General features: G+C 41.3%; 3 protein-coding genes and 1 long non-coding RNA gene across 12 annotated transcripts; 3 read left to right on the forward strand and 1 right to left on the reverse strand.

Annotated features, from left to right (window-relative positions):
- Nucleotides 1-9,336: 9,336 nt before the first annotated feature.
- On the reverse strand, nucleotides 9,337-52,352 carry LOC104040481 (tropomodulin-2). Of its 3 annotated transcripts, none has more exons than XM_064456409.1 (10): nucleotides 52,272-52,352; nucleotides 41,271-41,479; nucleotides 39,401-39,557; nucleotides 27,781-27,903; nucleotides 25,495-25,581; nucleotides 22,676-22,806; nucleotides 21,937-22,044; nucleotides 21,527-21,670; nucleotides 21,055-21,199; nucleotides 9,337-9,667 (listed from the first exon to the last, which is right to left on the reverse strand). In XM_064456409.1, exons 2-10 carry the CDS (start codon nucleotides 41,394-41,396, stop codon nucleotides 9,660-9,662), a joined length of 1,029 nt encoding a protein of 342 aa, XP_064312479.1. In that variant the 5' UTR covers nucleotides 41,397-41,479; nucleotides 52,272-52,352; the 3' UTR covers nucleotides 9,337-9,659. The 3 variants fall into 3 exon arrangements, with proteins under 3 accessions (XP_064312479.1, XP_064312478.1, XP_009512613.1); XM_064456408.1 differs by lacking the exon at nucleotides 9,337-9,667 and adding an exon at nucleotides 15,341-18,892; XM_009514318.2 differs by lacking the exons at nucleotides 9,337-9,667; nucleotides 52,272-52,352 and adding an exon at nucleotides 15,341-18,892 and having other exon boundaries at nucleotides 41,271-41,628.
- A 7,891-nt stretch (nucleotides 52,353-60,243) lies between these two features.
- Nucleotides 60,244-86,669, forward strand: LOC104051512 (tropomodulin-3). 3 transcript variants are annotated; one of them, XM_064456412.1, is made up of 10 exons: nucleotides 60,244-60,329; nucleotides 66,883-67,069; nucleotides 68,518-68,674; nucleotides 76,494-76,616; nucleotides 77,200-77,289; nucleotides 77,739-77,869; nucleotides 79,080-79,187; nucleotides 80,589-80,732; nucleotides 81,086-81,230; nucleotides 83,646-86,669. In XM_064456412.1, exons 2-10 carry the CDS (start codon nucleotides 66,944-66,946, stop codon nucleotides 83,675-83,677), a joined length of 1,056 nt encoding a protein of 351 aa, XP_064312482.1. In that variant the 5' UTR covers nucleotides 60,244-60,329; nucleotides 66,883-66,943; the 3' UTR covers nucleotides 83,678-86,669. The 3 variants fall into 3 exon arrangements, with proteins under 3 accessions (XP_064312482.1, XP_064312483.1, XP_064312484.1); XM_064456413.1 differs by lacking the exon at nucleotides 60,244-60,329 and adding an exon at nucleotides 60,530-60,620; XM_064456414.1 differs by lacking the exon at nucleotides 60,244-60,329 and adding an exon at nucleotides 65,799-66,015.
- A 1,526-nt stretch (nucleotides 86,670-88,195) lies between these two features.
- LEO1 (LEO1 homolog, Paf1/RNA polymerase II complex component) lies at nucleotides 88,196-100,113 on the forward strand. 2 transcript variants are annotated; one of them, XM_064456410.1, is made up of 12 exons: nucleotides 88,196-88,345; nucleotides 89,341-90,066; nucleotides 90,297-90,401; nucleotides 91,148-91,242; nucleotides 91,914-92,059; nucleotides 93,462-93,546; nucleotides 93,886-93,980; nucleotides 94,266-94,400; nucleotides 95,005-95,140; nucleotides 95,439-95,625; nucleotides 95,896-95,993; nucleotides 99,830-100,113. In XM_064456410.1, the coding sequence occupies exons 1-12, from the start codon at nucleotides 88,288-88,290 to the stop codon at nucleotides 99,932-99,934; spliced, it is 1,971 nt and encodes a 656-aa protein (XP_064312480.1). In that variant the 5' UTR covers nucleotides 88,196-88,287; the 3' UTR covers nucleotides 99,935-100,113. The 2 variants fall into 2 exon arrangements, with proteins under 2 accessions (XP_064312480.1, XP_064312481.1); XM_064456411.1 differs by having other exon boundaries at nucleotides 99,834-100,113.
- Nucleotides 100,114-117,818: 17,705 nt separating this feature from the next.
- LOC135314287 (uncharacterized) lies at nucleotides 117,819-122,877 on the forward strand. 4 transcript variants are annotated; one of them, XR_010373751.1, is made up of 4 exons: nucleotides 117,819-117,907; nucleotides 118,144-119,143; nucleotides 119,595-120,650; nucleotides 122,314-122,877. It is a non-coding gene; the product is annotated as an uncharacterized LOC135314287 (long non-coding RNA). The 4 variants fall into 4 exon arrangements; XR_010373752.1 differs by having other exon boundaries at nucleotides 118,144-118,349; nucleotides 119,060-119,143; nucleotides 119,595-122,877; XR_010373749.1 differs by having other exon boundaries at nucleotides 119,595-122,877.
- Nucleotides 122,878-143,274: the final 20,397 nt, after the last annotated feature.

A 143,274-nucleotide genomic window follows, 5' to 3' on the forward strand; every position in this document is an offset into this window, starting at 1 on the left:
TTCAGTTATACCTGCTCACAAATGTGTTTTGGTGGGCAGGTAATCTATATAATGCCATCATAACCTTACAGTATAACAATGCTGGATTTATGGCCAAACACCCATGAGTATATCAGACTGGGTTTTTTTACACTGAAACAATAGGTGCAAACATAAGCAGTAAAATATACAGTGGCATAGATTAAAAAATAAGATTAAAAAATAGAAACAATGGATGGGGTGAATTGGGCATTTTGGTATGAAAGCTTTCTATAGTGATTACTCTTTTCTACAGAATTTAGATGCAGTCTGGTGGCAGAAAGTTTTGAGAGATGGTGAAACCTGAATTGGAATAGGGACCCATTGATTTGCTTGTTGCTTACACCAAATAATCTTTGCTTCCCTTGAATTTCAAATTTGGTCATGCATAGAATCATCTATGCTAGTGTCTTCTGTCCTTATAAAGATACCTTGAAAGGAAATGAAGGGAGCAAAAAGAATATTAGTAAAATAAGAATGCTTGCTCCCTGCTGTTCAATGCAGAAAAGCATTTTTCCTTTCCCTTTCCTATCTGAAATCTTCAATACACTTTTGGCTTTCGTTTCCAAGCTCAGTCCAGCATCCATTTGTTACTGTGCGGTGAATCTGTGTATGATGCTAACTAGATATGGCAGCTCTTTTCTAAAATAGACTGTTCCAATCTGTCACTTTATTCTTTGGCACCAGGGATTTTCATTTTCCTGAGATGAACTCCACTACTGACCATCCAACCTGATGGAGTGGAAGAACTGCAGAACAAACTGCTGCCATCAGCTAATTCACCTGGACAGAGCAGTGTGTGAGACCTAACTCATCCTGTGAGTGCTCTGTCATTCGCAGCAGCTGAACAAATATTTTCAAGATGGCAAGTGAGCCAATGGGAGGAATTACCTGAAAGAGCCCGAACTTTTCATGCAAACACCTGTGCTGTTCTTAGTCATGCAAGTTTGCTGGAACTTGCCTCACATCTTCTCTCCTGTTAAGCAATTCTTTCAAACTGCTCTGAATAATTTCCTAACTCCATGTCACATGAAGAGCTTGAAAAGGTATCTTCAGTTTCTCAGAATCAGCCTTCCACTGTTTCCTGGTGAGCATCCCTGGCAGGTTTGTTTCATTAGGAAGTAATAATCGAATTAATTAGCATTTAGCATAAAGGTTGACTTTCTTGTAAAATTATATAAAACCCTTGAGGCCTACCTGTTTGTTACATTGGTTACAGCTGCCAGAATGCTTTTCTCTATCTAAAAAATGCAGCTTGATTATGAATGTAGCCCCACTAAGTGATGCCTTTGTTAACTATATGTATTGTTTGGTATCTTGCTTCTAGATGGGCATGCCATGTAAAGAGAAGAGAAGGTGAGGGAGGTGGAGCAAGGGGTAAAGGAATCCATCAGAAGAGCAAAGTGGTCAGAGGCTGTGTCTTGGCCTTGCATGTACAAAACATGAAGCTGAACTCTGCAGCTCCATAGCTGGGAACAAAAGCTCAAAGGTTTCTGCACATGTCAGGACTAGACTCAGAGCAACCCTCTGGTGTCAGAGTCTCTGTAAAGCTGTGCCTGTGCCTCTCCAAAGACTTTGTGTAAGGAAAAATAATTTTAAAAATTGTTATTGTCATGGCTTTGTCCTTGTCTTGCATGGATCCTGAGGGATTAGGATGGCATTGTGGGATGTGTGTTCACATCCTTTTGTTGCGTCTGTCTTCTTCTGCAGCATAATGGGAAATAATGCGAATTTGCAAAAAGATCCGACTAGACTTTTTTTTCCTCTACTCCATTTCCATGTAGTTAGTCATATAGATTAAACTTGGCAAGCTGATCACCAGTATTTAATGCATGAATTGAGAAACAAGAAGTACTTGATTTATTAATCTCTTAAGTGTTGTGACTAGTTGCCACCTGCTTTCATTAATTACTCTTATAATTGTCTGTCAGGGCAAGATGTTAATTTTCCTTCATTAAAAGTAGCATTTCAGACTATCAGTATATTTCTGCTCACTCATATGACTGATTAGTATGAAATGTAGATTGAGTACAAAATATGCAAGAAAGAAAGAACTTTTTAAAAGCAGAATATTACATGTTAATTGCTCTTCTGGTTGAGGGAGAGGTCTGTTCATGTAATCAGTCCAAGTTAGTGCTGAGAAATACATGAAATCTAAGAAAAATCAAGAGAAGTCAGCTAATGTCATGTTTCTCACAGAAAGATATGACTGTGGATATCAAGTGGCTCTGAGGGCAAAATTTTTGTGAAGTTGCAGGGTTTTTCACCTCCTATCAAGTGCGCTCTACTCATCTCTGAATATTTGTACAAATGGCTCAAACAGCATGGGAACTCTTACAGTAAACAATTATATGCCTCCTAGGGCAATAATGAGTGACTTAAAATTAGCAGGCAGAAGGATAATGTTCAGCAGTAGTTCTGAGATGTTGGCTCTGAATTAGATACTAAAATTGGAATCTTATTTCACAGCTTTGAATAGGAAAAAGCCGGGTGTGAACAAGAACTAGGTTTTTTTGTTTTAACTGGCAAAATTAACTTCCTTGAAGGAAAAGGTGGTGTGAACTGTGCTTCAGCTAGCTTGGTTACACAAAGATTCTTCAGCCTGTTTTACTGAAGTAAAACTAACAGACATGTTTAATCATCCTGTGAATTGGAATCATTATTTTAGTATAGTCATAACTACAAAGGAAAATGTTAATCACTGGGACTGGATTATGCAGTGACCTTTTAAATCCATGGTGTTTGCAGCTAATAGACTTGCTTCAAAGTAGGAGTCAGAAAGCACTTTCAGTAGTGGACCTTTCAGAAGTAGTTAAATGTTTCTGTCTAAAAAAAAATAAATGCTACTTACCAGTTACTGATTCATTTTTCATTCAATGTGTAATCCACACCATGAATACTTATTATGTTCTCTAGGGCCTCAGTGTCCTGAAAAAATAGCAGTTTTCAGCTTTTATATATAAACTTGTAAACTACTTTTATTTTTTTCTTTATTGAAATGATTTCATGTTTTGGTTTGGTATCTACATTAAATCTGAAAGTGGAACCAAGAAACCCATGGTTTTTTTCAGGCAGATCTTTCTCTTCTCCCCAGTAGGACAGTGGCTGCGGTGGTATTGGTCACCTCCATGGCCTTTCTGTGGTGAAAGCACCTGCGAACAAAGAAGGGTTTCTGTGGTGAGCAGTGGGTGATGACTAGGAGGTGAGGAGTCCTTGCTCTGCTGCAGAGGCTGAACGAGGTCCCTAGGCAGTCAGTCGTGCCTAGGCTGGTCCTGTCTGACTGCCAGTGCCTTAAGAGGTAACTGGGCTTGAGGTCACTGGAGAGAGCAGAATAGCTGAAGGTAAATGCAGCTGAGCTTCTATACATGAGGTGCAATGGAACCAGACATACATTTGTGATTTTGAACTCCAAAATAGAAATATTAAAACTGCTGGTTTAGTTTCTAATCTCTTTGCAATGGTAATGATGCTTTTGCTAGATACTTGGGCCCTACGTGGCACACTGGGGCCTCCCATTCAGCTGAGGCTGCCAGGCCCTGTAAAATATAAATAGCTGTTACAAATGCACATGCAATCCTTAGAGCTAGTTTTGTAGCTTCTAATTGACCCAAGTGATTATCTAAGCTACAGTGAGAGCACTACCTGAGCTGTTCCAGTGCAGGGCTTAGAGTCATCTTCTTAAAAGCCTCTTTATGAATCATAACTCTTTCTGTCCCTGAATAACTTAAAATCTAACAGCATTGCAAATTTTAAGATTAACAGTCCAAACCTCTTAATGATGGTTGGTTCTGACGCACATCTGAAGAAGTAGGTACCATTACTCATCCTCATTTGGACTATATCCCTAGGACCATTTTGTAACATCCTGTAGTTCTGTTTCTTCATCACCAACTCCTGACCTGGCTCTGTAAACAGGCAGGCTTCTGTTGTTGAATGTTAAATCTGGCAAACGAGTAAATCAAGTAGAATGTGTATTCAGAGCTGACATTTCAAAGGTGAAGCCTATGAGGATTAGACTAAGATTGAATTTATTTTTCCAAAAGTGATTACACTAAAACATATTTCTCTGCAGTGGACGACATTGTGCCATACTGGTAATTCAGTCACTTTTCTACCTACCTTCACTACTCAGGAATTCTCTTCACCAATGTTTTTGCTTGCAAGGGCTTCTGCTCATCACCTCTATTGCCAGCATACCATCTGTGCACAAAATCTGCCTTAGCTTCACTGACAGCCCATAAAGTTTCATTTTAAGGTATCTGCTATTACATTAGTATATCTGTGCTGGTCTTCTGTGTTGTTATTATTCTCTCAAGCTCCCTAGTCCTTCTCATAAACAGAGATCTTGACAGAGTAGCAGCATTTCCTTATAGTGACCTCTGTCTCACTCAGTCTTCCCTGCATGTGGCTTTGTTTTGTGTGGCTACATCTGGTTTGGGATGAGGCTGCTATTGTTTCAGATGTGCCATTACACAGAGCAGCTTAGTTGCTCCTTGTAGCTGGATGGCAGTTACTGTTTATGCTGAATTTCAGGAGACTCAGGCCAGTCTATCACCATGAACAGCATCGGTTTCCACCTACTTTTATATTTTGTCTCCTAGCAGGAGCACGAACTCTGATTAGTCCGTGTTGTGATATATAACAAATATTTCAAGTCAGTCTGAACTGAGTTCAAATTAAAATAATGATTCTTCTCCCCATTTGCACATGTAAATGAGATGAGATCAAAACAACAAAAGCTCCATGTTCTTTATTACAACTGGCCTGGTCATTCTGAAAAATAATTTTGATCTTCCCTGTGTCATCCTGGAAACTATACCTGTAAATAGGTTAGTTCTACCTTGTTAACATCAAACCCCACTGTGTCTCAGGTATAAAGTGCAGGACAAGAAAATGTCCTCTTATTGGAGAGAACATCTTGTTAGTCATGTTTTTCATCTGCACCCAGACAGGTTTTTCACTATAACTCTCTTTCAAGAGAAAGTGATGTTCTGGAAAAAGAATGTGTCCCTGCTCCTCCCTGAGCCAAAATAAGTCCTCAGCTCTTTAGACTATCCTCAGGACTTTCTTCTGGGCAGTTCAGTCATTTGGCCCTATTAAGGCAAGTTCAGCTGGAGCCCTGAACCTTGGGCGAGTGTTGTCTGGGAGACAGAGTCAATGGCAACTGAGGAGTGAGGTAGAGGGGGAAGTCCAGGGTGCTGATTTACATCACTCAGTGCTGAGATTAAAACAGGGAGCTCTTCATAAGCCAGAGCTTTTAGCTAAAGGCTTGGCTGTATCTGGAGAATTATTTTGTGCTATCTACATTAAGGGAAAAGCACTTCAGGCTTTGAGCCTTGAAGCCAAATTGTAAAGTCTTGAAAGAAAAGAGCTGTGGTTGTATCCCCCACACTGCAGATGCATTCTTGCTGTGGACATCAGGCAATTAGGGGGGCAATGCTGGTCTCATTCTCCTGCTTCCTATAGCATACCTTGTAGGTATTAGCAGTACCATTTATTTTTAAATCTATTTTATATGTCTAAAGCAGAGATCAACTTGAGTGCTTTTAGTTAAAGGGAGAATGGAGGTTCTCAATGTATTGCCATTTACTGCTGCTAGTAGATCTGTAGCTCTTTCCCTAGCGGTATAAAAGTTGTTAGGAGCAGCAGGTATTACCTGGAAAGGTAGTGCAAAGAACTAGTGAGGCGACCTGGGCTCTGTAATATGACTAGAGACTTCTTTTGGTGATGTATCTGAAGGGTGGATGAGTATCAGTGACTCTGTGCTTATAGGTGTGGTATATGAAGTGACCTTGTGATTAAGAACAGATGAATCCATCTTTCAACTGTTAGAAATAGTCACCACTGAGGAGCCAGTCCTAAAAACCTGTAATGATAACTGTGCCTTTCTTGTTGTGTTTGATTTTTGCATCTTTTTTTCCTGAATGATTGCTTGTATAGACTGTCACTTAATACTGAAACAGGAAAAAAAACCCAACATTTCCAACTGTCTGCAGTTTTGAACTCTGTACTACAGGGATTTCTAGGCTATGATCTTTGGGTTCCTGAAGGTTAGTGGCCTACTGTCCTTCTATCAGAAGATGTAAACTTATTTGTGGTAGGTCTCAGTCGTCCCCTGGGAGGAGAGTGGACAAACCCTGACCACTTCTTCCCATGAATTAAGACCCAAGCGAGGGCATGCTTGGGAGCTTCTGGTTCCAGGTACATCCTTCCTTGCTCTGATGCTGAAGAGCTTTCTGAATGTTAGAGGCTGGCAGGTGCTGGCAGTGAATCTCAGGTCTTTTAGTGATGAGCACACAGGGTCTAGGCAGATCTACTTGGTGTCCATCACCTTGTCAATGCCCTTCCTTGAGGCAGCAGTCACGCCAGCAGATGTACCCAGCCTTGCTTCATCAGTGCTCCTTGAAGCTCAAGGCTTTTTCCCATATGCTATTTGGACTGGCTGTAGTCTCTGCTGTTTGATGTCTGAAGTCTTTCAGTGGTTTCCCTAGGGAGTGCAGTAAATATTATAACCATGGGAGAAAGGAAAGAGTGAAAATCAGGCCATTAATTAAAGGCTGTCTAGTTTGAGTAATAATGGTTAAAACACAGTTGCCATGACAGCAACGCCCCTGGATGCTCCAGCCTGAGTCACGCTCCTCCTGCTCCCCTCTGCTGTGTTGGGGTGCCCAGCTGCATGCATGTAGAGAGGGTGATGCTGCTTTCCAGAGCAGAGCCTCTCCAGCTTCTACCCAGACAGTGAGCAAAGCCTTCAGTGACTCACAGCAGAGATCAGAAGGGAAGGAGAAGTATTACTGCAGCCCCAGTGAGCTCCACTGGAAAACAAATGCATGACTGGTAGATAAATCTTCATTGACAGGATAGTGCATCAGGCTATAATGCCTGATGTAAGAGCTCCTACACAAAATGTCAAGCGGACTTGTATTTTTAACATTTTGTTGGGTGAATGGGGAAAAAAGTACTGAATGTATCTGTGCCTCAGTTTCCACCTCTGTAGTGTGCTAAGAATGCATACAGTAGTTGCTGTTTGAGTACTTTTAAATGTTTGCACTAAAACTGTTTGGGAAAATGCAGCAAACTATAATACATCAATGATTTGAAGATGGTCCAGAAATTAAAATGTCACCTGTACCAGTCTGAGGGGTAGTGCAACTGATAGCCACCCCTTCTAAAGCAGGCTTGTTTTATAGGTGTAAAGTTGACATTGGAGGGCATGTTCTGAGGCTGAGTAACCTGAGGTAGCCATTAATGCCCAATTTAGAGAAATGCATAAAGATGCATCACCCAAAAAGCATTTATTTATGACCTTTATGTATTCCTTACCTTTGCAAAAATCTCAGTGCACTTACAGTGGGGGCCACACATTCAGCCTAAATCTCTTCTTGCCTCCTCTGCCTCTTCAGTTAACTGTAACTAACTTGTTTTTCATCCTGTGACTTCATTATGGGGCACAAACCTACTGTACGCTCTGTTCCTGGCAAAGCAGCCACCAGTACTAACCTACCCAAAGCCACAGCGGGAGAGTGGGGAGCTGTACTGTGCAGGGCACCCTGCTGAATGCCAGCACTTGTTTCAGAGCTTGTTTTCTCATTTCTGCTGCTTGTAAAACTTGCTGAGGGTAATGTAATCATTTGCCTTTGCAATAAGTTAATGTTAATTAATAGCAGGTGACTGTGGCATTTCCAGCAGAGTACATGCATGTTCCCTGTTAAAACCCAGTGAACTAAACCCTATTTTGTGACAATGAGCAGGCAAGGATGGGAAGTAACTTGCTGCTTGCTTGGGCTTTCCTTCACAGTGTAGGAATACTGTTCATGTCCTGTGCAGCAGGTAAGAGAGGATTTCCAAATATAGCTTAGCCTAGCAGCAGTGTTTACTCTAAACTCCTACAAGGTATATGCAGTCTGCCTAGGTACCATCAGCACACTGGTGAGTACTGCAGGTGCTGGGCATGGTCTGAGTGAAAGCACTTAAAAGGTTCTTGCTAACTTGGATGGCAATGAGGTTAAAATCTGGTTGTGCAGTGCTAGATTCCTCGGAGCTGGGATAAGAGTTTTACTGTATATGTACCCTTTGTAGTATCTAAATTCTTTTGGGGGTAAATTTCTCTTTAAGTTTAGAGCAGCTTTATTCAGGGGAGGAGATTCAAAGGGTCATCCAGAGGGCTGATTAGCTTGGCACTGATTTAAACATTTTCAAGTAAATTAGCCTGCTGAGGTGTCATTTGTTAAGTTCCAAGCAGAGATAATGATTGGGCTCGATGTGAACATCCGGAAAAGGATCCAGAAGGCTGGTGCCAATGCTTTTTTAGTATCTCTGGCAGATCTTGTGCACCAAACTGCTCATGTGTCCAGAGGTAAACCTAATCACCAGCTGTAAGCTGGTGTCCCTCCACCGCGGGTGAGCTCACAGAGACCTTAGGCCTTTCATTTCCTCTGTAGCAGGTGGATTTTACTTTCAGCACATGGAAATACCTGCATATGTTGTACCTCATTCATTTTTGCCATTGCATCACTTAGTCTCTGGAACACAGTTCTAGTGTCAGCTTTTTAAATTTTATTCTAAATGATGCAAGTATTTGGCCTGGTTTAGATTACAGGCTGGTTACTGGCATGCAATTTAAGAATACCAGATACACAAGAGGCCAGACTGGGTGGCCCCATAGTCCCTCCTATGGAAAAATGAGACCCAATAGGATTGTTATTAAAAGGCAACAAGTTTCAAAGCAGCAGGAGCTGACAGTAAGTCATAGACAAAGCTGTGGCCTGTACCACCGAGGTGATTACACGCGTGGCCTTTGCAATAGCTTATCCGACACTGATACGAGTGGCATAGCTGGATGCTACAATGACTGTGTGCATCAGTGGAGAAACAATAAGCAAAACCGTTGCAAGTGTCCTCCTCAGCATACAGATCTCCTACTTGGATATTCTTGCAGCGTTTCATTCCAACTCCAAGCTAGTGAGACAGCCCAGTGTGTCCTTCACGGGGCCAGCAGGTACTTCAGTGGTGTCTCTGGGAATTGCTGCTCTTCTCAGCACTGGCTGTGTGCAGGTGTGAGTCCTGGCTGACTTCAGGGCATGCAGGATCATATCCCTTCTTGGAAACAGTATGTTTTCTGTTGTACAGATATTAAAAGTAACTTGTTCTGACTAGTTAATTTCATTATGGAGTCAGTTTGAAAGCTTCAGAAGAGTGAAGGGAAATAATATTTTTAATTGGTTTCTCTCATTGGTACTAAACTAGAATAGGAAATAACTAGAAGATAGAACTGTCTCATTTTAATGAAAAATATATACCAAATGGAAGCAAATGTGTTTTTATTTAAATGTCATCACATATCTTTGTTTAAGTCTTTAGTCGTACCTGTTCGAGCAGGGGGGTTGGAAAAAGATGATCACCAGAGGTCCCTTCCAACCCCTACCACTCTGTGATTCTGTGATCATGGAAATGATCTTTCAAACTCTATGAATCTCTAACGCTGGAAAGGGACTCCAGCTCTTGGCAGGTGGCATAACTGCTTATGTCCCTGCTGGCTGGGTTTGTCACAGCTGCCAAGCACTTCTGTCTGCTTATGACCATCAAACTTCCATTTCCCTTCTGTCAGGCACTCTGGTTTTTATCCACAAACGCATATGAGATCAGTACTCTGCAAAAAAGCATGGTAAAGGGAGCAATTTAAATGTGAGCTAACCATGTCCAGCTTCATAAGAAGTGCTCTTGACCTTATTCCAGGCTCAGAAGAGATGCCATAAACTCCCCTGCATTGCATTTAAGATGATGTCACAATAACTAACCTGGATCAACCAGTGCATCTGGAGTGTAAAGGCAGGGAGAGATTAACTGGAGCTTTAATCAGCTGCCACAGAGCAATCAGTTCTAAAGATCAAAATTTGAAGGCGATTAATTTGAAGGGATATCCTTATTTTCTAGTGAGCTTGACACATTTAATGACACTTTGTCCCCATCCCCAAGCAGCCTAAAAGCATGCACGGAAAAATACAGGAATGGGATGGAGTGACTGTGCCGCCTAGCGGGGCGGGGCAGGCGGGGGAGCCTGTGGGGGAAGCAGCACTAGCAGCTCCTGCGGAGGTCTTTATTTTTTCTGTTTCTGAATGCAGAGTTAAGTGAACTGTTATAATGACAAGAAAATGGATGCAACCTCTAAGCAACCTAGTTAATGTGGACAATGAACACCAGTGTGTGAAGTGTGCCAACACTGCTGGAGAACAAACTAATGTTCACCTGAAACCTCTTAATGCTGATTAGGCAGATAATAAGTATATAACCTTTTCACGGACAAGTGGCAGAATTAATGCAAGATTCTCAGGTTTGGGAGGTCTTTATAGGTAACATAGATTGAGAGTCCAGGCAGCTTTTAGGTGACTTGCACCTGTGGTGACAGCTGGGAAACAAACAATTTGCAAGTATGAAATGTTGCTTCCAGATTCTGTTCCGTATATTATCAATGCAGTCATTATCAGAAAAGATCGAGAGTGAAACAATACATTCCATTGCTTTATCTGACAGCCTTGTTTTCTCTTCTCTTGCTCACTGAACGAGTCTACCTAATGTCAGACTCAATAAAGTCAGGCAGCTGGCTGTAAGAAACAAACAGGCCCTCATTAAGGGAGGCCCCTCATGCTGCTTTTGTTTGTGCTCATTTGCTTTACTGGAATGGACAAGAGAAGCATGAATATTTAAAGCACTTTGCAGTCGCTGGGAACCAGCTCAATACAATTCTGGTCTTTTTTTTTTTTTTTCCTTTTTTTCCCCTCTTCCACTTCTTCAAAAAGGAAACCTCAAATACCATTGACCATTCTGCTCCATTCAGACATAGAGGAACATTCACTATATCTGAAACAGAATGACAGATATTTCTTGGTGGTTGTTGGTTTTAATGTGCAAATGCTGCTTTTTATTAAAATAGCTAAAAAGTTGATTTGAGAGTTGAATGGTCTAGTGGTTGCTGTCCAACATGCTCACACCCAGCAGAGTACTTGCCCTGTGGTTTCTCTCTCCAGCTGTCAGTGATCTCCGTGAGCTGCATTTGGATGCCAGCCTTCTGCAGGTTTGGCAGCAGCTTGACACTGGGCACAGAGCGCAGAGCTCCTGGCTGTGGCTAGAGAAACACACAGACAGCTCAGAGCTGCTGCAATACGGCAGAAGATTTAGTCAGCTTGCACCTCTTTCTTTGATGTTGTATTAAAACTCCCTAGACTCTCTGTATCAGTCAAAATTGAGAAGATTTTACTTTTGGGTAGATGCATCAGAAGAACACCAGCAAAGGACCTTCTGGTGGACCAACCACAAGCAGAAAAGAAGGAAAACATAGGCCCGCTGTTAAACAGAATAGGAGAGTCAGTCACCAACAACACAGAAAAGGCAGAGGTCCTCAACACTTTCTTCACCTCTGTCTTTGCCAGCATTGTTGGATCCCAGGCTTTGGGATCAAAATTCCCATTTGATCCAAACATAGACCCACCGTCTGTGAAGGAAGAGTTAGTATGTGAATTATTACAGGAGCTTGACCCCTACGTATCGATGGGCCCTGACGCCATCCACCCAAGGATGTTGAGAGGGCTGGCTGACATCATTGCAAGACCAATCTCCATAATCTTTGAGAAGTCATGGAGAACGGGGGATGTCCCAGAGGACTGGAGGAAGGCAAATATTACCCCTATGTACAAGGAAGGCTCGAGGGAGGATCCGGGTAATTATAGGCCCATCAGCCTTACTTCAATCCCTGGGAAAGTTATGGAACGAATCCTCCTGGGAGCCCTCACAAGTCAAATGAAGCACGTGACTGGGAAAAGCCACGTGGCTTCACTAAGGGCAGATTGTGCTTGACAAACCTGGTGGCCTTCTACGACAGGGTGACTTGCCTGGTTGACATGGGGTGGGTGGTGGATGTTATCTACTTGGACCTCTCCAGGGCTTTTGATACGGCCCCCCACAGTCTCCTCCTGGAGAAATTAATGCGTTATGGCCTAGACGAGTGGTCTGTGCAGTGGGTGGGGAACTGGCTGACAGGCCACACCCAAAGGTGGTAGTAAATAGCTCTTTTTCAAAGTGGCAACCTCTCAGAAGTGGGGTCTCCCAGGGATCGATATTGGACCCAATGTTATTCAACATCTTTATACGTGATCTGGATAACAGGGTCAAGTGTAGCCTGATGAAGTTTGCAGGTGACACCAAATTGAGTGGGGAAGTAGATACTCCAGAAGGGAAAGCTGCTCTGCAGGGAGATCTAGATAGGCTGGAAGAGTGGGCCAACAAGAACCTTATGAAGTTCAATAAGGACAAGTGTAAGGTCTTGCACCTGGGAAAACATAATCTGGGAGTGCAACACAGACTGGGATCCACCTGGCTGGTGAGCAGCTCAGTGGAAAGGGACCTGGGGGTCCTCGTGGACAGGAAGCTCAACATGAGCCAACAGTGTGCTGCTGCGGCCAGGAAGGCCAACAGGGTGCTGGGCTGCATCAAAAAGGGCATCGCCAGCAGAGAGAAAGAAGTCATTATCTCACCCCACGCAGTGCTTGTCAGGCCACACCTGGAGTACTGTGTACAGTTCTGGTCCCCTCCATACAAAAAGGACGTGGACAGGCTGGAAGGGGTCCAGAGAAGGGCCACCAAGATGGTCAAAGGACTGGGATGCCTGCTATATGAGGGTAGGCTGGGAGAACTGGGTTTGTTCAGCCTTGAGAAAAGGAGGCTTAGAGGGGGTCTTATCACCACCATGTACCAGTACTTAAGGGGTAGCTACAAAGAAGATGGAGACTCCCTTTTTACAAGGAGTCACATGGAGAGGACAAGGGGCAATGGACACAAGTTGCTCTTGGGGAGATTCTGATGGGACATGAGAGAGAAATTTTTCACAGTGAGGACAGTCACCCATTGGAATAATCTCCCCAGGGAAGTGGTTGGCTCGGCCATATTGGACACTTTTAAGATTTGGCTGGACAGGGTGCTGGGCCATCTTGTCTAGGCTCTGCTCTTCCTAGAAAGGTTGGACTGGATGATCCCTGAGGTCCCTTTCCAACTTGTGATTCTGTGATTCTGCATGGCAGCAGCAGGGCATGGATGTCCAGTGGTATCAGTGGTATCATGAAGCACCTGGGGTTTGCACTGCTGTTGCTCAGTCTTGAGAGAGTAGTGAACAGATTGGAATAGGAAAGATATGAAGATTAATGCTCAGTGACTCCAACAATAGTATTGATCCTGTTTTTGTAAATGAGTTTTCAACTGTTCATATATGAAATTTTCATTCTGAAAAGAAATGGGTGCAAGGGAGAAGCTGATTCCTAAAATAAAGGTTCAGAATGAGAAGGTGGGATACAGTATCTGTGTTCCTTGACATATATTGCATTCATAGTCAAAATCCAAGGGACTTCAACACAACCCCTGTAATGAAAGGAATGCAGGACCAGTCTTTTTGCAAAAGCTATGAAATATGTAGAAATAAAACCCTATTGTAGAGATAGGAAATGGAGTGTGTGACCTCATGAGCTTCTCTGCAGCTGTATTCTGATTCCCTTATGACTGAGGATCTGGGAATTGTGCTGTATAGCTCCCGTGAGCACTGCCCCTGATGTTAGGCTCTGCAAATTCCGGCAGAACCACATACTGGGACACAGATACGTCCTCTTCTTTTACTGAGTTTTCCTCATTTTTTTGAAGAGCATCATCCATTTTTTGGCATGCAAGAGAGGGAAAGTAGAAAGATACTGCAAGATTTGGGAGTTAAAGTATTGACATAAGCAAAGGCAGTCTTTAAATGGGTAGAGAAGATGTTTTGTTTCTCTGTGGTCAAACTGTGAACTTCCCTGGGATTGCAGAAAGCACATTGTCTGTAGCGAGTTGTTCTGAGGTTTCTTTTTTTAACTGTCCTTATGTATGTGTACTTATGTGTATTTTGCAGTGTGTTTTAACATACAGCATAGGTTCTAAGGGTCAGCTTAACCATTTCATTAACTCAGTCTATACCTTTAGGCACTCTACAATGTGCTTGATTCCCTTGAAGCTTAGAGCTGTGTATACCCTGGAAGAAATCAGTATATGTTCTTAGTGTCCAATTCTAATGAGGCACCATATGGAAAATTGCTGAGACACTGTGTAGAGACGAGAGGGCAGGAAACACGTGGCGCTCTACCTCATGCTCACAGAAAGCCCATTTTGCAGGCTTTGAGTAGAAGCTAGCTGAGGAGGGATAATTTGATATAGTGCTTCTGCTGCGTCATGGCTGCAAGATCCCGATCAGGCAATAGTGATTTTATGCATACAACTGCACATAGTTGAACTGGATTCTAAATTATGCAAAACAGTGAAATCTCTATCTTCTCTGAGTTAGTGATGAAGAAAACATGAAATCTATTCTTTGTAGCTCCAATGGCAGCAGCCCTTTATAAACTGCATTCATTTTTTAGTTCAAAAAAGAACAGCAGCCTGCAGAGATCTATTATTGCTTTGTCACATCATTTCAGAGCTGTAAAAAACAGAGCTAAAGAAAATATTAAGCATTGCTGAATAAGAGTGCTGCTTTTCAGTTGTCTTTGTTTTACACTGTGTGTTTATTTTTAGAGCCCTGTCATATATTAAAAATAAATGCTAGTAATACGATCTAGTCGTGGGATATGGGGCATAATTTTCAAAAGCATGTAAGTTCCCAAAAGGGGATTGGGCACCTGGGCCAGATTCTTATGGTGGGTTGCCATCTAAGGACAGGAACCAGTATTTTATGTATCTAAACTTACACTGCAGCTGGTGAGAGCAGGTACTTAGTCACTCCTGAAAATACCACAGGTTTTCATGTGCAGCTTTAGATGTTTAGATGCATCACAAAAATCTGACCCAAAGTATCCCAGATAGTGACACATTCCAAAAATGTGAGTTTTTAATTTCCAGTGTGTTTCCTTTAGAGAAAAATGCATCTCTTGATGCATCTTCCTCTGAGTAGCTCAGAGTTTCACAAGTGTTCATGGAGTTGGGAGGCAGGAAAAGTATTAGGTTGATGTTAAGAGTGTGCAAGCTGAGGCATGGACAGGTATGATGAACTTGCTTTAAATCTGGGAGATCTGTTAAACCTGGGAGGAGAATTCACGTTTCTCTGCTACCAATCCTGGTTCCAAGCGCCCAACCATCATTCACAAAGCTTCAGCCCAGTGCACGTAATGTGAGGGGAAGAGAAAGTGAAACCTGGCAGATATTCCAGACAAGTGAAAACTGTAAGAGCCACAGTGGAGAAAGATGCTTAGCCTGATCTCAGAGCATCAAGGGAGGCTTGGTTAAAGGCACAAAACCATAAGAAATTGCAAAAGCCAAATCCTTTATGAAGGTTTATTTAGAAAAACCACAATGCTGGGGAGTCACTGTTACATAGCATGGTAATTCCCTTCCTCTCGAGTACTATGCACCACACTGTGCGCATGCAATTACTTTTGTTCCAGAGATAACATCTTCATCTAGAGTTATACACGTACACGTACGATCCTTAGTGCACGCTACAATTCACATATGTTATGACACACACAAAGTTGAACTTTTCCATGAAAAAACTGTATAAAAAATACAAACCAAACTGAAGCTGTCAACACAAGAAGCAATGTGCAAAAATAGACAGTTACTTCTGAATGTTTGCTTAATAAAAAAGGACTCCTCTGTCCCTGTTCCCCATTCAGCATTGAGTATGCCAGATGTTGCTTGAAAGTAGAATTTAAAATAACTAGTCATATCCTGACCCCCTTCATGTTAGTTGCAGAGATTTTTACCAGCTACATAATCCTATATTAATATGAAACTCTGCCTCCAAGCATCACCAGTGTGTGTTGCTGTTGTATTGAACAGATCTTCACATTGTTGCAATGTTTGATTTGTGCTGCTCAAGGCCAGGTGACAGCTAAGCCCTTGTGTGGAGCACACAGAAGAGGCAGGACAGGTGTCCCTGGTCACTAAGCCTCCTGGCAGGGGCTGGCAGCAGCTGCCTGGAGCAAAAGGCCAGGGATTAGGAGTTCTCATGCGTGCTGGAAGGAGCCAGACCTTCCAGGTCCCCTGCCATGGGATGCACAGCTCCAGGCACTGTCTGCTAGTGCATGGAGTGGCTAGTGTCTGAGATGATACTCTCAAGTGCCTGAGGAATCCTCTGTTCAGAGGAAACATCCCTGTGCAAAGAACATGGCAGATGAAGGGATGGAGAGCCCACAGGGCCTTCTCCAGCCAGGTACCTTAGTCCATAATGCAAACTGTAGCTGACATGGATGGAGCCACGTGACTATATAACCACTGTGTGGCTCTGGGCAAAGCTATACAGAATGACATGCTGCAGACATCATGAAGCAGTCAGACCAATCCATCCTTGTAAAACTGCTGCATGCAAATAGCAACACTTTAAATGGCAATTACGACTGGAAATGGATTGCACTTGTTTCCCTTAAACACATATAGGTACCAACCTTTAAAAAAAGAAAAAGTAACCATTTAAAAAAAATCTTCAAAATGCATAAAAAAAATTTGATAGTTGGGATTCCCTTGCTTGGATCAAAGGCAAAGAAGAAAAAAGGGGCAGTGTGATTCTAATCACTGAAGTTTGTCAGTAACCATAATCTTTTGGTTTTGGGGATAAGGATTCTTCCTACCCACAAGACTTGATCCTGCAAAGGCCAGTACTCCCCTGTTAATCCACATGTTTTTAAAGGACTATTTATTTAAGCCCATGCAGAGTTATGACTGTGTTACAGAACTTGTAAGTTTTTAAAATGGGATTCATAGTTTTTCATAGCAAATCCTGCATAGATCATGGCCAAATCTAAGCAGGAGTCCCGTGTGTTGTATTTTTTTTACTTGCAAAGCAAAGGTTTCAGCCTTATTCTGAGGAAGGGAAGGAGAAGTGGAAATTGTGAAGAGTGGGAGCTTTCCAGGGAAGTAAACTGTGGATACTGCACTTTACATCCCAGCTCAGCAGATCAGTTTAGCAAACTATTTTAAGTGGGATTTAAGTGTATGTTATTTAGTTTGGACCCTAGTATGAAGACCAGTATCCAACAGGAAGTGTTGCCTTGGACCTGCTCATTTCCATTATAAAAGGCACTGAGGGAGGGTTCATCCTGTTAGCTTGCACCCCAGCACTGGTCATGAAGACATCACTCAGGGAAGTCAGTCAAACATGTACTGACTGCACCTGGGGCTCCCCCAGTTTCTAATCCCTGGATGGCCAGCTGCACAGTGGCTCACAGCAGCTCTCCCCTGGGGTCAGGAGTATGCTGTAGTGACCATGACCTCCAGCATCATCCTGTTGCCCGGGTGAAGGAAGCAGTGCTTCATCCCTGTTGTCCCGAAGGACATCTTGGAGGAGAGGCCAGTGTTTCCCAGGTAGCAGTGCTAGCCCCACATGTGTTTCTGCAGCTTTTTTGAAAGCATTGGTATGTGTGATACACCTAACCCGAGCCTCCCTTAGCTCTTATAGCACGTGTATGTGTAACCAAAATGAACCTCTGGCCGATTGTCAGAGGCAACTGTTGGCAGTGATAAAACAGTGGTACAGAATAGTTTTAGACTGTAAAATGCACAAAATGAAACATCAGACTGAATTCTTACTAAAACTTGGATGCTGTTGAGCGTGGGGGTTAACTGCTGCTTCGCAAGGTTTTCCACTGGGTTAAGATTATGTACAGCATGTAAGTTAAGGCCCTGATTTAGCAAAGCATTTGTGCATATACTTAAATCTGCCCTTATTCAGCTAAGCACTGACACAAATATCTAAGTGCCTTGTGATACACGGACAAACCTGAACTGGAGCCTGTAAGTGTAAGTCATGTAGTTGGTACAACTACCCTCTTAATGTTTTTTCCTGGTAGCACAGCTGCTCTCCTAGATCAGCTGTTTAATTAATCTTCATCTAAAAGGTCCTGAGAACATTTCTATAATACTAACAAACATACATAAATACCAGAACTAAAAAAAGTCAAAACACATGGCTCAAAGCAAAACAAATATTGCTCAGAATACTTGTTTAGATTAAGAATAATAGCTGTAAACTGTGAATTCTAGTAGCAAATAAAAACCCATTGGCCTAGAAAAAAAAAAAACCAAACATTTGAAGTCTATAGGGTTGGCAGCACTAATATTACCTTACAATGTGGAGTAAGGATAACAAATATCAGTGTAATGTTACAAAATGATCCACCTAACCTAAGCTTATGTAAACAAGTAGGCTTTGACAATGTTTATATATCTAGGCATGATCCTGCACTTGGACCTGGATGGGTGGAGACCCGAGAAGGTAGAAGGGTGCTGTTCCAATGCAGTTCCAGCTGCAGGAGAGAGTCTCAGGGGTGTGATCCTGCAAACCTGTACTGCTATCACTAGTTCTACACCTGGGAGTATCCCATTGAAGATTCAGATCAGCAGGACTATACATATATAAGGAAGGGTTATTCACAAACATAAGGCATTGCAGGACTTGGCCCTAAAATTTCTATTTTCAGCAGAGAATCCCTTTATCCATACACAATTTCATATTTTAACATATCAAAAACTATCTCAAATAAGGGTTAGTGTCACTATGTTATTCTCAGTAACACAGTTAAGATTCTGTGCATTGGCTTCAGATACTGTGAAACATTTTTAAAATTAAAATTAAACCAACCATGAAGCTTTCTCATAAAAATTAACTGTGAAAGTTAAAAATGAACCGGCTGCATTTTCAAGGTTAAAAGGAGACATTAACAGAAATGAGCAACTCCCATTGTAATAGTTTTCCAGTGCCTTCCTTTTTGACCAGTGAACACTCTGAGATTGCAGCTGTTGGCAGCTTCCAATCTTGCCTTGCATCCTCTATGGCGTGGCTACTGCCGCTCTCCTTCCACCCGCTTTTTACGAACTAGGCCAATAAAACAAGAAAAGAGCAGTCAGTATTGCTCTCCTGAGAAACCAAGGACTTTTCTCACTGACAAGCTCCCTTCTCAGTAACATGAGTAAGAAGGAAGAAGCTTCTAAAAAATATTTGTCAGGATTATGTCCATAAATGCCATAATTAACAGATCTTAATGCTAAACAAAACAATAGTATCTAAATGGTACTTTTCTGTATCACAGACTGTAGAATTTCACCAAATGTTCCTATCAATGCATCTTCTATAAAAAACAGATTCTGAGCTAAAGGTTTTAGATGATGGAGACTTCACCACTTCCAGTGCCTCCTCCCAGTGGCTCAGTTTAGATTTTTGTTACAGTTTTATTGTTCTTTTAAAAGCCACTGTGTTCCAACTAAGGTGATGCTGGTCTGTTCTAGTCTGCCTGGCAGTGCTCTGGATCATTTAAGCGTTAGGCATCAAAAATTAATAACTCTTCTAATTGCACAAGTGTCTGCTATTAGTAAGCAACAATCTCTCAGAAAATAATTTGAAGTACTCCTAAGTACTGATATCAGTGAGTACTGGCAACAAGGAATACATCATATTGGACATTTCAGTATCTGTTTAAACTTCACATGCTCTGACCACATCAGCCATCAGACAGTATGTTAATTAATTCTGGATTCTCACTAGAAATGAAATAGGCTGAAGTTGCCATTTAGCAAAGCAGAGAGTGTTGAGCTTTGTGTTATGGTATGGGCACAATTATTTTGAGAAGCAGTCCCATGTGAATTTTTATAGTACTTAGGGTACTTTACAGCTGATATAGAGCAGGTCTAGTTGGGCAGTATTTCCTATTCCATACCATAATAAAAATGTATTGAGTCTTCTCTGACTTTGCCAGGTAAGATTAGTGAGGTTCTCCTGTTAGTATGATAGAAAATTTGATGTTACATCAAACTGGCATGTCCTGTTTCTGATACTGAACTGCTGAAGTATAGAACAAAAGCAGTAAAACTGGATGAATGAATGTTTTTCACTACAGAAGGTCAATAACAACAATATATTACTACAAACATCATGTTGCTTTACTATCAGGAGGTTTATTTCATAGTGCTTTCTTGGCAAACTGTCTGCATTATTCCAAAGCCTACAGTGTAGCGTCAGTCATTTGTGACTGCTTTCAGAGTTTTATTGTTTATTTTATTTTATTGAAATTTTTAGGTATTCTGCCCTACTAAATCTTGAACAAAACCATACAATGTGAGACCAGGAAAATTAAGATTAGGTACAGGATATATGTCTAATGGCAACTGGTTAACTGTGGGAAAAAGTCTTCCTCTCTTTGGTGGATGTTTTAAATTCCATTCTGGGATCCTAATAGTTTCAGGGACAATAGTATATCATGGGAATACTTAGGTACTGCTAAAAATTAAAACTGAAGAAAAAAATTAAAAGTATGCATGAAAGAAGTAGGTTCTAGCTCAACTTCTCTCTTAATTCTCACATAGAGAAACCCAAGCTGAAGCCAGAAAAGGCATCATGGTTTGACACCCCACTTTGAAGTAGAATTGATTAATAACCCAGTGTTTTTTGTTTCATTTTATTCTTACTGTAAACTACTACCTAGTCACCTCCTCCCTATTCTGTGTGTTAGGCACACAGGGTAGAGTATGACAGACACAGGTAAAACTTGCAAACCTTTACTGTCTTTGCCTGTACTTGGTCATGCCGGCAGGAAAACCTTTTTAAACCTTTTTTTTTGTTTGTGGTTTGGTTTTTTTTTTGGTTCCCTTGGTTGGGTAGGCTTGCTCTGTCATGGGCAGGGCAAAGAAGTGAGGACTTCTGTGTTCACTGGACAAACAGGATAGGTTTGGTTCTCTAGTTACTGGCCAGAACAGCTGACGGGGCAGCTGGAAATCCAGGCTGTTCCATGAAGAAGGCTGAACTATCTCCTCTTCCTAGAACAAGTGGGAGGGGGAGAAGAATAGCAGCTCCTAATCACAGTAAGATCTGTGCTGTTGTCTATTCTAGAGTTCAAGGAGCTGTGCATCACCCCTCGCATATAGCAGATTGAATGTTACAGAGTTAAAATTCAATCTTATGTACAGACAGGAAGAGTTCTGTCTAGGAAGGTCAGGGCTTGGCTCAACACAAACAAAAGATGAGTAGATTTAATAGCATCTTACCCAGATCGTTGTTTTTAGTGATAGCTGCTGCTACCCTGGTTCTTGGACCTTGCTTTGTGAACTGGTATCCGAACTTGAGAATCTTGGAGTTCTCCTCCAGCATCTTGGCAATCTCCATCTCTACAGCTGTCCCCAGCTGCTGCCTCTGTTGGTGATGTGGTAAAGTGTCCCCAAAAGAAAAGGAAATATTTGTTTTCATATGAGAGAGAAATAGTGGTTATATTTCAGTAATGTGCTGCAAACTACAAAGAGAATCCTGTCCCTAGAGATTTTGCTCTGGGTTTTATATTTGGCTTTGACCAGTTTTATTTAGAAGTTTTCCACTGTTTGGTTGCATGCACATGGGATATGAACTACAGAATGACTGAGCCACAGAGGCCGCTTTGACTTTGCCAGAGCCCTTTAGGACAACCCTCTGGGAATCCATATAGAAGGGAAACAAAAATGGACTCACTCAAATCTCTCTCTTTACCTGGTTGTCAATTTTAATCTCTGTCAGGGATTCATTCTCTTTCAGTGCATCAATTAGTGCCAAAATACCCGTCCCAGTGATGAAGTTGGATTCTACATTCAGACTCTTCAGTGTTTTGTTCACTTTCAACATATCTGCAAATGCCTGAGAGGTCAGAAAGAGGGAATATGAGATAACATCTTGAGAATTTCAGGGAATAACCGAATCTGCAAAACATGGCTTAGTACCTACACAGAAATAAAACACAAATAGGCTTAGAAGAACATAGAGGTAGATCAGAAGAGATTACAATTCTGCTTTGCATAGTCACAGGGAAGTTCTGCAAGGGCAGATGAAGAATGCATCCTAAAGCAGACACAGACCTATTTAAAAATTGTTGTGATTTTTTTCCAAACAGTGTTTAAACTTACAATAGCTACAGGGTCATTGCTTCGAGTAGCTGCAAGGCTGAATGTCTTCACATGTGTGTTGCTTTCCAAAGCTTTTGCAAATTCTTTCAGTGTTGGAATAGGAATATTCTGTATTAAGAAGATAAATCCAGTAATTAGGAAAGCCAGTCACATCGCTAGACACTGATTTTAATTATTATCAAACTGATTAATAGCCACAGTCTATGCAATTTAAACATTCCTGATGCTTTTAAGAGTATCTCAGAAGGGACAAAGCAGTCTCTGCTTATAGCAGCCTTCACAGACCCATGGAGGCCTGTGCTAGGATGCAATGTCAGCATTGCCTTTAACTGGGTCAGGCCAACATAAGCACGTGACTGATCTCTGAGCTACTTTCCTATTTTGCTGCTGGTTATCCAGTCTCTGTGTGCCAGCTCCTCCTCCATTTGCATGTGTGGGCTAATTGAATTTGGCCAGTGATGATTATATAGTGCCCATGAGATATCTTCCTTTAAAATCTGCTAAAGGCAGCCAGCCAGAAGGAGACACCCCTTGGGCAGGTGATTAATTGCCATCTAATTCAAAATCAGGCATTGATGACTTTGGAGCCTCTACCACAGTTCCCTCCTCTCTGCTTTCTGGTGTGTCCTGCTTTTCCTAAACAGCAGCCACACACAAAAGTTGAAGCTAAAAGGTAAGGGCTTTGGAAATATTTAAATAAACCCTCCTATGATAACATAAATGAAACCACAGCATCTACCTTTATGTTGTTGAGATTAATTTCTATGAGACTAGGATCATTTGCCTTTATCCTTTGTAAACTTGCTTCAACGTTGGTTGGATTAGGTGGCTCCTCAAAGACAGGCTTGACCTTTTCACCTTTCACCACATCTGTAACACAAGATCACACAAAATGTTGATGTGAGGAACAGGCATCATCAGTAACAGTCTGGCTTTTCATTTGCCATTTAGGTTTGTACTGTAGCATTCAAGAAAGGGTTTATATGAACCACAAAACTTGGAATAGGATAATTAGCCCCATTATCCCTGCTGTGCCCTCTGCACCTACTGTGCACCCAGAAGCATGTCATTCGAGGCTGCGGTCACAGCGGCTGGGCAGTGTCCTCATGGGCATATTCCTCCTTTCTGTACAGAAGTTCCAGTATAATAATTTGAGCCAAAGCAGCTTTAAAGACTATTGAATAGGATCTAATACACTGCAAGGGCTGCTTCGTTCTTTGTCTAACACCTGTGAAGGAAGGTGTGCTCTGAACTTGTCCATTACATTAGTGAGAAAATATCCCTGTATAGACTTTGCAAACATAAAGGAATGTGATCAGGAGGCCCCTCAGTTTCCTTTTTTAGGCTGATGCTATCAGCCTTACTATAAATTCAATTAGCTCTTGTAAAATTGCAACATTTGCACTTTCTAAATAATAAAGCTATCAAACATGAAAAGCAAGTCTGTCTGCCAGCCACCCAAGATTTATGAAGTCTTTGAGTATTCATGCTCCAAAGAGATACAATTTTTAATGTTTGCAGCTGTGAGCTATAAATATTCTTAGAAATGCATAAAAATCATAGCTTAGAACACAACTAGTATTTCTAATTCCCACACATATAGTTGTAGAGATTAATTTATAAGCCCTGACCACCCAAGGCATTAGAGGCAAGAAAGGAATACGTTACTGACCACAAGTATGTTTAAACCCTTTTATTTTACATTGCAGAGAGTTATTTTGAAGACTTGTGCTCAAGTCTCAATGTACTACACATTTCTGTTCAGTGCAATGGGTAAAGTTCATGCCGTATCATGGACCAAAAGAAAAATATTTTTTAGAACTCATACTCTTAGTAGACAAAGTTATACACAAACCTTGAGCTGGTTTTCAGTCTGCTCCCTTTTACCCTGAACTTTTTATTTTTTTTACTAATTCCCCAAGTGACCGCACATATGCCTGAATAACACTCCAGCCTTCCTAGGGAGTAGGAAATTGAAAACTACTGATAAAAATCATATAGAGAATTCACCCTATCTTGAAGGCAAGGATGGAAAGTAAGCAAAAACCAGGAAAGCATTTTTTATGCTTGTGGCAACACCCTGCCAAGCTGGGAGCTTGCACTCTGTCCTCAGGTTAGATGTCACAGTGTACTCAGTCTAGAGTTAGCAGTATTTTTCACTTTCTGCTTGTTGTTTCCCATGAGTTTTATCTTATTTCTTTAATAATAGTGCTGGTTTGCCACATTGATGGGCAACCTTTGAGATATCTCAATCTTCTACTGGAGCATTTCACTTGGCTAAGGAAAGGTATTGCTTTTGGACCAAAGCATAAAGTGATGTGACAGTGATTTTCTGGTTCTTAAGTCTGTGATTGGAGCATAGTTTAGCTGACTCACATAGCTGACATTTTGACACAGTACAACAAAAATAATCTGAAATCTATGTGGATTAGTAACGCATGCAGTTGCCTGTTATGAGATAGATGACAGCTTGCACAGGGCCCCACTGGGGAGGCTTGCAGAACAGTCTTAACCCTGAGAAAAAATGAAGTGACATGGTGTTCTGTCTACTTCCCCACTTCCCCTTTAGTAAAGAAGGATGAAAATGAAAGTCCTTGGTAAAGATAGCTGCTGTTTATGTGGCATTACAAGAAGAAAATGTTTTTTGAGTACTGCTTCCCTAGAGAAGACCATTCCACAATTTTGTCTTAAAAAGCATAATTTAGCCCACTTGATATCCCAGAGCTTGGAGGTGATGAGCTCTGGATCAAGGCTTGGCAGCTCTCAAGAAAAACTTGGAATTCAGGCATATCCATTTCTACCCCCATCCAGCCTCCTGTCATTCTTTGAGCTAAGATCTGATTCACCAAAGGTCTGTTTATTTAGTGCAAACATTTCTGGATTTGTTTTTATTAACTACAGCTGTTTCTGCTGGGGGATTTCCTGAGCAATTACACTTCCCATGTACCTAAGGAGCCATATAAGGGCCAACATTTAAACATGCTGCCACAGGACTAACATGAAGGTAGTAGATCGGAGAGAGTGGCCAGGGCAGGAGCACATCCATGTGGTCTTTGCCTCCCTATGAATGCAGCTCAACATGACTCTGGTCAGAGATGTGACCCCACCAGGGATTCTGCCAGGTTCAAGCCCTGTAGTTACAAGTCGTTCTTCAGTTCTGTAAATGTGAGGCAAGATGGCCTGGCCTGGGATGTGGCCACCTCTTAGCTACAGCTCGCTATGTTTTCTGTCTGCTGCCTAAACTGAAGAGGAGCAAAAATATATATGTCTTGGCTTCCTCAATACTCCCATCCTTTCAACCACCTCTGCAGAGCCAGATATTGCTCTCTGGGAAAACAGAACTCCTTAGGAATGATTTATTTGCATAGTACTGTTGTCATTATAGATAATGAGTATTAAGATTATATGTACTGTAAAGGGCTCCCCCTCATGATTAATTGTGATCAATCAAGGTAAGGCCCAGTTACATTACACTAAATTAGAACAATACACCCAACCTATAGGTATACAGTTCCCTAAAGATGACATAATGCCCACAAGAGAAATCTGCTTGCTTACTTCTCACAGTTCCTTTTCCATCTTTACTGCGGGCTCCTCCTTCATCAAATTTTGGGTTGTTGACCATGTTGTGCACTCCAAGAACAGCTAAAATACCAGCAACAGGATGCAATGTTAATAGCAGGAACAAAGACTGCATAAAAATACTTGCTACAAATTCTAGTTTAGTTCCCCAGGCGAAAAGCCCTTTATAAAATAACTCTCTGAGTCATGCTTGCATGTAGGGAGAGTCTTAAAGAGTCTAAACACTGGAGATACAGACGCTTTTAATATAGGTTTTTGAACAACTGAACCAATGTAGTATGCATATCACAGAAATGCCAGCTGGAAGGAACCGCTGCATGTCATCTCGTCCAGGCTCCCTCTCAAGCAGGAGCATTGCCAACATTAACCAGGTCAGCTGTGGCTTTGTCTAGCTGGATCCTGAGAACATCCAGGGATGCAAATCCCAAATCTCTTTGGGTAACTTGTTTCAGTGCCACACTCCTAATAATTATTTTTTTTTGCCTAAAAAACAACCTGAACCCCTTATTGCTCTTTATTGTATTGTTGGGCATATCCAAGAAGAATTTGACTGTACATGTGGTTAGCTTAATAAATTGGCATTCACACTGGGGTTTCTTACAGAAGCACACAGATGCTAATGTGTTTAGAAAAAAAAATATTCCAGGACTTTAAAATAAATAGTGAGGATATAAACTACTACAAGAGAAATTACAAGAGAAACCAAAACTCCATAAAACAAGCTGCAAAGTTATTTTTTGTGCAAGTGAACTTCCATAGTATCAGAGAACAAATTGTGTTGTGTTTACTGATACTTCTCCCATAAATTAACTAATTGGACTTCATTCTATAGGATCATACATTAACTAAAAGTTATTAACTTGATATAGATCTTTTATCATCACTTTTTCATATGGAAAATACTCTGTTCTGTAAGCAAATGACTCTTTAGTTGCTGTTGCAGACTATTTTCAGAACTCTGGGCAGTAGGTATGCTACTTATTTATTTAGACTTCAATACCCACAAATTCTGTTATGAATGTCTGGATACTGACCAGCACTGAGCAAAAATTAGAACTTCGTTCCATGAATTTTAGACTTCCTGAGAAGTGCCATCTGCATTATAATCCTGTGATACCCCGACTTTCAGTCAGAGACAAGACTAATGCATCCAGAAATGGGTATTGTAGCCAAGAACTACAGAAGATAATGGCAAGATCACATCCTTCAATAGGACGATATAGTAGCTACAAGAGTTTTGAGTTTAACGTTGATCTAACCCAGATTCAGATTAATCTAATATCTAAATATCTAGAACAAGAGAATTGTCAATAGAGTTGCAATTCTCCCACCAAAATTTTTATATAACTAGGTCTCAAAAAGGACCTCAGACAGCCCAGGGAAGGATAGGATCAACTCTGAGCTCAGTGGACAAGGCAGGAGATCTCAGTGGTTCTATAGGTAGGTCTCAACACTAGGCTGGGCAGTTTTTTAGTATGGCCCGTTGACATTAATCTTGCCAGCCCTGGTTGGTTTGCTTCTTCCCAAATTTGGGATTCAGATGATGACCTTCTATTAGAATAAACATATGATATACCCATGATACAAACTGCTTGAAAGTCACAGGTGGCTCAAGAACTACAGATTGACCTTGACTTTGTTATACTGAAGGTTCAAATGTTATTTATGCAGGTGGATATACTTCAAAATTATTTCCTTTGTGCACACTCTAGAACGTGAGGTTATACTCTGGATTAAAGGAAAAAAATTAAAAGGGGTAAAGATACCCAGGTCTAATCATCTGGCAACCAATTTTCTGATTCAAGGGGTTAGACTCCAAATCTCCTCACGGATGCAGGATCTTCATCCATTGCATCCTCTAACAAGTTCATCCTGCCATTTGGGATGCCTGAGTTGAGAGGAGGTAGCAATAGTATGCTACAAACAATGTGGATGCATTAAGATCAATGATCTCCACTACAATGCAAACATCCCAGCCTGCAGTCTACCATCTACCCTTCCTTTCCCCAAATCATGTTAGCAGGATCATCTTCTCCCCCTGCCTGCCACATCAGTTAAAAGTAGACAAGAGAAGTCTAAAATGCAGCAGGTATTGAGTCATCCTTGAAGTCCTCAGGGGCAATGTGTGGCCCACAGGTTGGCCACCTGTCTGTATAGTGAAAAAGCAGGTACTTGAGAGATGATCATGAGACACTCCTGGTGGCAGGTCTAGGCAGAGAAAAACTGGATGTGTAGGGGGATCATACCTATATATTATCTAACCTGCAAGGTCGTAGAGCTCGGTATCTGAAGCGCTGGCCAGGGCTTCTTCTAGTTCCGGATCCAGGGTCACTTTCTCTTCTGTATGGGTTTCTATAGGCTTTTCTTTAGGAATAAATATTTTTCCTATGGGAAGGAAAAAAACAGAGTAATGACTTATTGGAACAATTCATTTGCCTCCTGACAGTGAGGGGATAGGTCTGTGACAGTGGAACTCCTTGGAAATATTATCAAGTGCATGTTTTCCTCTTTCTTACTCGATGCTATCATCCACACCAGGATCTTAATAAGACTCTAAAAATAAAAGTGCAGACTTCTGATCTGTATTGATGATTGTTAATGTGGAAGCAAATTTCCTAAAATAAATCCCCAAGAGCAGTCACACCTGGGATTTTTTTGAAGTTCCCATGGCCTTAAATAGGCAGGATCAAGTCTACACAAAAAGCTCCCAGAAATTTCACCCGTATATTTAAATGAGGCACCAGAAGCAGTTAAAACCATCCTACTGCAAGAACCTTTCAGTCTATCAAATTCTATATAAGAGCCTGAACACTCAGCAAACCTGTTCTCTTCCAGTAATTCAGTTTAATTTCCATCCTTTCCAGCAGTATTTCCCGTGTCTCCTGATGATCATTCACATAAATAGTCTTTTCCTGATCATCTGTGCAGGCCTGAAAAGCCTGAACTGAATTGAATTGCATGTTCCCTGAGAAAGATCCCTGACCTATTCGTCTCTGTAAACTGCTGTTACATTGTGAGTAGCAGGTGTGTGTTTCCATGTGATATTCCCCCAAGACTGAAATGAGAAAACTGTACAATAAATCCAGAAACAACACCAAAAGTCCAACTACTCCTTTAGCCTGTTGTTACAGTTAACCTCAGTAGTGTGATGATGTAACTGCAAATGCTTGGAGCGAGGCCCTTTAAATCAGAGCTAGGGCTGGGCTTCAGTCACCAGCACTGCTGGGGCTTTTCTCCCACTCAACACTTTACCAAACCCATACAGTCAGTAAGACATTAGATGATGCCATATGCAACAGATATTGTCATTGCTCTGATAATTCTGTGAACTCCCGTGTTCTACTGTCCATGTGTGGTTCCCCTCACCTTGCTCCTAACAACTACTTCTCAAGCAGGCTTTAGTTAATCCCTTTGTAATAAAGCTGTGATGACCTTTGGATGCAGGTGGCTTTGGCTCACTGTCAACTTTAAATTGTCTTTTTGTGCAGCTTTGTACACTCTAGATGTAATGCTTGAAGCATATCCCATGGCTTTCTGAAATGTCTCTAAAATAGTTTAACTGTACTAATGGTATTATTTTGTTACCATTAATAAATGCAGTTCTTATACTCTGTTGAATTACAGATGCTTTGCCTCTGGTTTTTCAACACTGACATCCTTCTGTGGCTTAATTTTTCCCCATTATGGTCCAAAGTATCATTTTCATGAGATAATACCTAACTCATTTCTCTCTTTTGTACAAGTTCATCTACAGCAATTTCTATACTGTCAACTTCTGTGACTGACATCACTGGATAAGCTCAGAAAAAAATTTTAATGGCAATTTCTGAAACTCTGGCAAGGTTTACTGATGCAAGATTAAAATTATTTACCCTAGAGATATTTGTACCAAGGCTAAATAATTTCTGAGTACAAAACTGGTCAGAAGATTATGTACAAAGACAAAGTAGAATCATATTGTGATTCATTTTTCATGTGATAGTAAGTGATTTTTAAAGAAGAGCCTTCTAGAAGATAAAAGCCTTTGTGAGCCAAAGATAAGAATCATTTTAACTTTCACCATGCACTGGGTGATATAAATCAGAGACAGCCATCCCAGCAACATCAAACAAATGTCAAGTGGAAATCTGGGGTGAGAAATACTCTGAGAAGATAGATCAGTCGTGCCTTACAGATTTTGTAACAGCAAAGGTGCTAAGATTTCAGACCCTCTCTGTACTACCACCTAATCTGAAGTGTTGGATGGCAGCTGCCAGACAACACTGACCAAGACTTAACTTGACTGGTAAGGATAGCGCAAAAAGGAAAAAAATATCATTACCATGTTGGAAGACAGAAGACCAAAATTAATCAGAATATCTGAGTAAACAGTCAATAGTGAGGAGTACTGTCCATAAAATATTTTCCTTTCAGATCACTGGTGGTTCCACATGAGTTTCAAGTAATCAGTAGGTCATCTGAGATCTTGAGGGAATCCTACTTATCTTTTATCCTGACTGATAATGCAGTCCCCTAACAGCTATACTCCACAGAGCCATAGCTCACATGAAACATCTCTATCAAGAATAAGTGATTCTTTACAGACCCAAACCCACCCAGACTGTTAACAAATACTGATGGAAGTCTATACTTTCACACATAACATTGTAGGTGGTCACAGGACCTTGAGTCTTGTGTAAACTGGACACAATATGTATTACAGTTAGTCCTTCTCTGTGGACTTTGGATGTGGGTAGGCCAAGTATCTTGTGTAGCAAGAAATCCAGGGGTAATGGAAACCAGTACAGGCTCATACTTTATTCTGTGCAGTTCACATATATAGGAATACAATTTTTAAGCATTTGTTTCAGGCATATGTAATTCTTGGATGGCAGCCCAAATCTTTTTAAATGTGTATATGACTCCCAATGATAGTTTCATTTAAAGCATTCTTGGCAAATGTTTTAGAAAAAAATCTATTACTGGTTATATGAAATATTTAAAGGGGCAAGGTCATGTCAAAGATGGTAATACATATCTTTAACATATGTGAGCATTGCTGGTGTCCAGTGGTGTTTTAAAAATATTCTTTTCCTCCTGCTATCTAGATAAGAACATTCTTTTGCATTATCCCACTGTGAAGAAACGCTGTAACATAGCAGATGGAGGTTAGAAGCGCTTATGCATTTAGTACATTATTAGGAATTCACTACCTGTCCACCAACAGTAAAACTGCGTCTGTGTTTATAGACAGCTGTCAACCAGTTTTTCTTCATTATTTTAAGGACAGAGTTTAAAGATTCAGGGGGTCTCTCCTAGTCCCATATCCGTACATTGTAAATTAATTATACAGAGCCATCATGGAATTCACTGACAAAATAATATATCAATTGTGGCTTGTTTGTTTCAATGGTCCAGCTTAAATTTAGAATTTATTAATTGGAAGAAACCTTGGAAGAATAGTGATGTTTTATTATTTTAAAGTGAGATTTATGAAAAAAGACTGCTGCTCTTGGTGCTTTTTATATTCACCCTGTATTTTAGAAGGCACTTTATTATAACATTCCATGTGGTATAATTAATGTTGGCTGTGTTACATTTTGCTTCCAGAATATGCTAATGTTCTGTTCTAAGTCTTAATAGTAATAGCTTATATTTCTACAAATGAAAAAGACAGTGACAAAAGTTATGTTTATATGCATGATACTTGAGCTACATCAGTGTTAACAACACAAAGATAACGACATTTATGTACAAAAATAATATACTGTTGTCTTTAACTGCAAAACAAAAATTCAATTCCAGTAAAAAAAAATAGTAAGCATTAAAATGTCATTTTATTTTTACACATGCATAGAAACCCAAAATGTCTGGAATCCAAAGTGCTTTTTTTCAACATGATATTTTAAGCATAAACCAATGCAATTCTCCCCTTCTTTCTGTCAAACTGGGGTAAGTGGCTGGGGTGACCTGGATGACAACTGAGGTAGCTTATTATAACGCAGGGGACTTTCTGGCTGTGAGTGCAATGAATAGATATTTGTCCTGGCTCAGTCTAACAGCAGACCTCTTCATTTTCACACACTGCAGAACTTCTATTCAAACTGAAATATGATATGGTTCGTGTTTTACTCAAAAGAGGCTCAAAAATCCATTGAAAACCAGTGAAAAGGAGGATTCGGTAAAAAGGACTACAGAGAGACATAGAAATGCAGAGTGAGATAAAAGGAAAACAAATTCTATGAAAAAAGAAATACACTGGGTACAGTCATAAAACCATAGACATAATTTTGCCACTTGGTTTCAGCAAGCTCTGATTTCCTGCATTATGCAAATGCCCCCATTAAAGCAATGTCAAAGTAAAGCAAGGAAATGAGACTTATCCCTACTTCCATCTCCTTGTACAATAATAATTAACTACATAACCACATATGCACATCTATAGGAAAATGTATTAATTGAGCAGGGAACTACTTCAAGTGTATTTTCCTGAAATACGTGTATTTGTTTATTGTTATATGAGGGGTGGAGGGGCAAGAATTTGAATAGCATACTTGGTAGGATTTTACTAGTGCGTCCAATCTAAAAAAAATTTTGAGGATATCATCTTCATTTATAGATTACAGCGTTTGGAATATCATTTCTGGTATGTCTTCTCTCTGTGAATAAATATAAATTGCCACCATTTTTATTTAGTATACTTAGTACTTATTCCCACCTTGTACAAGTCAAAATTGTACAAGCCAAAAATGAACAACACACAGAGGAATGGGAAATAAGCCCATTTATACTAGCTGTAAAAATGTCCTTTTGTTTAAAATCAGTTTTATTAAGGACAGTTACTTAATTTTACAATACAAATGCATTTTCTGCCATAATATATAAAACAATAATGTACTTTCTTTTCTTATAAACTGTAGTTCAGATTATTGTACTTTCAAGAAAATATCTGGTTACACTCATTACTTCTTACTTTTCAATGAATCACTGTCTACAGTGAGTGCCTGTTTATTCTCAACTACAGAATGCTACACTGACCTTAGAAGTGAAATCTTGGAAATCTGCCTTGCATAAATCACAGGCACCTGATTCACTTTTTCCATTTGCACTATTATTTTGAGGCTTACTTAAACTCCTCCCTACAGATATTCTATGAAAATGGAGTTAAATTAGTACTTACCAGGAATAAATTTCTACTATGAAGAACAAAACAGGCAAAGTTCAAATAAGCGTGAAGCTGAAAGCTAGTAGTAATTAAAACGAAGTATCACAATTGCTGCTGTGCTGTTACTCTTGGAATAGTGTCTGCATACTCTATGCCTTAAAAATTACAATAATGGAATAGGAAGGTTGCAAAGTTAAGCTTTCCAAAGTTATTAAGCGTATACATGATGAGTGAAGTTAAACTGCACCACCATCTTTGACTTCGATCAGCGTGCTGTGATTCTGCCACCTTAGCGATACCCTTTAAATAATTATTCTGAAAAGTACACTTTCTCAAATAAAAACAAACAAAAGCCAACCTATAATCTTTAAAACAGAAGGAAGCCCAGAATTTCATCAGACCCTCATATGGATTATCACAGCAGTTAGGATCCCTGTAGTCCTACAGCAGTCCTCTGGATTACCACCTGGATTAACCTGCTTCACCAACAGTACCAGAAAGCTCTATGTCTGATGTAGAATGGCAGCAGAGGAGGAGGAGAACCAAGCTCCGCCACTGGGCTTCAGGTTTTCAGGGACATCAAAGAACCTTGAAACTTGGGCAGAGCTAGATGCCACACCATTATTCTCTCTGGCCTCTTTTCTCCCATCCCAGATATCCTTCTCCTCTGTTCCTTTCCTCATACTCCCTTATGCCTTCCCCATCCCCTCTGTCTCCTGGTTTTGCAAATTTTTGAATCCTAACCCTTCCCACCATCTCCTTTCGCTCTGCCCTCTCTTCTTTACCACTGTTCTCTTCTACAGCTCCTTTCCCCAGAGCTGCACATCTAGTCCTTCATCCTGAATGTATTCATACAGCTCCTCAAAAACCAATCTCTCTACCTCTCTGCACCAGCCTCTCTACTGGCTGCTTATTCTTTTTGTCTCCATTAAAGTGCCCTTCTAATGTGAGGGGAACACTGTCAGAGCAGGAGCAAGTCTCCCTGCCCCGGTCCTGGTGTGGCAGTGGCCTCTCAGATGAGCAACTTCCAAGAGCGTCCTCCACAGCCCACGCACCCTCCAGCTGGCCACACCAGGTCTCTCCGGGTGCTGCTGTACTGTCATATATGCTCTCTGCACATGCAGGCAGAAGCTCTGAGAACATGACTAATACTCAACGCAGGGGAATATTTGGAGAACACCATAACAATCTGGATGTACAAGCAAGTACAATATTTTGAAGATACCAAATTCAAGTATATTTCCCTGGAGATTGCAAAGGACACACATTTCCAGTCTCCTCTTCAAAGCACGGGGCACTGCATTTCATAAAAAAACAGCTGGAAAATTTTACTTTAGACGGCTAAAACAATGTGTTTTCTCCTAATCTTGTTCTTGGAAACAGCTGAGTCCTTTTTGCTGACACTTTCCAAAAATTCAGCCTGAGGCAGATTCTCAGCATGGGAAATTTCAGTGTGAACTCTCTGAGTTTGGCAAAGTCATGAGCAACTAAAACAGGGTCTTACAAAAGCAAGCAGTGAAGGGCACTGCCTAGGGGCATTATTGTCAGGAACTGCAGCACTTTCAATGCTTTAAAAGACAAACATCTGTTCTAAATTTAAGCCTTGAAGAACAGGAAGAAGGTGGCAAAAAATGAAACAAACCATTTCAGCATTGGGGTGAAAAGACCGCCTTTGTCAATCCAAGAAATGTACCGTGTCTCTAAACTAAACCCTAATTTCTTTTATAGAATGTCTGTTAGAGAAACTGGAATTGGAACTCATGAGCATCTGCTCTAATACTTTGACCTTCTGAAAATGACTGTCGTTATTACTAGTGCTGCGTATTGATACTCTGCTTGGCACAGCACAACATGCAAGACAGATGGTCTCTGCCAGAGCAACTGAAAACAGGGGTTTGGCCAAAAGTTATATGGTTTAATCATCCTTGTTTTCTTCCTTTTCCCTTTTATCAGTTGGCTAAAAATGTTAGCATTTAAGTACATACAAGCGTCCTTCCCTTTCCAGCCACAAATAGTAATAGCCCAATCCACTGTATTTTTTCCATGACTTTGAGAACTGGATCTGATCCAAAATGAAATGGTTTGGTAAGGAATGGAAGACCTTGTAGAAAACAGGGATAGTGGTGAAGGGCTGAAACAGCAATCCTTAGAGCAATTAAAAAATGCCATGGCCAACTTTTTATATCTAATGATATTTCACAACACCAGAAGTTTTCTCAATTATGTTTCATTAGTATCATGTAGTTAAGAGAACCATTGCAACAAAGCAGAAACAGAAGTGTTGTTAGTAGTTTATGTTCGTATTACAGTAGTACTCAGATCATAACTGAGATCAGATGTACGTAGTGCATTCAGTAAGAGAAAACATGCAGCACTGACATTGCTTTTTAATATTTTGTGCCTGCACTGCCACTTACTTTCTCCACGACCTTTCATGACTTGGAAATGATAACAGAAAAGGCTTCACAGTGACTAAAGTGAGAAAAATGGCAGTTCCAGCTACATGTGTTAAATGCAGTGGGTCAGTCTAAGTAACTTCTGTGGTTCATCAGGTTCTATCTAAGGACTTCTAGAATATCTATCCTAAGTAGGAACTAATCAAAAAATACATAAAATAAACACTTACAATCTGCCAATCACTATGGCTACAATTATCAGCCCTAATTCCCTATACCTCCATTGCTCATTAATAATGAACCCCCTGTTTGTGGGATTGGCTGATTAACAGTGTGTTGCACAACAGCTCCTGAAAGCCACCAGATTGTTTGCATACCACAACGGGAGCAAGCACTCGCCATGGGGACATTCAAACGAAGTACTACCCCCTGACTTGGGTTAGGGAGGATGTGGGGTAAAGCCTTCTGACAAAGTTGCTCGGTGGCCAGTCTGGGTGCGTGCCTGTCAGGCTGTGACCGTTCTGGCCCTGGTTCAGTGCAAAATTTGGGTTTTCATTGAAATTTGAGTGTTATCCCATACAGGCTTATAACCACCGTTTTGTACAGCAATTAATGTAGAACGCTAACAACCTGAAATATGGCAGAGGACAAAAACCCTAATGCATGCCATACATTTGATTGTTTTTGCCAAACATTTCCAACCTCTCAAAACCACAATTACAATCAAAAACAAGGCAATTCCCTGCAAGACCAGCCCCCCACCTTGAGCTCATATTTAACACTTCCTTTGTTTTAACCACTCTGAATATCCCTGCCAGCTTTGGAATTTGTTTTGGCTTGTTTTCTAGCACAATCAAAACCTGATGGTTGTGTTCAGCATATAGAGCCCAACATAGGCAACTCAGCTTTGTCCTTCAGCAGCTGTTTAGTATTACTTTTTGGTCAAGAACTCTCCAGTAAAACATTAACACAAAAAAAAGAGACGCAGAGACACTAGATAAACAATAATGATGTATCACAGACTGTTCTGGAAGGAGGATATTTTAAATGCCACCTTTTTTTTGGCTCATCACTGAATTTTCAAGTCAGTATCAGCTTTGCATGATAAACACAGGAACTGGTAGAAATGTCACTTAACATCTGGTAGAAGCATCCCACTTCCTAAATTTGAAAAAAATAAATGCTTTCCCAGTGGCAGAAAAATATCAAAGTACAAAACAGTGACAAAAGCTTAAACAACACTTGACATATTCTAATCCTACTGACAGACAAATATTCTCAGGAGGTAAGTAGAGCCACATGTTACATTAACACCTCCCATTTCTAATTATACACAACTGGATGCATTTTGGAGCTGCCACAGAACTCAATTTTTAACTAGCAGAACTAGTGTAAAATTAATTGGGGACTATTTACATTATGGCTACATTAAAGCACTGCTATAATGTAAAGAAATCATTTAACAGGCATCTGTATAATATAATCATATAAATATTTACTGATCTCTAAATACACCTTAGAGACCATCAACATGCAGAAGGTGAAGAATAAGCTTTTCCTCAAGGGAAATTCTTCTTTATTTTCTTTTGAGGACACATTTTAGAAATGTAAATTATTTATCCTGAACTAATTACTAAGCTTTGGAAGAACACTAATTATTCTCTAGTTAAAGTGACTTTAAATCTAGCATGTAGTATCATATCTTGGAAACATCTTTGTAAGATTGCTTTCTGTCCTTGCACAGAAAATATCATAGTATAAATGAAAATCAAGTCCTTAATATTTTAATACAATATTTATTTAATTCTGTTATTGCCTTTTTAATCAAGTTTGTCAAAGCAAGTCATGCCACAGTTACAGGCATGGATTCTAGGATCCAGAGCCAGCCACACATGTCCTTTACGTGACATTCACCCAGTTAGCAGAATTATCATACAATTCATAGGAAGTTTCAGTACATTTGGCAGATGGAGATCTCAATCTTCTGTTTTAGAAGGCTCAAGTTCTGCATGAAGTCTTTGCAGTGTAGAGCAAGGGGGCAGGAGAACAAGAAAAGGAGGCAAAGAAGCCCAGTGCTTGAAATCCGGTTGTCTTTCTGCAGGACACCTCCTGCCAACTTGGGGGCAGAAACGAGATGCAAGTACCAATATGGTATCAAGCTCAAAATAAACAGATTCTTTCTCAAAGCCAGTTCCCTTAAAGCAGCACAAAAAACGCACTGCGCAATTCATCCAGTTCTCAACTGTCAAGGTACTGGACCTCATTAGGTGTACAGATCTCGGATTAATTCAGCTATTTCTAATATCAACAAAGAAACAAAGGGTATTTTCATGGTATTTGGCCTTTGACTTCAGAGAACATTTAGCAGAATTCTTTTTGTTTAGATTATAATTGTAAAATGACTGCAGAAATCACAGAACATGTGGTTGTTTTCATTTGACTTTATCTGCTAAAGCTGATACTGAAGATTTTCTTAGGACCTGGTGTTGTACAAGGAACAGGAGAAATTAAGGGAATAATTCCCTTCACCCAAAATTCTGTCACAACCTTGTAACTGTGATAATTCTTAAAACTGTAATTTTGAAGTAAATTATGACAGTGAATCCAAAAAAACCAAAATAAGAATCACTTTAAATGCTAGCATGGCTGAATTAACTCTGTGCTGAGGGAAAAGTGACATGTGTGGTTATTTGTGTTTATAAAGCAGTGGTATTTCCACACCAGAGACACCAGGAATTAATAAGCAGCACTAATAAGCCCTTTAAGGGCATCTGGAAGCAAATATAGGAATAATACTGCTTTAGCTTCATCAAAAGAAAACTGAAATAGAATAAACAGGCCAGTGTGTACAATAACACTGTCACGGACAATACAGGGATGAGTTTTGTACAGATCAAGTGCCGGTCTTATGGGTATATGCAATTCCATGCACTGCTGGGTTTTTTGTGTACTTATGTTTCAGGCATGTTTGGAGATCTCAGGCATGACTACAGTGCTAAATGCAAAGTCTTAGCCCTAAGTCAGTAAAAATCAATAAGGTGAGACCTGACAGAAGGAGTTGGTGTAAGTATGCAGAGAGCTGCAAGTAATGACTTGTACTGGTAACACTGCATTGTGTAGGAGACTAGAAAAGGGAAACAATTGATAATAAATCCCTAATACAATCAACTGTTTTCTCTTCTGTACAGTATGTTCTTGATCACTTCTGCTACCAGCAGGATCACTGCAGTGTCACTGCATTTTAGTGGGCTCAGCATCAACCCTGTGAATAGCAATGAGCACGAGATATGACGGAGGAAAAAGTTAAAGAATATGCTGCATGATAAAATAATGCATCCATCAGATCAAGCTGAAAACTGTCTTGTTTGTCTAAAACCAATGTTTCAAAGAACGAGAAAACAATGTAATGACAGTAACAACTTTTGGCCTGCAAATTCATTTTATATCATTGACAATGATGCATAAAGTAAAAAATGTTGCCAACCACCACTTGAGTTTCTTGAAATATTTGCTTTCCCTTAAGCAGGTCCCATTGAAATAATGCAAATTCATCAGATGGTCAAAAATGGACCCAGACATAATAAATTCCTTCTTGAATGAAGAAGTGGCTTGAGGTAGGGAATTTTATCCACTATATATAAATGAGGAAAAGGAGATAATGGTGCTAAAAGAACACTGCTCACTTAAAAATATGACTCTTCCTGCCCTAAGGTTATCCTAGTTTCTCCTGTTCTTCCCTTTTTTCCCTGTAGCTGTAGGACAAGGGGAAGCAGTGAAACTGTCTGCATGAATAGCATTGCCAGATGTGCTAGCAAACAAGTGGAAAAATACTTATTTTTTGTAAGCGTATTCCCTAAGCTATTACTTACAGCAATTACAGGGAATACTTACTTAGAAAGGCATTTAATACGTTTCCTCCTGAACACCTCCCCCACTACATCACCCTTGCATGGGCCTAATGCTTAACGTCAGAATAGTCCCGGTGAGGTTAGTAAGGCCACCTTTGTCCCTCCTACACTGCAAATAGAGGCATTTCTTGATCTGGGAGCTGCTGATTGAGCCCTTTGCTGGACTGGCATTTGTGTGTTTCCATACCCACCAACGAGCCTGATTAAACCTGCAATTATAACTCCAGAGTAGCAAGGCAGACTGCTATGCAGCAGATAAAACCACCACTTCATCTCGTGCTACAACAGTCTAGATCTCACTCCTGAGCTTCACCCTGCACAGTAACAGCCTCCACCTCTTCTGTCCCAGCGTATTCCACAAAATGGCCAGGCAGTGGTGGTTCCCTGTGCCCAAGCAGTCCGTTACTCAACACCGACACAAAGATGGATGGTACCTTTCTTTTCTCCTGTAAATGGTACAAAGTCTTCCCTGTCTTTGTGCTCAAGCGCTTGCTTCTCCAAGTATGAGAGCAGGCGCTCTCTGTCGAAAGGGCCTGTGGCAGGTTTAGTCGTCTGGTCCTTTTGCCGAAATCCTGCTGGAAGCAAGGCATTCTGTGAAAGAGAGGGAGGCATGTAAAGGAGATGAGACAATTTCATATAGTGTTCCAAATTTCATTTCAATGTTATTGTTTTTTAAGTGAAACCAGTCTTTGCATGTTACTTCACATAAATACTCTTTGGTGACAGTAATAACACACATTAACTAAATGTAACAACTAAAACCAGTATATCTTCCAGGCTTCTTGATTGTACCACCTACTGATATTTTTATTAACAGTATTTACAATCACAGCACCAAACAACTGAGCAAGATCAGAGCCCTTTGTGTTACACTTATTATAACCATGGAGTTTGCAGCCCAGGTAGATAGACCAGGATAAGTTTTCTATAAATTTCCATCTCGTAATTTACTCTTTTTCCTTCCCATTTTTCTCTCCCTTTTCATTTTTTCAAAAATTCCCTTCATTCTAATGCAGATGCCTCTCAGACTTCAGAAATGAATGGCACGCCCAAAAAGTAATTGGTGAATTATGTGAATTTCAGCTATTTAGAGTATGCAGGAAACAGGCAGATGAAGAGCCACTTTAAACATGTAGCTGTGTGACCAGGTGATTGCAGCTGCATCGCATAATACAGGAAGATGCATAAGGCTCCCACACTTCAGTCCTGGAAATCCCAGAAAGAAATATAGGTACATGGACTTTGCAGTGCATGTCCACTAAAGCCAACATGTTGAAGATGCCCCAGAGTACTGCAGAAACATTTCATCATTGGCCACAATGCGCACAATAAATCTGATCCATGGCAAATATCCTGAGTGCATCCAGTGAACTCAAGTCACTAGACATTTTATCTGTGCATGCACGAACATGCCCAGAGTGCTACAAATTTACTGCACGTAAGGAGCTTGTCTACAAATGCACCGTGGCTTGCTTTGTTGTTGTTGAATGTTCTGTATCTCCATTTGAGATGCCAGTTACTTGAAAATACCAGAAAATGCATTGTAGAAGTGGTAGTAGTGAGGGAAGTGGCAACACAGAGCGAGAGAAAAGTAAAGCCCACCCTTAACTTCCAGGTAACTTTGTGCTATAGAACTAGAAGCTATAAATCTCTCAGAGTGAATGGATTTTATCTGCCAGTTTACCTGCCAGTTTTCATACTCCTGCATCAGTTTGGAAGGCTTTGGGGTAGGTGCAGTCACCAGCACGCTTGAGACTGTAACCTCATTATTGTAGGACTAAGTGGTTCCCAGGCCAGAGATCTTTTTGTGAGAGTGTCTTCAAATATCCAAATTATCCTTGCTCTCTGGAAAATGACAGTTGTGTAGCTGAATCTTATTTTTCTTAATCATGCCTAAATATATTTCCTTCAGCTAAAAACTTCTGTGCTGAATGACATAGTCAACAGATTTCAGAAGTTCAAAAGATCTGATCTTCACAAACACACATTATGTTTGTTTATTGCTGTGCTCAGAAATAGCAGCCATAAAAAGCTTCTCATTTTGCTGCAGTGTACAAACATGATTAAAGATTTACCTTGCAGACAAGCTCATATCTAAATAGACAAAGGACAGAGAAAGGGCACACTTGTACAAAAGCAAGTAGGACATCACAGCAGGAATAAAACCAAAATGGGTCTAGCTGAGCTGCTCATCCTTTAGGGTACACTGTCTCTACTGTAACAAAATGCACATAAAAGAAGGTGCCGTATGTGGCATTTATAATAGCTTCTGAGCTATGAGCCCCCCCAGGCCCCATTACTAACCTCAGGATCCAGGTCATCAAGAACGTGCTCTAGCTGTTTCAGTTCATCCTCTGAGAGTTTGCTGAGTATTTCATCTTCATTGATGTTCTTATATTTCTCCAACTCTTTTCGGAAGGGCAGAGACATGGCTCCTGCTGCACTGCTTTACTGATGCTGCTCTTCAAGATTTCAACCATCCAGGAATACTGAGCTTCTTGTGGCTTCACTTACTGTTAACAATAAAGCATTATGAGTATCTCCACTTAGCTGATAGAGTCCTTAACAGACTGCATGCTGAGAGTCACATTTACACTTTATTAATGAAAACAAAGCAGCAAGATGTCCTGGCTCAGCAGAAGGGGTGTGGGAAGTGCTGGGGCTGCCTGTGCAGCAGTAGCCAAGGAACAGCAAGGAAGGGTACGGTACACTTGGGAACCTCATGAGTGCAGCGGTAAAGAGAAGCTTTGAGACACAGATAAGAAAAAACATTGGGAACTTATCCTTTTCCAGAGAGATAAATTTGTTTTATTTAATTTGCTTAGAAACAGCAGTATCTGCTTGTTCTTTTGGCTAAAGGCAGAGGAAAGTGGTAAAGTCACAGAAAACCGTCCAAAGCTGACAAACAAGAAACAAAATGTTATGCCTTGAGGTATTCTATCTTATCCCAGCTTTGCTGATGGCTGAAAGCGTACCCACATCGTCTTGGCTGGCTTTTTGGTACATGCTGGTTGGTAGTCTTACTTCAAAATTTTTGCTTACTTCAAACAATAGTACTTATCATCAAAATAATTCTTGCAGTGGGGATATGCTACTTATAGCTCAAAAGATCATCTGTAAATTAGTCTGCTGCACAGGGCACCTGCAGGCATTCAAAACACGGTCATGAAAAAAATATGGCCACAGTATTTAAAAAACGTTTTAAAATTTGAATGTGGTTCCTTGTTAGATGATCCCAATGGATCAGGAAGAAGAAGGTGTCATTTGCATGGACCCAGTAGTCATTTTCATATAATTTGACATATGACAAAGCATTCTGTTTTTACTCGCTCTTTTTTTCCTGTCCAGAAACAATTCTAGAGCCAGAATCTGCCTGTAAATGGATGGAGTGAGAGAGAATTAATGTATGATCAGAAACAGCATTAGCTGGGGACTTTAATTGTGCTCCAGGCCCTCCCAAGTCTGCCCAGTTTGCCACACCAGCAACAGAGCTCTCCGAACTACACAGCTAGCTCAGCAGTTTTACAGCTGAGTTTTTGCATTCACAAATTTCAGAGTTATGGCTGATATGGAAACCAGCCAACTGGCACCTACATCTGGCTTATGTATCAAGCCAAACTCTGATTTCCTTTGGCCAGGTCCTTACTTGTCATAAGCTAACAAAATCCACACGGGTTCTGTGGTTCTTCATATGAGCTGGAAGCCTGATCTTTATTTTTCTTTTATTCAAAATCCAAATGAAAGTGTTGCATTTCCTTAGAGTTTCACTATCAAAATACTAAATATTAAAACATATCTCATTTTTCTATTTATCAACAAGACTAGAAACCAGCAACCTATAGAAAGGAAAGAATGAGCAGAATTACAAATTTGAAAAATCTGGAATTCTATGAATACTGCAAGGCATGATAAGACCTGACTTGATACACTTAAATATCCTGTTCCAAGAAAAAGCATTATTTCCTCTATACACTCTCAGTTTTTTCCTTATTACTGCTCTATTTGTTGTCTCTGTTTTCATAGCATATCATTGCCAAGCATTCCAAATGTCATGGTAAAATTCAACTCTTCTTTAAACTGCGAGTTTCTTTTAGTAAGTTAGTCAGCACCTGATGTTTAACAAAGTTACAGCAGCTGTGCAAAATTCTATTATCAAAATTCTACCATCAAAATTCTATCATATATGATGAGCGTGAGATATTTTGGCAAAAAAGGTCTAAAAGAGCTGATGTGTTTGTGTACTTGGTGCTTAAAGAGAATACTAATTCTACATGTTTAATTGATACAATTTGTTACCAAAACTACTTGTTAGATAATGAAAGCATTTTATTTAGAAGTAAGTATATTTGTTTAAACTGTAAAAACAAACTCAGCTGCAGTACAACATTTCTGTACTAAGGCATCAGGTGCCTTCCCTAAGTTTCTCAGGATAAACTCATTAAAAATGTAACATTTCAGCTAGTGGTCATTAACCGGGCCAAAAAATGTCTTTGAGGGGATTAGAGCTTTTTTAAAACTCTGTTTAACAGTTTAAATTATTATTTATTGCATCCCTGCAAAAGACAGAAATTTAACCCCAAGGCTAGGTTAATTAAATATTGTTGGAAAAGTAACTGGTAAGAGTACATAACAGTTTCCCTGGCTGAGGTTCAGCACTTCTGTTGTGCAGGATGCCTGGTACCAGTACCTCTCCCTTGGTTGTATGGCATTGCATGGATTCCCGTCAGGGAACGCAGCTAAGAATTGTTTTACCGATATCAGCAAGACCATGTATGTAATGGCTTTTGTAAAAAAGCTGAATCCAGGTGCTAATGAGTAATTACTGCAGAGTATTTGTGTTTACCAGATGTTTTTTATTTCTTTGCAAATTACTGAAGTGCTTAGCCATAAAGGGAAGACATGCCAGGACACACTTTTCAACATGTGACAGTTTTCAATATTGTAACTGTTTCCTTTTAATTATTAGGAAGCTTAGGCCATATGCAGCAAGGATACACAAAGAGAAATATAAACCCAGATATTAAGGTCTAACATCTCTTATGGCATGAAGCACTACGTTGGATAACCCTTGTTAGATTAGTGATGCATCAAAGAGCTTGAAACCACGCTTTTCTTGCATGCATACATTTGCAACAGAAATTCCCTTTATATTTTCCCTTTCACGACCAAATCTTACTCTTCAGTGGCTGAACAAAAGCAAAAGACACTGCTTAGGGAATGTCTTTGTCCGCAATCCCTGTAAGTAGTCGAGTTCTTCTGGAGCTTGCATGCTGCTCTACAGGCTAGTGAAGGCTCTGCTGAAACACCTGTCGTTTATGTTCCGGCTTTATGCTCTCTATTGACCTTTCACAACAGTCACATTATTGGAAACCAAGGGAATGAGACATGTCTAACAGTTCAGCATCATTCAGTCTGGGAAGGGAACACTGAAGTCTTGAGTTCACATACTCTGGAAATTGCTGACTAATATGATGATTATGATCTCCACCTTCCTAGCTGGATTTCATACTGTTAATTTTGTGTATGTAAACAGGGCCATATGTTGTCTGTGCTGCTTCTTATTGTGGTTTGACTTTTCTGAGTGTGCACATACTGTTTACTTTTTACAGATTATATCCACTGGATTTCCTTTGTTATGATTACTTTATGAAACAAACATACTCCAAACTTTAGTCAGTTAAAAAAGCGTAACTAACCAAGAGCTCCTAGCTACTATTATTTTGAGCACACAAAAGCAGATCAAGTGTCACACAGTGGAAAGGAGATGTTCAGTCTAATTCAACATTCTCATTCAAGCTGCTGAATGTTACACTGCATTAGGGACACTGAGGGAAGCAGAATGAGGGACCATAGATAAGACTACAGGGTTTCCCTTCAAGCTTACTAGAGTGAACAAGGAGAGTAAGGAACAGAGGACCAGAAATTCCATTTGTTTTTTTCCATTTAGTTTCAATACGAAGCATCACAGTTTACCATGGACTCAAATATCTGCTGTTAAACAGCAAAACATGCTGTTACATGCCCAACAGGTGAGATTGATGCTGACTTGGGATAGTGCGGAACTGTAAGAGGTAGTGTTTCTGCTAACCATGTGCCGCTTTTCAATCTTTGTGGAGCACAGATGTTTCACAAGTGAGCTTCAAAGACTACATTGCTGTATTTTTATCTTTAATTCCTTTGAAAGAAATAAATACCTTCTTCTGTTTTATTTGGGGCAGCTTTTTCACCCACGCCTGTCAACATCAGGATTCAAGATACATTTTCAAAGATAAAAAGGGTGTCATTAGTCAGCCTGCATAAAATAATTATTGCTCTATGTAGTCAACACCTGCTGTGCTATAACTCCTCTATACTTTGCAGTGTTCCATAAGTACTTTTTGGTTATGACCCTTATACACTACTGAAAGGGTTTTCTAGAGTAGCTAGGCTGTAGTTTCTGCTCATACAATAATACTGTCATAACTTTCTACTGCTGTTCCAGATATTTCTTTCTGAGATGGAATCAGTCCTCTGCTGAATTAACGTTAGATGTCAGAGAGGTTCCACTCACATTTGCTGCGATCTCTTGAGAAGTGTTGGAACAACCTGAACTATAGAACCTTCTATGGACCAGCAGCTACAAAGGCACATCAGATCACTCATGCTGTCTAAAACACAGGCTATACACCTAGAAAACATGTCTCTGGGGCCTTGTAGAGATGAGAACTCCTGTGATACAGACAATGTGAATTTCTAGCCTGTGATAGTGTGTACAAGCTAAGAATGAAGCTGCATGGCAATGTGCATTTATTATGCAAAAAGAGACGTGCTGAATAGGAAATAATCCAATAGACTTCTCTGCATTTTTATTAAAAAAAGATCTTTTTTTATAATCTCACTTTTCCTTTCCAAATCATGGCAACTGATGTTTAGAAAGGAAATCCTGATGCATGATCTATTTCAAACTATCTCTGTATCCACAGTGGTGGATATTTGTATTGAAAAATAGCTGTGAAACTGATCTGTAAATGTGGAAAAATTCTTTCCTTTCTTTAAATAGGCTCAAGTAGCTAAACATGAAAATAAGAAACAGGAAATAAATCCCAAGCTAAATTGACACTGGACCAAATAAATAAGATTGGGGCCATTATGATTAAGAGCCATGTTTGTGCAACACAAGCAGACGCTCAGTAGAAAGAGGGTGACGAGGGTGACTGTTCCGCACTGTCCAGGCAATGGAGCGCTCCCACCATGACACTTAATCCAATGCCAGACAGCAGACCGCTCTGCTGTCCAGGAACTGCTACGAAAAACAAGGCTGGGCTGTTGAAAGCCCAGATATTAAAAAGAAAAAAAAAAAAAAAAGAAAAAGAAAAATGCTCCATTATTTGACATATAAATGAGACTCTTTTTATTTTTGTGTACTTAAGAAGTAAGACCAATATGTACTTTCTAACCATGAATATATGGGAGATGTATACTCAGAGATCATGTTTAGTGGTGCAAAATTTCTTCTTGGTTTTGAACTAGGAGGTTCAGAAATCTCAGAAAAGCTAGAAAGGATGCATTAGGGCCACTACAGCACAGAAGTATGACAGGACCATATGGTGAAGCATTATGAAATGGATTTTTTTTGTTTGTATGATGAAAATGGTGTTAGCTACAGCTCCTGATGCAGAGAGAGTAGACACACGAAAGAGACTCACATAGGTAGAAAATGGAAGAGAGATCTGTAGAAAAGGATTTGGTCTTCTAGAATCTCCCAATGATTCTGCCTGTTTTCTCAAAATAATTTCTGAAAAACTCACAACATAAGCAGCACTGAACCACTCTGGTTTAGCCACCTTTTCTAACTCCTTCCATCCAGGACACAGCATGATCATTTGGTGGATCAAAGCAAATAACCTGTTTAAGGATTTATAGAGCTGGGTCCTTCGAGAGGGTGTCTCTGGGTCTGGTGAGGAACGCTCTCAGCTGCACGTGGCAACGAGCTCAGGGCTGGCTCTGGGTGAGCAGTGCCGTGGCCAAACCTCTTCTATTCCCAGCCTGGTTTGCCATCTTTTATCATACTGTAGCAACGAATTTTTAAAAAATCCCTGTATATTTAAAATGCTGATTTTCTCCAGGGCTAATGTAGGGTTATTTCATGTTCTGTTCCTAGCAACTCGTTTAGTCCCATATAGAGACTGGTAAATAATTAACAATTATGTTGTCCTAATATTAGACTAGGCCTGAACCTTTAGGATAATCATTCAGTGATCAGAAACTCCACTTCACAATTGGATGAGCCTCTCTGAACCATGGTAATGCTTATGCCACTCTGAAGTTTTCATTACAGTTGGCTTCTTTACCAAGGGATTGACAACTCCTATGCAAATAAAATGTGAGACATCAATTCACTTTAATAGGAGTTCAGTCATGCCCTTTATAAGAAAATAACCATCATGTACATTGCAAAATTATCCATATGAATGTACTGTTATTTATAGAAGATATAAAGGGATGTACTCCTTTTGATTCAGATAGCATGAAAGGTTTTTCACTGGCAATTAAAGATGAAACATTAGTGCCTCTCCCACCAATGCAGAATGAAGTTATATAATAACTAATTTCTGACTTTCTAAAATAACATCAGTGGTATTATTCATAACCATTCAAAACATGAAACTAAGTCCTGGGAAGGAAGTAGATTTCTTTACAATGCCTGATTAATTTATAACCTGTTTCTGGGTATCATCATATTTTTAGATCATAATCACTAGACTTGTTTCCATACAAAAATTATGATTAATTATACAGTGATCATATGATGATTTAAGCCAGTCTTACTTAAAAAAAAGGAAACCTTTAAATCACCCTATTCCTACCTACAGAAAGAGGATGACAGAACAAACCTAAGCTTTACAGATATCAGTGGGATTGTGTGTGGTGCTCTGATGCTCCAGTGATGCATCAGGTATAGAAAATAGGAAAGACCAGAGAGACCTGTATGTTTGTCAAGTCTCCTGCAGGGAGAGACTCCCCCTTGCTTTCACAGAATCACAGAATGGTAGGGGTTGGAAGGGACCTCTGGAGATCATCTTGTCCAACCCCCTGGCTTGAGCAGGCACACCCAGAGCAGGGGCACAGGAATGTGTCCAGGTGGGATTTGAATGTCTCCAGGGAAGGAGACTCCACAGCCTCCCTGGGCAGCCTGTGCCACTGCTCTGTCACCCTTACAGTAAAGAAGTTTTTTCTCATATTTAAGTGGACTTTCTGTGTTCCAGCTTGTGCCCATTGCCCCTTGTCCTGTCATTGGACACCACTGAAAAGAGTCTAGTCCCATCGTCCTGACACCCACCCTTTAGATACTTGTAAATATTGATGAGATCCCACCTCAGTCTTCTCTTATCCAGGCTGAACAAACCCAGGACTTTCAGCCTTTCCTAATAAGAGAGATGCTCCAGCCCGTGATCATCTTGGTAGCTCTCCGCTGGACTTGCTTGAGCAGTTCCCTGTCCTTCTTAAGCTGGGGGGCCCAAAACTGGACACAGTTCTCCAAATGAGGTCTCACCAGGGCAGAGTAGAGGGGGAGGATAACCGTTTCAGAGGGGTAAAGTTTAGTTATAAAATAATGAAGCAACCATCCTCCTTTACTGCTCATTGCAGCTGGTAACTCTGGGGAACTGGAAGGTAGGTTTCTTTCATCTTTAGAACTTAAGTGATTATTTGAAAATCTATGCAAGGTTAATTAGCTTGTCTAAAATAAAAACATAACATAGTTACTGTCTGAAACTGAGGGCAGTGTGAAGTGCTAGGCTGAAAACCCTGGAAAGCAGTCTTTTTACACAGACAAAATGGGCTATGAAACGGCACCTACACCCACACTTTGTCATCTGTAAACTTCAGCTCTGATATGAACAAAAACACCCTGCTGCTGAGCTGTGCCAGTGGTGGTTGAGTGATGGTCCCTCTGATAAGGCTTAATATCACGACTGACTGAGGCTATCAGTAATGATGCTGATCAGTGTTATAAGTGACAGTGTAAGTGCCCATTTGATAGCAACTGGAAGAAAACAGCCTCATTGTTCTTTGTGGGGCACCAATGATATTTTAACCTCTTTCAATAACTACCAGACCCTGCAGGTTTGATTCCGCAGTAGATAGGTGCTGATTTACCTTGAACAAGGGGTTGTACCTCCCCTGGTGAGCACTGCCCCAGAGCATACATGCTCCCAGTCTTGTGACACAGCAGCCCACTGCCCTGTGGTCCCCAGATAAATGCGGATGAATTAGTTCCTGTACCACACATTACAGTAACAGCTGTGACATTTACAAGATGGTGTCTTCATCTGGTTCAGTCTCCCAGATTGTGTGTTGTGTGAAGAACTGTAGTTCTTGTCATCGGCACATCTACCATGAATGCAAAGCAAAGCACACATTGAGGAATGAATTATCTGCAGCTTTGTAAAAAGGAAAGGAAGCCAAAGGCCAGGTTGTGGTATCCTCATTGATCAATCACATTTACATGGCACCAGCTGTTGTGGTGCCTTAAACACAATCCACCACACGAGAGCCTCTCCACTTCACTGTCCTGTCAGAGAAAATAAACGCTCTGTTCAAGGTCAAACAGAAAGTCTGTGCCAAGACAAGGAATTGAACCATCTTCCGAGTGTCAAGTGTTGGACAGCTTTTCCTTTGGCTATGAGTCCCTTCTATGGACAGTCTCATTATTTAAGTGGATCTTTTAAATTAACAATATACACCAAGTGAAAGCATGGCAGAGAGAGAACCAAAGGCTGGGTTAAGAGCATATAGTACTGATTGCAGAACTGTGATCATTAGTACTGATCGCTGTCAGATAACCTCTAAAAAACCTTTTTGCATCTTTCCTAAGCTGTTTTTTCTCCTTACGATGTACAGAGACATTGTAACTACCTATGTGTTTTGCATTTTAGCTGTAAACCAAAGCCAGAAACCATCCATGATATACACATCCTGATAGCCAAAACAATAAATAGAAGGAATTTTACCTGGAAATAGACTTTTTATTTTTACAACAAAATAGATCACACCAGCCCTGAAAAAGACAACACTAACGTTTGTTTTTCACATGTTGGAAACATCAATAGGAAAAAAGGATACTGGGTAATATTAACAAAAGCATTGTTCCACCTGTGCTGCCAACAGATAGCAAACTGTGTGCTATCTTTTTGTCACTGCTGTTCTCAGATTTCCCTATCTTAGAGAGGCAGCTGGACCTTCAGACTCAGGTGCTCCATCAAATAACCCTAATAAAGAAGGATTAAAAGAATAAGTTTACAGATTTCTGTGGCACCAAATAATGATGACCAAATTCCACTGTTAAACAGAGGCCACTGCTATACTTGTGCATTACAGTCAGTAAACAGAATGCATACATTCACCCCAGTATTAACCTACCGTGTGCAAATACATGTAGCTTCAGGATGCAACCTGGTGCCTCTCAGTGCAAAACCCTGCATAGCTACCTCAGCCTCGGTCAAAAGGATACTCAATCACAGGAAGACATCCAACTATGAGATTCAATAACTTAGGAATGCTACAAAAAACCCTAGAGGAGATTAATAACAGCAGAAATGCATCAGTATTGCTTGCCAGAAATTGTAAAATAGTGGAAATAATTTGGGGAAGGAAGAAAAGTTACGCAACACGAGAGCAAAGTGCACCATTTTGAAGAAAATTATTTAGAATGGCAAGATGAGAGATGCTACTGGGTAAGTTCAGACAAATCCAACCAAGCTAGATGAATGGGAGAAAAGATACCTATGGAATTTAGGTTGGCAAAGTCACTCAAATTACTCACATAACCTTCACTTTTTTAATATGTTATGGAAACCAGTTAAGAGCCGCACAGCATACAGCACCACAACAAAGGCAGACAGCCCTTTAGATAGCAAGTGGGTGCAGAATAATGCAGAAAAGATTGTAGTATTGTTAGTATAGTTCAGTGAGACACCTCCATACATCCCTCAGTTTGAGTTCATTTTCCTTCTAATAACTGTATCCCTTGCAAGGACTTAGAAGTTGCGATGTGTGCAGTATTAGGCCACTTGGTCCCAGGTGTTTCTTTCCCATTACATGTTCCATCTCCAGAAGCGGAGGGCAGAACAGAGGAAGTTCAAGGACAATTTCTGCGAATAATCAATTAAAGAAAAGCTTTCCTAGGATAAGAAACTGAAAGACTGCACCTATACTACAAATACACAGCTCAATAACTTACTGAAGACTTCTACTAAATGCTTTCAAAAGCATAGGTCTACAGAGTGTGTCATGCATGGTACAAAAATATTATCACTTCTCCCAATTATTTTTAATTGATATTTGATATTGATATATTTTTGAATTTGTTTCATCTTTAATGTTTTTTTTCATAAGTTTATGCTACTCCTAAGCTCAGGGTGATCATGTGAATCTAACTAGTTTTCATTTGTTTTTTGGTGTTGCAGTCCTCAGATTTCTCTACATGTTTCTCCCTGATCAGCTGTGGATTTTGACTCTGGCAAAACAAATTGCCCCAAAGCTTCCATCAAAGCAAACCCCTTTGAATTAGCAGAGGGCCACCCCGATAGTTTTGTAATCAGAAGATGACAAAATAGAGCACGTGGGATACCCTATGCCAACGAGCAGGTTTTGAGGACACATTTTGCTCATTGAGAGCTTGGAAATGTTACTGAATGTTACTAAATCAGCATCCTGTTCCTGAACCTGTCACTGGTGCATTTATTCTGACCTGCTCCACGGCAGTGGAGCATAACCACCCTCCATCGATCCTGCTGTACCTCTGACATACAAAAGGCACGACAGCTCTAAGGAGAGACAGCTCATCTTCATTTACAAAAATAAATTCTTCTCCTAGTTTATTAAATTGCTTCATCAATTTTTTGTCATTTAACGCCTGGCATAAAGGATGCGAGCACATGGAAATACATGCATACGCATTCCCTTGTAAAACGCCCTATTAAGAACAAAAAAACGGGCAGGAAGGGAAGGGCGCTCCTCGCTCCGCGGGAGCCTCGGACGTTTCGGGGCCGGCCGGGCGAGCCCCGCCGTTTTCCACACGCCGAGGACGGTTCCCAGCGCCTTTCCTGCCGGCCCGCCCGCCGGCTGCGGTGGGAGCCGGCCGCCGCCCCGCGCCCCGCGCCAGGGATGCTCCGCCACCCCGCCCCGCCCCGCCCCGCCCCGCAGTGCGCGGAGCCCCGCGGAGCCGCCGCCTGCCCAGAGACCGCGGGCGATGCCCCGGCGGCCCGCCCGGCCCCGGCCCGGTCCCGGCCCCATCCCCGGCTCCGGCCCTCGCCGCCGCCTTACCCCGCCGTGGCGCCGGCCCTCGCCGCCGGCCGGCTCCGCTCCGCCCCGCGCCCCCGCCCCGCGCCCCCGCCCCGCGCCGTCCCGAGCCCAGCGCCGCGGCGGCAGGTGGGTGCCCGGCGCGGCGGCTGCGCACCGCGGCCCCTGCCCGACCGGGCACGCTGGGACTCGTAGTCCGGCAGCCGCCAGCGGCCGACGTGGGGTCGGCGGTCGGCGGGCACCGGCACCACCAGCGCGGCCAGCGCCAGCCAGCACGCCGCGCCACCAGCCGCATCCCTCCCTCCCGCACCTGAGCTGGTCACCCCACGGCCTCCCATCCTCCCTCACCCCTGCCCTTTTCTTTCTGCGCCAAGCCCGCACATGAAGTCCCACCTAACCCGCATCCAGACCATGTTTATTCCCCCTCGCCTTTGACTTGACAAGACGTAGCCTCAGCCTTACCCCTGCCCTGTGTGGCCTCTCTATATGGAAACCATGAAAATAGACTGTGCTCTGGCTTGGATGCTCCACTAGCTGCAGCCGTCGCACTCGCCCTGTGCACATCTCTAAGCAGTTCAGCTTGCGCTCACTGCAGGTGGATGCGCGGCCTCGGCAAATGTGCTGGACAGTTCTGGGCGCGCATGTAGGCAGCTGACACTGAAGAGCAGAGTTTGCTGCTCCTGCACACCCTCTGCAAACTGGCCTGGCAGCTGAACGAGCCAAACCAGTCCTGCAGCGTAAGCCAGCTGGCCCTCACCCTGCACCAAGATGTGTTGCTCCAGGGAGCCAGTTCTGGAGGGCAGGGTGCTGGCCCCTGCCCAAAGCCAGCCTGCCTGGGCAGCAGCCAGGGTGCAGGATACTGGCTGGAGAAGGACTCCTTTGTAATTGGTCCTCCTTCTCAGTAAGGATTAAGAGGGGTCTCTGTTGGTCTCATCTGGAGGCCTACAGGACAGGAGCATCTCGGGGCGCTCCTCTCCATTCGAGAAGGATGAGTCACTCCCTTGGCACTTCCAAAAAGCTTGGTGGATTTTTTCAAGGAGACCACTGGCCATATCATAGCGCAGTGAGGTTACGGTGTTACAGTGGGGTCAAAACCTCTCAGAACATGTTGATCTTAACAGAGGATATAGGAAAAGACCATTTTGATGCTTTTCCTCTCCTCTTTTAATTAGTTTTGACAATTCAATTTATATATGTGCTTGTATTCTACAGTAAAGTTAACCATTGATTGAAATAGTATATAAGACATAATACAATTTTAATGTATCCCCTGTAATCAAGTATGTCCATCATATGATTTATCAGGTTGCCTTCACTGGGTACTCTGCTTTAGCTGAATTGAGGCCCTTAGTTCTGAGCACTAAGTGATGAATTGCTAGCAGCAGAAAAGCTATTCCCCTGTTTAAAATGTCTTTAAGTTTCATGACATGTTGGCAGGAAAGCAAGACATTGCCTTGTTAAGAAGCAAATGCTGCACTGGAGATGAATTTTCCTATGAAAAAAAAAAAGTGCAACTAGGAAATACAGTGCCTTTGGCTTCACTCCATACCCTGCCAAACACCTCAGGCATCTGTAGTGAGATTTACAGCAGAAAACTCAGACTAATACCAGGGACTGAGGGGTTACCTTGGGCATTTTGCCGCTGCTGCTCAGGAAAGCACCTGTATCCACAAGAACATGCAGAATGCACAAAGATGCTCCAGAACTGCAGTTATCTGCTTGAGGCCTCCTTGCCTCAAACTTCTTATGAAATGGGACATTCAGTCATAAGTTAACAAAGCTTTTGCCAAACATCCAAAATGTTATCAGATCAGCAGAAATAGAAAAGAAGCAGATTCGTTTACTCCACAAACTTCCCCTCTCTTTCTCTGCCTTGAAGTGTTCAAAGAAAACAGGGTTTGCATCCATGGTTTTGCTTGTCCCTCATCAGTACCAGACCTGGCAGGGAAGCTGAATTGAATTGCTTTGAAATTTGGTGCTCCGTAACTTGGCGGCTCAGGCTGAAGATGAATGTTGTCTGGGGTTGGGGTTCAAGCTTTACTGCAAAGAGGGCTGAATTCAGACATGAGACAGAGAAATGTGGGTTTAATTCCTAACACAGATTAAACCCTCTTTGGGGTTCAATCTTGGTCTGTCGGATCAGGGGTTGAATGAGTTATTCAAATTATAATTACACAAATACTGGGAAAGGGAAATGTACACTATCGACAAAGAGTGAAAATGTTTGTTTTTTGATAAACTTCTGCAAGTTTTTAACTCAGATTTTCCTGTCACACCTTAAGAGGTATCTGTTAAGTTGGAACTCTTTCTCTGCTGATATGTGTGGGAAGAACCCTTCCCATGCTGACTTTTCCTTTTGCAGTTGCCTTGTATCTGCAGACAAATTTACTTCATATTGGTTTCTGTTAGAAACGTAACAATGTCAGACCTCTGCAGGGAGTGCAGAGTTTGGCTGGACTCCCAGTTCTTTTCTTCTTTAGCTGTGGTTTCGTGTTTCTTTCTTCCTTTCACCTCATACATAGAATTTGCAATCAGAAAAAACAGAAACATGATCAGTCTTTGTCTAAGAAAAGATACAGGTCACTTGTATTCATGAGACATATAGACAAAAATATACATAGTAAAAATATTAAATTCAGATGTACACAACAGCGTTCTTACATTCTGCTTAAAACCACAGCATACAAAGCAAATGGTACCACACTTCAATCTCGTGTACAAAGTATGTGTTCTAAATAATTTTTCATTCTTCCCAAACTTCAGAATTAAAAGCCAAAAGCATTCAATACAATTCACAAACGTAAGCTACATCCCACCTACGGGATACACTATATCCCGTGTATGGGCTATACCTGCTATGATCCATTCACATCAAACAACTGTGACTACCTGGACCGACTGTATTTCCAATGTGTGGGACTTCGCAAAATGGCACCCTGGAAACACATCTGACAGTGCAGAGTAAGGCTCCAAAACAGTCCTTTTTCCTGGTAGGAATCTTTGCATAATATTTTGCCCACCTAGGCTTCTTATGTGTTTGACTCGTTCAAAGAAGCACAGTGCCAGGGTTAACGCCCTAAGGATACAACATGCACAGGGACAACTACTCTGGAAAAAGTTTTCCTCACTCCACAGGGCACCTTCAAGAGCGAGTGGTCCTGTGGGTCCCAAAACAATGTATTTCCTGGCTCTACCTTCCCTTTGACCAGTGACAGTTTGGTTCGGAGCAGCTGCATGGTGAACACAGTGCAGAGGTTTGGTGGTTTTCCAACACTGCCTAAACTGAACTTATTACCGGCAGGGTGCACCAGTAAATCTCTAACTGGGGCACCTAAAAGCAAGTTTTATTTCACTGAACTATTTGTAGCCAAAGTGTAGTCAGTTGTTTTAAATTGTTTGTTATATTTTTTAAATAAAAAAGCAGAGGGGCTGTTGTGATCTTTTAATCTGTTTTTCTTACAACACAGCTTGTAAGTGTTTGCTTAATTAATTCCTGCTTGAGCTGCAGCATGTCTTTTAGACAAACATCTGGACTGGATTACTGTGTTGTGCAGGTTTTGGTCTCTTCCCTTATAGACCAGCTGTTGATCAAATTCAGTGACCTGTATATAAAACCCCTTGGTTCAATGCCTGATCAGCAAATCTTGGACCTAGGGCAGAGAGAAAATTTTACTCTTGTTCACATGCAAAATTACTGAGTGGTGGTGACACTCCTGAAATGGCTTTGAAAGAGAACCAATGTATGTAGTCAGCCCCAGTTCATAAGAGCCTGGTGATTTGGGCCTTAAAATGCTGGCCAGCAGCATCTTGAGTGGTCAAACAGCAACTATATTTAGGCTTGGATTTTTTAATTGCATTGGTCTGACAGATGATATGATTTTCTTGGACTGTTTTATAAGGCAGAGTACAGTAATACATTAAATAACACTAACTTCAAGTCATCTGCTATTTCACCCAAGCTTGATTTCTGTGAACCCTTCTGCATCCATAGTACACTAAATCCAGAAGAAATGCATTTAGATTTGGACACTGCCCTTGCCATGGTAGTAACAATAATAACAAATACCTCATCTGTAGCAATTAATTTGCAGCAGTAGGTCTCAAATTGAATCACCATTTCCATTTTGCAGGTGTGGAAAGTGAGACACGGAACAGATGGTTATTTTAAGTCTGTGGCCCACTTGGTGGGCATGCCATCGGGGACAGGAACATGGGTCTCATGCTTTGGGACTCCAGAAAGCTGAAAGATGGAAGGAATTGCCCAAGGACATAAGACCACTGCTGACTCTGGGACTAGACCCCATCAGCTCACCACCCTCTATGCCCTGCTTACAGAACTATGCAGCACTGCTCTGCTCCAGGCAGTGTGTCCAAAAGCGTGCCTTGGGTTGGGTCACACTTCCCCGGTGCCACCCCCGAGTACAGGCAACATGACTTCTACTCCATCTGCTGGGATATGGTTGCTCCTCCCACCACCACAGCTCTGCTGTCTGCACTGGTATAAGAAGGAGGGGTCTTTGGAGGTATAAGCCAACTCTCCACCTCCTTTAAACTGTTCCGTTTAAAGTGGTTCACTCCTCAGAAGGAAGCAGGAGCTAACAGATACTGTCCTCCTTTCTTTACAGGATCTGCTAATGGTGAAGATCTTTCTGCTCCACCTCATTCTCCATGAATGGATCTGCAGGATAGCTTGTTCAGTGTTGGATTTCCTTCCTTACCTAAAGAGCCTGAGCCTCACAGTCAGACAAAGGCCCTCTGCAGCTGACTGATATGCACTGGGAATGCTTCATTTAGCACGTTTCTTTTATACAGCCAGTTCACAGTGAATTGGATCATTTTGGGTGTGCCTAAACTGTCTTAACAGTGCACTCGAGAAACAAAACCCCCATGCAGTGTGGTGCCAGATGCTGGGCATTGCACCCAGCATGGATGGGATTGCGTTAGACAGCATGTGGGCTGCTGCAGATAAGGCTTAGAATGCTGCGAGTCTGACGGTCGGTGCATGAGCTTGTCTCCAGACATGCCTCGGCAGGCTGGCCCCTGGCTGGCCACAAGGCAGCTGTCTGCAAGAGGGAAAAATTTCAAAACATGTGTAGGTAGCTACCCCTCTGGCCTCCTACCAAAGGCTGTGTAAGCCAGCCCGCTTACGGAAATGTGCTCGTCTTAACCCTTCATGTTAGAATGTAAAATTCTCAAAGCATTAGAATTGTGTCTCAAGAGAACCAGGACAGAACCATGTCCTTCTTTGCTGCCACTGGAAGGGATATGATTTCTTCACTCATAGTTTGTTTCAATCTGAGTTTGGCCACTGTCATAAAAAAATTATATAGGATAGAGGGTCCAGACATCACCTTTTATTATCATCTAGTTTACTGACAATATCCTGCCTTGTCTATATCCTGTGTGAATTCCACAGGCAGGAAGATATTTCTGTCTTAGGCCATATACATTGAACCCATGTTCTTCATTAGTACTGCATCAGCATTGTAGAAAGTAAATATATTATGATTTAATCAGTTTAGGATTATGTCTGAGGCTTTGAATGTTCCTCTCCTGCCATGTGCAGCTCAGCTCAGTGAACAGCAGTGAGGACGCTTCATGCAGTATCTGCTCTTGCTTTGCACGTGCATCATTTCAGCACTAGTGCAAGTTCCACTGCTCTCCAGGTCTCCTACGTCCTTTGTGTTTTGTATTTGCAACACTTCCCTCACCATGTATGATTGTCTTAAATTCTATCACAGCCTTTGAAAAAGAAATCCCTCTACTGATCCTTCTGAGAGCATTATGTTTGCCCTCTGATACACACACTGGTCTGTCAGCTTGGAAAATGCCAGCCTTCTAATGACTGAAGGATTATGAATCTATTGCTGAGCGTTTGCAGAAGTGCTCTTGTGATTACAGATGTGTCTCTTCATTCACCCAGGGGCTTGGTGCCAGAAGGGCTCAACGTGGCTTTGTGGGTCACTTGCCTCCAGTGCTGAACAAGGGGGAATCTCACAGCGGTCAAAAGCCCAGCCCCATCACCCGCTGACCGCTCCCAGCCTCCTCCTTTGCACACACTGGGAGTTCCTCTCTTTGAAGCGAAGCACTCTTAGATGGTTCAGCCCAACACATTGGACTGTTCCATTTTAAGTCTGCACAATTTTGATTTTCGTATAATTTATCAGGTTAATTTCTGTCCCTATTAAAGTTAGTAAAAGCCTCACTAATGACTTCAGCACAGCCAGGACTTTGCAAAATATCTTTAATTAATGTATTAGTCATAAGTTGCTAGAATTTTACATATTTTAAATAAACTCCATAATAAATAAGATGGATTATGTATGTTGTCTTACACTTTATATATCTAACGTATATGAAATCATGGCACTACTGAAGCAGATGGCAGAACTTACACTAACACCAGTGGGGCCAACATTTCACGCCATTTCTTTTCCCAAATCTAGCAAGAGTTTCCGGTGACTGAACAAATTAGTGTCTTCATATTACCTACTGTGCAAGCCTCAGAATAATTTTTCTGCAGGTCACAGCAGTACTATAGGGCCCTTGATATCTGGAAAATCCTTTGAGGTTCAAACTGCTATAGCTGTACTAATGATTACTGGTTATTTTCCTGCTACAAATGCTTTATTCTCAAAGCAGGAATGGCAATATCTACTAGGAAGGTTATTCAACAGTTTCCATTGTAAAACCATATTTTCCATTACTTTATGTTGCTGAAACTTAGCCATTCAAATTCAATGACACGTGCCAGACAACTGCCTTAATTTTGGGTTTGTCTTTTTTTTTTATTTTGAGGTGTGGAAAGTCTAAGTTTCCAACATCAAGATAAGAAGAAAGTAAACCCACGGTAAAAAATAAACCTCTGTAGACTGCTGTCTTGAGGAGCTCCAGCTTTCATGTGCAATGAAATACGATAGAGCACAGACTAAATCAGATAAGAGCTTTTACTGTATTTAAGACAATTTCTCCAGATTGCTTTCATGTTATAAAGCTTTAAAAAACCCTGTACATAGCTAATGTTTACTAGCACATGGTGTTTACAAGCACATGATATTTGGTAGCTGCAACACCTAAAAATTCATGCTCATTTAGCACAGGCCAGCCCTTAACAGGACATGTTGCTGTTTGGACTCCTGCCTCATGCCAACGGGAGGGAGCGCCGAGGGTGCTCTCAGCTCACAGCTTTGCAGAAGCCACCATTTGCTTGTGGTTGTGCCTTTTGTGGGGTCAGGGAGGGATGGGGCATCGAACCCAACCGCTAGGGACTCATCTGCCCGGTGCCCTGCCTGACAGACTGGGGCAGGGAAGCTGCATGTTTTGAATGCAGAGAGAACGTAACGTAGGCAAAGGTGAAGGTGAGGAGCCTGGAGAAGCCACACGAGAGAAGGAAGCTACCAGCGAGATCTACAGGGACGCAGAGAGCTGCACAAGCACAGAGGAGCTTCAGGGACACCCCGTGTCCGGCAGGGCGAGCAGGCCCCGGCCACTTTGGTCCCGCTGGCAGCACCCGTCGTGCCTGCCTCGGACAGGAGCTGGCACAGGCACACCCCGGCCTAAGCGCGAATCCTGTTCGTTCACTGCATTCGCCCGTGCTGCGGCCGGGACCTGCCAGCCTCCCTGCCGGGCCGACGGGCACCGCGCCTCCCGAGGGGCACTCTGATAACGGGTGTGAACACCAGCTCTCCCTCATGCAGGCGCGGTTTCGGGGTGTCGGGGGCAGGAACCCCGAGGCCGGGAGCCATCGAGGCGCCGCACCGCGAAGGCCGCCCGCAGGCGAGGCCGTTGCAGAGCGGGGCCGGGCGGGGGGCAGAGGCGCACAGCATGGCCAGCGACACGCTTCGCGTCTCGGCGGCTGCAGTTGGGTCTCCCACGGCCCGCAACCGCTCTGGGCTTTGCGAGGCGGCCGTCTCCGGGTCGGCCCCACGCGGCAGGGGTAGACCCGCCCGGCCGCGCCGCCCGCCGCCCCGCCCCCGGACTACAGCTCCCGGCGCGCTCTGGGGCGGTGCGCAGGCGCCGGGGCGGGCGGGGCGCGAGGCTGTTGGTCGCGGCTGAGGGAGTTGGGTCGCTGCCGCCGCCCGGGTGAGTGGGGAGCGGCCGCCGGGGCCGGGGCCGGGGCCGGGGCCGGGGCCGGGGCCGGGGCCGGGGCCGGGGCCGGGGCCGGGGCCGGGGCCGGGGCGCGGGCGCCCTGGTGGGAGGGCCGGGGGGGTGTGAAGGGGTGGGCGGTGGCGGGCGCAGTCCCCCGCCCGCTGCTACGGAGCGGCGGGAGCCCGCCGGGAGGGGCCGCTGCGGCGGGAGGAGGAGGAAGAAGGGGCTGGGTCGGCGCCCGCCTGCCCCGGACCCCAGCGGCTCACTGAGGGGGGCGAAACCTCGGTTGGTTTTCCGGAGCGGGAAACTCAGGGCTCGGTTAGCGCGGGGTGGAAGGGCGCAGGGCGGGGTTTTGGTGTTTACGTGGGGAAATGGGCTCCCCGGCAGCGGGGTTTTCCTGCTGTCGGCGCTTAAAGGGGTTTCGTGGGTTCAGGGGCCGAGAGGAGCTGGGTGGGTGACTACTAATATTTTTTAGCCAGCACCCACATCTGCTGTGAAATCCGAAAACTGTGACTTTAAAAACTTTACCTGTAGATCTGGTTAGCGTAATTCTTTCAATTTGCTGCATATTTTTTCTACAACTTATAAAGCATGCAAGTTAATGACAGTTAATTACGGAAGAATGTTCTTCCGGTCGCTCGTGGCCGGCGGAGGGCTGTGCTCTGCAGCGCTGGCACCGGGCTCCGGCTGCCGGGAGACCTCGGCGAGGCTCGCCTGGCGGGGAGCCGGGCCCGAGCGAGGCCTGGCCTGCCTGCGGGGGAGCGGCCGGGAGGCTCCCCTGCACACCGCGCTTTCTCTGTTTCCTGAGAATTTTGCACCTAAGCTCGCAGGAGAAGCCTCTGAAAGCTACCTACCTGCTTCTTTGTGGGTAGGCGCAAGCTGTGTTGAAAATAAGGGATCTTCTAGAGTGGTTGCTGTATGCTTTAAATTTGCTATAGTATATTGACTGTATCCTCAAGACTAATGTTTTGCTGCTGTGTCAGGTGTACAGAGGTTGAAAGGCAGCCTGTGATGTAGGGGAGAACCTGAAATGGGCTGGTATTCCCCAAGCAATGTGATGTGAACAAAGTGAACTTCTATTGTCCTGTTCTGGGATTGTAAATTTCGCTTTTCTGTAATGGACACAAATATCTGAATGTTTCTATAAGTGTTCAATAGCTTGCATCTGATGTTTCTTTTTGACCGAAACACCTGTAGGCAGTTCCTCCAGGAGGAGATACTGTGTATCCATGTCTATGGGCGGTACATCTCTAAAATCCAGGTACTGTCTGAAAAAAAGTTACATCAAAACGTCCCTCCTGCTGGTCAGTCAGTAAGTCCCGACACAGTGGTGCTGCCCTGTGTGTTGGGAGGAGTGGACAGCTGGAGTGGTGATTTCTGCCGGAGATACATCTTGGGGTGGGCAGTACCTGTGGTAACTAGGATTTTTAGCTTATCCCAGCCTTGTATTTATTTGTGATCATAACACCTGCTCTGCAGCTAGTTTGATGAGCATGCCTGGAAAGCGTCATGGAGATGGATGTGCTGAATGCATGCTTCAGGGCTCCTGGCTCCCCCGCCTCTGCTCTTGCCTGGGCTGGATGGGTACATCCATACAGCCCCATAGTATGGGTGACCAGTTCTCCAGAACAGGCACACAGGAGTAAGTTTTTATGGGATAATGCCAGCTTGGCACTTAGCCATCACTCAGAGCAGCACCCTGCCTGCAAGATAGCTGTGTCCTAGTTCTGTGTAGTTGTATACAGGACATATAAAAGAGCAGGTGGGCTTTGTCTGTTCCAGATGCCCTCCAGTACAGAGGAGGAGCTGGTAGGAGCTGGAAACACAGGTGTTCTCTGATTTCCTTTGTCATGAAAATCTTCATGGTCTTTGTAGTTACTCAGCAGTAGCTGTCTGTCCTACTCCACTCCTGGGGTTGCTGTATGGACAAATGTGAAGTCAGGGAACCTCTGCTTGCCACCTATAAAACTTAATAAATTGTTTCTTTGAACAGAATGAAGCCTCAGGCTTGTTTTCAGCCCAGAATAGCTATTCCTTACTGCCTGGAAAACACAATTTACCCTGACAAAAAGCATAGGCAAAGACAAGCTGCCACCTGCTGGCTCTGTAGAGCTTTTGGCTGGGGAATGTCCGCTGGTTCCCTGGGCAGGAGAACCTGGTTTGTGTACCCTACCCGAAGCTGGAGGCTTGGAAGTCTCAGGTGGGCTCTTGAGCGCATTCTGTGAGGAAAAGCAGCATTGGGCTGTTAAGCAGACATATGATGAGGTGTTGCAAAATCATCCTAAGGGACTTGCTGGGATTATGGTAATGTTTACATTTACTCATTTTTCTCCTAGCTTTGGCAAATAAAGATAGCTCTTTCAAGTGCAGCACATTTTTCTTACAGTTTTGTATAATCTTGCACACTGGAAAATAAAGTTGTTGCCATCACAGGGGTTCCCTGGGGAAATGCTCAGATTAGGTTCCTCCAAGTAGCTGGGATGGTCTGGGGCCCTGACTGGTGCAGGAATGCCGATAGCCCTCTGGACCCCCCTGCTCCAGGTCAGGTTCACCCAGAGGCTGGATGGAAGGAGGTTCTGAAGGAACAAATGAGATTGAAGTGAACTCTGCAAGTGTGCTAGTCAAAACCGGCTCAGTTCGTTTTTCATGATGTCACTTCTATTTTAAAATCCAAGTTACGGAAACCATTTACAGTGGACTTTAAAAAGACTGTAGTTTCCTGTGGGGAAGATATTTCTAAAGAGTTACTTCTGATAGGGTCCCAAGAAATTGTGTTCTTAAGTATCACAGAATCACAGGTTGGAAGGGACCTCGGGAGTCATCTAGTCCAACCTTAAAAAAAATTTTGGGGGTGTGTGTGTGAATTTTTAAAGAAAATTGGAAGCTAGCTATTTTTAGAACCTTGTGGTTTTTAAAAAACACACTTTCAGATAGAGGAGAACAAAAATATTTTAACTTGCAGTTAAGAAATGTATGAAAGTTGCTTGACAGTCTTTCAGGGGATGATTCAAGTAATTATAAAATGGCCTGAAGTTAAAGTTACTGCTATCTTCTCATTTCTTGAGTTGCTCATTGATTTCTCAGGTGAAGGAATAATGGCAAGATTTTTGTCTTTGTGATGTCTAGCAGAATATTTTCATTTCTGATTTTTCAACTTCTGCTTAATAAACAGAGAATGGAAATTTGGTTGATTTAATGGCTTTGTATCCATTGCCCCAAATGTTTCTCATGCAGCTATGAAGTTGCCAGAGTGAAGAACTTAGTTTACCCCATAGTTATATATCTGAAAAAAGAACACTAGCTCTTTTGACTTTTAACATACGTAATGGTTTCATTGTAAAGCTAAGAAGGATAGAAGAAAACTAGCTCCGCTTATCAAAAAAGTGCAAAGCATTTGCAAAGCCAAAATTGCTGGTTACAGCTTTGCCTGCAATTTTGCAGTCAGATGTGCCACAAATATTCATAGTCTAAATAACTGCTTCTTCTAAAAACTTTTAATTTGTTACACGTGTCTTTCTCAAAGCTGCTCTGCTACAGTGAGTTATTGAAAGCAGAGTAGTGAATGTGTTTAATGGGAGGTGAAGGGGCTTGTTTGATTAGATTAGGGCTTTGGCTGGCCTTTATGCCCTTTTTAGGCAATGAGAATTCCAGATACCATGTTTTAAAACCTGATTTTTAGCATGTTATATATGAGTGTCATATGCTGTGGTTTCTTTTGTAGGGAATGTTTCTGAACGTTGTTACCAAGCAGTCCCTATGTAGTGCAGACATGCTAATCAGTGCTACCATCCTAACTTTTTAAAGGTGTCTCAAGTTAAGTATGCTTTCATATTTTAAATAACACTTTTGATAGGTATTAGAAAATGTGTCCAAAACTCTGTAAATTTAAATTTGCCAGGCCACATGCGATTCTCTTCCTCTTGCTGAAATAAAGACTCAGTTACAGAAATAGCGGGGGGTTTTTTGCTCTGCTGATTGATTTTTCACTTTTTTGCACACGTGAACAATGTAACTTTAGGATTTGAAATGTCTACTTTGATTCTATTTTAAAAACAAGCAAGGCTAAGGGCTATGACCTGAACGTTAATTAATGCATTATAAAGGATGAGTGGTTTTCCAATGTAAAGCATACCATTGCAGTAAATAAAAGGTAATTAATTCTGGGTGACAGCATTTTAGAGTGATTCATGGAGAGGAAATATAGCCTATGTGAATGTAATGTATGGTTATGCAGTGCTACTCTCCATCAGAGTAAGGGGAGCATTATTCTGCAGTATGCTAACTATTCTGCTCCTTACAATTACCTGTTAAAACTACATATTTTAATATTTGAATGCAAATGGACATGCAGAAATGTGGGAAATAGCAGTGTGTTGATGTAGGATTCAGAGGGTGCACCCTGGTCACAGACAATGCTGTGCAATTGGCTGCAAGAAATGTTTTTCTCTTATGATAGTGTGTAATGACTTAAACTGTAAGGAAGGGGAAGACATTAAGGCTCTAGGAATAAGAAGTTTGCATACAGATCGCGTGGCATCTGCTGCAGCTATCAGCTAATTGTCCTTCAGCTGTTATGCACCTGGAGAAATAAATACCATGAGACTATGAAAACTGTAGGAGGTAGCACACTAGACCACAGAGACACTCCTTTGGTTACTTTTGGAACACAGCTTTGAAAAACATAGGTGTGCTACCCTCTGTGTTTTTCTGCAGCCATTGAACTCTGATGTTCTCGGCTCTGTGGCCTCTTGCAAAAGGTCCAAGCTCTTCCAGTGTGATTGGTGTTAGTTCAGAGGAAGTCGGACAGTGTTCTTTTGACATAATTTACCATGAAATTGAGAATTCCTCCTGTTTTTTTATGTTTGAGAGAACTTTACCTAAGTTGGTAGTTCAACGTTAGACTTATGTCCTGTCAATGTCAACTCTGGTTTACAAGCAAGCTCTACTGTTTATATCAGTAATACTTTTTAAAATCAGACATCCTGAAAATATCTATAAATATATTCCTCATTCAGCTGTAGATGTTGGTAGGAACCATAAATTCACTGTTTTTACAAAGGCAGTTGTTAAAACCAGATTTACTTTACAGGTAAACTTGACTGAAAGGTGTGGATGAACCTTTATGTGCTTATGTCTGTCTATTCAGTGTCTCTGAATTAAAAATCACTGTATGAAATTGTGATGGCCAGGGAGACCTTTTTTGATGTAAACAACTGAGGTGAAGAAATGACTCCTGTAAGCAGGATTCCATGGTATAGCAAGTATATACAGCCCATCTTTTCCTTTTCCTGAAGAGGCAATTGATCTTTTTGAAATACAGTGTAAGTGTAGGTTTGTAGTAGTGCAGTTAGTATATGTGGTGTGAGCATCTGAACTGGAATGTCTGCTATTAAGAGAACAAATAATGTTTGCTGTATTGTTGTTATTGCTGATCTGTGTTGAGTATTGCTGTAGAGCTGAGAAAGGGGTTAGAGAGGCTAATGAGCCTGAATGTACGGATCTAGCTTTTGCTCCCCAAATACATTACAGACACTTGCTCGCTTACAGTCATTCAAGTTACCTTTTTTGTGTGTGTGCTCAACTTGAAGCAAGAATTTCGCTGAACAAAATGAGAATCCCAGAACTTCTTAGAGAAAAATGAGAGAAACCTACTTGTCTGCTTCAACAATGTCATGATTAGGTGGTTTTTTTTCCAAGTAAATGCTCAAAAATTGTGGCTGTTAGAAAAAAGGTTCCCTGTGCTCTCCTTGTCCCTGAGGAGTATTATATAGACTGTACATCTTGTACATCTTTTGAAGGACCCCAGTTTCTTTTAAGTATAATATTTAGTGAGGATTTATGTAGTCTGTTCTGTATCTTTGGGGTTTTTTTTTTTGGTAGTAGGATTGAATGGAGTGCTGCTACTTAGGAGCTGTATTCCCTAAGTCTTTAATCTTTCCTCAAGGTATTTTAGTTTTCCTCAGATAGAACAGAATGTTACTTCAATGGTAGTGCTATAATTAACTCGGAAGCAAACTTCCTTTGTTCCCTCTGTAGGTAATAGGCAGGGATGTGAGTCAGTAACAGCCAATTAACTTGTTTATAGTGAAGTTCCCCTTTACTGACCTCAAACAGCAGCAGCAACAATAAATGCAAAGCATCTTAACTCTTCTTTTGACTGCAGTATCTGTAAAAAATGATGGCGTTAAGCTGGACTCAAAAATACTAGGTATAATTGATGTCTCTTCCCTCCCACCCTGCAGCCTGCCCTGCTTTGTGGGAATTATGGGCTTGGAGTATTCAAGTAAACTGGGTACTGCCATTCATCTGAAAGTATATATAGCTTAGTTATTGATGGAAAAGGGCATGGCACGATGGGATTCTTGTAAGCGAAGAAGGAAGGTGTAGACAGCTTCCAAGCACACTTTGTTGTAGAATAACAGATAGATATGAATACTGGATGAAAAAGCCTTTTTTTCAGATATGTATTTGGAGGTTGAAGATGCTTTGTAGTTGGGATATTTACCTTACCTATGGTTATTTCTTTTTGAAACTTTTTTTTTTACAGATCTGCTTAAGAATAAGATTTGGGTTTTTGAGTGTTTGAGCATCTTGCTACTGCCCAAGTCATGACACTCCCATTTCGAAAGGATTTGGACAAGTACAAAGATCTTGATGAGGATGAAATTCTCTGCAAACTTTCAGAAGAAGAACTGAAACAACTGGAAACTGTTTTGGATGATCTTGACCCTGAGGTAGGTATGAGCCAAGAGAAGTTTGAATTTTTTTTTTATTTGTTCAGAAACTAGTCTGAAATAAATTGAGGCTCTTTTTACTTGAAAATATACTTTTGCAAAGAGCTTTTTCCTAGTCTGCTAATGATCTTATTTACAGATATATATGTGTATATAATGTTTCAGCTGTTTACTTCCTGTTTGCAATGTGAATACAACTGCAGTAGAGGAAAATGGAAGAAGGCATTGTTAGGAGGAGCTTTCTGGGATTTATTTATACGTAAAAATTGCTCTTAGTCATGTTCTTGAAAAGTTGATTTAGAAAGGCCCGTTTAACTTTCCTGTTTCCAGTGCTGTCTGGTAAACAGCCCTTTCGCACCCATTTTTATTTTGTCGCTTCTACTGTTGGAATTCGATGGGACAGGGAGGGTGCTAATCTCTTCTGAAGATTTCTGGTCCTGTATCTAGTAGCCTATATCTATTCCTGTCCTTGTGCTAACTTTGCAAAGAGGAGGCAAATAATTACTCGGATCCTGAATGCTATGTCAGCATGGGGTATTGAATAAGGAATATTTTAACTCAGCCCTTTATAACAGAAAGCTATGTCCTCTAGTGATACTGCAGCTAATGTCAGAGTCCAAGACTTGTATTTTCACCTCCTGATTCTCTGTTCTTGCTTTTATAGGACCAGGATTAAGTTTAATCTTTATGTTCAGGGATCAGTTAAGAATATTGTGATCACCTATTTTGTTGCACTTGCACTGCAAGATATTCTTGATATTTTAATTGGCTTTGACTTTATACACATTTTAACAGAGGTGAAAGTGATTGGTTGTCTTTTATGGTAGTCTGAGTTTCAATATGTTCTGTTCTTTCCATACTAATAGCCTCCATTTTTTTCTTTTTTTTTTCTTTTTTCTCTTTAGCTGAAATACATTGATGATAGCAAAAGAAAACCACTCCACGTTGAGTCAGGTCAAAAGTAGAAATGATCTGTGTTAAATGCCAGACTTAAAGAAGTCTTAAAGACTTCAAAACATGTGGATGTAAGTGATGGAGGAAGCAGTCCTCTTGCTGAAATGTCTAAACTGTAAATAGCTGAGTTTTATTTACTACTACTCATTTAAACAGTGTTAATTCTGGAAAAGAAATGCAAAGTAACTAGCAAGTCTAGTGCTGGGAGTTATTGTACTTAGAGAATTGCTTCAGTCCTATTCAGAGTGCAGCGAGCTGTACTTTTCATTATATTCTTGGTATCTGAAGAACAGATTACCTTGTGTAATCTGCCTGAAAAAACCTTACCCTGCCCTGAAAAAAAAGGAAGTTGGAAAGGGATCAGAGATTGCCTAAAAAGGAGGATGTACTGGGTTTGAACCTTGGGTAGAGGGACAAGGAAGAGGGAAATAAAAATTAACAGGTGTTCACTCAGCTTTCTAAGGTGTACTTGTTTGCTCCATTTTGTTTTGCAGAATGCACTTCTGCCAGCAGGCTTCCGACAGAAAGACCAGACTGCTAAAAAGGCTTCAGGTCCCTTCGACAGGGAGCGACTCCTTGCATATTTGGAGAAGCAGGCTCTTGAGCACAAAGACAGGGAAGACTATGTGCCTTTTACAAGAGAAAAGAAAGGTAACACCACCCTTTCCGGTGTAGGTGGTTATGAAATCTCTGAAGTAGACTAGCCAGAACTACTGTGAACCAAAGTTTATTGAAGCACTGGCAGCTCTAATGCTTTTTAACTTGCAGCATTCCCAAATGAGTGCTAGTGTGCAGAGGTGGGATGCTTCCTGTTCAAGCATTTCGTGGCACTGGGGCTGGCATGCTGTTTGCAAGTAGCGCAGGAAGGAAATAAGGCTCAAAGATTTTTTCAAAGATTGCAAGGTTCTGATGGGGATGGTGTACTCACAGTAAGAGCTACTGCTGATTTGTGTCAAAAATAACAAATGCTGTCATTGTGCCTGTGGCTTATTGCCCTGTGGCGCCAAGTACAGACAGTAACATTTGTAATACTACATTGAATTTAAAAAATAGCAGTAGAATGATGTAATGGTAGATACTCAGTAATGTTCAGAGACGTTGTAAGCTGATAAGGCCAGGCCAGTGGTGTATGCGATCATGTTATCTTTCTAATATCCTTCCTGAGAGGTTTAATAAGATTGCATAGTTATTATTAAATAATTACACAGTTAACGTCACAGGAAGCTTTGAAATCTTGTAGTGGTTTGTGGTCTGAAAACCATGGAAACATTGACCCAATGAGTGGACACATTACTAAAGCCTGGGAATTTAAACCTATGTTTTGGATCTAGTCTTCCTGTTGACTTGATGGGAAACATTTTCGTTTTCAGGAGAAAATTAAAAAGGAATGTGCATCTTCAATATTGTAAGAATAGATTTTTATATATATATATATATATATATAATTTTTTCCCCACAGAACAAGAGTTCCCAAATTTGTGCCTTACTAAGCACTGTTGGTAGGGACAGAAACTCCCACTTCTGTGCTAGGTACCTATGCATAGGAGGAGGCTTTTGCTGTTGCCACAGTGTTTGTGTGCTGCTTGTGAATCCTACCTTGCCTGAACCTTCCCCAGCAGCTGGGCAGATATGCTGCAGTAAGACTTCGGTAAATTGTTTTATAAAGTTGTATTCCAGCTGACCAAGATGATCGGGTTCCTCTGTTCTTAAGGGTTTGAACATTTTAATTCTACTTAATTCTCCGGTGTGAGTCATTGCTTATTTCAGACTTGAGTCTTCATTCATCTCTTGAGTTTGTATATATGATTGTGATTGTGGCATATATTTGGTGAAAATTTTGTTGGGGGTATTTGCATTTTCTCTGCTTGTACTAGATAGCTGTTACTTGTCAATGTTAGTGTGTCTATTTTCCTTGCAGTAATAGAGAGATTGTGACTTTATAACGTGCTGCACTGCGTATGATGTAGTACTTCCTTAATACACCATGTTTTGCCTTATTTGCGTAGTTTAACAGCACTTTTGTGGAGATATAACTGTGACACTTCTTTGCTGGCAGGAGAATTGGAGTTTGCTGACTGACTCTGTAAGAGTAACCAAGTTAAGGATAACGCAGTGTACTGAATGTAGAAGGCAGTCAAAGATACCTATAGCAGCAGTACCCTTATGGTACTTCTGCTGCTGGCAAGTACCTGTTGATCCCATGTTTGACTCTGTAGTGTGCTGCTGTTTCCTCCCCTGTTCCACCTGTTGCCAGACTATTTGTTAGTATATGTTGGAGACAGCCTAATGGTTTAACGTGATTGAGTTCAAGTATATCTGGGCCTTGTAGCTGGTTTGGGGAATCCCTTGTGGCTTGGCGAGGTTGTACACCACTCCTTCAGGAGATGAGGGTGGACATGGAGGATTTGCTGTAGTTAGTACTTTTTCTGTGGAGTACTAGTGTTTCATTCAGATAGGTGGTTCTTTAGAGTCAGCTTATGTATACATGCACATGGCAAAACTATTTGTTTGGGTAGATAAAATCTGTGAGAATCCTGTAGAAAAACAGAAGGGTCCAGCTGTAATGCAGATCTTGGTTAAGAAAGATCAAATGTCATTTCCTTTATGTAGTAAAGTATTACTAAATAGCAGTCTGTCTGGATGTTGCAATATGTCATACCAGTTTAGTTAATAAAATTTCCCGTATATTGTAAAAAAAAAAAAAAGTTGCTATTTAATACTTTTTCTACCATTTATTTTAGTACCATAGAAAAAGAGAAGATAATATGAAAAATGAGATGTAGCTTACTTTCATCAAAACTAAAAATGTGTAAACAGATGTTCAGTATGGAAATTCATGCTCTGTTAAATGGGCAGGAGGAGGCAAGAAGCTTGTTTTATAGTAGGTGAGGGATAACCTTTTATTTCCCCCTCCGGAAAATGTTATGGTTCAGCTTTGACTTATTGCCATGTTTGTGGCCATTTTGCACAAAAATGGCAAACCTGTGTACTTAATCTTTTAAATCAAGAAATCATCATCTTTATCCAGATGCAAAAATTGGAAATGGAGTGGAGCAAAACTTAATACTTAAACAAATGACTAAGCTGGCTTGTAATTTTTCTCTTTGGCTAGATAAATATACTATGGAGAAATGCTAACAAATTGTAGAATGGGGTAGGTGAAAATCTTGCTTGATTATCCCGTTAATTTAGAAGAAAGCAGGCAATCATAACCATCAAATCTAGGGTATTTGAGGGGAGAGAGATGGATTGGAGTTGCAGCTATTTTCTTGGTGCCATTTCTCTGGGTTGGGCTTTACTGAAATATTTCTTTGTGCCTCGCTGGTCTCGCTGCTCTAACTTAGTCTAATTATTCATTTCATGGAGTGGGAAGGGGAAAATATGTCCTCTTCTCTTTCCTTCTCTTATTTTAGTAGAACTGATGTCCTGCATGGCAATTCGGCCTACAGGTTTATCAAAGAACTTTACCCTGGGTTAATTGTAAACAACATGGCTTGCTATCGATTCTGGTAACCTGTTTCCCCTACTACAGCGTGAAGGAAAATTCTCTCTTCCAGTTGTCCGAAGTAGCCTGTTTTGGGGTAACGTTATTAAAACAATGTGGCATCTTTCACTGATAGATAATGTGATTTTGCCAAGTCTTTTGAACCTTTTTTTGCTGTGTGCTATGAAATGTGGAAGATCTGAAATCATGTAAAGTGTCCTGATGTAGCAAGATGAAAAGCGCTAAAGAAATGTGAAGCTTAACAATCCCTAAATTATATTCTATTGCATTTTCCTAGTGCTTGATTTTGTTTCTAAAAGCATCCTTAAAAACATACTTTGTTTTTAAACATGATTTAATGACTTCAGTCACATTCTGTTCCAATTAAGTGTTGAACCATACAGTAAACCATTGTTCAAGAGATTCATCAGAGCAATGTGGTAATAATTTCCACAAACCTAGCTTTGTCTCAGTTTGCATATGTAAGTATGTCATAAAGATTTTACAAGGCATACTGCAAGGAGAAGGATCTCTCATCTAAACAGTGAAATTCAGCACTGGAGTCTGTTGCCCTCTAGTGTGTTCCATACATCTGACCAATGCTCCTCACCTCTTGGAACAGCAAAAGATGAGAATTATTAAAACATAAACCAGTATAAAACTAACATCAGTAATGTACTTTGTGCTGTATAGTGCAAGGCATTATCAAATTATGTAAACTGAGCTTTGTATTTCTAGCCTTTGCACTCTCCGAATCATGGCTTTCTTTTCCAACTCTCCCTTTGCATTCCTGCCGCGGTGTGTGTGTTCTTTGTAGATTTGCATTTCATGCAACTTCTGCTTTAATGTTGTGTTGTGGTTTGGTTTGGTTTGGGTTTTCCCCCCTTCTCTATCACCCAGGAAATATTGTTAGGCTGAAACTGTAGTCACATTGCTAGAGTGCTCTTGCTTCTGCCTGCTCAGTTGTTGCTCTAGATCACCGTTTGCTCCTGTTGCAGCAGGATTTGGGATGCTGTGTTCTCTGTCTGCCTTTCAACCACTGGTCTTTAAAGGAGGTGTGTTACCTGTTGTAGAATGAAGCTAATATCCTGTAGGAGCTTTGGAGAGACAACTTGTCAAACTGACATTCTCCATAGAACACCACTAGAATAAAATAACATGTGCTACTCTAGCCTCAATGTAAAACAGTTTTCTAACTCACTGCTATGTGCTCTGTAATCAGATAACGAATAACAGTACTGTTTCTACAGCAAGACATTAATGAAGTCACTTGTAATTTGAATTAAATTAATCTTAAATTGTGCTGAGAAGTGAATTGATGAACCTAAGTCTGTCACGTGGTAAGAACTAGTGACTGATGAATTGCCAATTATATCAACTTCTGGATTGATGAAGCTTTAAGGAACATAAGATGTAAGGAGTATATCAGATGTTGCTCTCTCTTCTTCATGAAGTCACTGATGAGATGAGCTTGTATTTGATTGCCCTCAGGTGACACTTATTTCTTTTTCTGCAGAGTACTGCAAAGTAGATTTTCTTCTTCTCATCTGACTTTCTTCTGATTTGCAAGTCATGGCTGCTTGCTGCCTAGTAGCATGGGGGTAGGACCATGGAATGTGTGCGAATAGTACCAGCAATATGCAGTGCATGGCCACACTCAACAGATCTGATTTCTGCAAGATTTGCAGTCCCACCTTAGATACTGTGAGTCTGAGTGTGAAATGTCTAGGGCACTTGAACAGATGTTATCCAATGTTTTGCCTTTTGAGCAATGCAATTGTGTGAAACTTGGAACTGAGAGTCATTCTGTAGCAAAGAAAGCCTGTGACTTAATCCTGGAATGTGCATTGTTTAACGCGTTAGCTAAAGGCATAGAAGACCTGAATATATAATTATTACAGAAATCATGTGAACATCTCTGAAATTTGCCTCTTTGTGTTGTATTGCTTGATCTTCGCAGTATTCTTGCTGGCCGAAAAGGAGGATGTCTTATTCCTTCATGTGATCAAATCCCATCTATTTGGAAACGTTCTACCTGAGGCCTGAGAAAGCTGCTTATCTCATGGGCTGCACAGATGTGTTGTCTGTTTTTTTTTTTTAAGCTTACATTAGTAAGGGGGGAAGGGAATTGCCAAACTGTCTTAGCAGCAGGCCTTGAGTTAGATCATTGTCCACAAAGAGACAGGGGTCTTTGCCTCTTTGAAGTAAGTTCATTACTAGAAGGGGGGAGTGGGGAAGGACCTGCTTTTGTATGTCCATTGTAAGCCTCTGAACTCTCTGGGCTAGGATGAGGTGAAGGCAATGAACAAGAGATTATATACACAAAGGTGTGTCCTGTTTTATAACAAAAACTGCTCCTGAACCAGTTCATGTGACTGGTGCTGGCTGCAATGAACATTTCTGGAGGGGAGCAGCTTTTAACATTTTTGCTTTAATTAAAATCGATATACTTTTTTTAGGTTATCTTAGTCGGGCATGTATGGATAAACTTAGTCTTAGTCTTCAGAAGCCAGTGCTTAGAAGCAGAAGGTCCTAACCTATGAACTTAAGAATTACCTAAAGTAACATCAGGAAAATTAGTTCTTTTTTGTTGGTACTGTGTGACAAACCAGACAGGAGGCTGATCTAGGTTGAAATATATTTTTACAAAGGTGGTTTTAACTGAGATCAGTTTCCTCCTCCCACTCGCTGCCTGCTGCACTGATGCTGCAAACAGGATGACATGAACAAAGGCTGAGGAGCAAAAATCACTCTTTCCTTCTCTTCTCCTTCCTTGTACTCTGAAATACTCACATTTTTTTACTAGTCTGTATTACTGAGGGAAAACAACACCAACATAACAAACGAAAGGCATTAGATCGTGTGTATGCTGTTCAGAGTGTTTCATGGGTTAATGAAAACTTCATCAAACATTCTCATATCTCTTCTGAAAATTACATTTTAAGTTGAAAGTTATCTCCCCAGTAGGTGATGCTGGTAAAATAAAACAGGGCTAGGAATGTACTGTTTCAATTATATCAAAATAATCTTAAACACTTACTACCTAAACCTTCAATTTATGAAGGTTTTCTTTTAATCCTGATTCACCACAAATATTATCTCTGTTGCACTGTCCATCAAACTTGAGGTATGGGTGGTAATGCATGTCAGCTGCTTTCAGCTACTCTTTGTAGTCAGCACAGTTATGTAAGATTTACTTTCTGCTTCTAAATATGGGTAATGACCATTTATACAACTTTCCAGAGAGACAGCAACCCAGGAACAAAAATACTCTGTTGCTAGCAACAGATCTTGGTCATCAGACTGTTGTCAGAGGAAAACCTGATACACTTTGTAATCTGTGCTAGTGGTAATGCATTCAGTTCCTTTAAAAAGAAAATGAACCACAAACTATTGTAATCTAGGATGGGAATTTGGAGAGAGAGAAAAGGTGGATGGATTTTTCGATGTCTGTATCTGCTGTGGGACACAGGAGCTGACTTCAGGCATTGCCTCCCACAACTGGTGAAACCAAAATCCTACTTTGTTAGGATTTCCCAGAACTAAAAGTGAAACATCCTTATAAAGTTTCTTGTCACTGGGAGGTATTTTAAAATGCTAAACTTAGTCTGTCCAAACATGTAACAAGATACATTTCTATGCAGTATGTGGAAAAAAAATCGTAGGCTTCTGGCATCTGCCCAGCTGGTCTGATTCTGGTGCATGGTGGGTTGTCATTGTGTAATTGGGATGAGCTAGTGTGGTTTGTGTAGATGCTTTTTAGCTATGAATATGGAAGAGGTTGGGCTCCTGAATTAACACTGAGCCTTAATAGGAAGATTGTCGACACTACTTGCTACCCCAGGAAACAACAAAAGGAAGCTGGAAGCCCTTTCCCACAGCTCTGTCTGCTGGTAGCTTGGGCAACTTGGAAAGTTTCAAAAACTTTGAATAACTGTTAAGGTTAGATCTACAGTTTTCTAGTTGTGAATTACTTCTATCAAAGGCATCAGTTTTGTTCTGTCATACAGTACAGGAGCTTTCTTTTACCACATTAATTTGTCCTGAACCTAAGCACCCCTTACATCTTCTGGGTTCCTAACCAGTGGTAGACTTCTTTGTTCTGAAAGGCCAACTCTAAATCCTTAAAATCTGAACTGTTTTCAGAGTAACTGTTAGAATAGCTTTCTCATTCTGCTTTCTTACTCTAACTTTCAGCTGACGATGTATGCAGGAGTTATGCTAACCACACAGACCTCTATTTATAATGCATGTCTCCTAAAATAACTTTTCCCAGTACCCATCTGTAATGACTAAAAAGCTGGTGCAGAATGTGATGTTACTACTGCTCCTTTTCCCCACTGAATCTTCTCTGACCTTTCTAAGTATCATTTCAGAAAACAGTGTCATTGGCAGAGAAATCTATTCTCTTGGTTTGTGCTGTTTACAAACCATGGTTTTCTCAAGCAGCTCAAGCATCCCCCTTTCTACCTGAAAATTGAGTTAACGTCTGAAATTGGAAATATCGTGTATGCAGTAAAACTGCAGTGAATACTCAGGTCTGATTTCAGATGATTCTTCAGCTTTTGTTTCTCTGACACATCCAGATTATGGTTCTGTCTGCGTTCCTTTCTCCCTTGAGAGAATATTAGTCATTATTCTCTAGTAATACTAAATTTTCCATACAGGCACTTTTTCTAGGCTGTTTGAAAGGTATAATGGAGGCTTATATTTTACTTTCTAATATTTAGAAGAAACAAATAAGATTGGAGTCATCATACAGAGTCCTGAAAATTTGGAATAAGTAATGTTATATTCCTGCTTATGCTCTTCCTTTATTTCTGACTTTAAAGAACAAATGGAAGAAACCTCATTCCTTTACGTTGTCTTGGTGCTCTTCTCAAGATTTACTAAATGTAATACATATTCCTTAGGTATGGAAAAGTTTAAAGATAAGTAGCTATATAATACAAAGTAATGTCAGACTTTCCATTTTCTTTACTCCAGGGAAAATATTTATCCCCAAGCAAAAGCCTGTACAGACTTACACAGAAGAAAAATTCTCTCTGGATCCAGAACTGGAGGAAGCCTTGACCAGTGCCACAGACACGGAATTAGGTGACCTTGCAGGTTAGTTTTTTTTTTAAGTATTAATGGGCTGGTGCATATTTAGACAAGGAAGATCTATAATTGAGGTGGTAGTGTGTTTTTTATCTGAAATGTGACTATATGAACCTGTAGTGTGATAAACTAGAACATGTTATATGCCAGTTTGGTTGCAGCATATCATCTTTGATTTTTGATAATTTCTAGGAAGGTAGATTATTTTAGCCTGTGTATGATATCTGATTTTCAAACTCAAAACCTTTAAGTTCATTCCTTGGATGGGCTGTTTTTTGTTGTGTATAAGAATGTGCTGCTATGTGCCTGTATTCTTAAAGCTTCAGTCAAGAATTTTGTGACTGATCTGCACTTTCAACTTTGCTTGAACCCGGTGAGGTCAATTCTTTCTAAGATGTGAAAGCCAACTAAAAAGTCTAAAATTAATTATCTTTTTTTTCTACTTTTACTTCAATTGAGAGAACGGTGTATTGTACTGATAACTGGGTGTTTTACAAACATTGGTTATTATTTAAAGGAAGTCTGCATTTGAGCTGAATTATTCAGGAACAGTAAAATTGTTTTTTTGCCTTTTCTTTTTCTCCTCTTACAGCTATACTGGGAATGTCCAACTTGATAACAAACAATCAGTTTTGTGATGTAGTAGGAAGCAGTAATGGGATTGACAAAGACAGCTTCTCAAGTAAGTATGTACTCAAGTGCTAGATAAATGAATTCTTTGTACTGTACACAATTACTATAGCATTAACTATTTTCTCTTGCACTAGCATTCTTTATAGACTATTGAGTCTTGATTTGAAAATGTGCATGCTCACTCTTGAGGGGACAAAAGTAGGCATAAACATGCATTCATGTGTGTTGGTTTTTAAGTTTTGTGTTTGTAATTCAACTCCTACCTGCTTTCTGAAAAAAAAGCTGGTGTGCGAGAAAAGGAGAAAAGCTGTGGGGGCCTTTGGAAAAGAATTGAACTTTATGAAAATGTGGTCAGGAGAGGATGGTATGCTTTTTGGGTGGGGGAAAGATGTAAAGACTGGTGAAATGATCTTTAAATACAGCAAATATTTTGTACGGATATCATTTATTGACAGTGAATGCATGTGACCTGTTTGATTACAATTAATGCCTTTTCAGATATAGTAAAAGGTGAAAAAATGTTGCCTGTTTTTGATGAACCACCAAATCCCACAAATGTGGAGGAGGCACTGCAAAGGATTAAAGATAATGATTCCCGTCTTATTGAAGTTAATCTAAATAATATTAAGGTAATTACCTGAAGTCTGCAGTAAATACGCTGCTTTTTCTCAGTAGAAGGCACTTTAAGTTGTAAAACTGTACAAGAAAGTACGATAGGCTTATTTTAAGTACAGCAGCCTTTCTGCTAAATGTTGCAGCATGTGTAATCTCAGAAACCTGGAGCTAAACCAATAAGCCATCTTAGTTCCTTTTGCCAAATGTGTATTTAAAAAGTCTTAGATTTTCTTACTTCCAGCCCAGGCTTCTGTTGCTGCCAAGCTGGCAACAGTTCCAGCAGATCACCACTGTGGAGTTAACTACTGCTTTGAAGCCTTTGTCCTTGATGAAGCAATGTCCTCTCAGTTACTGCTGTTGCAAACAGTGTGATATTTGTATCTGACATCCTTCTGATTCTTGTACAAAAGAGCTGTCGGCAATCAGGGCAGCTTCTCCTTATAGGTGTAACAGTTGTGTTTTTAAACATGATAAAACTTTTGTATATTTGGGTGAAAGAAAACAGAACTACAGCACTCCTGATTTACAGCACAGACAGCAGTGATAAGCTGCTAGCTGTAGCCTTGCTGGAAGTCAGGGCTATTTGTTGCCTTACCAAAGGAAGAAAATAAAACACATGGTCTAAGAGTATTGTACAGTAGAGAAATGCTAGCCAAAATAAATGCCTAAAAGGTAACAGAACAAAATTTTGGATAAAATAGACTGAGAAATTTGCTACTCTAATTAATTATCTAAAATTATCCCTTTTAAGCTTCGTTGCTACTACACTGTAAAAATTATCAAACTATGAATTGGCAAATTCTGGAATTATTCTTACTAGAACATGGAGAATGAAATGCTAATGGTTTCACCAGTTTCAAGCTCTAAATACTTTTATATTTGAGAGGTTAATTTGATGCTGATAGTTAGCAGAATGTTCAGTTCATTTAAATTTTGCTCAGCAACAGTTCCAAGTCAGCTAAATATATTTTAACACTTCTATTGTGGCAATGGCATCAATGTAGTAGAGATGACTTTGCTTTATAGAGTTGGTGACTCTAATAGCCACTGCATCTTACATATAGCTTTGCTACACATGTAGGCCTTTACTTTGAGACTGGAGACCAGTGATAGTTAATACTATAGTACGTTTTGCTCTAAAGAGAGTAAGATGATGGAAGAAGTTGGGGGGGAGGGGATAAATTTGTGTATCTCAAGAGAATGAAATGCTATTTTTAATTCAAGAACATACCAATTCCAACGCTGAAAGAATTTGCAAAAGCCTTAGAAACCAACACGCATGTGAAGAATTTTAGCCTTGCAGCCACCCGAAGCAATGATCCTGTTGCTGTTGTAAGTACTCTTGCTGACATGCTGAAGTGGGGTGCAAGGGAAGTTAGGGTGGAAAGACAATGGTAAGGGATTGAATTGAATCCTCTTTGAATATTATGGGATAAAAATTATTAAATTCCATTACAGTGCAAAAGTATGTTTTCTTTAACACACCTTTGTTGTATCAAAGTTGGTAAATGATTACTAGTTGATTAATAGGCAGCAATGCATGAGGTGTATGATATGAGTGAGTTTTTTCCAGTCCCTCCCCCCAGTTTTTCATTTTGCTAGCCTCCTTCCTGTTTTTCCTTCTTTCCTAATTGTTTAGTTCCTGATGCTCATTCCACGAGCCAATAGTATATTAAAAATTAACTTTAAAAGAAGCATATTTGAGGACTGAAAACGCTCATCACCTTTTTCAAATAATTAGAGTTGTAGTTAAAGAAAGTTGTAAAATACCTGTTTCTCTGATCTTCCTGCTACCAAAAATTGTCTTAAAGCATTGGCATATAAAGCCTAATATTAGTCAAGGTATCTAAGTTGAAACAATTGAAACTTAAGTATTTATCATCTGGTCCTGTTTTTCCTATGTTGAATCAAAAGCAGTACCTTATTTATTTGCAGATAAAGAAGTAAAAACTAGTTTGAAAGACTCCATTAAATGAACAAATGAACATTTGAAAGATTTGTTTTGGGCCAATTAAAAGGTTCCTTTTCAGTAGAACTGACAGTTCTAATAAAAATCTGTAAAGGCTTGTTTTCTTGGGTGAGGTTTTGTTGGGGTTTTTTTTGCATTGTGACTTGATACAAAAGAATTTAAAGGTTATGATTTTTATGACAGTCAACCTAAGCAGTTATCTATTCTTGTCGTCTTATTTTCTCAGAAATAAGATCAGGTATATGCCGTTACTATCAGAGTGCTTTTAGCTACATGCTGGTACTGTGCTTAGAGCTTTGAATTTTACCTCTTCCTACCAAATCTGTAGATGCAAGCATTCTGAAAGTCAGATCTCCTGTTTACAAATTAACCATGTCTAATTCTCCTTTCAGTTGACTAACGCCCTTTCTTTGGCCTTTACTTAGGAGCTTGCATTACTCATTGTGTGCTGTGAAGCAATTACAAAATGGAATTGGTCCAATATGCTAATTTCAGACAATTTATATTCTGTGTAGCTTTTTAGTTTGTAACAAGAGAAAGACAGGCCTTTTCTTGACTAAATACTGTTTAAAAAGGGAATGTAGACAATGACTGGTTGAAGACTCACTTCAGTCTCAAAAGCAAGTGAAAACTTGCAAAGTTACACCATGCATCTGTGTACTTGTTGCTGCTATTGAACTAGTTAGTGCAAATGGTTATCACTGCGTCCTGTGATGTACTGTAGCAAAATTCAAAAGTTTAACGATGCTTTCTTGCATTCAAAGGCTCTTGCAGACATGCTGAGAGTAAACACAAAATTAAAAAGTTTAAACATAGAATCAAACTTCATCACTGGAGTTGGAATTTTGGCACTGGTCGATGCACTGAAAGACAATGAAACATTGACAGAGATAAAAATTGATAATCAGGTAAGCAAGATGGTGGTAATGCCAGAATTAAAATCAGTCTATCTCAGTTGACTGAATATTTTTGGAAGACAGCTTGGGATAAACTTTCCAAAATATTTTACTTTTACATGTCTTAACCCCATGAATGATTGTCCTTAGGATTCTCAGAAGCATCCAGTTGAAGTTGATTGCTGGTTACTTCTGTCCTTGCTTGTGCTTTGAAGTGCACAAACATATTTTATGACCTTCTGCCTTTTAGATTAATCAAAATAAAACTAAGTGTTTATTGGCTAATGATGATGAAAGTATTCTGATCTCTTTTACGGTGAATACACATAAGCTGTGTTGTCTTTGTGTACCTTTTGTGTTATCAGAGGCAGCAACTGGGCACAATTGCAGAAGTAGAAATTGCCAAGATGCTTGAAGAAAACACCAAGATCCTCAAATTTGGATACCATTTCACACAACAGGGACCTCGAGCCCGGGCAGCTGCAGCTATCACAAAAAATAATGATTTGGGTAAGATCTGTCAGTAGAGAGTGACTATTAAATGAATGTGTGTGAGGCACAGGTTTCAAAGGTGTCTGTTTTTTCTGCTTTTATGTTGACGTAACCAGGGTAGAAAAACACAAGTAGATCAGTTTCAGATTTCTCCTGTGCTTTACTCCCACTATCCTGTTGCTGCTTGATGTTCTCCTTTTATTTTGTTGCAGAGTGTTCAGGTGTACAAATTGAGGATTTATAGCGTAGTCTAGAATAAGAACATTCAAATTCTACCTGAGTTGTGGCAAAGGGAGGGAAAATAATAGTTTTGATCAGTTTTATTCAGATAAGATTAATCCTTTCTTTAAACGCAGTACTTGAAGTTAATAGTGCAGGATGCCCTGCCAGTACACGGGTCTCATTTTGATTGAGCAAGGAAACTGAACATACTGTCATGTGCAGAGGCCGGGACTGGGTCATCTTATGGTTAGCCTTCTGGTTCTGTTCATGCACTGGTACCTTCCCTGCCTCTCTTGAAGGCAGCTCGTAGCAGAGGCATCTTTATTTGCTGCAGTAGGTTTTGTTGGAACTCATCTGATAGAATCCAAACTAAATGGACCAGCAGAAAAAAGGTTAATAGTATAGCATAGGAATGGAAATTGTTTATATAATCATGTCAAATACCTGAAGCTCTCAACTACTGCAAGATAATGTGGGCCATCTATTTTAATAGAATTGCATTTTAGAACTTTAATTAAATAAACCTTTTGGCTTTAGATGCTTTGTAGTAAGGATTACACATCTCAACAGTGTGAAAGTCGTCTAGGTAGTAATACATTAGAGGGAATGACATAGGAAATTGGAATTTGGTTTAAAGATCTGCTTCACCCCTGAGTAATGTTTAAAGTGGAGGAGAACAGATCTGAAAGAGATGGAGGAGGAGAAACAGAATAGAGCATAGAGAGAGATGAAAGGCAATCAGACTCTGCATAACTGTTTCTCAAAGCAGATTCTAAACCATTCGTTGGGGTGTTTTTTGTCATAACACTTCAGGTATGTGTCTCTTTTGAGGTTTCTCTTTTCACTAGTTCTCATTTTAGGGTTTGACTGTTGGGAGTCCATGTTTCTATTGATATCTTGCCTTTTTTTCTTTGCTTTCTTAGTCTGGAGTATGCAAGTAAAAGTTTCTGCAAATACCTTTTCACCTCTCCAGCCCTGAAGCTACAGAGACAGGTTACTCTGAATACCCAGCTGGGTATTGAGCACTGAAAACTGAGATGTTCAAAGTATCTCACTTCTGTTTTTGTACGTTTTTTTCTAAAAAAAAAATTATACATCATCTTTGTCCCTTGTTTACCCTGTGTTGTACTACCCTTTTCTTTGTCTGAAACTGTGTACGTGTTGCTTTTAACTGCATGATTGGAGAAGTCTAAGGTTGGAAACTCTTCCATCTGTTCTTGCTCTTTGATGAAAGCAGGTATGCCTAACTTCTGTCACTGATGAAAACAATTTGGATTCAAGTGGAGATAAGCCTATGGGTTACTCTCAAAGTGAGCAATACATCGGCTTTGTAAAGAGTAAAATTCTAGTGTGATTCTATTCTGATTGTTTCTTTAGACTGTATCTAAAGCATTTCTTGAGACAGGAAGAGAGAGGGGAAACAAAACAGCTTTCCCTCAGTTATTTTTATTGGAAGGTAAAGAAGATCAACTCAGATTGCAAATATCTGTAGAACTACATAACTTCCAATGAGTGGTTTTGAGAACAGAATCACTTTCTTCTTTTATAGATGTGCTTGCTCCACTTTTAAACAAAATGGATATGCCCTATAGAATTTCAAAAACCCATAGCCTCATTTGTTATGTCTGCAGAGAAAAAGAAAACATAATTAAAGAAAAAATTAAAGAAAAAAATTAAAAATACTATAAATATTGAGCAAAAATCCAGTCATTCAGTCAATCTTGTGTATTCTTAAGTCTAAACAGCATGTGAGCTTTTAGTGATTTTATTCACAATTCTTTGTTGCTCTTGCATTTTCTGACAATTTAATATTTCAGGCTATTGAATGTAACTTTTTTTCTCAAAGTGCATAAATCCTATTGGATATACTGTGAAACTCTTGTACTGTTTCTTTTGAAGCCATGAAACTTAATTTTCCACCACTGGAAAACTGCAATGTAAAAAAAGAGAGTACTGGCTAGATCTGCTTACCAAACATAAAATGATTAATGTTTCCCACAAGTCTCTCCTCACAAATATTTGAAGCTGTTCATGAATAACACAATAAGCTCTACTAAAGCATAAGGCTAAAATTAGGATAATACTAAGTGTTAATTACCTTAAGTTGTACTATATGAAACTTTTATGCTGCAAAGTAACTCTTGATGTAGAAATATGAAAGATCCTTACAATGATTAAATAGTAAAACATATTTTTTCTCTCTTGTCACAGTTCGCAAGAGAAGGGTTGAAGGAGACAACTAGCAGATCTTGTTGTCAAAACTGTGGAGATTTCAAGGGTTGTCAAGGCACGCTCATCACCGTGGGCTCTGGCAATCTTGGACTACATTTACCTGGGTTAGAAGGGAAAAGACTGGAACCCCCATCCTTTTTAAAGCAAAGCTATATTAATAATCTGCTGGTATGTATCACGTTTTTCAGATTGAGACACAGTAACTGCACCAGTCTCTGTACCATAGTTTCTGACTGGTTTTTTAAGAACTTTTTTGTATTTCAAGACTTTGGCTGTGCTTTCTACTAAAAATGTAATTGCAAATCAATGGTATAATTGTCTGTAGTCAAAGAATGGGACATTCAAGATCATTGGGCAAACTGAAATGTTTGTTAGAAAATCTGGGGCTGCTTATTTATGTGGAAGGGTGTGTATATTCTTGAAAACAACGCATTAGTGATAAAGGATTCTTCACAGAACAGTTGGACTTACTGTGTAGAGCTGTTCAGCCTTGTTCATATGCACTGAGGAGAAATCTTTCACAGCTGTCTTATTTGTAATTCTACTTTTTTTATTAGTTCTTGATACTGTGATTAAGTTTAAAGACATCCCTTTACACCAAACAAAAATAAATTGGCTAAGGACTTCTCCCAAGAGATTTGAGGGACTAATAAAAAAAGTGGAAGCCTTGGGTGGGAGGGTCAAAAAAAGTAGGAGCCGTGCAAAATTACAGTTTTTCTATTACAGCTAAATCCTTCAAGTCTTTTTAAAAAGGTCCCTTAACTGTATCTTGCTCTGTATTTAAACTGGATATGTTTTTAGATTGATTTAATGTGTTCATCAGCATTATTTAGTTTATATTCTCTGTTTAAAAATCCTTATCTATGTTCATAAGTATCAATTTCTCTAGGAGTAGTGGACATGCATTTGTTAAATTTTGCATAATTCTGTACAGGAACAGCAGCCTTAACTGTAAAACCACTGTCCTAAATTGCTGGCAAATGGAAAAAATCCTTTTTTTTCAAGCTGTTGTATTAAGCTATTAGTACTTCATATAAATCATATTTTAATAAAGCAATGGAGTAACACTTTTAAGAAAGGCTTTTTCTATTTATGTATGTCTTGATGTTGAAATGCTACATAAGACATGCAGAAATTAACACATATGCAGTGTGAAATCTGTGTGGGATACTGATTATTAAGGCAAAAGAATCACTTCAACTTCTGTACATAATCAGTAGACTGAAATACTATGAAAAACTAGAGGCTTTTTGGTGTAGGTCTGTACTGTACTGTACTAGTTTTCTCAGTGTCATGAGATCATAAACTCAAACATCCTAAAGGATTGCTTGGCTATATTTATAGCAACGGAATTCAACTGACAACTGTTTTCATTAAAGGATCATAATATGGTGTTTTATGTATAGAAAACATATTGGACTGAGATTTTTGCATGAGGTTGTATATACTATAAATTAACAGAGCAACTCACTGACACTGTGCCCATGTTATAATTTGCTGCAAATCTTATTTTGGATCTTTAAAGACAGACTTTATTTCAGAGTTAACTTCAAATTTTACTGCAACTGTACAGAAAATTTTGAACTACAGTGCTATCAGTGAGGTTGTATGTAACTGGTTTATACTTGCAGAAGAACACTTTTTTCCTATTTTGAAATCGGTCTTTTGTTATAATTACAAATAAATGTGTGCTCTGATAAGCAAGTCAGAAGTAATTCTGTTAAAACCAAAGACTATACATACTATAACTTCAGAACAACTACAAGTGATCTGACTAGTAACAAGATGGGCTTCTTTTGGTTTTGGCTTTTGTAAATTGTCAAGAACTCTCTAGGTTTTGAAATTTAATTTTTTATATAGTATGAATACAGTCACAAGTTAAGTGTCTTTTTACAGGCAGTGCTGTATAAGCATAGCCAAAACATGTCATGTGCTGAGTTGCCTAAAGCTGTACTTCACTTTTTATTTGCTAGGTACCATAATAATTTTGTGTCAAAAAACAGGCTGTAATGTCTTCCTTCATTTGTTGAAGGGCTGCATGTTCATGTATTGTGATTCTATGATGATCTATTTTATCATTATCTAACAAGATGAGGTAGTTATCGCCTACTTGAAGGAGAAAAATGAAAGGCTGGATTATGGAAATGAGAGCCCAAATCCCTTCCTTACTTTCTTAAATCAAGTTTAGCTGCTTAATGATTTATATTCCAATCAAGGGCAGGGCCTTCTAAGGTGCAACTGTCGGGTGTTCTGTCACAGATTATAGTAGTGGACCTTAATAATTGGTTTAGCTCTGTAGACAGCAGCTAAGTATTTGACTGCTTATTGGCACTTTCAGGATGGGTATCTGGCAGACTGGGCAGAGAAAACTAGGGTGTGTGGGGTTTTTTCCAACCAGAAGGGCTTGGCCTTGTTGCAAGACGTTTGGCATGGTGCATGAGAACAGTTACAACAATCACTTTTGAGTGTAGAATCTATATCCTTTTTGGAATAAATGAAGGACTTCAGTCTGTAGACAGGAATCATAAACAGTTTCAACAAGCAAACTGAACTCTCTGATGTAATGCTATCAAGCGTAGTGAGATCTTGTATATGACCTTATTTTTTCCTGAGTGCAAAAGTCACTATTTTGATAACCGGCTACCATAAACACAAGGTCTTTTTCCCAAAAGAGGTGATACTTTTTTCTTCTTGATTATTTTCCAGACTTAATGCAGAAGTGAAATGACCACATACATTGATTCTCTTGGTTCCAAGCTAAGCATGGAAACGTTAGGCTATATTCCAGAGCAATTATCTATTTACTGTTGTATTTTTTAAAAATAGCCTCATTCTCTCTCAAGCTTGAGTAATACTGTTTGTAAGCTACAAACGAGCAAGTGTTCAATGTAAATTTCCATTGAGGAAACATGAATTGAGTGTTTTAGCATATCAGTACTATATGCTGTCAGATTGTAAACCAGTAAAATTTTTGGATTATTAAAGTACTGTGTTCTTGTTGTGGTTTTGGTTTATTTTATTTTAATTTAATTTTTTTTAAATAGTGCACTGACTTGCTCAAAGTCGACCCGTGTGTTTATGTCAAATCATTACTTTTTCTTCTCCAGTAGGAAAGTGAGTGACTAAATGGCCCCTCTGGAAGTAAGCATGGAATTGATGGAGAACTTGTATTTAAACTACAGGTCAGTAGAGCAGGGTGACCTGTACTCAGCAAGCACTAGGTGTGACTAGCCACCTGGCCGGGTGAGTTCCTACAGAGAGCATACCCGTAACTTAGTTTTTCTTTTGCTGCTGGCCTTTGCCCACTAGCTGTCCTCTTCCAGGCTGCTCTAAGGCCTCAGGGCACTGATGGAACCTGCATGTGCAGCTGTGACCAAATCATTGAATCATTAAGGTTGGAAAAGACCTCTAGGATCATTAAGTCCAACTGTCATCCCAACACCACCATGTCTCCTAAACCATGCCCTGAAGTGCCAAGTCTACATGCCTTTTGAACAATTCCAGGGATGGTGACTCCACCACCTCTCTGGGCAGCCTGTTCCAATGCCTGACCACTCTTTCAGTGAAGAAATTTTTCCTAATATCCAACCTAAACCTCCCCTGATGCAGCTTGAAGCTGGCTGTTCTTGTTCTATTGCTAGTAACTTAGGAGAAGAGACCAACACCCACCTCATTACAACCTCCTTTCAGGTTGTTGTGGAGAGCAGTAAGGTCTCCACTCAGCCTCCTCCAGGCTAAACAACCTCAGTTCCCTCAACCTCTCCTCATCAGACTTGTTCTCCAGACCCTTCACCAGCTTCATTGTCCTTCTCTGGACACACTCCAGGGCCTAGATGTCCTTCTTGTAGTGAGGAGCCCAAAACTGAAGCCAGTATTCAAGGTGAGGTCTCACCAGTACCCAGTACAGGGGCACAATCACTTCCTTGCTCCTGCTGGCTGCACTCTTCCTCATACAAGCCAGGATGCTGTTGGCCACCTGGGCACGCTGCTGGCTCATATTCAGCTGGGCCGGCTGTCAACCAGCACCCTCAGGTCCTTCTCCACCAGGCAGGTTTCCAGCCACTCTTCCCCAAGCCTGTAGAGTTGCATGGGGTTGTTGTGACCAAAGTGCAGGACCTGGCACCTGGCCTTGCTAAACCTCATACAATTGATCTCAACCCATCGAATCAGCCTGTCCAGATCCCTCTGCAGAGCCTTCCTACCCTCGAGCCGATCAACAGTCCCACCCAACTTGGTGTCATCTGCGACCTGACTGAGGGTGCACTTGATCCCCTTGTCCAGATCACTGATAAAGATATTAAACAAATCCCCCTTCACTCTTTTCTCATAACGCCGCTCTGCGTTAATAAACGGTTCCCGGTTCCTCTGAGCGGGGGGGGTCGCAGTACCGCCCGCCCGGCTGGCGCCGACACGCGTTCGTCACTGGTGGCAGCGGAGGTCGCCGTCATCGGTAACGGCCACGGGTCGCGGCCCCTTTAAGAGCAGGCTCTTCCTCCTCCCCTTTCGCGGGCTCAGCCGTCGGCGGCGCCGCGCGGCGGTCCGAGTTACGTCACAGAGCAGCGCCGGCGGTGTGGCCGTGGGCGCGCGGCCGTTGTGGCGGCGGCCGGGCCGGCTTCTCGCCATGGCCGACATGGAGGAGCTCTTCGGCAGCGACGCCGACTCGGAGGCTGAGCAGAAAGGTGCGGGGCGCGGGCGACCTGGGCCGGGCGGAGCGGAGCGGGGCGGGGCGGGGCGGGGGGGCGCCCCGCAGGCCGGGGGCTCGCGCGCCCCTCCGTGCGGCGCTGCCCCGCGCCGCCTTTGCACCCCCGCTTTTCTGAGCGAACAGGGAAGGAGCCGCGCTCGCGTGGCTGCCCCCGCCGCGGCGCCGGCCGGCCCTGGGCGCGCTCCGAAGGGCCGGCCCCGGGCTCGCAGCCGGGGCTGCGCGGAAACGCAGCCAGGGAAAACTCGCCATCGGGAACAAAAGCAAAGCGCGCTTCTGGGTTTGGTGACGTTTAATCGTGCGCTTGCTGTTTGGATTTGAGGTGGTGAAAAGAAGGCGCTTTTCCTGTTTGTCCCTTGTTATCTGAAAAAGTTTTAGCTGCCATCAGCGTCTAAAGAACAGCAATGAAACACCTCCCGATTTAAGTAATTTCTATGTTTTTAAAATGCTTGTCTTAATTTCTATAAATTATTTTTCAAGGCACGCGTTTCTTTTTTTCCCCCCCCCTGCTTGAAACTGCTTTCAACAACCTCAGCTTTCAAGAGTAGGTCCATTGTAACAGAGGTGTCAGGGTACAAAAGACAGCTAACTTGGATTAAAGACACGACGACAGTTTTAGATTTGTAGGATCTTGTAAGCCATATGTATGTATCTACTTACTTTAAGCCCTATTTCAAATTCTATTTTCTTTTGTACAATTGCTTATTCTTTTTACAACTTCAGAGTCTTAGACATTAGCTTGCGGTTTGTAACTTTATGTGGCATCCATAATTTTTTCATTGTGTCTTGCATTGGCTGTGCCTGTGTTAGACACTTTATTTTATTTTTCTAGGTAACTTTTTTCTTTGCTGTAAATTTTCTTTCTGGGTTTGGAGGCTTTCTTTTTTTTTTTAAAGCAATGCCTGTCACCTTACGTTGTTGTGGTATCCTTGTAGGGACAGCTCAACTCTTGAAAGGGTGATGTTTGTTTTGCAGATTCTGATTCTGGATCTGAATCTGATTCCGATCAGGAGAATGCTGGCTCTGGTAGTAACGTGTCTGGAAGCGACAGTGACCAGGATGATGACAGGGAGGCAATAAAACCTAGTAATAAGGAGTTATTTGGAGACGACAGTGAGGATGAAGGGGCATCTCATCACACAGGGAGTGACAACCACTCTGAAAGATCCTACAACCACTCTGAAGTTTCGGGACATTCTGAGCATGAAGATAATGATCAGTCAGACGTGGACCAGCACAGTGTTTCAGAAGCTGCTCATGACGATGAGGAGGATGACCGTGGACATGGGTCAGATGAAGGCAGTCATCATTCAGAGGGAGATGGTTCTGAAAAAGCGCATTCAGAGGATGAGAAGTGGGGCAAGGAGGACAAAAGCGATCAGTCGGATGACGAGGAGCGACGGCAGAACTCTGATGACGAGGAGAGGCAGCAGAACTCTGATGATGAGGAGAAAGTGCAGAACTCTGATGAAGATGAAAGGCCACAGATGTCTGATGATGATGATAGACTCCAGAACTCAGACGAGGAGAAAATGCAGAACTCCGATGATGAGGAGAGGCCGCAGGTCTCGGATGAGGAGAAGATGCAGAACTCAGATGATGATGAAAGGGCCCAGCATTCTGACGAGGAGAAGATGCAGAACTCTGACGATGACGAAAGGGCCCAGCACTCTGATGAGGAGGACCAAGAGCATAAATCTGGTAGGACTGAGTACAGTGGTAATGATGTGCTTCTGGTTTGATCTCTTTTTATTGTTTCATTTATATTGGCCTGAAAAGATTCAGCCTTCAATATAAAGGCATTAATCACGTAGCTTTCAACTAGAGTCATCTTTGTAATGTTTTTTTATGCAGCACTTTTAAATCAAAGGATATTTAAATATGTAGGAAAAAATTTTTAATTTGCTGAGAATAATTATGGTCCTTACCAGAGTCTGTGAGGGGCAGTGATAGCGAAGATGAAGTTCTGCGAATGAAGCGGAAGAAACCAATTGCATCAGATTCAGAAGCGGACAGTGATACAGAAGGACAGAAAGGTAAATGGTGATGTTGTTTTGGTGGTTTTTGGTTCATTTAATACTGATCTTAAGCATACCATTCATCTGCTACAGAACTTGATAAAATTCACAGCGCTTGCTGTACAGTGTATCTAGAGTGCCGTGGAAGTAACAAAACAGCACAGCAAGAATTGTGTGTGGGGAAGTACACGCTGTATTTCTGCTGATTATCTCTAGTTAGCTTTATCAGTTTTTTAGTGTCCTCCATGAGAGACAGAGCTTTTCTTTTGTGAATGTTGTTTCACACACTTTTACTGAAAGATGTTAAGAAATGGTTCCTCTACTCAGGGCAGCCCAGAAAAGCTATACTGGTGTTTGTGATGTTTAGCTGGCTGAGAAAGAGGTGATGATTCTTCTGAGAAGTAAAACCTCCAAAATGCATAAGTTGCTTTTCACATATATTTAAGTTGTTTACTTGAGAAAAGGATGATCTTGTACTCGTGATTCTTCTGTTGCCATTTTTCAGGTAGATTCCCTTATTTGGTAGAGCATTTCCAGGAGAATATACCTTGAATCCTTAGCTTAAAAATACAAAGAAAAACTGTTTTTCAGGATAAGAGAATAATGTGTGCTTCATAAACATTGCCAATTTTTAACCTTTTTAGGTAATCTTAACTGGTAATAAAAGTGAAGGCTATGTTAGTCTTCTTTTCTAAGTGTGCTTGCATGTAGCGGGGTGTGTGCACTTATATATGTATTTTTAAATAGTAATTTTTCTGCTCAAGAGCATGCAGATGTCATGGATCTGTTTGGAGGTGCAGATGATATTTCCTCAGGGAGTGATGGAGAAGACAAGCCACCAACTCCAGGACAGCCCATTGTGAGTAGACTTGACTTTTGAAAAGTTTAACATACCATTCCACTCTGAAAAGGTAAACACTGATTGAGTTTGATAATATTTTAGTGAAAAAAAGATTTAAGAGCGTTAAGTAAGCATTACGGATAATTTTGCCCTAGGTAAAAGAATTATTAAAGTTGTATACATAGCAATATCAGATGGATTCATTTATCTGACTTCCCCCTTTGCTGCTCCACTTTTTGTACTAAACAAATACACTGAATAGCTTTGATTTGTCATTAACATACAAAGTCATAGCTGTCTTTGGTACATTAGTACAGCTGTTTGGCAAATATTATCATTCTGGGTCTTGATGATAATACATAATTATTATTTTTTAACCTGGGAAAAGTTGTACCTCAGTTACTGTCCAGCACTTAGCTGAAAACTGTGTATCAGCTCCTTTGCTATTTCCTTACTGTCTTTGGTGTCTTGAGTTTGCAGTGGTATTTGAAATCACTTAGGTGGCATATGAAAATGATAAATTGAATTGCTTTCACTGAAAACGTGCAAGTTCTTTTGCCCAAAGCTTCCTGATCTCTCTCTGTGCGTATGGATGACCTTTCTTCAAGCAAAATATAAGTGCTTAATAGAGCAACAGTAGCCAGATAGACTTCTTTCACTTACGCTGCTATTCTCCTTCTTTTCATTAGGATGAGAACGGACTGAGTCAAGAACAGCAGGAAGAAGAGCCTATTCCAGAGACTAGAATAGAGGTAGAAATACCAAAAGTAAACACAGACTTGGGTAATGATTTGTATTTTGTGAAGCTGCCCAACTTCCTTAGTGTGGAGCCCAGGTAATTGTACATTAAATATGTGACTGATAAGGTTTTTCTAGTGTTTCCCTATATTGCTGTTGCTTTAGTAGCACAATTAAATATGTTGGCCATATTTAAAATGGTTGACATTAAGATCTGTGCTTTTGGTTGTGATCAGTCAATAGTACTATCTGTTGTTGTCTAAGCAAGTGCTGAGTAGTTTTCTTACGAGCTTGGGTTTCAGCTTGACTGAGTAACTTTTTGTCTTTAAAAACCAAACAGAAACATGATTTAACTGAAAGCACATGCTGTCAGTTGAATTTTAAACATAGGTTCAGGCTCTCAGAGATGTAAAAGTCAAATGCACAGGATCTTCATGCACTTCTGAGTGATTAAAAATATAATTTTGAATTTTAGAATACGCCCTTATTTATTTGTGTACGTTAAATGTACTATTTAGTTATGAAGAGGCTGGTTACTCATATTCCTATTTACTTAACCCAAGCTAAAGAAATTTTCTGTAATTCATAAAGAGAAACAAATTATTAGAGCTGTTGGTCATGTTAGGTATGGCCCTAAAGCCTGCCTTCAGCACTTCTAGTAAATTGCTGTTAAATCTCTCTCTTTGAGTGTTTTGTTAAGTAATTTTATTGCATTATTTAATAGGTGCCTTGTTAGCTGGTTGTGTAGCATTGTTTCTGTTATACATTAGTTAAATCATTCTTCCTGGCTTTCATGCTATAGTTTCAGGAGAGAACTGTTAAAAATCCTGTTAGTGGCTGTAATCAGTGAGAGAAGCCCTAAGGATTTTTTGGGGTCAGACAGGACTGAAAGTAGAATTGTACAATAGCAGAGTCTGTTTATCACTTCTTTCCCTTGCAGCAGCCACCTAGAAACTATTAGGAAGGAAGCTAGGGAATGGCCTTCCCCCACTCACTCTCACCCTGGCGGTCAGGTTTTAATGGAAGAGAGGAAAAACAATCTCATCTTCCTTTCCCTTTGGTTTGAGATTCAATTAAAAAAATGACAAAGGTGTGCTCTCAGAAAATCCCTAATTAACCACATTTATAAGATGATAATTTTTATTTTTTCTGTACAATATTGTACATATTTTGTTCCAGACTTAACCCTACGTCATAATCCTGATACTAAGGAAACAGTATTTTCTTACTTGTTTCTTTAGCTAGAGCCGTTTAGAGGGCCTGAATGTTAAAGTGGCTGTAATTGATGGTAGTGAAGACACTTGGGTAGGCCTCCCGTGCTGTAGAATCAATGAAGTAAATTACATTACTGCAGAAATGGCTGTCTCACAGCTGCAGTGCATACTGTTGTGTGCAGTGTATAAATTAAACGTTTCAAGCGCCCGTTATTTTGCACAGCTCTAGAATGATCTGGATTGATTTTTAGAAGAATAAAGTCTGTGTTATGTAATTTATTACAGACCTTTTGATCCTCAGTATTATGAAGATGAATTTGAAGATGAGGAGATGCTTGATGAAGAGGGTAGAACTAGGTTAAAACTCAAGGTATGATGTTAATGTTCCTTTTACACTTATCTAGCCACATTTCTTCAAATTCTATTTCTAAAAGTATTTTAGAATGGCATTTTAAGCTATGGTTCAGATTATGAATGTGTGGAGCAGTTTAGCACTGAGGAAAGTTGATCTATTTTAGTAACAAATTTAAAAAAAGCTTGACAGCTGCATTTCACCTATAAAAGCAATACCTTTCACATTTGTTTCTTTGCATCATGCAGCAAATTATCTAGCATTTCTAACTGTAATTTTCAATCTATATAGAGAATATTTTACCACAGTATGCCTTACTATGAGCTAGAAAAAGTGGTTTGGGTTTTTTCCTCACAGGTAGAAAACACAATACGATGGCGGATGCGACGAGATGAGGAAGGGAATGAGATCAGAGAAAGTAATGCACGGATAGTCAAATGGTCGGATGGAAGGTTAGTTTGGACTTTTTGCTATTGAAGGAATAAAATTGTTCATACAGTGAAATGCCATCACATGCAAAATTGGAAAGTCAACAGGCTTTGATGTCAGTTCTGCACAGCAGAAATTATTTTAGTCTCAGTGCTTTGAAAAATTTTATGCTCTGCTTAGTTTGGATTGAGATAAAATTGTTGGCTATATATAAAAAAGAGACATGAAGGCTTTCTCCATTTATAAATGAGGCAAAAAATAGTCTGTAGTGGCTTTATCAAGTAACTGATATATGAATTTCTTTTAAGCATGTCTCTGCACTTGGGCAATGAGGTCTTTGACGTGTACAAGGCACCACTGCAGGGAGATCACAACCATTTGTTTATCAGACAAGGCACAGGTCTACAAGGACAGGCTGTTTTCAAGACAAAGTTAACCTTCAGGTAAACAGGCTATTCTATATCAAATGTTGATACTACTTTTGCAATTAAGTGTTTTAACTAGTATATAAAAACTAGATACCAGTTTTTAAATCTTTGGAGCTTAACTGTTTAATAAGAATGTGCTATTTTCCAAAGTCAGTATTTTGACAAGATTTTTCCTAAATTAGGTGTCCCATTTTGAAAGGTTAATATGCAACTCACTGCAATATGTAGGCTACATGTATTTTTAATAGGTATTTTAATTTGCGTTTTCAAGTGCAAGTCCCTGTCTGAATCAGAATGAATATTAATATTCCCTGAAATGAGCCTTCCTTCTGATGTACAATTGCTATCAAGATGATGATTATTTCTTGGGATATTGATGTGAAATGTGAGGATGATTATTTAGGCTGGTAATGGACTGCAGATGGTTTGCTGAGAGAGGAATTGATGTCTCCAGTAGCTGTTATAATGCACATAAATAAATTTAAAAAAAAAAAGTATGATGCTTTTACTTTTGTGTAGGTGAATCTTTGAAATCTTAAGTATGCTGGCCTTACTGTTGTCCTTTAAAAATGGATATGTTCCTGTAAGACGTATTTAACCCATAGTAATTTTTTAACAGGCCACACTCTACAGATAGTGCCACTCACAGGAAGATGACTCTGTCTCTGGCAGATAGGTGTTCAAAGACCCAGAAAATTCGCATTTTGCCAATGGCAGGGCGCGATCCAGAGTCTCAGCGCACAGAAATGATTAAGGTATTGTGGCATGTGACTCTCTCATCTGCTGATTTTAATCTAAGAATCACAACTGTAATATGGCTGAACATTTCTGAACGTTCTATGGCTTTATGAAAGCCAGAGTGTATTTTGGAGTTATAGACAATAGTTGTTAGCCATGGGCGCAGTTTGCTTAACCTTACAGATCACAAAAAAATCAGAGTATATACAATCTTTACACTGCTGTGAAATTATTTAAAAAGCTACAGTAGAACACATGGTGTTGTTCGGTATTTTTTTTCTTCGTTTGTCATATATTGCTTCTCTCTTTGGATAGAAAGAAGAGGAGAGATTAAGAGCTTCCATTCGTAGAGAATCTCAGCAGCGAAGAATGCGGGAGAAGCAGCATCAGCGTGGTCTGAGTGCAAATTATTTAGAACCTGATCGCTATGATGAAGAGGATGAGGGAGATGATGCAATCAGTCTAGCAGCTATCAAAAACAGATACAAAGGTGGCATCAGAGGTAATAACAAACCTTACCAGCACATACGTAGGGCCTGTGTGATTCAGGTGGATTAATTTCACAGGAGAGTCCTGGTGAGATTGTATTTTCCAGTTCATTTGATACATGAGGAGATATGAATTGAGTTTGTATAAGTTTATTTTGTTTACTCTGGGGTTAGATTCTGCCAGCTTTTTGTGGGACTAAATGTAAGAGAATTATTTTTAATACTTTTCTTCCTTACCAATTTCAAGTAAACATAAATATTTGTCTTTCCATTTTTCTCTGTAGAGGAACGTGCTAGAATCTACTCTTCTGACAGTGATGAGGGCTCAGATGAAGATAAAACACAAAGACTGCTCAAGGCAAAGAAACTTACTAGTGATGAGGTAAGAAAAAGATTTTTTTCTTAAGCTACTTGTTTTTGGCTGGGACCATTTCCTGCACTAAATCTAGTTTTTAAAGCTGAGACTTTTGTGGTTTCATTTATGCTCTGATGAATGTGTTATTTGACTTGGCGTGCTTTCCGTGGTAATTAATCACCAATTTCTTACACACTGCATTAGTTCATAGACCTGAGTTATTCCCAAAGGAGGTCACTATTGTTATTGCTGATTTAAAGATGGAAAAATTTATGCAGAGTTATGTAAAATTACTTCACTAAAATTATGCAAGGAGTAAGAAGACTTAATATCAGAATCCTAGTGTAGTGTTGTCTCCTAAGCTACTTGGTCCTCTCCTCTTTACTATGGAAATAGCAGAAGCACTTTCACATAATATTTCTGCTCTTTTTAAATAGAAGAGTGAAAAAACTGTGTTAAAACCAGTTGAATTCCATTGCTAAATAGACATTATTCATCACCCAAGAGACATCCTAAACATTAGGCCATGATCAAGTTAACTGTTAGCTATGGCAATAGTGCTGTTTCCTCTTCTAAAATTGTGTTTTATTGGTTTGTAATTTATCACTGCTGGGTATGAGCAAATGAATCTCTGTGTATATCACATCTTCAGGTTTAGTTCATTTCAACTAACATTACTGCTTCTGTTACAGCACTGCAGTGTAACACTTTCCAAAATTGATAGATACCATTTCTGAGATTAAAACTTAACTATTTTCAGCCAGTGATAGAAGTGGAACCAGGAAGTACATGGACTCTGTCCTATATCTGCTATACCTGTGTAATCTATTTTCCTGACCCTTGCTCCTCGTAAAATGCTTCTGTGGCAAAGAACCATGGGACATTTACTGTGTACCTTGGGAAGCTGAAAGAAGAGGGAATTTTGGAATTCATGGCAAAGGACAATTGATGCTGGCTTCCTGGCTTCCCACTGTCCTGTTGAAGGGGGAATTGGGTTGGGTCAGGTGTATGGCCTACTTAGTTTTAGTAGCCCATTAGTTTGCTTTCTTTTAGACACCACCAGTTCTGTATTACTGTACTTGTGCTGTTGATCATGACAGTGCAGCTGTGAGTTGCAGCTGTGCTTGCATTTCTCTTAAGCCAAGCATGGCTTAGGAGTGGTAGTTTGGACACATCTGAACTCTGCTGATAGGCACCTTCGCTTATGTGGCAGAATAATAAATACAAGCTAACTTAGCTTAATAGGTTCTTATTACTCCCTTGTAGGCTATAAGAGATATTTTTACACTGTCATGCTAGTTTGATTGATCTTCATGTCAAATTATATTTTATTTAAATGTTCATGTGTAGAATATCATGCAGAAGTTAAAAAAAGGAGGTTTGAGTGTGTCAGTGTAAGCTTATGGAATTTTTTTAATGCTTTATATCATCATTTCCTTTAAGAGATTATCTTAAATGTTTACATTATTTTAACTATTAGCCTAGGATTTCTTTCAGTTGATTTCCTACGGTCATATCTAGTGTGCTGCTCTGATAGCTGCTGAAGTGGCTAGAACCTTATCCTTGGATTTGAGAGGCTTCCATAATAAAACATTCTTTTCTTCTTAAAAGAGTAGTTTTGCAGCATAGCTTGTTATGTATCCTTCTAGTGAATGAATGCATGTCAGACTTCTGTAATCACAGCTGCTGAAATTCCAAGGTTGTGTTTAAATGACCGATATATGACAGTTTTTAGTACAATACATACCTCTGTAATGTAAGAAATCTTCATTTTTGAAGGAGTAAGTTTGCTTGCACTTGCATTTCTATACTGTGCTTCCTGTAACTTTCTTGGGAGGCATATCTTATTTCCCAGCCTGTTGGATGTTTGCTAGTCTGAATGCATGTTCTTGCTGCTGTGACGCTAATCCTCTTTACTGTCAGCTGAGTATTTGCATTAATAGGCATTGTAAAAAAAATTAGTTTTTCTTTTAAAGACAAAGATTCTGGTTTTCTATGACACACTGAGGAAAAGTTAATATTTCAGAAAGTATGACAGTAATCCTGGAGACAGCCATAGTGAGGCATATATGCAAAACTGTAATTTTGTGAGCTCTGTTAGTGTTTGTTAGTAGAAATAGAATTGTTTGTTTATAAGATAAATAAACTGTTAGTTTATGATACAGCAATGCCAGGACTTTGTATTTCCAGTCTCTTGGAAGAAAAGGTCTAGGCAACAGTGTTTCTCTGCTGCTTTTGAGGAACAATAGCCTCCATTTTAAAATTACATGAATTCAAGGTAATATTCCCATCAGGGCCACGGAGGGGTGCTACAGTATTAAAAAACCCTCCAGTGATGCCTAACTACTTATTTTCAGTCATTGTGTAGGAAGTATGGTATTTGCAATATGTATCCACATACGTGAAACACAGACTTCCTTGTACACACACTTGCTTTTATGTGCTCTCAGTCAACAACACAGCACAAATCTTTGTCCTGATGATAGTTTGTTACCATTCCTGAAAACGTCAGTCTATTACTGATACACTTTATCACCACATGGCAAGTAGTTTTACTGTTACTGTAGTTAACGGGGATAGTCTGCTAAACAGAAAGATGACTCATTTAACAATAGACTAGCTAGACAACAAGAGAATGCTTGTTCTGAGCAAGAAGCTGTCACTGAAATTCCCACCCCTACTAATTTCTGTTTTCCATGCTTAAAATTCCTTCCTGAGAGTCTCACTGTACTAACTTGATATGTTAATATAGCATAAAATGCGTTGAATAAAAAATCGTTCATTAGAGTTCTGAAACTCAATCTTTGCTGCTTATTAAAAGCCAAGCAATATGAGTTGCTTTAAAAAGAAACCAATAAAAAAAAAAAAACAAAACCAACCAACAAATGGAAAAAGGGGTGAGGTTACTTTAGACCTGAGGGTATTTTTAAAGATACTCTTTTTTTTAAACAACAATTGTTACCACTTGTTCTTCATGTCAAAATTGTTGAGTTTTGCAATAACAACTAGTGATTTTTAGTTTGATTAAACCTTTCATAGCATTCTGATTTAAAATATTGTTTGGAAGGATGATTTAATCTGAACTGGTGTAAATGCACATGGCATAAAAATCAACCTGTTGACTCTATATTTAGGTGCTAAAAATTTGGCATCCAGCCTGTAAAAGTCATTATGGTATTGCTTGCAAACAGGTAATCAACTCAGTGATTTGAGTTCCTTTGACCAGCTCTTTGAAGCCTCCTGTTTCTTGGACTGTGAACTGTTGTGTTGATTTGCAGTACTAGTGGTTTCTCATCAGTCTTTTGCCTTTATGCCAGAGAGCAGTTTAATATTTTTTTTTTTTTAATTTAGCAAACAAACAAAATGCTTACCCACTTACTGAATTTCTTCTTTGCTTCAGTAGCTCTAACTTAGGGTGTACAAGAGTCAATAGTCTGAAAACTTAGCAAGGCTACACAGGCTGCCTGAAGAGAAAGATTCTGCACGTCAAAAAACTCACTACAATTTCTAGGTATTACCCATGCTCTTAAGACTTGCTGAGAATAATACTGTACGTGCCATAAATCCAGATTATGATGTAAATTACTTTCATGCCACAGTTCAATTTGAAGCAGATATGGTTGCATGTCTGTTGAGGTAAATGGAGCTGCAGCTGTGTTATGGACCTTCTTGGATCGGGGTTTGAGACTGGTAGCAAAGTTGACTGAAGTCCTGCATCACAGTAGCATGAAGTGGAAAAACTGGAATTAGCAATTTTGCTTTTCTTATAAAAAATACTTTGAGGTCTTTTTGTTGTTCTTCTGAGTTTATTTTAGCTCAAAGTATGTTGAGTTTTAAAAATTTTTGTCCTCCTTTGCCTTTAGGAAGGTGAACCTTCTGGAAAGAGAAAAGCAGAGGATGAAGACAAAGCAAGTAAGAAGCATAAGAAATATGTGATCAGCGATGAAGAGGAAGAAGATGACGATTGATATTAAGGAAGCACAAAAGTTGATTTTCTTTTTTTTAAAATATATATATTTATATATATATATTGTACAGTTCTCTTACAGCAAAGATGTAAGTAACCATAATGGGGTTATTTTGATAAAGGAAAATTCCATTGAGTTCTATGTTTCTGGTGTGAATAAAGTTTTTTGACTTCCTTTCATTTTTTTAAGATTTTCTCTTATTGCAGCAGCTGTTGCACTAGGGATCATCACAGTGGCATTTTTTTATCTTGCACAGCACATTTCAGTTTTGAGAATTGTAGTACCTGGTTATCCAAATGAATTAATTGGTGATTTTTACTGAATTCTTTAGGAGAAACCGGTCTAATCATTATAGAATGCTTAAATGATTAGTTTGCCTGAGAAGGATATGGCAACGTAGCTTACTGTTTGTATGGAGGGGTTGGAAGTACTTATGAGTGGTACAGTACAATTCTGTTTTTTTCCTAGATATTCCTTATTTCCTGTTGACTGTGGACAATACACTACTATGCCAGTATATTTTGATGACTGAAAATATTTCTTGTCATGTTTGAGTAAACTGTGAAGTTCCTGCAGTTAGAATAGTTAACTGATCACGTAAGACGTTTATTTTTCATGCATTGAAGCCCAGAATGAAAATCTGCATCCTTCTTGAGCATTAATAACAATAATAATAATAACATAATAATAATTGGCACATGTCAGAGTAAAAGCACTTACTTATATAAAACTAAGAAATTTCTGCCAGCAGAGGTGGTGAAATGAACCACAATGCAAAAATAGGCCCTAACAGTAGTGTCTCACAATCTTTTATAATCTTTACGGTGCTATTTCCTATTGTTCCTGGTTGGTTTTATAAATAGTTTTGTTTAGCTGGGAAGTCACGGAGGAGAATGTTCTGAACCGAATCATTGCTGCATTTACACTATTTCTAAACACCTTATTTGTTGATGCAATACCAGTTGTAAAGTGGGGAAAGGCTAGAAGAAATATCTGAACTCTTCCACACTTTCCTTCCAATATGAAATACCCCATATGTAGTTTCTCTCGGTGAGAGAGCGTTCAGGTGTTATCTGTGTAGCTTTTTTAACTGACTTTTCATACAGTCCTACAGAGTTTGGATGCGACTTGAAAAAGGTAACAGAAAGAAAACAGAACTAGCTTAAGGCCTCTTTAAACCATTGACTGGTGCTGTGAAAAGTTTATCATGTGGATTTGTGTTATGTAAGATGAAATAAAGTAGCTGACAGTTGTGTAAAAAGGACTGTTACCGAGCTCTCTCCTGCCCAGCTGAATTCTGCTTTTTTATAGAATGGTTGATGTGCACAAGTGCCTCGTAGTGAGAATATTGGTCTCACGACATTCCCTCGTTCTTTGAGATACAGCTTTGAACCTGGACATCTTGGTTTTGTCATCTTTAATTAGACTAGTAGTTTGTCAAAATACTCCACTTCCATTTCTCCTGCCTGGAAGGTACGGGAAGCGTTCTAGCTGCAGTAGCACAGAGCTCTGCATGTGTTAATGTATTCTGCTCAGCAGCTGACTGCAGTGTAGACATTTGCAAGTATGAAAACAAAGTGAAAAATTTCAACTCTCAAGTCTCAGTGTCTGAGAAACTGTTATTTTCTTCTATAATTAAATTGTTATCTAAGAGTTCCTGTGCCTCTTTAATGTGCAGATAAAACCTTTCTCCATCTGCTGGAATTTTGACCCTGTAATCCTCTTAGTTTAGACTTCTGCTGGGAGACTGGTTGCTTACATGAGTTTACCTGCTTTCCATTAGTAACCTTAGGAAGAAGCCAGCTGTATAGAAAGGGACTCATTCTGTATGGATGTAACATGCTGTACCTGCAGGTAAAATCCTGCCAGATACCTCTTAACCGACAAACTTGGCATATGTAAACACACCACCATTTCACTGGTGAGGTGTTTGCTTTTATGTCAGTTTTTAATTAAAGTGTTGGCTATTTTTATTTTTACTACACCCCTAAGAGTGAAAATGTTTTAATCACTTTCATAGGTTTGATGCTGACTAAGCCTTTACTAAGTGGTCTATTTTAGCTTCCAAAAATGAGGCTTTTTGTGGATTACAAAGATAAAAAGAAGTAATTTTTTACACTGTCTTCTTCTGTAAATTGCTCTTTTAAAGTCTTATTTAAACGTGGAATTTTAGAAAGTGTTTTCTCAGCTTAAATTGGTTTAACAATCATCTTGTAATTAAAGTCACTTGAATGAACTTACCCTTATCCACAGTATTTTTTCAGTTGTGAGTTCAATGTGTAGTTTTATTTAACTCAAAGAGTTTTTGCTACCCCTTTTCCCAGTCTCCAAGTATGTGAGAATTACTTGGAATTGTTTCTTTTTACCCACACTAAAAATATTAAGCCAAAGGAAAGAGCATGTAGATTGAACGTTGTTTATTCTTGTACTGACTGGTCAGAATACTGCCAGAAAGAGCATGATTTGATCAACTTCCAACAAAGAAAAATTTTGTTGAAGAGCTGCTATTAAGCTATGTGAGTACTAGATTTTCTGGCTAGTAGCAGGATGTAGGATAAACTTTCTTGAAACGGTCACTGAAAGCTGTTCTTGGCTATATGGTTTTGTTACTTCATGTGTAGCTTTCAGCTGTATCCTGGTTTCCAGTTGTTGGTTTGGAGTCTTCTTTCTAGTACCTGGTAGCATTTTCTACCAGCCATTTTTCTCCATCTAGCCATACAGCTTGGCATGGATTTCATATTGTAGCACACCTGATGGATTGGGGGGTGCCCACTAAAAGGAGCAGCTGCTCATGCAGTCCTTTGCTATTCCTAGTGGGAGGTTTGGCAATAAATAGTCAAGCTCAGTGAGTCAACTTGCTAAACAGTCCGGAAATTTATTTTCTGCTGAGTTCTTGTGTTTTCTGCTAGGCATGCCTGCAGAACTGCCTTATTTGCCATGTGAGCATCAGAGCCAGCTCAATAAATGGGTGTGGTTGTGACTTGGGGGACATCAGGGAAGGGTGATCTCTTTGGCAGAGGTAAACATTGACTTGACTTTCTTTTGAAAACTTCCCTGACCATACAGAAAGAAGTGAACAGTTTTCTACTGGTGTAGCTGCCTGAACTGGCATGTTGAAAAGTCAGCTGAGCTTCGAGGTGGTGCAAGGGGAAGCAGAGGTGGAACAGCACAGATCCTGTATATGGCAGCAAGTTTTGGCTCAGCTCTGACATGAAGCTGCAGCCTGAGGAATGTGTTAAACATGAGATGGTGACTTTCCTATGAAGTCATGGGTATTTATTTCTCAGCCAGTAGGCACAGGGGCCCTCACTGTCAGCCCGTTCTAGTAGAGTGCTTTTGTTTAACAGCATTAGATTGCTAATCAGGCTCTCTGGGTGTTGTTGAGATTGTTACGTGGGAATGACTGAGAAGATGATTTGTGTCTGATAAACATTCTTTTAATTTTTGCTATAAGAGGTATAACATCTTACGCTTGTGAAACTTAGGCTGTTCTAATGCTCAGGAACTTGCAGGTGGCTTGACTTGTAATTGCTTCTTGGAGAGCAATGTGACTAATACTGTTGCCTAGTGATCCCCTTTGACTTGAGCTGGGGTTTTCTTAATACTTGTTTGGACATAAAAGATGCAGAAAAGCTACAAACCGGTATTGATTGCTAGCTTGTCTCTTTAATTGCTTTAAAACTCCTGGGCATTCTGAGGAATTATATAAACAAAGTACTTGAGAAAGTAACATAAAATTAAGGAAATCTATGCTGAAACGATTCTCTGACACAAAGCCTTTTTATTTAAAAAAAAAGGAAAAAATTATTTGACAAGACTTTTGTTTTCTTGAGGGTTTTGGTCGCTGTTTTTAAAGGGTATGTTTATGCGTTAAAGGCCTGTGACAGTCTACTGGGCTGATATTTGGAAGAAATCAGTTGTTAAAGTAGAAGCTTAACTTCAGAGAGTGGTTTTTGGTTTGGTCTGGGTTACTTTTCCATTAAGGCTTAGTCTTGAAGAAATGGGAGGTGGTAGATCCAGTTTACCAACAAATGTAACTTCATGTCTCTGAGTTATGTTGAAATTTCCTGGGAAGCACTAGTATTCATGCAGTTATTGTTAGTCATGGAATCATAGCCATGTTGTATTCCTTATTTGTTGTAAATTAAAGATAAATAAAATCCTGTGAAAGAGTGGAAGTATTGACTAACATACTTTTTTTACATCCTATGACTGACTCAGGTGATACCTCATATTATATTGTTTCATGCTTTTCCTGTTCTTTGCAAGATACCTCATTTCAGAATATAACTGTGGAAGTGAGGTGCTAATCTTAGCCTGATAATTTGGCAGTTTTCTGAGCCTCTGTTTTTCATCGAGTGTAAAGATTTATGATAAACATTCTGTATGGGAAAGGTTGTTACAGTAAGACTTATTATTGATCCTACGATAAATCAATTTTTGGAAAATATACATGGATACAGAAGGAGCACTCTCATTTTCAATATGTAAAAGAAATAAACATTAGGGGTTTGGTAATAGCAGTACCAGCCCTTCCGTTCAGGTGTTTCGTACATTTGTATTTAGTGTTCATGTGCTTGGTTGGGGGGGGTGTAATTTTGAGCTCTAGAGTACTGCTATAGCTGTTGGTCCGGTGTTGGTTCTGATCATGTTTACTGCCTGCAGCTTTCAGATTTGTTTACTGGTATAGGATAATGTAACTATTTAAACTGCATGAGCTTGCTGTCTCCTAGATTTAGTTTTCAACCTAAAATAAACTGCTGCTTGGGCTATGTGTGAAGGGGGGAGTATATCCCAGAAAAGATAAGGAAGGATCAAGCCAGTGTTGTAGCTAAAACATGGTTGGTTGGTTGGTTTGTTTTCTTTTCCCGTTTTTTCCCTCTCAAAAGTAACTGGAGAAAGCTGGAATGCCAAAATCACAGTTGTGCAATTTAAAATTGTCCCAGGGCAGTTTCGCATTTCCAAATTCACACCTGATAATATTAGGGGGTTTCTTCTTTCTTGCAAGCAAGTTAATTTGTGTTGGTTTAAGGGAAGCAGTTAATTTAGCCTGAAAGGTAGTTTTCTTAAAGTAAAGATAGGTTTTTCACATTTTTCTTAGAGGATATCTCATTTTGTATAAACATTAACACAACTTGAGTTATTACCCCTCTTCCATACCCACCTTGCTACACTATGTATGTCAGATCAGTAATTTGTCTTTTAGATTGAATTTTCTGTGTTGTTTCTCTCAGTACTGATTTTTCTGGTGATTAGGGAAGGAAATGAGAAAATTCTTCCTTTAGGGGGAAAAAAAAGCAAAATACCTACTGTCAGTTGGAGAAGCACTGGTGATCATTTACAGCTTCATGTCTGATGATGAAACAAGAGGCTTAAATATCAGGGACAGAAATAGTGGAGTGTTAGCTTACTGACTAAAAATGTTTGTCTGTTATTCTTCCCAACAGTTCTATGAATTGCCTTGGGATGTAGATGGTGTTCCTCTTCTTAGAACTTCCACCAGTGCTTTATTGAACATGGACAGTCTTAGTCTGATGTAAGAAGCTCATGGTTTCATGGAACTGCAAATTTTGGTCCAAATATGTTTGGTTTCTTAAATCCGTCCCCTGAAAATAACCAGTACATGTTCTTATGTAGGGACTAACTACATTTAGATCAACCTAATGGGAGAATATAGGGCACAGATCAAACTCTCGCAGTACCTACAGTAAAGACAGTTAATCCCATAGCATCTCCTGTACTTTAAAAAGAGTTAAATTGATGAAAGCTAAACTTTCAAATTATAGTTTTAGGAAAGTATGTAAGTTTTGTAACAGTCCGGCTATGTATAAATGGTCCAATATACCTAAGATGATCATTGCATTGGTCTGTACGTAACAAGGAATGGAAATCAATTTAGAGGGAACAACCTTGAAGTCGGGAAGTTGACTTGACAGGCCTGTAGTTTTTAAGGTGGGTTGACACTTTCAGAAGCATTTGGGATTATGGTGAAGGATAGCCAACCCAAGCTAAAGTATTGTAGAGATAAAATGGAATTCCGGAATAAACACACAGGATCCTTAACCCGGTGAACCATAGGCACAGGGTTGAGGATATGAAAGCCGTCTTAAGGAAAGAATCTGTCTATTCATCTAATGAGGGTGTATAAAGCCTGTTATAGTCCCTGGTGAGTTTTTATGGTAGGCTTGTAAAAGATTCAAGAAATGTGTTGTGCAGTGGAAACACCAACTCAGCCTTGACCTGTCACTGTGTGACTAGGCATTGCTATAAAACCAAAAGATTGATTTGTTTCGGGTAAGAGGGGGATCAGGTTCCCTGAGAAAATAAGTTTTCTTTTTTGTAAGTAGGATGTGCAAATAAAGCATGCTTGGGGAGGAAAAGATAGACAAGTACCTTCAGTAGAAAATACAGGAATTTGTTACTAGCTCTTTTCTGAAGTTATCAAGACAAATTGGTCTTCATTTCAGCACCCAATGAAGTGTGCAGTTACAGGACGCGCCCGGTCACTGTCAGTATTAATTTCAGGTCTGTACTGAAACTTTTCCAAGGATTTACAGGATGAGCCAGCAAGCAGCAATACAGCTGCCCTATGGGCAGGTTTTGAACAGGGTCCATCACATCCCAGAGCGAGGAATGCAGCATCATACAGGTAGCAAGTTCTGGCACCCAGTCAGTTGCTATGAATGTGTTTAATGTTCAGTTTAGGAAAGAGAAGTCCCACTGAGCATAGCACCCTTAAAACATTGCTATCCAACTGAGTCAAAGTATTCCAATATAGGGTTACATCTTCGCTAAACTCCGGAGCACTTTCTTCTTTTGTAGTCATGCTTAGTCATGGAGAGTGGGATATATAGAGAGAAGAAATTTTTATCTTGACAGCCGACTGACTTGATCTGGCTGCTGTTACTCTATGGACATGTTGGATAGGATGTTGCTGTAAATAAAAAGGAAAAAAAGATGGGTATTCAAATATCCATGTCTGAGTTTAAATATACTTAATTGCAATGGAATAAAAAAAAATTATGGGGTAGGGGAATGAATATTCAAGGATAGCTGGAGTTGTCCTATATCAGCTGAATGAGATCCACGGTTTTCGGCAGATTTAACTGTCCATGTTCTTATCACAGAAGTTAACATCTGTGCATCTATTTAGGTTATTTATGGTGCTTGTCTGGTTGATAATTAGGTTTGTGTCTTCTCTAACCATTTAGATAATGTTTTCCCAGGATCTCCACTGGCAGTCGTTTTCTGCTTTTGGATGGTGTGGGATAGAAAGCTCCCATCAGAAGGGTCCCTTCTTGCCCTTCCAGTGATGTCTGTGGCTTGATGCTGCAAACAGTCAGCTTAGTGCACTGAGCAGTATTCTCCCATGGTCAAAGTGGACTGGGTTTTCTTTTGGAAGCAGTTCATTCACAGTTGCCTTGGGTGGAGGCTTTTCTGTTGTGAGCTGAATGATAACTGATATTTTCATAGTAGTGGCAGAGCACAAAGTATTAAGAGCAAAGGCTTGGAAGTTCCATATCTAAGCTATTTGCTAAGGACCTTGGCAACGATGAGCTCTGGGAAGCTCTTCAGAACTGTTAATTGCTGTAATTGCAGGTTAGGAGTATAGCTGTGTGCTGGGTTGTAAGATGCATCAGTGCATAATTTTAGATTCACTATGAATTAATTGTAGATCATATCAGCATGGACTTTGCTTAAACAACTGACATTTTGATAGTATCTTTAAATACTTTCATCCTTCTGAAGAAAACCTTATTTAGAAATATTGATTACTAGGGAATATTGATGGGCTTTTCTTTGATAAGAAAGAGATGCTGTGCTCTGTTGGTGTGTTCCCTTTGTCGATAGCACGTATGGCTGTGGGAGAACCTTTCTGTATCAATGAGCAAGTCAAAATTTGTAGGAAGGATAGGTATGGGGGGATGGTGTTTTATGAATATCATTCCCAGTTTTTTTCATATATGTTTATATATATGAATGTATATTTTTCATGTAATTCTACTGTCTCTGGACATGGTCAAGAACTTACTTTATATCTACAATAAAAGTGCTTTCTGAAAATGATTGCCAAGTGACTACACTTAAATTGAGAACATTTCACTAATCTATGAGTATGTTACCCTTTTACAAATCCTGTTCGATCTCTCGGAACTAAATAGGATTATTCTGGCTCTCAGACTTTCTCAAACACTAAATCTGGAGTAGCTGCTGGCACGTAGCAGGCAGCACCCTGTATGTGGTTGTCTGTCTTGAGATTTAGTCCTACCATAGCATGACATTTCTAGATGCTGGGGAAAACTAAACCTGTGTGGATGCTGCACTGCTGGTTTGAAGACTTGAGTAATTTTGTAATTTGGCACTTTACTAGCCTTTAAGGCTGCCATTTTCCTTAGTTATTTACTACCTCTGCTCCTGTATTTTTAGATTTTAGGACAACTTTTCCTTCAGTTAGCCAGTGAAGGCTTGGCATAAGCAGGGTAATCTGAGGTTTTTCAAGTCATTTAAAATGTCCTTGATACATGTGTCAATTACATTTGTTAAAGGCAATTCTGAATTTACATCATGTGAATTGCATTGTGATTGCAATATATTCATTAGAAATACTTGCACCTCTGCATAAGTCACATAGCTGTGTAGAGCAGCATTTTTAAATCTGATTTCTGTCTGAACTTACTTGCAAGGGATCCACACCATGTAACTAAGAAAAGCTGGCCAGTTGTGAATAGGCTTATGTTGGAAATGCAGAAGAGCCAATACTACTGTTAAGAATTGAGGGTGCAGGATTGGAAGAGGTTGACAGCCTCTGACTTGGACGCAAGGGACAGTCCATAGGTTTGTATGTAATACTGGATATGACAGGAGTTTGCATCTGAAATACACTTGGCTGCATAGAAAGAACAATTCCCAGAATGGCTGGAAGGAAGCTTTTTTTAAGGGAATAAATTATTTTGGGGCATCTTTCATAAACTCTTTTTGAGCCTATCTTTATCCCCCTTTTTTGCCTTCCTTTCACAACATCTTATTAAATTTCTTCAGACCTTCCTAGGCCAAACAGGTTTTTGTTGTTACACAGCATCATTCCAGGTGCACTGGCAGATCAGCTAGTATTGCTGGGGAGCTAGAAATGAGAGCTCAAGCTTTTTGACAGTTAAGGAAACAAGGTGTCACATTTGAGTTGAGATATCTCGGAGTAGTTTGAGAGACACATTGCATGCTGCAGGGCTGAACTCTGAGCAAACACGCATTTTTTTTTCAGCAGATTCTGATTGTAAAATTTAAAAAGAATATACAGCTTTCAAAAGTTATTAGACATTTTAGGTAGATTGTCTTTTTGAAGGCCTTTGCCCTTGAAGGGGTTAATCTTTTAGATGTTTCTTACATCAGGTTGTGTGTTTCAAAAACCTCAAAAGCTTTAAAATTAAAGGAAGTCTGAATTAGATGGGGAAAAAATCTGTTGTTTTGGAAGCAGAGAAATGGCAGAACTCTTAGGAGGTGTGTAATCTAGCAGAGTGGTTTTGTTGGATGAAGCTACAGCTGTCTGAATCTGCAGTGCTTGCAGCCGTTTTGCCTGCCCATGGAAAGCTACCTCCCTGGGGCAGAGCTGTGCAGGACCACCAAAGGCAAATGTACAGAAGCTGTGGGGGGGAACAAAGATGCAGGTCACTGCCATTTATAGCACGTTATATCTTGGCCTTGTACACAGGGATTTGTTGCAGCTGAGTTTGAGAAAGGCAGAATGTTATTTCTCACTCTTTGAAAAATATAATTAATGAAGAGTGGGCTCACAAATGAAAAAAACTCAAGCATGCCCTGTCTTTCTGTAAACACACACTAATTACTCAGAAGTACACAAGCTGTCTGACAGAAGGATGTGTTTTTCAGGACATGATTCCAGATGGTTCTTTCTAAACCATATATGTATTTTAAAACTAGTAACAAAGAAGACTAAAATAAACTAAAAACCCCAAACTTGCATAGAAAAATGTTTTAGAACATATAACAGTGCGATTTAGGCTGAAAAATTATTTGGATTCAACAACGAAAGTATGTGATACTTCACATATATCCGCGCACACAGGTTCTGTGCCTTTGCACCCCAGCGATTCAACCAAGGGGTGCATCTCTACAAGTGCAGCATGCTGGGGTGCAAAGCAGACTAATCCAGGCAGATCCTCTGCTTGTGCAGCAGGGCTCCTTGTGCCCTGCTGTCCCATGCAGGCCTGCCACGTGTGTCTCCTTCCCTATTAGTCATTTGTTTATTGTTCCATCTCAGTGGCTGAGCTCTCACGGTGTGTTTCTGCTCTTGCAAAGCAGGGCTGTACTTTTCTAGATATGAAATGTTTGGTTGTTGCATAAGTTATGGTCTGTTAAGTGTTCTTCAGACAAGGTGCAATTTTATTCTGCTCCAATATCGTCAATTTATGGGAAGGATCCTGTGAGTGTGTGGAGTCTGTTGGGGGGTTGTACATTAAGTATCCCTCTGAGGCTTGGGTTGTGATATTAGGGCCATGGTATGGCATGGCAGTGAAGGACCAGCTGGAGGGCCTGGTGTTAGGTGGATGGGACCATAGCTTACAAATCCAGTAAAGAGTTTACTTAAATATTTAGAAAGCAGGTAAGTGTTTGCTTGGGTGTCAAAGTAGCAAATATCTAAAGCCATACCCTGCCGTACTGAATACTTTGGTTCTTGAGTTGCTCAGCATCAAAAACCAGTGGGTTTAGGTTCACAGAAAAATAGACTTGCGTCTTTAAGAGGTTACCTAGCCCACCTCTAATCTCTGAGACAGGATAGCTTCACATAAGCATTTCTGACAGATTTTAACCTGTAAATTCCCAGTGATGATTGTGCTGCTTAGCTGTCTCCAATTTTCTGAAGGCTTTCTGAGGCTCCCCTCACCTTTGGCTACAGCTTCAGTCAGTACATTTTCTACGCTTAGTAGGCAAGGACAAGGTGCAATTTTCATAGCTACTTTTTGAGTGTTTTTCTAACTGTGGTGGTGTCTCATTCAGTTGTGGACCACCGAGCTTTTGCCAGCTCCCATTTGCTTGGACTTCTGGATTATTCCTGCTTCCGGGAAAAAACGTGTCTTAAGGCCTTACAACTTAAAGGTCTGTTGTCTCTCTGTATATGGGGATTCCATTCTGTGAAGATGAAGCAAGGCTGCACATTGCATGAGACCATTTGGAGGTGGCAGGTGAAATATCTTTGTGCTTTTTTGTGACCCTTGATAATGCACTGGCAGAGCTTTGATGTGAAAAGCTTAGGTTGCTGCTTTGGGCTGGCTGTAACTAGTCCATGTTGCCATTCATCAGTGTTAGAGTTTCAGAAAGGAGCAGGGCAGATCAGGAGAGAGCAGCACATGAAATTCTTGTCTTTGGGCAGCTTTTTGGTTCTTGTGACCGGTTTCCATAGCAAGAAAATACGCAGCTTTGGTTAAACCTGTTACGTGTGACTTTGTTGTGCTCTAAAATCGTTCCTGTATTTAACAACAGTGCTGAGCAGTTTAAAAATCTGCTGTTGCCAGATAGCGAGTGGGTGTTGTGCCAGTGTGTTTGTGCAGATAGGAACTGCTCCGGCAGCTGAAGGGCAGCTGGCAGCTTTCCTGCCTCGTCATGCATGCTGGCGTGCTCTCTGCTGCCTGGTGAACTGATTCACCTCATCAAAATAATTTGCTGGTCTGGGGCGTTCTTGTGAACCCTACTGGCATCTCAGCATGATCAAGGGTAGAAAATGAGATGGCCTTCTGTATGCAGCTGATAGTTGTGAGTTTGTGTATCATTAGTACTGAGTATGAAGAGAATTTGTATTTTGAGCTGAAGATCACAGCATATGCTGGGATTCCTCTTGTCCAAAGCCACGCACCTTTTGGAAAATGAGTTAAGCAGTGATTTTGCTGCCAGATCTACCCAGGTGATCCCACAGAAGTGTTTCCATGGAGTGTGGCACAATTACAGGGGTTCGTGTAGCATGCATGCTCTTCCACTAGCAAAAGAAGTCTTGTAATCCCAGTGCTGATCAAATTATCATCTGTTCAATGACAATTCCATGTGGCAGCTTTTTGTTTCTCTTTGTGAAAATCCACCAAGTCTGTACAACAAGAACAGTGGTTCACAGCTGCCATTTGGAGAAAAGTCATGGCAAGGAAGGATTTAAGATTTCTGTAGGACTGAGAGATGTCCCTGGGGAATGTTTGTAGTAAAAACCTGGTAATCCGCCCCCCCCCCAGGAAATCCCAGGAGCTACTTCTGAAGTGGAGGGATGGGTTGCATAAATTCGTTTTCTCTGTTGGATGTGGGCAGCCTGTTGCATTAGGCTAGCTATCTGAGCAGCCTCAGGAAGGTGCCAGGGCAGCTGTGCAGATGGTCCTCTTGACAGGGCACTTTCTGCGCTTCACTGCTGCATTCCCCTCCTTTGCTTTGGGTCCTCTAACTTCTCTACAGAGGTCAATACTGTTGTCTTCCTTCAGCTTGTGGTAAATTCTGAATTGAATCATGTATTCAGCAGTGGTTTGAATCTCTTTAAAAAAAGATTGTCATGTTTGTTTCTGTTTTCAAGAGCAGCTGAACACCTTGTTTCTCTCCAACCTCCTTCTCCTTCCCCAGGCTGCTGAGGTGCAGAATCGCTCTCTCCATGACTGCTTTTAACCGATAATAGTTAATCACTGCCTTTTGCAAAATGACCTGTAATATATTTTTTTTCTCTTGCTCTTCTGCTGGCCTGCTCTGTCCTCTCATTTTGATTTATAGCTCTACACGTAGGTATGTTAATGGAAAAACCTTGAAGGGACTGATTGTGTATGCTCAAACAGCCACGTCCGGAAGAGTATGCATTTAGCTGCTTAGATTTCCATGTATGTACCGCATTAGGGCTCAGCAGGGCAAGTGGGGTGTGCATTTAATTTAGTGTCTTTCCTAAGCTGTCACATTGCTGCTTGTTTTTGCTAGAGCATATGCTCTGATGGAGGCTGTTGATTCAGCAAAAATAATGATAGCCAGTAGAGCTGATCAAATGCTCTAGAAATAGTTTATCACATAAATTATTCAGTGACTGTTGCTGTTTCTTATCACATAATGTGTTTGACCGCTTGGAGGTTGGTGTGCTTGCGCTCTTGTGCAGAAGCTTGCTGAGGAGGCTTTTCTCCTTCACTCACCTTTGGCGCAGGTACAAAGGTTTCCAATGTTCCTCACGGGCCATACAGGTGGGGAGGTGAGAGCCTCTGGTAAAGGCTTGAAGTCCTCTTACAGCAATTCCCAGTTGAAGCTCTCCAGTTAGCAAAGCCACAGAGGGCCCCTGAGAGCTGCTAACCATGCATGTTAGATGTTACCATTCATTTTTGCTCACCAGTTGGACAGTTTTGTGATAGTTGTGCCAGTAAAAGGGACCATTGAACATGTATGGGTGGTGACTTCAGGGAACCTGGCTCGAAGCTGGGCTTGCACAACCTCTGGGGCTGACAGAGCTGAGGGAGTGGTAGGCAACCTCCAGGAGAAGCCAACAGGTCCACTGGTTGTTCAGGGAGTGGGAGTCTGGCTGTGTTGCAGCATAGGGTTGCACACAGCTTTGCCAACAACAAACCAGTTTAATAAGTTCTCATGCACTCCAGCAATCCATTCTTGCCCCCTGCCACAGCAGCTGTGGAAATCAGGAAATTTAGGTTCAAAAGTGTGCGGCAGGTCTTGTTTGGGTGAAGAGATATTGTGCCTCATGTTTTTCTATAGGAAGTTTGTTTGCTGTCTGATGTGACAAATGTATACTTGTATCAGGGCTTGTGGGTTTGCTTTTTTGTTTTGTTTTGTTTTCTGGGCCAGCTAAGTTATTCACTTAATGCTTACGTTAATTACACGAGTATAATTCCTCTATGATACTGATAAATGGATTATGTATCAAATACTGAGGGCACTGTGTAAAACTGCACTTAAGAAAGATCTTTTGTTATCTTCCATATGCAGTTGTTCCTGTCACCTGCCTCATTTGACATGGTATCCCCCCAGGAGCAGCCTTTTCCCCAGTGCTGGAGTCAGCTTGCTGGGGATACGCGACATCAAAACACTTTCTGATGCTGGTGGGTGGCTTGGGTGTTGATCTTGGTAAAGTAAAGGTAGGCAGTAACAGGGATGGGTACATCAGGAGTGGCAGGAAAACCCCCAAGAGTTTGGAATTTTTTCCAGAGAAATCTTTGTTGAATTGCAGTTGAAATAGCTGGCTTGTTCCTCCTCTAGTAGTTGGCTATGAACATCCATGGTGAGAATCCCAGTTTCTGTTTTAGAAGCAAAAGAGGATCAGGCCTGCAGATCTGTCCAGGATGATAACTTGCCTATGCGCGGTCAATTTGCATTGCAGATGTGGTTTCCTCACAAGCCAGGGGCTGGAAGGCAGGCTGTTCTTCACAGGCATCCTGCAGTCGCCACACCCATCCTTGCCTGTTTTGCGCCATCTTGTCCCTCAAGCACTACAGCTTCTCTGAGCAGCCTCTGCTGTATTTTAACCAAGCACTTCTCCTTGGGATGGTGAGTAGCTGAAGCGGCCAATTAACCCCTGTTCCACCAACCCAGCTCTGTTTCCTTGGCGTTGAGATGCCTCCTAGTTGGTGTCTGGTGGAAACGTTGGTTTCTGTGGTTATTTTTGATACATCAATTCTTGCATCCTTTTTGAAACAGTTGTTAAGGAGGTGTGGGGTCCCTTAGATCTGTGAAGAAAGGTTGAGGCGAGCAGAGAACGTGAAGCCGTGATCCTGACCACGCTCCAGCATGCTGTCCTTGGTGTGCAGAGCTTAGGAGGCACCTCCCATAATGCTGTGCTTTTCCATGGCCACCTATGTCACATGGAAGAACAGGGGAAAGGAGGCTTCCCTTGAAGGGGTCTGGATGCTCTGTGGTCTGAAGGCTCTGCTTCACTCCTTGGGAGGTCTCTTGGGAGATCTGTTCAGCTGGGGACCTGTGAAGCAGCCTGCTCCTCAGCCCTGTCAGTACTGCTGCTGCCATTGTGGTGGTTCAGTGGGAAGTTGTCAGTGAAGGACAGGGCTGTTCTTGCAGTGGGCTGGTGTGGGTGTAGTTCCCAATCCACCCTTGGCTTCTCATCCCAGCTTCTGAAACTGAGTGAACCTCCCCTCACGGTGACGCAACTGTGCATGGGACTCTGCACCAAGCAGGTCTGCTTTTAAAGCAAATACAAACCTGATTTTATCTTTCTTGCATTTAATATTATCAATTTTAAGACCTAGATCTGTTCCTTAGTGAAGCCCCATAAAAAGTTCCATCACTGACAGTCCATGGGGCAGCCTGGTGTGAGGTGAGGAGGAGATGTCAGTCACTGCTGCTGCCCAAGTGGGGTGAACTCCCCCTTGCTTCAGAACCAGGCAGGGTTTTGATCTTTTTCGCGATTGATCATCCCTAGGTTATGTGGACCTCATAGTCGGTGGACCTCACAGTGAGAATTTCTGTGGCAGTTTGTGCTGCTTATACCATCTTGTGCACTGAGAATTCAGCAAACTGTTTGGAGAAGGAAGAATTTAAAAGTCACAAGCCAAGAGCTAAATGTCTCCTAATGTTACCTCAGTGCCTAGAACCACCACCCATTACATGCCTCTTGGCTTTTGGTGGGGTGGGATTTAGTCTGCTCTTAATACATTGGCCTGTGTAGGGAGAGCAACAGGGAACTGCAGTCTATGAGAATTATTTAATGTATCAAAATGTGACTCAAGGTGCCATGTTTTCTTTAGCAACAAAACCTTTTGACAAAACAAACCAAAGCCACTTGACAAAACTATTCCTGATCCAGCACCCTGGACTTTCCCTCATGACACTTTGCTGATAGACCTACCTGTGGGGCCACAGTGTAAGTGGAAGTACTGAAATAATCAGAGTTTATTTTTTAAAAAATCCTTTCAAAAAGAGGAAAATTTGTTCTTGAAGTAAACTCCTCCATCTGTAAACTGTATCGTCCCTCAGCATCTGATAACACTGTAAAGCAGTAGAGAGCGTTACTGGCCTTGCAAGTGTGTGACTGAGGAATCTGTCTCCACCCTGAAACTGGGGAGAGGAGGAAAGCAGGCGCTGTATTTTTGGCAAAGGCTTCTTCATGTATTTACATTTTCTGCTGAGACAAATGGCCAAATCTGAGCAATTCAGTTCATTGGTTTTTTGGTTTTTTCCTCCAGCCTTGTGGTAGTTCTGCAGTTGTGCACAGAAGCAAAACTGAGGCTGTTTAAATATTGCTTACTTTCTCAGTTTATCACAATTATTCTTGATCTTTCATCCTGCCAGTGAAGTGATGCCTGTGTCGGGTGGCAAGCATTCAAGTTATTGTTAGGGTCAATTTGTTATTAATAGCTGAGGACACCATGCTTGACTACCTCAGCGTACTCAGGGCAGTGGTACTGTGGTACTGTGTTGGTCATACTACAGTTGGGAAAACCCCTCTAACAGCTGTGATACCAGCCTATCCTTGAGACTGATGAATGGCAGGTAAGCTTAGAGGAGCACTGTGGTAATTCATCGGGGAGCTGATGCCCTGCTTCCTCAGGTAGATGTTTTGCAGCTGCTGTTGAACTTTCCCTCTTTGCAGTGTGGCCTTGTCCCACCTGGCAGTGCCAGGTCTCCCTCTCCGAAGGCAGCAGCATGTGTGGAGTGAGGGCAGTAGTCGCAGCAGTGGTTCTCCTCTGGTTATGCTGGCTTCTCCTGCAGCCTTTACGTTACTGTGGCTCTGACAGTCCCAAAGGCTGCCCGAAATCAAATGCTTGGGACAAAGCATGACACGTGGAACAGAGCAGCACACTGTGCCAATAACCAATGTGCTGTGGTGGGTTAAAATACCTGCTGCCCCAGGGCTATTTGACGAAGGACGGTGCGAGGAACCTCGGTGGCCTTCCCACAAACCTTCCCGCTGCACAGATGTGCCAGGCAAGCTGGTGTGGAGGCTTGTAAGAAGGATCCAGCATCTGTTGAGAAACTCTGCCTGAGAAGGGAGCTGCCTGCAGGACCGAAGTTTACAGGGTGAGGTGTGAAGTACATAGGCAGACATCATTGTAGACATTCAAAGTCAAAGCTCACACTCCAGAAGGTATGTTGCTGTTCTGACTTGCAATTTACTTCCAAGATGTTACTCTGACCAGAATTTTATTTTTCTTTTATTTTAGTAGCTGAAGGAATATCTTTGTCCCATGAGAATGTACTGTACTAGGCAGAGAGGAGTTACCTCTCTGGAGTGATACTAATTTGGGCAGTGCCAGGCTTTTCATTGTCATGGCAAAGGGTCCTATGTGGTATGAAAATAAGATGAAATCCATTACCTTCTCCATCATCAACTTCAGCAATAATTGCAGCATACACCAAGGACTGCGAGTCCTGGCATTCATTCTGCGAAAAGCAGTGACTCTGCGAGGCCATACCAGATAGGTTACACACAGGTAACTTAACCCAGCAATAGTAAGGGGAAACGGGCTTGAACATGAGAAGGTCATGTTGTGTTGCTTCTCTGGTTTCCCAAGCTAAGGCCCACGGTCTGTCCCTGAAAGACCTAGGTAAAGCTAAAATTAAGTCACTCATAAATATTTATAGTAGATATGTTAGGATATAATCCTCTAGGGGTGTGATTGCTCTCTCTGTGCTCTAAAATGTACTAAAGGGGAAATAATAGCACTATAAATACGGTCGTGTTTAGCTAGGTCATTACCTTAATGGTGTTTATGGTCATTCTCTAGGCACTAGAGTTGGAGCAGTGAAAAAATTAACAGGGAACTGAAAAACCGGTAGGGGGTGATCCCTTTGCAAATGATACTTTGGTTGCAATGCTTCAGTTATGCAATGATTCATCATTACAGTAGCAATAAGGTTTAAAGTCCTTGTATGCACAAGTCACGGCAGTAACTAGTGCAGCATTTGTACAGGCTGACCAGGCCTGTGCAAGGCAACCATTTTGTTGCAGATTTCTGTGGAGAAGCCGAGGCCATCAGCTCTTTTGGGTTGTTTGTGGTGGGTTTTTAAAATTTCTTTTTCCTTACATTATAAAATAGAACAGTGCACCAGAGTTTGAGGATTCAGACAGAAATATTATTATGTTATTTTTCAACTGTCAGTTTTCCACACCAATTTACTTAGACAACTTCCAAAGTATTTAATATCTATATACAAAGTGCAATGTTCAAATTAGTTTGATTTTTTTTTAAAATACAGAATCACAGACTTGGTTTTGCTCTTTCTTTTTATAGGAGCAAAACTTGGTGAGCTGCTGAGTATTTGCTTCCCTTGGAACAGGCTGCTCCAATTTCAGTAATAAAGTGGGTAGAGTTTGCAAGGATTAAAAATGGCTTTCACAGAAAAGAAAAGGACCTAACGTTCGTAAACCCGTGATCCCCAGCTTCTGTGGGAAACACTTGGAGGTTAATGTGCTGCTCCTTTGACCACGAAGTTCCTGGTATGTGAAAGTCTTGCTGGGAAACGTTTAGTTGTTAATTTGGTCCGATGATCCCCCGTGGAGGAAGGGAGGCTGGCTCCCCGGGTTAGGAATGTGGGGGTGTGCCTCGTGCCTGTGGCTGCATGAGCCTTTCTGCTTGCGTATTGGAAGCGCTCTCCAAAAGAGTCAGGAGGGAGTTGTGCAAAACGATGCTTGCTTTATTTTCCGAGAGGGAAGCCAGCGTACATGCAGGGACTCTTTATCCGTCCTCTTTCCTGTCTGGTAACTTGAGCCCATGTTATCTCCTTAATGTCATTTAGTCAGTACTTGTTAGACCTTAGCAACCATGCCACTTTAATTTCTATTTCTCTATAGTTAACTCTGAAATTTAGTTTCCGCAGTATAGCAGCCTTTATAGCAGTGTAGCAGGTTTGGATAAGCGTGTATTGTTTAACCTACATATGACACCAACGCTGAAATCCAGCTAGCTGGTCCACACATAGTGTTTTACTCTATGCAGACAGTACATGGGGTATATTTAGGGTTATGACTATATTTAGTATGTTGTTCTGAAACATCTGACAGCCATAAGGTCTGGGTTATGGAGAGTTTGGTTTTTGAGTATCAGCAGCGAGCTGAAACTTCCCCCTGTGGCAACAGTGTTTGGGCTACATAAACAGCAAAGAATTGGTTCTGCTTGAATTTGTCATCACTCTGTTGTTGATTTTCAGTTTCTCTGTGACAATAGGAACTCTGGAAGAGAAAGAATAACATCTCTTTCCTTTGCTGAATGTAGTATCAATGATGTGGGAAAAGTAAGTGAACAAAGCATGCTGTGACCTGTTTTCTGGCCTGGGATTCCTGGGTCTTCAACTGGTTGTTCCAGTGTATCTGAATATGCAAAAACCTGTGACTGTCAGCGTGATGAAGAAGTAGCCTGCAACTGTGACCAAACAACTTGCCCACACCCAGAAAGAGAATTTAATTTCTTACTGTAAACCATGTTTGGCACAGGCTTTATCTAGTTTCATCATTCATCTTCACACCTAACTTCCTACACTCTCTTCCCTTTGACCTCTGTTTCAGATCTTTCTCTTGTGGTTGTGTATAGTTGTGTTGAACAGGTGGCTGCAGACACTCCCCAAACACCTGCCAAGCTCTGGAAATTTTATCACAGATCAATCAGCATCATGTGGTGGGACTAGACTATGCTGAAACAAAATCCTCTTTATTTCTCTCTCTCTTTTTTTTTTTTTCTCTTTTCAGGTGGATAGTTGAAAATAGCCTTGTTCAAACAGACCTCCCACAGAAGCCTGTATGAGTCTGGCAGACACTAGAGTTTGAATAAGTGCTTCATGATTTGGTTTTGACTTAATAGTTCATATCAGCATTTAAAAAAAAAAAACTAACACTACCCCTTCTTCACTGAAGAGCTTTCAACTTTGTGCTCAATGACTGCATTTACCTGTTAATGTACAAGAAGATTGATTTTCATGTGATTTGCTTCTAATGTCAAGCCATAAAGCAGCCTAGAGTCTGATCCCAGAAGACCTTACCCAACATTGTCTGCCTGCTGCAGCAAACAGCATTTCTTGCAAATAATTAAATCCCTGGGGAATATCAATAGCTGGGTTGCTAATACTGCATTTAGATAAGAAGGAGGAACTGTAGGTGATGTGGGAGAATTACTTTGAAGAATCCACTGTCTCTCTAAAGCACTTTCTACTGAGAGCAGATATCTATCAAATTTTCCTCTTGCCAGTTAAATTTAGGGCTGAAATTCCTGCTACTGTAGAGATTCAGGAGGTCCAGCCCTTCATGACCACATCAGCTTGTTGCTGCAGTTGTCTTCTGGATTGGTGCAGGCCAAGGCTGTGATCGGACATGTCCTAAAGTACCCCAGACCTGGTATGCTCTCCCCACTCCTAGCTGCCTTTAACTGCAGGTACCAGGGCAAGAACTGGAGTTGGAGCTTTCCCAGCAGGTGCACCCTCTTCCCATCCCTGCTTGGGGCAGCATCATGCTCAAAGCCTGTGAACACAGTGTGTTACAGGCTTCCCTGAGCATGCACTTGCACTTGCCCTTCACATCAGGAGCAGAAACTTACTGGATGTGTCTTGAGCCTTCAGTTGGAGTGGAGATGCTTAAACCCCCTCCACGCATCCCACTGTTGTGTTTCCAAAGAGCTAAACACTAGCAGCTTCTTCGACAGCTAATGGGAGCTGCAGTAAGAGCTCAGCAATCATGGGAATCAAGCCTTTAATTACACTCTTGGGAATGAAAGGAGATGTCTTATCCTGCCATGAACCTTTAAAAGCCCTGGTAAGTGCAGTGGAAGTGGTTTGTAATAGCAGGAATTCATTTGTTAATAAACTTCCCCTTGCCTGTCCTGTCACTAATTCAGTGGGCTTCCAGTGTGAGCCTCAGCTGCAAGATGGCTGGTGCTCAAGCTGGGGAAAAGCAGCTCAGTGTTTCAGGGGTTTTGGTAGCATCGTGGTTCTGAAAAAAGCTTCCTAGCTCATTTTGGTATAGATGGGGTAATGGATGTACCTATTTACTAGCTTGATTAGCAGCTTGTTTCCTTCTGGAGTAAATGCATAATATATGTAGAGCAACTGAAAAGTTGTTAGGAGTAAGTTTAAAGAAAATACATAGGAAAGAGGGCTTGACTATATAGAACACTAACAGGTAACAGTCTTGCACTGGCAGGGATAAGAAAAATGTTTTAATGTGTTTCCCTGATTACCAAGGAAATCCCTGTGTGTTTTACTATTTTATATATCAAAAATACAAAGTCATGGATCTGGAAGTTAGAGGGCTATCAGTGTTCTTCAGCCTCACCTGGGTCTCATGGTGCCAGGAAGAGTCCCGTTGGCTCCACTGGTGCTCCTTGCTCGTGCAGCCCGGTGCATGGTGGCAGTGTCCAGCACGTGTCCCCTCCTGCTTGGCATTGCTTCCTTGGGGCCTCAGGTGCTGACTCCATCTCACAGAGTGAGCAGCTGCACAGGGTCACCTCGAGCCATCCCACAGGCTTCTCAGGGCAGCAGGGGACATTTGTCCACATCTTGGGGACTTCAGTTCCTGGTCCAGCGTCTTAGTGCAAACCTGAATTTGGTGACAGCTGACTGCTGAGCTGGGAACTGAGCTAACCTAGATACAGACCCAGGAGTGGCATTCTCCAGGAGGCACCAGGGAGGTGGCTAAGGAGGGTAACGTGTCTTTGTGGGGCTGCAACTGGCTCTGCTGGAACTCATTGGCCAGAGCCCTGTGTCAGGCTGCTCTCCCTCATGTCTGGCTGCTACTGCACTCTCTGTTTTTGAATTTTCCAATAACTTGTTTCTCCTGCCTATTTTTATCTCTTTATCATCTGCCACAATCCCACTGCAGCCTGGCTGTTTGCCACAGAGGGTCTCCTCACCTGACCATCGCCGCATTTGGGAACATTTTGGAGATTGTTTGCGCTGGCAGGAGGCAGAGCTGCTGTTTGGTCTGTCACAGCAGTGGGTTTTGTGCAACATGAATGACAGCTGGCCTTTCTGCTCTGCCACGCAGTGCAGGATTGACCAGAAGTTGTTTTATAATTAAGCTATAAGACAGGATACACCATGTGTTTCTGGGTAACTGAAACATGCTGTGGGTGACGGTAGTTCTGAGGCAAAAGGATAAAGTGACTTCAGTGTAATACTCACCTGACTGATGTACATCGCCAGATCCTGCAGTATTTTTATAATAATCATGCTTACTGCTAAGTACTTCACACTCTTCATCTTTAAAGCATCTTGCAGACATTAACTAATTAATTGGCACAACAGCCCAGTGAGGGAGGCGAGACCAGGGAGAGATTATTAAAAGCAGAGTGGGTCCTCAGGGTAGAATTAAGTGGATAAGATCGGTAACATTTTATTGCATGACTATTTTAGCACAACAGAAGAACCTGAAGTGAAATGTATGAGTTTGATGAATGCCTTTCTTGTGTGTTACCCAGGTAGGGAGGAGAGGACCCCCTGTTCCAGGAGGCCCAGCTGTTCCCTGAGTGCTGAACCATTGAGGACCCTGCAGCGCTGCCTTCGCAGGCTGTTACTCCAGGGCTGCTTGTGCACATCAGGGCTATGTTCTACAGCATGCATCTAGAAAAGCCACAACATAAACAGGTCCTTTGCAAAATGAGACTGTGACTTCCTAGAATTCTGTGGCTTTTCTGACTTAGTAGAACTCTCTACTTCCCTTAATGAGAAATAGCTGAAATCTCCTGACTTTAGGAGTGACCTACATGTGACATCTTTGCTTGAGGGAGAGGTGGGAGTATTCAGTTATTTAAGGTTGTCTTTTGAAAGAAATGAAATGGTAGAATACCAGAATAACTCATTGCATCTCACCTGTTTTTTATCCTCTCCTGAAAGTAAAAAGTTAAATGTGTAATCAGAAATTTCAGAAGTGGTGTTTCTTTTGTTAGTTTATTTTGGGTAAGTCTTGCTCTTAAAGAGGGGTAGGAGGTTGGTGTTGTTTTCAGAATGGCTGCTTCTCCATCTGAAATATGGAGAGATGCTGCAGAGCCTCTCTAACAGGCAAAGGATCCCTTTGGATCCTGGATTAGAAAGCAAAGTGCTGGCATTGAAGCCCTATGCTGTGTCATGGCCACACATGGAAATCAACCCCAAAGTAGGGCAGAACCCTGTTTTCCCTTATGGTTTCTGTTTGTACCAAATTAATGCCCAGACTTGTCAGACCAGGGTACTGTCGCATGTAGCGCTGCAGGCATGAGTGCAGGGCTTTGGCCAGGGAGAGCTGTCAGCTGTGCCTGATTCAGGTGTAACTTGTTTTCATGATCCACATTCAAGAGAAAAGCATTGACATATTTTTTGGTGCTACAGTCAGACTGCTGCGATGTCCTTCATTGGGACTGACCTTAAATTTATCTTGAGTTAGTGCCCTGTACACGGCACCACTGGTGCCTGCTGGGCCAGGTCTAATGCAGTGGGCACAGGTGAGAGCTCCCTCCCCCCTGCTGCTGGCTGAAGTCCGAGTACGGTGCAGCTTGGCCCTGTCAGTGCCGGCACTGTGGCTGCTCTGCTGTTTGTAGGCAGGGAAAACAAGTGGAGTGACTTTTCCAAAAGGTGTTGGTGGGGAAATGCAACACTCGGGGGCGGGGTGTGTGTGTGTGGAATATGGGGATCCTCCTGACATTAGGGAAGTTTTGCAAAAATCAACTCTGCTGTGGAAAAGAGGAGAGGCAGCAAGGAGGGGTATACATGGGAGAGAACTTGACGTTTCCCAGTTGATCTTGTCAGTTGGTTTTGGTGCTGGTAAATTCCTCTGTGTGTGCTATTATTAGTGAATATTTACAGTTAAACATTGAAGAGACTTCTCTTACAGTCAAATAAAATTGATTACCCTGAAGGCCCCTGTCATGCCCATCACTTAACAAGCCCTCTGCCCCTGAGTCCTTTACGAGGGTGGAGGAAGGTAGCCTCCCACATCCCCTGCGGTCAGACTTGTGGTTGGAAGGAAATGCCAGCATGGTTGTCCGTGTGGTCATAGAAAGTCTGCAGATTCTCATCTTGGACTAGATCCAAGAGGTCTTGTGCTTTATGCACAAGCTCATCCTTAGAAGGACGTGTTGTTTCCTGATATTCCTGGAAAACAGTTTCCTGCCCTGAGATAACCAGGAGTTGTTAACCTTAGCTAGGATTTATCCAGACATCCGATTTACTTATCAATACCCATGCAGGAGCTGTGGGAACAGATGAGGCTGTCAATGTGCCAAATTCTTCCATGAGGCTCTTCAAGCCAGAGTAGGAGAGGCAGCCGCTGCTTAGCTCACGTTATTTGAGGGAAGAGAGGAGGAAGAGGGGGAAGATAGAATGCAAAGTCTGTCTTTCTTTCGTTTGCATGTATTTTCTGGATAGATTTTCCTGCTCTGACTCAACATTAGTAAGCCCTTGTTTCCCAGTGTGTAATTGTTCTCTGCTGATAGAGGAGGAAGGCGGCTGTCGTCATGTGCAGTCGGTGAAATGGCCTCTGACATTTGTTAACTTGTTTAAACAAATACATCTCAAAACCAGTTCTGTTTAAGAGGGCAGTGCACAGAGGTTAACTCTGTGTATGCTAGTAAGTACTTGTATATGATGTTCTACTTTTTCAAGGAGGCATAGATATATTTTCATAGAGCTCAAGCTCTAGGCAGCAGCTAATTTTAAGTTGTTTAGCAAGATGTAGCTCCATTGCAAATAAGTTAACATGGATGCATTTTCTGCTGGTTGTGGAGCTTTTCTTGCTCTTTAAAGGAATATAATAAAAATACCCTCTTTGCCTATCCAGACTTTCAGGTATTTTTGTAAGTGTGGCCTTGTTTGTAAAACTGGTAAGATTACATCATGATACTATTTTCTCATTTTGAAGAAGGCTATGACACAGAGCTATTATGAATAGACAAAAATTGCCAAAGAAGCCTGTGATGTAGCGATCTCTTTATGTCCTTCATTACTGCAGGCATGTAGCCTGCTTTCTCCCAACAAATTCATGGCATCCTTTGATTAATCCCTTGGACTGCACATGTTTTAGTCTCATGTTCATGCATGTCTCAGAGGGTGAAAGAAACAGTCTGTGAAGAAACAGCTGGAAATCAGGAGGGCTTTTATGAGTTTTTTTCTGTCATTTTTGTTTTACTAATCAGTCCCCCCAAGTGAGCCACTGTCTCCTCTCCAGGACCACATAAAGCCTGGATATGAGAAGCAGTGTGCCCCAACTCAAGCCCCCTGTTTCCCATGCTCCTGGAACAACGTGATGAGTTTCCAGATGACTGGCAAAAGGATTTGAAGTGAAATAATGCCCAGGCTTGTTCTGTTCCTGACATCCAACCCCCCAGTTCTCACTCTGGCATCTCAGATGTTTTGTGAAATTCAAAAGCCTGTACTGTACCATGTGCAGCAGGTTTGCTGAGTGCTTTTGGAAAGTCCCTGACAAAGACCCTCCTTGGTATGCTGAGATAGAGAAGTCTTTTAAGGATTGGGGTTAGCTAAATTGTGATAAGCTGCCGGAAGAGATTTTTAGGTTGCATGGAGCTCAAGGGAAAAAACTTTAATCCACACATCATACCTCACTGAGGGAGGTTTTGTTTTGCATAACTGGTCAAATGGCAGTTTGTCTGTGTTTCCATTTCTGTTTAGAGCTTAGGGAAAACACGGGCCTATTTGAACCCTGGAAAGAGTTGTACAGAAGCTGACAAAAGCAAAGACCTTATCCCTTCGAGCGAGGAGCCACCAGGCTCAGAGCTGTGTTGTGTGAAGGACAGAAAATGACCCAGTAAAGGCGTGAATTCAGCCCATGCGTTGCGAGCTGGAAAAGACAACAGAGCAGAGAGCTGCAGGTGGTAGCCAGTAGTCCAAGAGAAGAATTCTGTCCAGGTTTATGCTTGCTTTTGCACTAAGAATATTAATAATCTCAGAAAGTCCCACTTGCATTTTAACTGAAGTTCCTTTCCTTGCTCCTCCACCCTCAGGGGAAGCCCACAGACGTGTGGGTGGTTGCTGTAAATATTCCTGTGTCTGAGGAGATGCTGTGGGGAAACGATCTGAAGCACATCAGACAGTGCAGGTGTCCTTAGCCTGTCACCTCTCTGCTGAGACCACCAGAGCTAATTCAATTTGTGAACCCAGTATGCTAGTGGCTATGTGGCATGCTGAGTGGGTCTTGGACAGATTGTTGTCAGCCTGTGGGCCTTAGAGAGCTCTAGCTTGCATTTTTGCAAATGTTTGGCATTTAGTAGCTGTGTTTGTGCCCATAGGATCATTTTACATAAAGCGTTTAGCACTCAGCATGCTTTGCTCCTGTAGGAATCTCTCTCTTTAATTCCTCTCCAGTGCCCATCGGCATATCTGGAGAATCTCTCCAAGAATCTCCTTGTTGTGTTACCATTATTTTTAGCACTCAATTGCACTTTCTTCTCTGCCAGTTCAGTAATCCTTCCCAGAATGCATCCTCATTCTTGCTTCTTTTTTTTTTTTTCCATGCAAGCATGACCAGCAGCTTTCTAGCTAACAGACGCAACTTGTATGGCTTCAGATGACCTTGATATCAGAAAGAAGTTCTTGTGTTGCTGACTGTTGTGCACCTATGTGTTTGACACAGTTATTCAGATGTTTGAGATTAGAAGAAATCCCGGGAGTGGAGCTTTGCAGATACAGTTTGGATAAATTTACTTCTCTCCAGGGAACTGCCTGGGGGTAGCAAAGCATGCCTGCAGAGATCTCCTCACCTCTCAGTGGTGCACCTGAGGTGGCTCACTGACAAGCATCAGGAAGGAGCGCTGCTCCTGTGGCAGTTTCTGACTGCATGGTGTCATGCAGACACTTCGAGCTGATTATGTTTCACCACCTGAGGTTTCCAACCCTCAGCTGATGTGAACAGGCTTCAGTCGACACACGTGTCTTTCCATTCCCAACATGACCTCTGTGCTGGGGTTGGGAGAATCCCCCTTGGAAAACTGGCTGTTGGCTGACAATCCTTCCTGCAAACTGCTGGTGAAGATCAACCCCTCTCTGAAGCAATATGAGCTCCAAAGAGATTTAGATGAAGAACAGCTGGGCATTGGGAGCTGGGCAGTCTGCTCCTCATGGATACTGCGAGTAGGTACGCTCCTGTCATGGCTGTGCCTCCTGAGAACGGAATTTGTGGAGGTCTGAAGGAGCTCGAAAAGACCTGGGTACAGTTGGGGGAGCTGGTGTGGAGGTGTAGTTGCAGGCTGCACCCTGAGGGCTCTTTGGCAGCCCTGGTAACAGGAATAAGGCAGCAGAGCTTCAGGGATTAGGAGTGCCATTCTCCAACTGGGGGGAGCACAGTGCTGCAAATCCCAATGTCCTGGCTCTCCAGGTGAAACTGCACTTCAGAAATATTTCTTCTAAAGCTTGACCTGCAAACTGCTTTGCACCAGTGTAGCTGAAGAAGCGATTTTAAACCAGTACAGCACCAGTCCTCTCTGGACACTTATCTAATGAGAACTGGTGTACTTCTGTTTGGCTTGGATTGGGAGGGGCTTGGCCATGGCTCATGGACAAATGCCTTCTTCCAGCTCCTGCCTTTGTTGCAGAATCATCTGCCTTCACAGAGGTTTCCTCAGATCTGCTGCTGGAGGTGCTCAACCTCCTGCAAAGTTAATTAGGTTTGGAGCTGCTGTTTATATGTTTATACATATAACTTCTGTGTACAGCTGGACTTGTAAAGTTTACAGCAACTGTTTTCCTGTAAGTGTTGCTTGTGAGCTTCTCTGACAAAGACTAATCCTTGGCAAGTGTCACAGCCCCCTAATAATATCACAGCTTGAAGGGCCACACGTTGAAGGCCTCTCCTGTGGCAACAGATTTATAAATTTGTGCTTTAATGTCTCGTTTCTGCCCATTGGAGTGAGGTTTCCCATTTAATGCCACAGGAACAATCACAGCTTGTATTTAATCTGTGCTTCAAAGTGAGCCTTGTGCTGCAAGCCCTACTGGTGCAACAGAACCCGCTCAGGAGCCTGGCACCGGCATGGACTGCCATCCGGGAGTGGCAGTTCTGCCTGCTGCAAACATCTGCAGTGGGGGCGCCTTCAGTGGTAATGTGTGGTGGTGAAGTTTTCTGACAAAACATTTTTTAAGGGAGTCATCCAGTTTGCTTGGAGGGTTGGCAGCGTGTCTCTTCCTTTATTGGCTTTGGGAGTCAGCATGTGCTTAGAGCTCACTCTTGCCAGGAGAATGGTCACTGGTTTCAGTAGATGGCCTTGGGGAAGAGACCTCATGACTCTGTGTCTTCATTTCCCTTTCTGTAAAATTGGGTTAGCAATGCCTCCTTCACTGTCACACTGAATCCAACTTGTAGATAATGACATACTTCGAGGCAACAGTAAGTACGGTCTTGTCATTGTGGGATGAAGTAATGTGAAGATCTTTAAATTATTTCCCTTTCTTTCCATTTCTAATGTCTGATTTCTCCATTGTGAACAAACTATTAAGATAATATATAAAATCAGGAGCATTGCCCTGAGATTACAGAGAGCAGTCTTTGACCGCAGGTATTTCTAAGCTCTTTCTTTTGCTGTTACAGCCCCATCTGAAGTGGTATGAAATGTAGCAAGTCATCTATAACATGTCTGAGCAAGCAAAAGAAATAAAAAGACTAGTATTCTGGTAAGTCAGCAGATATAAAGTTCGGCAGTTAAGTATGTCAGGCATAACTTTGCCAGCTCTGTGCTGGTTAGTTCAGGTAGGATAGCACTCTAGCTCATCAGGACAACGCGGTATTCAACACAGGTTACAGAAATTGGTTAAATAAATGCATACACACTTATTCCGTGGTAAGACCTTGTGTGGCTGTAGGTAATTTTCTACTGTAACCCCAGCAGCTGTGCTTTAGTGAGAGGTGTTAGCAGTGTAAGTGAGCCCTAGTGCATCATGGCCTGTAAAACATTGCTATTTTGAGATTACTGCTCTTGCAGTTGCCTTTGCATCCAGTTTTATGGGTACCTGGGAATATTCTTTAGCAACTCTGATTCCTTCATTATGTTTTCTTCTGGCAGCTGTTTTCATTTTTTGCTAATTGTAACTGTGTTTAAGTAGAAAACTGAAATGGCTAGACATATTATTTAGACACTGTGAGAGGTAAAAGTACAAAATAAGGCAGTTTATTTTTCCTAGCCACGCATTAGCTTATTCAGTCAGCCCTCCCAGCCATGGCTGGATCCAGCCCAACACTCCCACCAGGAGCTCCCAGGCTGCCGTTACTGGACATACCCATTGTTCCCAGCTGCAGAAGCTGATTTTGTTTGAACTGCAGCACAATGTGACACCGAGCATCACATTGCCTTCTATCTCACTCTCTTGTGGTGTGTAGCAACCTGATACAGCTTTGGCTAAGATAAATGCACGTGGCTGTTAAAGTCAATGTGGCTTTTCCATGTTCTGTGAGTGTGTTGAACAGAGAAATGCTGATGTGATGTGGTCTTCCATGAGCCTCCACTGTTGTTTGAATTAGCTAGACTGGTCTTCTCCCCTGCCTTCAGGCAAGCTAAGCTGTATTAATCACTTTATAAAGAAATAACAGTGCAGTGGGGTAAGCTTTCTGTAGACTGAGAAACATGGGAGAAGTGTAGATCTTAGTCTAAAGCTAAGACTTACTTTCATCTGAGTTTTAAGGGCTGCCCAAGTTCTTTTGCAGGCAGCTTGTTTTGGTTTTCTGCCTTACCCCTCTAAGGGAGGGGTAACTCCTAGGCTTTCTCTGTTTCTCCTCTGGTTCCCTGTGCAGGCAGCTGCTCAGTGGTGAGGCTCCCTTTCGACTTTCAAGTCTTAACATCTCCAAGTCATCCTGGAGCAACTCTTCCCTCTGGTTGCTTTCACTGCCTTCCTAGGTCCTTGCTTGGCTGCAGCATGTCAGGATGTAAATTAATATCCCATTGTCCAGCACTTTTCCTGGGCTCTGGTGATGTATTTGCAATGTGAAAGCAGCTGGAGCATTCAGAGTTCCTCCCAGCAGCAAGCCTTACCTCACCATGGCACCGTGTCGTAACTCAGTGGTGTCCCATCTGCGTCCCAGCCTGCTCTGGCATGTACAGGTGAGATGATTAAAGCATTTTCATTGCAAGTCCTAGTCTGGTGGGGTTTTTTGGTTTTGTTTTGAAGGATTATAACACAGTGTTATTACATGGTTGTACTGTGAGTTGTTCTTCTCCCCAGCAGAAGAAAAAATGCTGCTGCAAGTCACTCCCTCCACAGGGTAAATAACTTGCAGATGGGTCCACAGTCTTTCAAGATCCATTTGCATCTCACAGCTCATATGACATGCATCAATACTTGGTATTTGTTCAAGTGAAAGAGGGAGTGTTTCTTCCTAGCTTGGGTCCCTTTTGTGTGTCTGTATGCAAAGCCATGATTATACTCTCTAATCAAATTCTAGGGATTCCCTGGTGCTCTTTAGGTGACTCACAGCAAATCTTTCATGTTGGTATTGCTTTGTTTTTAGGCTGGGGTTGTGGGGTTTTTCTCTGTTTCTTTGTTTGTTTTTAAAAGTAGAAATAAATTTGCCCCATTTTCTGTGAAATGACAGTAGCAATGGATGTTCTGTATGTAAGAAACTTGTTCCAGCATCTTCCTAATAAGGTTGAATTTAGATGCACAGAATAATGTTTCACCGGTTGGGTAGGGAGTGATTGGACAATATTCTCATAGTAAATATGAGTAACAAGCATCCTTAACCTTGTGAATGAAACTGAAAAAGCAAGAACTCTGCGTGTCTGCAGTGTTACCAGCCCTCTCCCAGACAGTTCTGGGTCACCAGGTCTGGGCAGCATTTTTCTCTCCAGCCTCTACAAGATGACCTGGCTCCATGGCTTCAGCCCTCAACTCTTCTAAGGCTGGTTGTATGGAAGTTCTCAGTCAACTGTGTGCTGTCTGCCCAGCTGGATGTGTCCGATTTTAAGATGTGCTGAGCTAGGGTTTGATGTTGCTGGTGCTTTCAGATACCAGCAGATTAATGTTAGGGTCCTCATTCTGTACGTACATATGATACTATTCAGGATTTACACCACGTCAAATTAATTTCATAATGAATTGTTTCCAAGTGCTTCAGTATCTCACATGAAAGTTGATTTGAAAGCAAAGATTAATTCATACCTTCAGAGGGACAGGAATTAAGGCAAGTAACTTGTTGATTTAAAGTATTTACCAAGGAACCAAGATACAAAGGTGCTAACCCTGTTTGACGTCAATTTGTTGTGTCACTTTATGTAAACTGAGTTTCCAATATCTTTGTTTCCTTCTGCTAAAGCTGGTACATGGCTACTGCTAGGGCTCCAGTGAAACACTGCTGGGTTGGATGGCATTGCCCATTAAGAGGGTTGTGAGAAACAGTTCAATTCCTGTATGGAGCAGTAGTTGATCCCCCTACCTAACACATCGCCACATGAAAATCAGGGCATGCTGGTGGAAAGGACATGTTGGGTGCTGTTTATGTGTGTGTTGTGTATGCTTGAAGGAGACAGAGCAGCAGAAAAAAGAAAGAGGGAGAGGAAAAGTAATCACAGCTGTAGCAGGAGTTCAAAGAGTTATTGTGGAATGGCCATCCACTAAAACTACTTTTGATTAACTTGTCTTATACACATATTCCAGATTGAGTGTGGGGGTTTTTTTATTGTGGGTTAGCTTAATGTATTTCCAAAAGTGTTTTTGCTCTAGAACAGCAGTGTCTATAGCATTCATCCAAAATAGCTATTTCACTTTAAAATTGTAGTATTCCTTGATTTAAATTAACTTTTCCAAAGAAAGAGAACCTCTGTGGTTAACTGATAACTTTCAGGAAGAAAATCCATGCAAAGAACCTGGCTGCTGCTACCAAGTTCCTTTAGCATGCAGGGGAATAGGACTTTGCATGTTCCTTGTAAATAAGTCCACTCACTGATTTTAAGTTTTACAGTAAAATTAAATTTTCAGAGTTACTGTGTTACTTTGATGGGTGACCTGAAAATACAGAGGAGGAAAAAAAATTTTATCACTTTCACTCCTGCCTCATTTTAATAAGAGATATACTTAAACCTATTTCACTTGGGAGTAAACATGGATGGAAAGGGTACTGAACAGAAGAAGACAGAGACATTTAGAGGCAGTCCAAAGAAGAGAACAGTGGATTTTCATATTTCTTCCCACATAGCATGGTTGGGGCCTGGAGTGCTGCTACTTCATCATCTGTTTATTAATGTAAATTTTAAACTTTCTCTTTGCTCTCCGTGAGTGGATCCCATTGGATTTATGAGCCTGGATTCCATGGATTAAAATTGTTTATTTATTATTTTTATGAAAGTTAATCACCATAAAATAAGACAGTTGCATAAATAAGTTCATTGGAATTCAAGTTCAAGTTCATTGTAGTATTGTTTGTTTCTGCTCAAATGCAGACTTAAGAATTGGTAAGATAATTTTCAACAACAGTTGACAAACGGTGGAGTCTTCAGTCCCCAGGTTGAGCCACCACATATTTTATAAATAATTACCCATGGACATGGTCTGTTAGAACCAGCAGCGTTTCAGCTGTGGTCTGCTTATGCTGAAAGTTGTAATAACTCCAAAGTGGTTATGGTATGGCTGCTGACAGCTGCAGATGATCCTTTTTCTCTCAGTGTCCCTACAGTGATGATCTTTAGTCAGCATTGCAAATAGTCTACTAATGCTAATCTGTGGAACCTGAAGCAAACAAAAGGAAACAGAAATACAAAGTGTGCAGAATGTCCCGCTTCTTAAAGAAATGCACCAGGAGACCTGAAAATATCCTGAATCTTTTCCCTCCACTCAAATAAAAAAATCCTGGTCAAATAGCTAAGTTGGTATTTTCTAAAGATAGATGTCTTTAGAACATTAGATAGATGCCCTGGTGAGGAAATCCAAATCCCATCTGATTTGCTTGCTGGTTAGACACGGTGGTGGCTTTTTAAAAATTCTGTTTATATGGGATGTTATTTTAATAGCCCTGAAGAGAGCTGATGTGCTTTGACTAGAGCTGTGTGTCATCAACCAAACTGCCAACTCAAGTTTGATTCTTCATTGTGGATGGCCAGGACTGAAGTCAGAATGAATGGGAGAGATTTTGTCTTTCCTCAGTGCTGGTTTCCACGTGCTGTGGTGAAAAACTCCCCTAAAGCAAATTTTCTTGAGCAAATACTACACTCAATAGCTATAGCCAGCATTATGTTCCCTCTGCAAAGCCTTGGCCACAGGACAAAAGTAGATGCAGAGCATGAGACCCTTGATCTCTGCATGCAAATAATACAAAATGCCTTATGAATCTGGCCAGGGATCCTATTAGCTGTCCCTGCCAGTGCCCTTTGATGTAAGATATTTGAGCATGAGGGTGGAACCTCTACCATAAGTTTCTTTGCCCTTTATTAAACTATCCAAATGTCAGGATCAGACACTATCCTTTTTGCTCAGAGAGCAGGTGAGAGGGATCCAGTGATTTCTGTGTTGTTTTAAATGTAAAGCTATGCAGGGAGAGCCTTTAGGATAGCTTACCATACCAGCCTGGACCTTCCGATTCCACCCATCCTCAGAGTGGGGGCATCTGCTGTAAAGCCTGGTTAAAATTTAAATGTTAGAGATAGATGGACATGCAAGTTTGAACCTTCAAATTGAAACCGTGAAGCAAGTCTTGTGGCCTAGGGAAATCAAGGTGAATGATAACAGAGGGCTCTCCAGTCTTAACCTCCTCTCCTCTGTGGAATATTGGCTTCGGCTTCAGCTTGTGGCTAGCAGTATGAGGCAGTCTTAAAATTATTGAAATGCTTCACAGCTATCAATCAGTTGGTCTAACTGGGTCTTTATGAATGGATTTTCTTTTTTCTGGTGAAAAGCACAAATGTGTGGTTCTTACTGAACACTAAAGTCAGCCTATAAGTATGCATCAGTTACTAACAAGAAAAACAAATAGAAATATGATCCAGAGAGAGAGGCAGTTCTGGGTTGAAGTATAAGGACAAATAGAAAGCTCTGACCTGGAAGTCCATAACTTTTTACAAATAATCTGAGCTATGACTTCCTACCGCTTCCCTCATCTGGAAGTATGCTACATGAGATATATTTGTAGCCACCTCTACTGTAGAGCTTATATATTTGGGGGAAATGTGTCTCTTTCAACCTGCTCTGTGGGCCTTACCTGGTGGAGAGTAGGGGGGCTGGAAGACAAGAGATGTGGCAGTTAATGGCAAGTGCTGCAGTCAGACAAGGCTCTGCAGCTCTTGCTGCTGCTTCTTCTGAAGTTATGTAGACCGAAAGAGGAAGGGCTGTGATTTCTGTGCAGTTGGTAGTGTAGATTTCCGTCTGATGCAAGAGGAGGTTATTTCAAAACAAGCATATAAAAATGTTGGCAGGTAGGGTCTGGGGCAATGGCTGGCAGTGAAGGGGCTGCTCGTGCTTGGTGGGCGTGTGGGAGGACAGTGAAGTGGCATCAAATTTAAAGCTGCTTTTGATCCCTTATAATGAATTTTCATAATGTTAGATGGTTAGTGGTTTTCTTTTTTTAAACTCTTTTGGCTTTGAAATATCATAGTGTTTTAATGTTCTACTACGTAACTGGGTATATACAACAGTGATTAGTTTGGGAATTTCTTCAGATCTTTAGGTATGCCACAGTTTTTTCCTTAACAATATAATAATATATGAGAGCCCATCTTGGATGCAGATTGTGGTAATTAGCTTGTTTTGGTATAAGGTTGTTCTAGCAGTGCTTTGAAGCTATGCCAACTGACAGAGCCCTTAAACTCAGCTAGGGCCATGCAAAATGCTGAGAACTGCAGGTTACTTTTATCGATGTTAGTCTCTAAAACTATGTATGGCAAATGTTGCAGACAGCAGATATCCAGCTGGATTCTGTGGGTTCAAAGACTGTATCAAGAATCATGTGTAAACACTGCATTTTTGTAAAAATATTCCAGATCAGTCTTCTTCCAGAAGGCAATATGAGTGAACAAGATAGGCACCAATGGTCTAAGTAAAAGAAGTGATGAAACTCATCTGTGCAGTGAATGGGAGGTTGATTAATTCTTACCTAAATCAGACACTGATAGGTTCTGGTTTTATTTTCTTTTGACTGTAACTGTTCCTGTGTTGATCAAAAAGGCTGGATTATCTCCAAAAGTTTATTTTTAAAGAAATCTAAAAGGATGCTACTCAGGAGATACTTTACATAGAAAAATAATATACTTGGAAAAGGCAGTGAAGTGGGGGTTGGGAGCCAAATCTAATGAAACAGTCCAAGAATAGGATTCCCGAATGATCAGATGAATTTGTCTGTATGCATGCTTCTAAGAGTCTTTCAGAAATGATTTCAAGATTTCAGTCCTTTTTCTTGTAGTAATGCAAGTCTTTGCTAACACTTCAGCTACATTTCCTTTATTTATGATTTGTAACATATGGCTTTCTTTACTATGCATGCTTTCTCCCTGTAAGTAAGTAACACCTCATAAGCATTCAAGATTATATCTTTAAATGAAAATATATCCCATGTTTGTCCTAGAGAACAAGCAGCTATAGCACAACATATTATTTACCTCTCTGGGTTTGAGACAACAAAGCTGCAACAGAGCTTTGATGTTAAACAGTGAGTACAGCTGAATACAATAGTTTTTAAGATGGCTGCTTTCTTGTCTTTTATTATACGACTGCTTATCTTTATTTACATTATGTTTTTTCAGAAATGTTTTACTTTAACAGTCGGCATTTGTCTTCTCAAAATGTTGCAAAAGTACCTACCACCTCCTCCTCACGTCAGTGACTCTAGAAGCTGTGTTACTTTTTAGCATCCCCATCAGCCACTAGCTGAACTGGTACGGAGATCTTCAGCCAAATGCCAATAAGAACACAATAAGAGATTGCTGTGGCTATTCTTCATTATATTTGACCACATCACAATCCCCACTGAAGCTACTGCTTGCATGAGATCAGCTCATGGAGGAAAATCAGCTGCCATGGCAGACAAAGAATGTTCTCGGGGACAGAAGAAAGCATTCTGAAGAGTCTTAAGACAAGGTGTGGTGTCCTTGGTTGAAAATATAAAGCTTGTAATTGCCCAACTCCATCTGCAATCTAGGAATACTGTCGGATTTCACAGTGCTGCTAAGCTTTTTCACAATAGCACCCACCTGTCACTCTTCCTGGTACCTCAAGTTGGCTTAAAGTCTTGGCTTATTTCACTCATTTTGTCAAAATGTTCCCACAAACGGGCAGAGAGCTACGAAGTCATATTGTTCAATGTCTGCTGGGCATTTTTCAGTCAGGTCTAATAACGAGATTCCACCCCTACTCTAAGCAGGAGTCTTCCCTCTAAACATGTCTTTCTTTGACATAGAAGTTTTATCTGGGGAAAGGCTGGACATTTTGGGAGATTCCTGGATGCCTGGAAATCCAGGGTATGCAATTGGTCACCTGGCTTTCAGTGTTTTCTGGCTGCTTTGGACCTCTTGTACCTTTCTGGCAGAGACAGGCTATAGGTATTAAATCTGATGCATTTGGTATGTCAGGCATTTTGCACTTCTGCAATCTGTACAAGTGCATTCTCAGTAGGTTGGGTACCTCCCAAACACATTGCTGCTTTGAGGCAAGTTATGCCCCAAAGAGACAAGGAGAGTGAGCTGCAGGTGCCTTGCTGTCTGTGACAAAAAAAGCATTGGGTACAGGCAAAGTGAAATGGAGGATTTGGCTAGCTCCACAGATAGTGCTCTTCTGTCATATACCTTCGTCTGTGGTCCAGTTCTGCATCATCTCCAAGGGAATGATGAATTCTGCCACTGAATTCCTCCTGATTTCATCCTCTTCTGTTCTTTCCTTGGTGTCCTGTATTGGCCAGTGTCAGAAACAGGGTTAGGCTAGATTGACTGTTGGTCTGATCCAGTCTGACCCATATGGTGGCTCACTTCTTAAAGAGTGCTGTTAGGACCATAGGCTTTGCTCTTTTGCTGGAAGCCCTTGCCCGTTAGTATTGTAACACTTGAAAGCTGGAAGGATTTGAGGTTTTCATTTTTTTCTGTAATGTGAACCTACCCCTGCAGAAACTAATGGGTGCAAATGGCCTTACAGAGTAAACAGGACTCAGGAGGACTGCTGAGAGGAGAGAGCAGCAGGAGTGAGAGTTTGCCTGGTGTCACAGCACTGGCCACCAGACACTGTATTTTGGGGATTTGGGTCTCAGTGTCTGCTGCTATAGGAGGTACTCTGCAATTATATACTCTGGTGCCTTTAGGCTTTAGGAAAAAATGTATTTCTCTTAATACCTTTTTGTTACACTTTTTCTACTGCCTCCCGTCAGGCAAAACATATCTGGCCAGTGCTGGGCAGGCACTGCCATTCCAGCTTTCCCATCTCTGCTGCTTCTGTGTGGGCTTTCCCTGACTTGATCCACTGAGTGGGTTTTGCACAGAGCTCCAGGGCTCTTTGCTGGCTCTTGACCTGTTTCACAGTGGAAAATTCTTCCACAAGCATTACTTACAGGAAGTAAATGAACATCTCCTTTAAATGGTCTGGCTGCACGGGGAGGAAACGGGTAATTTTGTCAAGTATACTGTTTACCGGATAGCCAATGGACTGTCTCCAAAATATATACTTAGCCCGAAGGATGAAAAATACCTGAGGTAATTCAGTTTTTATGTCAGTGTTTAAGTATTATGTGGTTCATAGCTAATGAAAATGAGCATTTTTAGGTGGGCTAAAAATGTCCTATCCTGTATCAGGAAACTGGTAAAACCAAGTTTTAAATTTCTTGAAGTAAAAGATCCTGGGTGTGTATGGCTTGCCAAATTTTGTTTTACTCTAACACTTTATACCTTCATTATAGTGGTTTGTGACAGGGGTATGAAACAAAGGTAATGTCTTCAAGTGATACTGATAAATTTTGTACTTGTTCTACTCAGTTATTCTAATGCAGCAGCCAGCTCAAGGCTGGAGCATGATCTCAGTTTTATGCAGGGCTGGTTTCAAGGTGTCTTCATTTATAATTACAGTTTCTGCCAGCATCTCTTTGGTATTTTTGGTCCAACCTCAGGCTGAAGGGAAAGCGCCACATCCCCTAACCCAGGAGACGTGAGTAAGTGTGTTGACATGGAGTCAGTATAAGAGTAGTGCTGTTTTGGCATCAGATTATCTAGATCAGACGCTATCCTGTAATGTGATACTCATTCATCCAAATTCAAAACATTGTAATCTGGCAAAAAAAAAAAAAAAAAAAAGCAGCCGAACACAGTGTTTAATGAGGAGCTAAGGCCAATTTTTGCCGTGGCATGGTTACTGCAGTGTTGCCAGGGGAGGCAACCTCTAGTGAACATGATGTGTACATGAGTGCAGCACTGGGCTGTTGATGGTGCTTTCAGGCAAACTCTGCCTGTAAGCACTACACAAATGCCTGTAACATTCATTATGTGGGTGCTCATTGCTTCATACTGTTAAATCAGTACCTTCTTTTGATAACTGTCAAATGTAAAAGAAAATAGAAAAAAAGAACCAGAAATCTCTAGGTATAGACGCTGAACCCCATGGAAGTGAGCAGAACATTTTAGGCTTCTCTAAAGGTTAGTAGTTGGTGAAACACCCAAGGGTCATCCAAAGCTTCATGGTCAACATTTGAAACTGCGTCAGAGCACAGAAAGGATCCTGCATGTGTCTGTGTCTCTGGATGAGCTCCGCGATCTCTATTGGATTTGGTGTAATCAGTTACCCAACTGTTCATGTTTCCAACAAGTAGATGTTTGCACAGTGGATAAAAGCCTTCATTTTCAATCCAAAACCATTCATCGGTCCGCTCCAGAGGACAAATCCTCAGTTTGGTAATCCTAGCACCATCTTCTTTTGCGATTCCAGCGCAACCTGGTTATGGACTTTTACTTGAAAGTATGTCCAGCAAACTCCTCTGAACTATTCTGTTAAGCAAACTCCCATATCTCTAGACTTTGCTTAACAATTGCAAAATGGTAGGCCAGTTAATATTTATCCTATTGTTAGTAAAACTCACAATTCTGTGTGTCTTACTTCAGAGAGCAGTATATATGTCAGTAGTAATTATGAGCTGTTCCTTGAGTTAGAGCATCCCATGCTAAATTAAAAACAACTGTGGAGCTAAATGACTAAAGGACTTGTTTTCAAAGGCAGCCAATTACTTAAAGATACAGTTACATTCAGTTTCTACCACCTATCCTTTTGGATGGGTATTTCATTCCTAACCTACTATGGGATTTTGTAAGTCCTGGGTATATCTACTCACCTTAAAAAAAAAATATTTTTTTTACAGTTCTGCTTGAAATCTCCCAGCTGAAGACTGTTTCAGTCTAGCATCTTCTGTGGATGACAGACAGAATGGCACAAACCACATACTGCCTGGAGACTGCATCACTTCATGAACAGCAAAAAAATCCAGCAGTGATCAAAGAGAAAAACAGTTGTAGAGCTGTTCCACCAGCTGTAGGTTTTACAGGGTTCTGAGGATTTTTTGGTACTCTGAGTTAGGATGTCTCAAAGGGACAAGATTTGTGTGAAGTTGTCTGCAAGACGGTGTGAGTAAGCATGGGACGTGATGCAAAGGAGGGAAAGGTGGTTTTAATCTGTCTGCCCTGGCTTTGGGTTGAAATGGTCTGTGTGCAAGAGCCACAGCAGGTGTCTGCCTCCTTTCAGCTCCTCGGGAGCTGAGCTGCCCTTTGTAATCCACAAAGCATCACAGCCACCTCTGTTGTTTTCTGGACCATGCACAGTGCCTGTGAGATGTTGGGAGGTGCCAGCTGGGGATGTTATAAACTCCCTCCTTTTTGCATTGGGCAGGTCTCAATCGGCCAGAATCACTCTTTCAAAATGTGGGAGCATGCTCTTCACAAGGCTGCTAGTGGACGAAACATGCTGGATTGCCTGTGTGGCTTCAGTACAAAATTGGCTGGATGTCCTTGTCACAAGGACTTGTTTTCCCAAGCACTTGTTTCCTAGTGTAGAAGGAGCAACTTTGGTCCAGTTTGGAGGAAGTTGGCTGCCAGCAGCCTGGCTGGGAGAGGTGATTCAGTGTGGCCGGCTGCTGCCCAGGAAGATGTACCCAACCACGTGGTTCCTGCACCAAACAACTGGAAAAAATTACTTGCTTAATGGGATGCAGGCTCACAAGCTGAATCAGCCTCGGCAGGGTTTTTGTTATTTCAACTGTTTCTTGTATTGAAAACTCCACTCTGCAGCCATCTGTGAAGGCTGGCTGTGTACCAGTGGTGTCAAACCAGCGCTGATGATAGCTGTTAAATGGGGAGGGCAAGCCCTGCCCCCAGGCAGCGAGGGGAGGTGGAGAGGGGCAGGCTAAACCTCGACCCTTTGCTCTGGGGTGGCTCAGCTGAGGCAAGGGAAGGCATATAGCCCAGCCAGCAGCGCGTCTCTTCTGCCCTGGGCAGCAAAGCACAAACTGTGCATTTTTGTGGAGAGCAGAGAGACAGCAAAAGGGTGGCAGCTGTGTCAACCCACACTGCATGCTTAGTCTATTAAGGTTTTGTCTGTCAAATGCATGCGGGCTCTGCTGCCTTCAAATATTGTTTGCAGCCACAGCCATCGCTGCCCTTTGTCTGGCGCAGGCAACTGTGCTGGGGCTGTGCTGGCTGGGGGCCTTTCAGGACCTGCTGTCTTGCCAATGGAAACGCTTTTCAAACATCCTCTTATCCTACCATGTAGAAATGGACACAGAGAGAAAGGGAGGTACAATCGGGGAACGCCCCACATACCTTCCTCCTTGAATTCCCAGCTGCCTTTGCCTTGCCTAGATGCAGTGAAACTGTACGTTCGCAGTACATAGGGGGACTATGCAAGGGGACTGTCACATTGCCTCAGATAAACAAGTGTAGCCAGTAAGACCCAGGCAAGTGATTCTCTGGCCATGCTCAGCAGAGGTGCAGCTACAGCTAAAATTCTGGGTCTGGGCTTTGCCCATGCTAGTTGAAGGAAGTGGTGGATCACACTAGAGGAGAGCAGCAAAAATAATAGTGGCAAACCCCAGCAAAAGTAAGAGCAGCAGTGTTCCCCCACCCCATTTTCTGTATGGAACAACTGAAATAAGGGTTATCCCACCTAAATGACAAAGAATTACAGAGGGAGAGAACAGGCTTCAAGTGTGAAATCAGGGCCATACTAAAGAACCTGCTCCCCAGGTCTGTGGCAGATTGCACAAGAAGACACGGGCTGAATCTGCAGCAAGAAGGGTTGGAGTGAGGCAGGAGGAGCCTGGGGCTGTACTCCTGCCTTTCTGCTGCAGGGAATGCGATCTTCATGGCATGCACAAAGCGTAGAGTTCCTTTACCTGAGAAATGGGGATAATGATGCTTCCCTCCTTGCGTGCATGTCTTTATCACATGCGGGGGCCCTATGGGAAAGAGCACTATGCAAATGCCAGGTATAAAACCTGTGGGAGCAGGTCTGCAGCAGAATGGCTGGTTGCTTTTATCCCAGCAATCTGCTTGTTTCTGAACCACTTGAGTACAGTAGAGGTGGAAGGGAGCTCAGCCAAGCATTGCACTTGAGCAGCAGCTTGTGTTTATGGTGTAAGGCTGTAGCTGGTGAGCATGTGCACGAGGAGTGTGTGTGTGTTGGTGTATACATATGCCTGAGCCGATGGCACTCCCTGCACACAGAGCAGATGCTCCCTGCATGTCCAGCTGCACGAGCGTGGTGGCTGCATCCTGGAGAGCAAATGGAGAGCAGCCTGTGTTTTGTCTTGTGACTGCATCAGTGTGGCTGCTGGCATTTTCAGGTCTGTTTTAAAGTGTGTCAGAGGGTTGGTGTATACAAGCAGAATGTGACTTTGCTGTCAGCAAGCTCTGGCACTGAAGTTGTCAGGACCATGAGAATTTATGCAGCCAGTGTTGTCTCTTGTGGATAGTAGAAATAAGGCCCAAAGCAGGGATGTGTCTTTCCTTTCATCTCCCAGAGCCTCCTTAACCACATGCACAGGCAGCTTTATCAGCTCTTGAGACTCAATCATGAGTCTCAAGATACTTGGTAGCTTGGCAAAGAGACAGCTTCTTGATGCACAATATTTCAGGGAAAGCTAAGTATTTTATTAAAGGGAGATGAGGAAGGAGGGATGTTTCTAGCTCCTGTGCTTGCAGAAAAAGTCTTGAAAATGTTAAGGGGGACAATCTATTTTTCATGCTGAGCATTGGTTTTAAGTTCAGATCTGTGCAAAGTTTGGTACTGGTACTACTGCCTCTTGAAAAGCACCTAATTCAGAGTATTACACTCCCAGGCATTGTGCAAGACTAAATAACAGCACGGAAATTACTGCTAAAAGAAGAGCCCTCCGTTAGACTTGTCCAGCAAGCCAAGGGAGGTGCTTTACGTGCCTCATAGACTGGCTGCAGGGTAGAGTGTGTGGGAGGAGAAGGACAGTGCTGGGGAGTGGTCAGGAGAGACAGAACTGCTACTCTGGGTTCCCTTGTACTTGCCACTGATTTAGACAACCAGCAGCATGAGGTGAGATGCTGCTTGCATATGTGTTTGCTCTCTTTTCTTTACCTGGGTGCTTGGGGTTGGCTCCAGCTCCCAGCAAAACCTCTAAAGTCCTTTCAAGGTGGCTGGTTCTACCCATGGTTCTACCATTCTCTTCATGAGAGGATCTGAGCACCCTGAGTCTGAGGGAGCACTGAGGATTAAACATTATGCCAGTGCCTCCAGTTTGTATTTTTGTAGCGTTTTATAAATAGCAGGAAATATGGTCATTTTCAGCATGTTTTTCTAAACCCCCTATTACTCATCCTGCAGCACAGCATCTTCTACATTTAAGGCCATCTATAATTTCTAGCCTTGACCATGACCTGGCTGGAGTCAGACCTCTATGAGCACTGCAGGGCATCTTGGAAGGATGCTTCAGCACAGATCTGTTTCTGCCTGGATCTGATGTTTGGAGGAGCTGAAAGCTCTCTGTGCCGATTGCTCATTGAAATGCAAACCTCATCCCAGTAAAGCTTCTGTCTGCCAGCATCCTCTTTGACAAACTGATAATCCATGATAATAGAGAATTTTATCTCCATTCTTAAACATTATTGGTGTCTTCCTATTGCACAATAAACAGCACAGATCCCTCAGCTTTTCTGAAAGCAGGAGGCATGCAAGTTACATCTGTACTGTGGGTGAGCTGTGCATTTTCTGCTTCTGCAATGAGCCAACAAACCCCTCCAAGATTTCCGAGGCCAGACTGTTGCTGCTGGCAGTTTACCTCCTTACTCAACAGCAGAGCAGACTCTCAGGGTGAAAAGCTGGGCCTGTTGAAATCGGTGGCAAAGTCCTGCTCGTTTTACTTGAGTCAGGATTTCTCACTTGATCTCTTCATTTCAGAGTGGGCAGAGGAAAAAGTCCTTTCTCTTCTGAGTGTGTTTTTTTGGAGTGCAGGCTGTGTAGGTGTTCTGGTTTTGGTCATGCAGAAGGTGTGCAAGGTGTTA

The sequence above is a fragment of the Phalacrocorax carbo genome, chromosome 7 (genome assembly GCF_963921805.1).
Source record: "Phalacrocorax carbo chromosome 7, bPhaCar2.1, whole genome shotgun sequence".
In the NCBI taxonomy this organism is placed as follows: domain Eukaryota; kingdom Metazoa; phylum Chordata; class Aves; order Suliformes; family Phalacrocoracidae; genus Phalacrocorax; species Phalacrocorax carbo.

Excerpts from the sequence above, each read along its gene's own strand:
- LEO1 (XM_064456410.1), top strand. The coding sequence starts at position 88,288 with ATGGCCGACATGGAGGAGCTCTTCGGCAGCGACGCCGACTCGGAGGCT. Across the intron at positions 88,346-89,340 it reads CTCGGAGGCTGAGCAGAAAG|ATTCTGATTCTGGATCTGAA; the intron begins GTGCGGGGCGCG and ends TTTGTTTTGCAG. Across the intron at positions 95,141-95,438 it reads AGCGCACAGAAATGATTAAG|AAAGAAGAGGAGAGATTAAG; the intron begins GTATTGTGGCAT and ends CTCTTTGGATAG.
- LOC104040481 (XM_064456408.1), bottom strand. The coding sequence starts at position 41,396 with ATGTCTCTGCCCTTCCGAAAAGAGTTGGAGAAATATAAGAACATCAAT. Across the intron at positions 39,558-41,270 it reads TTGATGACCTGGATCCTGAG|AATGCCTTGCTTCCAGCAGG; the intron begins GTTAGTAATGGG and ends TCTCTTTCACAG. Across the intron at positions 22,045-22,675 it reads TTAATCTCAACAACATAAAG|AATATTCCTATTCCAACACT; the intron begins GTAGATGCTGTG and ends TTCTTAATACAG.
- LOC104051512 (XM_064456412.1), top strand. The coding sequence starts at position 66,944 with ATGACACTCCCATTTCGAAAGGATTTGGACAAGTACAAAGATCTTGAT. Across the intron at positions 76,617-77,199 it reads GGAATTAGGTGACCTTGCAG|CTATACTGGGAATGTCCAAC; the intron begins GTTAGTTTTTTT and ends CTCCTCTTACAG. Across the intron at positions 80,733-81,085 it reads AGATAAAAATTGATAATCAG|AGGCAGCAACTGGGCACAAT; the intron begins GTAAGCAAGATG and ends TTGTGTTATCAG.